This window comes from Ixodes scapularis, unplaced genomic scaffold, assembly GCF_016920785.2.
Source record: "Ixodes scapularis isolate PalLabHiFi unplaced genomic scaffold, ASM1692078v2 PGA_scaffold7__128_contigs__length_106722199, whole genome shotgun sequence".
In the NCBI taxonomy this organism is placed as follows: Eukaryota; Metazoa; Arthropoda; class Arachnida; order Ixodida; family Ixodidae; genus Ixodes; species Ixodes scapularis.
In genome coordinates this window covers 42,980,501-43,124,679 of record NW_024609882.1, presented here as the reverse complement: position 1 = coordinate 43,124,679, position 144,179 = coordinate 42,980,501, and the positions used below count along the sequence as shown (strand labels likewise).

At 45.2% G+C, this 144,179-nt stretch overlaps 3 protein-coding genes and 1 pseudogene across 3 annotated transcripts; 2 read left to right on the top strand and 2 right to left on the bottom strand.

Annotated features, from left to right (window-relative positions):
• The first annotated feature begins 53,859 nt into the window (after positions 1-53,859).
• Positions 53,860-104,640, top strand: LOC8024954 (leucine-rich repeat-containing G-protein coupled receptor 5). Its single transcript, XM_040500142.1, has 17 exons — positions 53,860-53,876; positions 53,972-54,043; positions 58,577-58,648; positions 64,485-64,556; positions 66,925-67,071; positions 68,678-68,749; positions 68,983-69,054; positions 69,138-69,206; positions 70,976-71,119; positions 75,823-75,963; positions 81,212-81,277; positions 86,943-87,086; positions 87,211-87,282; positions 89,205-89,500; positions 93,023-93,199; positions 99,133-99,371; positions 100,736-104,640. Exons 1-17 carry the CDS (start codon positions 53,860-53,862, stop codon positions 102,884-102,886), a joined length of 4,023 nt encoding a protein of 1,340 aa, XP_040356076.1. The 3' UTR covers positions 102,887-104,640.
• A 4,068-nt stretch (positions 104,641-108,708) lies between these two features.
• LOC120838185 lies at positions 108,709-110,184 on the top strand. The gene has a single exon (XM_040207974.1). It carries the CDS (start codon positions 108,709-108,711, stop codon positions 110,182-110,184), a length of 1,476 nt encoding a protein of 491 aa, XP_040063908.1.
• A 19,663-nt stretch (positions 110,185-129,847) lies between these two features.
• LOC121833219 lies at positions 129,848-130,968 on the bottom strand (annotated as a pseudogene).
• LOC8024952 (zinc finger protein Eos) lies at positions 129,848-139,399 on the bottom strand. Its single transcript, XM_029986300.3, has 3 exons — positions 139,172-139,399; positions 138,409-138,473; positions 129,848-132,791 (listed from the first exon to the last, which is right to left on the bottom strand). Exon 3 carries the CDS (start codon positions 132,759-132,761, stop codon positions 131,442-131,444), a length of 1,320 nt encoding a protein of 439 aa, XP_029842160.1. The 5' UTR covers positions 132,762-132,791; positions 138,409-138,473; positions 139,172-139,399; the 3' UTR covers positions 129,848-131,441.
• Positions 139,400-144,179: the final 4,780 nt, after the last annotated feature.

Sequence of the window (144,179 nt, the reverse complement as noted above, 5' to 3'; positions counted from 1 at the left end):
GCAAGCGCCATGACGCCACGTCACCAAGGTGTCCAATCTACAAGGTGGAAAAACAAATTGCAAATTACAAAAGCTCAAACAATATGGACTACACTTCAGCAAAGTCAGCCATCATCAGCAACCAAGAAACCCGCGGCGCAGGAAAGTACTGGACACCTCGGAGGCGTCCTCAACGCACAATTGAAGACAAAGGGATCACAATTCCATTAAACAGTGAGAATGAATTCCCATCTCTGAAGAAGCAGCCAACCACAACGACGCCAAAGACACCAGTTACTACTGTAGAGCCTTCAGTATCTTCAAGCGCTGAGGAAACTACTATGACCCGTCCTGTGAAAGATAAGCAAAACCCAACTAGGAAGTCCAGCGTACAACCTACCTACAAGAATTCAAGATCTGACGCAGCACCTAAGCCACAAAGCCTCGGGAATGCGCTTTGCACACTTACCACAATGCTGCGCACCTTCCTGGCTTCCCTACATTCTCAGTTTGCACAATCATTAATCACAATAATTGACATTGTTGTACCACTCATCACCTCCTGGTGTCATTAGACTGCATCGGTGAGAAATCAGCCTAAACAACGGAAAATACATGTAACAAGGAATAGACTTCCGTGCCCCTCCAAAACGAACTTCATCCCATCAATTATCCAGTGGAATGTTAACGGTCTCCGGAGACGAATAAACGACTTAAGGCAGCACCTACAAAGACACCAGGTCGAAGTGTTAGCGCTACAAGAAACTAACATTAAGCTGGGAGAGATCCGCCTATCACCATACGTCATATACAACAGCACGCCCCGAACAACTTCAACATCAGCAGATGCACCCAAGGCGTCCTTGTACATTCACCGGAACTTACCTCAAGTGCAAGTGGATCTTTCTGATCTCTGCGACCACAGAGCTGAATACGTGGCTGTGACAATCAACAAAGGTAACTCAAACCTAACCATCGTCACAGCCTACGTACGGCCTAACGTTTCCTGGGACCCTACGATATTAGGTACAATACTCTCTAGGTGCGCACCAGCCACGCTGCTGCTGGGGGATTTTAACGCCCATAACGAGACCTGGGGAGACAAACAAACGTCAACACGCGGCAGATTACTGGAAGAGTATACCACAGCCATTGGTCTCCGCTGCTTGAACGACGGAACCGCTACGTTTGTACGCCCAGGAGTAGAGCGTAGTGTACTTGACCTGAGTTTTGCTACCAACTCGATACGCGCAATATGGTCAGGGGAACCCGATAGCTGGGGCAGTGATCATATTCCTATAAAGATCACTTCCCTATTGAGCGCACCCGTCACACACAAGACTTGCACGGTGACGAATTGGGACAACTATCGGATGTACTTTGAGCAACTAATGTCTCTTGACAATGTCGATTACATGACAGCAATAGCTCAGGCCTTCTCCAAATCAACCCGAACTGTAACCATTCCAATATATCGACCAAACCCAGACCTGACATACATCAAGCTCCGTGCTTTGCGCCGAAAGCTACAGCGACGCGCACTGAAAACATCGCGACAGGAGGACATTCAACACTACCGGCGGGTCGACGCTGCATTCCGTAGACACACCAATCGCTTGCAACGAAGACAGTGGCGACAGCGGTGTGAGACGCTTCATACTCCTGGTGGTGGACGACGAGCGTGGCGCATGGCTCGTGTCCTAGCTGGGCATGCGATTCCCCGCTCACCTGCCCTTGGCATTGTCATCGCCAAGAACATCACCGTGGCTCAAGTGGCAGAGCTGCTCGCCGATGAATTCACTTCTGCTCCTATAACTCCTCCTGGATTTGTCACAGGCAGCACGACCTCCCCCCAGCTCCGGTCACCACCTTCGTCCTCCAGCGACTCGGATTTCACGCTGCGGGAGCTTAAAAATGCTCTTCGCTGCACCTCTCGCAAACGGAGCGCACCAGGTCCTGATGGAATTACTTTTCAAGCACTGCGGAACCTTGACACTACGGCCCTCCCAGGACTCCTTGCGTACCTAAACAACATCTGGAGAACGTCGGTACTCCCTCCCGCCTGGCTGACATCTGTGGTCGTTCCAATACACAAATCAGGAAAACCCACATGTGAAACCAGCTCATACAGACCAATCTCCCTCACTTGCTGCCTCGGAAAGATTCTGGAGCGAATGATTCTGAGACGCCTTGACTGGCAACTTGAGACCTCTGGTGCCCTACCTCACCAGCTCTGTGGTTTCCGAAGACATCGATCTACAACAGATGCGATTGGCGACCTCGTGTCAGATATGGAGCAAGCTAAGGCGATGCGCCAAGCCACCTCGGCCATCTTTCTTGACATCAAGAAAGCGTTCGACGCTGTTCCTCATGCAACCATCATTGCCCAACTTCTTAAGTTTGGAGTATCTGGCCGGGCGCTGGCATTCATACGTGCATTCCTAAGTGGGCGCACAATGCGCGTTCGCCTAAACGGAAGGCTCAGTTCACTACGTAACGTTGCTCAAGGCGTTCCCCAGGGCAGCGTCATAAGCCCATTTCTGTTCAATATAGTCATGGCAGCTCTCCCAGACGTCTTACGACGCATAAACAGCCATTCGCAGATTATCAACATGGCAATTTACGCTGACGATGTTGCCCTTTGGGCTACAGCTCCTACTAACGCATACAGCATTATGCAGAGAACGCTCCAGCAAGGCTTAACAGCAGTAGCAAACGAAATATCAAGACTAGGGCTTACGCTTTCCGCCTCCAAAACCGCAGTCCTTCAATATCATCCGACAGCCAGATCATTTATCAACAGGGTCTATACCATCAACGGGTCTGATGTGGCACGAGTCCGAACATACACCTATCTGGGGTTCCTGTTAGACGACCGCGTCTCCTGGCGCCCCGCGGTAAAGACAACCATCATAAAGTGTCGCCGGCATCTCAACGCCATCAGAATGATTATGGGCAGTCGGTGGGGAACACCCCAGGCCATGATGATGCAGCTCTATAGAGGGCTCATCCTCTCACGTCTACAATACGCCTTGCCGCTGGTCCGCACCAACAGCACCCAATCCTCGGCTATAGAGACTCTTCAACGAGTCGCAATTCGTCTGTGCTTGGGCCTACCAAGATACTCCCCAAATACCCCAACGTTAGTGGAAGCCAGGGTCAATCTCGTTGAAAATCACGGCAGGGAGCTGACACTTCGGCACATAGCGAGACAGTCATCTTGTCAATCAACAGGTCCACTCCTAAAGCGTTTTCATCAGCGCCCACTCTCGCACCTCGGACAACTGGCAGCACAATTCAGAGCACTCGTTGGTGACCCAGACATCATCTACATGACACCACCACCATACGCTCCACCACTAAACATCAATGAGTCTGTTCCCGCTCTCAAAAGTAAACGGAACACAGCCCAACCTGTAGTCCGGAGCCTTGTTGAAGACCACATGGAAACGACCTTCGCTGGTTGGCTGCGGGTATATACCGATGGCTCTGTGCTTCATAGCCGTAAGTCGTCTACTGCTGCCATGTGTATCCCAGAGCTCAACATGACCGAGTCCAGAAAGCTAAGTTTTTATACTACGTCGACAACTGCCGAACTTGTGGCACTTTGGCTTGCCCTTGACTCACTTAGCAACCTCCCTCAATGTGGCAAAGCGTTAATCCTCACAGACTCTAGGATGGCGCTGCAACAGCTAGATCGTCTTGAAGACGCACCGCAATACGCTCGATTTGTCGCGCACGTAGCGAGAAGCCTACAAGCAAAGGGCTGGCAATTAACCTTTCAGTGGTTGCCTTCGCACACTGGCATCTCGGGCAACGAGGCCGCTGACCAACTCGCTGCAGCGGCTCATCACCTTGATGTCCCAGTGGTAACAATACCTAAAATACACGAAGCCAAACTACTTATACATCAAGATATAATCCTTAATCACCCGGACCCACGGGTTTCTGGCGGAAAACCTCCTGTACGTGTCCCACCGAAGCTACAACGAGCCAGCGCCTCCTTGCTGCACAGGCTACGCACCGGATGTGCCTTCACGGCGAAAGCCCTCCACCGCATAAACTCTGCCGTCGACCCCCTCTGCCCAACCTGCAATGTTCCTGAGAACTTCGACCACCTCCTCTGGGACTGCACGGCGTTAACGAAAGAGAGAAGATCCCTCATCGACGGCCTGCAGTGCGCCGGCGTCGCACATGCCACTACAGAAGAAATTCTTTTTCCCCCGGGTCCGGCCGGGACCGCTTCTAAATCATTCGCACGTCTCCTCACATTTTTAGAAGACACAGAATTATTCGATCGCCTATAAACCACAAGTACCCGACCTTAAGTGCAGAGTGCCAACAAGTGACAGTCATCCACCCCTTCCCTTTGTGTTTATCTCTCTCTCTCTTTCTTTCCTTTTAATCTGTCTCTCCTCTAACCCATTCCTCATCCCTGAACTGACTCGCCCCCATTTTTAGGAGTGGCCAACTGTTCAGGTTTTCCTTTCCAATAAAACGCTTACTACTACTACACTCGGCAAACGCGTTAAAACGTGGAACGCCGGCGTCGGGTGGAAAAAAAGGCAGACCTAGCTTTAGGTGCACCCACTAATCATTCGAACCAGAGCTCGACGTTCTGACGTCTCCTCTTGCCTCCTCCTCTCCCCCAGGTTATCGGCGCATACTCCATCGCTAGGTGTTCGGCATTTCGTGAAGCCCAAAAGCGAAGCCTAGATAAAAGCATGGCCACGTGTCTCGACAGTGATTGGCTGCCGGGTAGGAGAAGAGGAATGAGGCGCTCGGTGATAGTTGTTCTTTTTTTTTCAGCGATGGTTGTTGAGGTTGTTCATGTTGTCGTAGTGAGGCTCATGGCGTAGGGTGTCCGCCGTCAATATTGCCAAATCCTTGAAAGAGATCGCCCGCGGCGATCTCTTTCAAGGTCCGCTCCATGTGAAGTTCGCTCCATGTCCGCTCCATGTGAAGCGGGCGAGTTACCCCTAGGCCAGAGCCGTATATGTAGAGAGTTCGGTCAATGGGAGGCGCGGGCAGAGCCAGGGCGTGCGGCAGACTCGGAAAGAGGGCTTGGCATGCTCTCTTGACCAACCAGAAGCCGAAAAAAATCCCCTAGCGGTGGTAGCGAGAAACAGTTCTGAGCCGATCGATCATCAAAGGTCTCTGTTCGTATATGGTCTTAATAAGTGCGTAAGAGTGAAGTGTAATAACTCTTTGTGGTTGAAAATAGGGTTCACGTCTTGTTTCATCATGATCATGCAGAAAGATGTAAGAAACGAATGCGCCGCTCAACTCTGTTTTGCGCGGACAGAGTGTGACCGCTCTGACGGCAGATTCCCGGCGCTCGGCGTTTGGCGTAAGGATTATGTCGATCTTTCCGCTAGTCGCACTCTTCCACCGCTTCCACCATCATTTTAGATGAGTGTGATTGAAATATCACGTGTACCATATTTTCAGCCATCGAGAGTTACTCTCGATGGCTGAAACTCTAATGCAGTTATCAGGTTTGTTTTTCGCGACCACCGCCAGGGTATTATTTCCGGCTTCTGGTTGGTCACATTCGAATTTCTGAAGACGCTCTGGAACACGCCCAGCCCGCTTTCGGCCAATGGCGCCGCTTCATTTGTCTCCTATACTTCCCAACGAATGGCCAAACTCTCTACATATACGGCTCTGCCCTAGGCTACGTCACAGCTTCTTTTTTTTTTTTTTTATGAGTTACGCCACAGTTTTGGCAACACTTGAGGACAATGTTTTGTGGCATTTCAGAAGAAGTGAAGAGCACGCGTGCACAGCTTTGAAGGGCGCTCAAAATGGGCGAGCGCTCGTGCGCCTATAGCTTCGACTAGTGCCACCAAATAATACCCGTGCCACGCGGGCAACTCGAATGCCATTTACTACGAATGACATTTGAACGATCGGTCAATCAGCACGCGACACTCCGAGCGTGCGGCGTTCCGCACGCGACGGATCGCGAGCGGATTAGTTGATTACACGAATGTCATTCGTTGTAAATGGTATTCGAGTTGCCAATGTGGCACGGGTATAAGCTACGCTTCAGAGTAAAAACACTTACCCATCTTGTTGCCAGTTATCTGAAGCTTTATCTCGTATAAAAGGAAACGCTTTTCGCCCTCCACAAAATATTAAGCAGTTCGCGGCAGAGCAAAGCAATATTATACCCATGCCACGCGGGCAACTCAAATGCCATTTACAACGAATGACATTTGAGCGGACGGCCAATCAGCGCGCGACACTCCGGGCGTAGTGCATTCCATGCGCGACAGATTGCGAGCTGGTTCGCCGATCACACAAATGTCATTCGTTGTAAATGGAATTCGAGTTGCCCGTGTGGCACGGGTATGACATGAGCTTCCTAACGCCGAATCTAATGCCGAGGGAGTCGCGCTATTTAATCATGACGATCGGCAGTTGCGTCTGCTCTGCACAAGCACCAAGATGGCGGCGCCCGCAACAATATCTGGGAACAGAGTGCCGGTAATTTAAGCGTAGCTCATTTAGTGGCTCTAGTTTTGACTGCATAGCTTCAGAAAAAAAAATAGTTTGCCCTAATGTCCTCTTGTTTAGGGTGATGCCATTCTTTGTAATACCCGGTGCCCACTCCACGCGCTCTCTAAAAAAAAAAAAAATAGCCGATAGCAAAATTTCGTTATAGAAAGAGTTTTAGAAAAGCGTAAAGACCCTTGCGTTAGCACTGCGTACAACGCACGCAAACTGTCGACGTAACGTTACGGAGCGCGTTGAACGCGCAATACGTAAAGACTTGCAGCGTCATCTAGATGTGCTCCTGCGAACTGCTTCAAACAATCCAAGGCGGGTATTCGGTCAAGCCAATCCAACACCACGAATCGCCTCGCTTTGCTACGAAGTTCGCGAATCTCTTTCCAGTTGCCTGCACTCTTAAAAATGGCTGTAAGTCTACTTTCCCGCACAACACTCGGAGAGCCAATCACCGCGACTAACGGAGGCAGCTCTACGGATGACGATGCGGAAACATATGTTTAGACCGAAAAACGCCGTCCGAGTTGTGACATTAAGCAATGCAAAACGTCACGCTTGCATTGCTTAATGTCACAACTCAGACTGCGTTTTTTGGTCTAAACATATGTTTCGGCATCGTCATTTGCTGAGCTGCCTCCGTTAGTCGCGGTGATTGGCTCTCCGAGTGGTGTGCGTGAAAGCAGACGCACAGACTTTTTTTAGAGTGTGTTGTGAACGTGTTTTGTCTTTTTTTTTTTTTAGGACTGTGCGACTAGCAGTTCGATCTATGGTTCGCTCCAGTGTGTTGTGGGATGTCGTCCTCGTCATTTCCTTGGCAGTATGCAAGCAGTAGGTCGCACCGCTCGCTTACCGACCGCACGGTTAGCACCTTTTTAGGTGTGACGGCGTCGCCAACGTTCTTGGCTATCGACAACCATCTTTGTGGGCGCTCGAAAGGGTTGGTCGCGTTCATTTCTTTGAAGAAGTTGTGGGTCGCCTCTCAATACCGCCCCGATCAGGCCGAGTTCCACTCGCTCCGAGGAAGTCACATGGGGAGGCGCTACACTCTAAAACATGTCTGTGCGTCTACATTTACGCACAACCCTCGGAGAGCCAATTACCGCAACTTACGGAAGCAGCTCAGCGAATGACGATGCCGAAACATATGTTTAGACCGAAAAACGCAGTCTGAGTTGTGACATTAAGCAATGCAAAACGTCACGCTTGCATTGCTTAATGTCACAACTCAGGCTGCGCTTTTTGGTCTAAGCATATGTTTAGGCATCGTCATTCGCTGAGCTGCCTTCGTAAGTTGCGGTGATTGGCTCTCCGAGGGGGTTGTGCGGGAAAGTAGACGGACAGACTTTTTTAGAGTCTACCATTGGGAAAAGGATTAATCTACTTAAGTTCAGAGTCCAATGAAGAGGAGGGCCAAGGCTGTCTTGGTAGTCCGGGTCTTCAGTTGGAGGCCTTGCTCGGCACCAGCTCTTTCGTCTGTCTCCAGCTCCGAACTCCGCGTGTCCGCGCCCGCCACGAGCCTCGCCCTTTTTCCTTCTTTTTCTTCTTTCTCTCTCTTCCACAAGGTTGAGGTCAACTTCAATGGTGAAGCGAACCCGTACAACGCGCGTGGCACTTCCACTGGTTCGCCTCACCGCCGCCATTTTCCGAACTGGAGTAGTCTCGCGCTTTCCCGTGCGCGACGAGAGCAACGAGAATGGCACGCAGGGGACCGCTACGTACGCTCGCAAAAATCGATAGCGAGCGTACGTACGCATAGCTCGCTGCAGTGCGTACGTACGGCTCATGCGCAGTGTGGAGGACGCAGCGTTAACGCTAACGTAGGGGGCTTGCGTTTGCTCCTATACGCAATACCAAAACTCTCTAATGTCAAGTGCTCGTGCCGGGAAGAGCGCTTTCACGCGCCCCGTAACAAAAAGGAAAGAGAAGCGTTCGTAATAAAATGGTAAGATGCCTGTTTTGTTCCGAACGCTTTTTTTCAAGCACCCCACAGTGCCTAAACGCTACGCCGGTGCCCAAGGACTTCGTCGTGACGTGTCGCAGCTGTCGCTGTGACTGTGCTTTGGAGTATAGCGGTACTTTTCTTGATTATATTATTTTAGACCCGCCACTCAAACATGACGCTGGCTGCTTCGCCATTTTTTAGCGAAGTCCACGATCTAGTGGGCTTTCTCACGGTACATGGTTTAATAAAATTGTAATTGGCCTTAAATTAATAGGAAAGTCTATAGTAAGGGGCACGTGAACATATTATTAATATGGACCAACCCATTGCTATCTAGGGAACAATGGTTCACGTAAAATATCCCTGGTTAGCAGCGGTATGGCACTGGCTAAATGTATCAACTACAGCGGATAAACGAAAGGATAACATTCCGGTGTGTAAACAAACTCAACATATAATTATTAGTGTTCGCACTCAGCTAGCCTGCCTGACTGCATTTTATATTCAACTTGGGAGGTCTGGTCGCATTATGCGATATTTCCACGCGACGACTGAGCACGTGTGTTATAAATGAAGCTATTCTATTCAAGTTCATTTTATGTTGGATAATAGCTGTTGACGACTTTTTGACCCGTCATTCTACTGAGTACAAAACAAGATTAACGCTTTAGATAGGCTCCAAGCTGGTCGTCTGAAAAACGCGTGGCCCGAACTACGGCGTTTTAGGTGCGGCTTAAAATAAAGTCGGTGGTTTTGTTCTGCGTTTGGTGAAGGTACTTACATTATCTAGGCGAATGTTTGTGATCATATCAACGGGATAGTTAACACGATTACAATTGAATTGAGAGCGGCAGCCACCCCTCTTTATTTAAAGGAGAAACCCTCCAGGCTGTGGGAGATCCAGCCTGTGTAACTACGCACTCGCCTTATTGCTGCAGGTCTCCAGCACAGTGCACCCACCAGCTACCATAAACGGCTGCATGACAACCATTATCACAAAACGTTGCTTCAATTCATTCATACTACTGGCGTTGTACTATACATATAAGACACTTATGCCTAAAAACAACCCCCTACGTAAAACAAAAACTACTCAATACTTGTTCGCGTTAAAGGCCTTTCGATCTCCACGTTATGGGGCGTACCGTATTCCACCAGTAAAGTACTCGGTAACAGTGCATCCGATCACTGCCCGCTATACAACATTGTAATGTTTACAAATACACAGTCTAGCGTGCAATCTCCACAGCGCCATGCCACAGCTTTGAACGCGCGTGTTTGTAGTTTCAGAAAGCGATCAAAGAGATTCACGTTAAGTGAATCTCCTTGATCACATCGAGGGTGAAGCATCTGCGCATGTGCGTAGAGAGCCTAGATTGTAGAGAGGGTCCATCTCAACCCGTTGGGAGCGTTTGCAATTTAAAGGCGGAGATCGGTTGCAGGTGCACATGCGCTTCGTTGTCACGTGGCAAGGAGGAAGCAGGCGGAAAGGCGGAGTCATTCGCAGACGACCGACCTGTTCGTCACCTCTTCGCAGCTCGTGTTGCAGACGCGGCCCATAAACCATGTGACCTCGGTCGAGCAATCGTGACGTCAGAGACGCACGTTGTTGTATAACGAGGGTAAAGAGCGTGAGCAAATCAACAGTCGCGCCGCCCTTTATCGGACTCTTAGTGTGACGTCATAGGGGAAGGTAAGCTGGCCTTGGCAGTATCTAGGCGCTCTGGGCTCAGCAGAGGAGTCACGTGACTGCGATGCGCAAGCTTAGCGGAATTTGAGCGGATTCCTTTCCCTCTTTCTCTCTCTTTGTTTCCCCTCTTTTTAACGTGGCCAATCATATTCTGAGCTCTGTCCACGCTGCTATAATGTGATGCAGTACCCCCATCAGCAATTGTCACAAAGACAAGAAAAACGAAAAAAAAAAGTTTATATATATATATATATATATATATATATATATATATATATATATATATATATATATATATATATATATATATATATATATAACTACATCGCAAGCTGTTCTTCTATTTTTTTTTTTTAGCCAACTATTTATTCGTTTATATTTAAATACCACAACTCGGGCTTTTCGAGCGTTGGAGTGTGCCAACATAGAGGGCTTACAACCAAATCCCCAGACATCTTGAATTGACTGTTTTTTTTTTGTTTTTGTTTTTTGTGCGTCTCTGTGTGTGTGTCTTTTGCGTGCTTTCCCGAAACATAAATGGCGGCTTTTTTGTTTCGTTTTTTCTCCCGCCTACGCACTTGCACGCACGTTTGACTCGGCCCAAACCAGGTTCATCGTCCTCTGAATCGTAAAGACTCGGGATAACGGGCCACTTGCCGAAATCACGGCGCGTCTGTATTATGACTGGCGCGGGCACAGCTCCATTAACTCTATTACAAGAATAATTCTTCCTTGGCTTTGCTTTCTCCCTACTGCAAAACAGTGGTGTACGGGATGGAGATAAAACTAACCTTATCAAAAGAATGATGCTGCGGAATATTATTATCGATACTTCATCTCTCAAGTAGCGATGAGCACTATCAAAAGCACTGGCTCGTGCACGCATAGCTCTTCGGGTTGCCTTACAAAGAAAAGATTTTGCCGTGCCAGGTGCTTCTGCCCATACAACGCATTCTCTACAACGCTTTGCGGAACTTTGGAGATAAAGGAAATTGTGGTAGTTTTTAACCGACCTTTTTTAAACATGGCTTGCACATGACGTAATTCCGCCATGCTGGTGGCCATTCCTCCTTGTACTTGAGGAGCAAATTAAATTCGACGGGGAGAAATAATTTTCTGCCGAACTGGGGTCTCGAACACGCGGCCCGCGACTGGCTGGGGCGCGGCCAACAAGCACCCCGCGCCTGCCAGCCCTCGTTCCCATGCCTTGAGTGCTACATGCTCAGGGGGCTCAATCCCACAACGGTTTCATATTGTTTAATAATTTCCGATCGAAACGTATCTCTGCTCTTACAACGTGTTCACATATTTTTCCTTGTTCTATTTCATTTCGTAGTTAGTATTGTTTAAACTTTGATTCTCAGTTTTTTTGTCGGGTTAATTTCTTATTCTAAAACTCCGCTACTAAGTCAAAATCGCGAGCTCTTCGCTTAATGCACGAACTCTAGCTCAGCAGGGACAACCACCAAAAATAAAGCTATGAGTTCGACCTTGTATCCTTCAAAAGGATTCGTCAAATACAGGTATTATCTTAAAATACTGATACAAAAAGGTTCAGGAAAACAAGAACTGTCGTATGAAGTTCGTACTTGTGAGCGAATTGATCGACATAGTAACGACAGCGGGCTTACCTGTTGTTTTTCTGAAGCATACCAGCATGTTGGCCGGTCAGTGCCATTTTAAACCTTGTTATCGCATCGGGTATTGTCTCAAAGCAGTCGTATAAAATCAAAGCAAATGATGTCATGGCAAAACAGCGCGTTTGCGCAAAAATCGGAGAGAAGGAGGTATCTTTTCCAGGAAACCTCCGATGCGTCACAGAGAGACACGGCTTCTTTGCAAAACAAAACACCACTGCCACTTTCTTTCTTGCCTCAACACATATTTATCCCCCCCTCTCCCATCGTATGCATTGGCCCTTGACCTCTAGGTGTGTGTGTGTGCGTGGGGGGGGGGGGGGGGTTATCTGGGCCCCACATTCAAATAAGTTTGATACCCCCGCTGTAGAAGGTAACTCTCCCGGCAGCACGATCATTACGACTGCTGCTGATGTGATGTGAGCCCAAGCCCTGTATACACCTTTCCAGCATTTATCACGCCTGGCAAAAGGCCGAGTCGCTGAGCCGTGGACACGGTGTCTGATACTTCACATAAGAAAGCTACTGCGCTTGCTTGGACCTTAGATATGGCAGAACACAGAAGGTGATTATTAGAATGGTATATATGACAGGGGTCTGCACAACCCGAACCACGGGCCAGATCAAATCAGCGGAGGTCTTTCTTTCCTTCCTTCTTTCTTTCTTTCTTTCTTTCTTTTTTTTCCTTTCGTTTCTTATTTTTTCCTGTGGATTTCGTACTCAGAAGGCAAAAGGCGTGAAGCCTGACAAGGCCTTAGCGCCCTCTTGACGTACAATGAATTACATAAAAACAAAATACACACAAGCAAACACTTTCAATAGGATTTATCAAGTTCTATATGGGAAAGCACAAAACATGTCATACTTGTGGACAAGAAATTATCCTACGATGTTGTGCTGCGATCCCCCCCCCCCCCCCCCCCCCAAAAAAAACAAACGAAATTAAAGTGCAAACAAATATGCATATATGAAAAGTATCAGATTGAATATTTATGCACAACGAAAATATCGTATTGAATTTCAAGAAAAACAAACAACGTAAAGAGCAAATTAAGATCTACAGAATCAAGAAATACCTCTACAAATAAGAAACGCACATACACATATACACATATTTACGATATGGTCACAGAAGCACAGACAAATCAGTAACCTTCAGCTGTATATGAATTCACCTAATAAACCGGCACTCAATGCAATAATCAGTTCCAATACAGTAAAGAAGCTCATAAAGACAGAAACCAAGATCACTGGCAACAAGATACGCTCTAATATTTCGTTGAAACTGCGGCATAGAAACTTAATAATTCATTTAGAGCTCCTCGCGATTTATGATTGTCGCGATTTGAAAAGCTAAACTTTGTAGCCTATAGTTTGTTCTTTCATTAACTAGGTACTTTGCGTTTTGAATGCCGCATGTTATACACTGGTGATTGTTCATCATCTGGTGCCAGGTAGGATTTATTTCTACGGGTTAATTGCCGCAGTTTGAAATAATATATCTGATTGGCCTTTAGCATGCTATGTTTAAGAAATAGTGGATCAGCGCGCAAGTTTCTATAATCTCCGGTGTAGTTTTCGAACATTATTAAAACTTTTTTTTTGTACGGTTAATAACTATTATAATTTAATGTTGTCAAGTATAATAATTTATGCTAATTTAGAGTGACCGACCCGCGGCAGGCGCTGGTCCTTCCAATGAAACCCAGCCCGCTCCCAGCATGCCGCTGCTATACCAGCGCGAAAATAAGCGCGCCTAAAGAATCGGCGCCGCAGCACGCACCGACAGGTTGAACTAAGATAACAGCAAACAGGGCTGGGCGGAGATACTCCAAAAAGTATTCCGGACTACAAATACCGATATACGCGTATTTTAATACTGATGTTGGATTTTAAGTAACGGGATCACCCTGAGGTATTACCGCAAAAACGTCAGATAAAGTAGTCCGGAATAGAGATACAGATACACAAACCCACCTTATTTTTCTTTCTTTTTTTTTTTTTTTCACGAACAGTGGTAGGTGCGGAGGGTGCAGTTCGCTGCGAATGCAAATGGCAGAGTTTGTATTCCTCACGTTTATGTACGTTTATGCACCTCCCCTTGCCTCAAACGTTTCATCTATACAGTGCTGCCATCCCGAATGCCGCTAAAAAAACATTGTCGCCCCCAGTGACCTGTATAGGAACGGGAGACCAACGACGTCTTGCCATGCTTGAGAAAAGGCGTCCGCTCAAATTGAACGCTGTTTTGCCATTAAGGTGTGTCTCAGTTTGTGACATACCTTCACGGCGAAACAGAATTCTGAGAGGAGCTTGTTGGAACTATTCAGAGCGCGCGAGGACAGCGGAGAAAGGGAGCAAGCACGCGACCAGAGGACTGGAGCTGCCACGACTAGAGCCAGCCACGACCTCGGCCGCTTGATCACGAGTTGTGCACTACGACCAGAAAAGGAAGAAGATGAGATGGGCTCCCAAATAACGTTGACTATTCTGTACCCGATGTCAGACAATTTAGATCGAAGCATCGATCTCAGACCAAAAAAGATTCGTCAGAGCTTATCCAGCTATTCTTGCAAGTGACCTTTCTTCGAACAACCTTTGTTGTAGTTGTTTTTTCTTGCACCCGCCGCACAACCCCTGTGGATGGGGCTGTGCGGCGGGTACATAGTGTAAATTCTGGGACCCCTCGCACTAAAAAGGTGGTGTTCAGTTTAGGATAGAAAATCGACAGTAAATTTTCGACAACAAATGTAACGAGGTCTCCAAGGCCGGCAGAGGATCGCGACGCAAGAGACGCATCACAAATGTATATCACTACTGAAATACACTTTCATTTTTCAAACGTGTCTCGATACATAGACACAGACACTCCAAAGTATCTTAAAGAGACCATCACGATACATTTCTATCGCAATACTGCCCAGCCCTGCCAAAAAAAAAAACAAAAAAACTAGAAAACTGACATTTGTAAGGGGTGTCCTCGTCATATCACTCACTGGGCATCGTCCTCACCACCATCAGCATTCTTAGTTTCTATTTTGCATCTGTGTAACTTCGTAGGATCAATTTCCTCTCCATTTCCATAGTAGTGTGTAGACCTAAAGCTAGCTTCCTTTGTCTCCACCGCACTCGTCGAATGTACTTGAATGCCAGAGTCAGACACGGGACGCCTGCGTTCCGCGTTCTAACATGTTCGACGACCGCAGTCTGCTAGCTTTTGGTTTACCCACTATTCATTCCAACCAGAATTCGGCGTTCTGACGCTTTGGCGCACTCTCGGCTCCTCCTCTCCCTCAGTGCCTCGGCGAATTGCGCATAGTGTCCCGTGTGTCGCATCTATTGCGTATTGTAAGCATCGGCTCTAGAATTATCATTAGTTTTCTGCCCTTTACGAACATGCCAACGTTCCTATGCCTTTTGACTTAGGCCTCGTGAGTCTTTTGGGCCCCATTTTTGGGCAATGTCAGTGTCTTTAGCGAAATACTGGATTTAAAAATAAAGTGTATGCATCTATCCGCCTTAAATTCTTATATTTTTAAATGTTTACTCTAACTTTTACATTTTTAATTTAATAAATTCTTATTCAAGATTAGTTATTTAGTTTTTCCTAATTTAAATTTACTTCTTTTTGTTTTTTGTTTTTTTCGTTTTTGGCCCTCGACTCGGCGGCAGATCCCTGATCCTGCACCTTAGCGAAAACGTATGGAGACCCCTTATCTATGATATGAATACGGCAAATCTAACGAAATTATTGCACGCATCAAAATAGTCATAAAGTATACACATTTTGTTTTCATAAAAATGAGCTACATTTTGGCAAATACAGGTATATAGTTCGGATCTCGTTGTCATTAGTTCCTTACTTGTCAGCCCGTAGAAACAATGTGCCAACTGTATAAGTGTGTGACGTGTGAAAATATTCGATGCAATCAGAATCCTAACCCGATTGTCCAAGCAGTGAACTTAGTTGCGAGATGTCAAGTAGGCGTCAAGAGACGTCAATGAGGAAAAAAACGACCACAGCGACGCCCTCGACCGATTTATTATTTTCATAAAGTCCAAGGCGAGGTTTCGCTGCACGTTTAAAATAAACAGCACTTTATTTAAACGAACGCTTACTGGAGATTTTGCTCGCAATTTTGTTCGGGGACCTGTCTGGTTTTCTTCCTTGCTTGTATATTACAATCAAAGCGGGGCTGCGTTTGACGTTTAAGTGAGTGGTTTAAGTAAGTGGTTAAAGTTAATACGTTTTGCGCGGTTTAATCTATAGGAATTATTTTAAACAGAGGGTGATTATAAAAAGGGCGATCAAAGATATGAGAGCCATCCCTGCATAAATTTTCAGTTGATTTAGAAAGGAGCGAATGAGTAAAAAAAAACAACTTTAAAATTTTTTTTTTTTTTTAGGGTGCAAGACATCATTTTGCCGGAAGGAAAGACGAGAAAAAAAAACACGAAGAGGGCTTCTTTTTGTTTTTGTTTGCAAGTATAAATGAGTTGCCTGTTTGAGCTGACAGGATTCGGTAAACTAACGAGAATTCTGGTAACACAATTTAACTTTCAATAGTTTTTGTCTTCAGCATAAAGCAAGCATTATCAAAGTAAGGAAAAAAATTATACTCAACTTTGTATTTTATATAAAAGTGAGGTTTATTAAAGAAACTGCAGCTGTTATTTCTTAAGGTCTAACTAAAATAATTTGCTTTAATATGAATTACTTTGGTATAACTTTCTTATTTATTGGTTGAGTATTCTTGGTTTCCTTTCTCTGCACTTTCTCCAAAACTTCATCAGCTTCCATCCCGTTTGTTTTCCTTGGGCAATCCTTTTCTTCTCCGAGTCTTGTTTCTGATCTTTCGTGTTTTAGTTTTAGCACTTGGTATCTGGTTCAGAATTTCTTCAACCTCATTTTTAAGTTGTTTTACAGTTCCCCCGCTCTCTCATCCAACATTTTAGTTTTAAACCTTCATCCTATTCAATTTTGTTTTAAAGAGAAATACAAGTAAAAAAATGAATTTAAACCATTGCACAGATATAAGATTCGTAGAAAACTGACTGTAATAAAGAAAAAAGGTACTTTGTAGAGAGGGAATTGCAGAAGGGAATCCGTCAATGATCTGCTTGAAAATATATAGCATTAGAGAGCCTATTTTTTTAATGAAATTGTATAGTTTTTTTATTTCAAATATAAAGCTTATTTCATAATAAATGTTTACAAATTTTATTTTAATATATTATAAATTAAATGTAAATATTTAATTTATATACACTAAAATATTATTTGTATATAAAGTTAGGCGTAAACATTTAATTAAATCAAGTACTGTAAGAATGTAGTGACTTATTATTCAATTTAGTTTACAAGCGGAAGCTACGCTGATACTTGTTTTGGTGGTTCCGCAATGATACGACCAACAAGAAAGTCCTGGAATAATAATAATAAGAAGAGGAAGAAGAAGAATAACAGTAATAAATCAGTGTTTATTATAGTGTCCAGGAACAACCAATCGGTCTTAGTGCTGGCACACCTAAAAAACGATCAAAATCACAGATACAAACACACATACACACGAGTGCGGAAGGGGAACGTAGTTCTCCAGTCATAGAATACAAATATTAACAAGCACGAAAGACACTGAAATTGACAAGGGAAATTAAAAGTACAAAACAGAGACATCACCAGGTGTGAGAGCAAACAGTACTTAGATATTGTACTGACAAACATCAACGCTTCAACTGATCAGCCCTTTTCTTGCAAGAGGAAGTTTCGAGCAGCGTTTCCGAACTTGCTGCCGCCTGATTTAAAAATATCAATTGTATCAGAGTAGCGGTTATAACACTTAGCCGATCTTTGGATCGGCTTTTAGTGGCTAGAATGTCGAGCTGTATAAAAAGATGACTGAAGCCGTGTAGGCACACGTGGAACTCTAAGGCTCACTACGGACGGCAGGCTGGGAGTGTTAATCGAGCCGTGCAGGGTCTTGAACAAAAACAACAGATCTGCCTCCACCCGACGCTGCTGCAGGCTCAACAAGTTGACGAGTTGCGAGTTACACCAGACGTTTAAACAAGAATCACCTTTCTCAGGGTAAGGATATTTAAAAATTAAAATAAATTCGTTTTGGAGTCACTGGACAGATAAACTGTTAGTTTTTGGAAATTCCGTTCCAAACAACCGAGGCGTACTCTAGCTGGGATCTAACAAAGGAACAGTACAGCGTGAAAAAAAGGTGCAGTCGAGCTGGTGTATGTTGAACATGACGCAAAGTCCCGAGACTGGGAATGAAATTCGCAAGAAATAGTGTAAGAAGAAAGAAAAAAGGGGACAGGACAACGACTTAAACTCAACTGGGTTGAGTTTGGGACGTTGTCCTGAGCTGAGTTTTCGGCTGAGTTGAGTTTGAGACGTTGTCCTGAGCTGAGTTTCAGACGTTTTCCTGTCCCCTTTTTTCTGTGTTACACTTTTTCTTTCATATTTTATTCCCAGAGCTGAGTTAGAGGCGTCGTCCTGTCCCCTTTTTTGTCTTCTTACACTTTTTTTTTTCAAATTTCATTCCCAGTCTCAGGATTTTGCATCATGTACAAACTAAACTTACTACAGGCCAGCGTCACTCGGGTGGAGTTCGATCGGATTACTACCAGCGTGCAAGGGGTAGGGAGGCAGTTTGGTCAGATCGCTTCAAGGTTTCTCTGAGCCTCAACCACCTGCCTGAACCTGGCCGTTTCGAACTGGATGAGGATCGTTAAACAGTGCGTTCCTGTGGTCACTAATTTGTGGTGCACGCTAATGACCCCCCCCCCCCCCCCCCCCGGGCTGACGGTCACAATTACTGATTTATGGTCACAGGTCACTCTGCACTGGCAAATTATCCAGCACATCCCGAACACTCGTCGTGTCATTTAATTGCTTGACCAACTTCGCGCAGTCTAATGCCCGTGTCCCACTAGGGCGACAGAAAGAAAGAAAAGACAGCGACAAGCCTCAAACCCATGCTGTATGCTTGCGATGGTACCTCTGGCAGGTGTTTAGTCGTTCGGTGCTCGTGAAGTAAGCACGAGCAATTGCAAGCCTGCCAAAGATACCCTCGCGTGCATGATGCTCGTGTTTGAGCATAGCCTCCTTTATTCTACAGAGCCTCCCAAATCGCGAAAGACCCTGGTTTAAGGCTTGTCGTTGTCTTTTGTTTCTGTATATCGCTCTAGTGGGACACGGGCATAAATATCACACCCGAACTTCTCTAAACCTGATTTCGTGAAAACCAGTGAGGCGTGAAAATTTTATTTGAAATTGAAACTGTGGCGGAACATGAAAGCCGGACTTCGAACTTTCCGCACTTGAACTTAAAAAAAAAATCGAAACCTTCAAAGCTTTTTTTTTTTTAGTTTAGCCTTAAAAGAGAATCGAAATCTTCGAACTTTTCGAACTTTATGAAGAAAGAAATTCAAAATCATCAAATTTATCGAACTCTGTGTCTATAAGAATTCGAAACGTTCGTTTTTTTTCGAAATTCAGATCCAAAGAAATTCGAACCTCTCGAATTTCAAGTTAGGAAAGTTCGAAATCTTCAAATTTCTCCAACCTCAAGTAAAAAAAATATTCAAAATAATTGAACCCAAACTTTTAGAAACTGTGAGAGCTTCGAACTTCTCGAATTCGAAACTCCACTATTTTTTAAAGTTGCGAATTTTTCGAATTCGAACCTCCGTACGGTCGGAAATACCGAAACCTTTCGAATTCGGAGATCAGTTCGGTTCGAAAATATCGAAACCTTTCGAATTCGAACCTAGGGTGGTTCGCGACATTCCTAGTCCAAAACAACACCAAGGTCCCCCAGTTCACTTATACGTGACAGCAGTTCGCCATGATAAGTATATGGAAAAAATATATCGTGGGTCTTGCGAGAATATGTCATTACTTTTGTTTTAGGATGATTCAAAGGGAGGTCATTGTCTAAACATCAATAATAATAATAATAATATTAATAATCGTTTATTTTTCCATCAACAATACAGTGCATTATCGATAGAGGAGGCCTAGAAAAAAAAAAGCTGTTCAGAGACAGCTTGACGAGCCATCGGCCCCATTTCAAACACACAAAGTGTTTCAAAGACGTGAAGAAAGACATATACTGCAAACAGCACAAACACATTCTATCGTGATCTTATAAATGCTCAGCCAAAAGCACAAACCGCATAAACACACTCTATCGTTTTAAAAACATACGACGAAGTTCAGGAAATTAAATTGTTTCAAAATTGTTTCCCCGTCTAGACCATTAAAAAGGTTAGGAAGCGTAAACTTTAGCATTTGACATCCGTAGTTACACTTACATCTAGAAAGTTTCCAGCGGTCTGCGTGACGAGTGAAATAAAGTGGCATAGAACTCTGTAAAGAGGCTAATTCGGTAAAAAAAAAAAGTTAATTTTCTTGTTTGTTCGATTAAAAAAAAATACTAAGCTTGTAGGTTTTTTTTTTTTTTTTGTTTTGTTTTGAATATCAAGCGATTAAAGGCGTTTAAATAGCTGTTCGGTATGAGAATAACATCCGATATTATTCCCAATATAGTTTTTTTTTTCGTAATAGATATAGTCCTTTTAAGTTTCTAAATGTGGTAGTGCCCCTAACCAAGTGGCAGAAGATTAAGGGAGAATAAATAAAGTAGTTGTACATTAATATTTGACAGTTGTTGGGAGCGCAGACTGATGACGATATGTTAATCCTATATACGCGCGATTACTTAGGGTTAACATGATGTATATGGTCATCCCATCTCCCCCCCCCCCCCCCCCCCAAGGTATTCTCCGAAAACAAATAACGTCTTGAGTCTAATATTTGTCAGTTCCTTAAAGAACTAACAATTGACAATTGACGATTATCAAACAAATTTCAACCGTGTAATATCCGTGCGAAAAATACTCGAACGTTTGGACGAAATATATTGCTGGAGTAAAGAACGATAGTTTTCATTGCATGCTTTTATTTACCTTATTCGTTTGGTAAACTCAAATATAACTTTTCTGCGTATGTCTAGTTTTTTATCAGTATTGTAAGCATTTATTATACCAGTATTGATGGATGTCCCAAAAACAAATTCTGACTGTTGTTTTCGATATCCGTAGAAGTCACGTTCTGCAATGACATACGATTGACGCAACTGTGAATCGGTTTAGATTTTTTTTCTTTTTTGTTATAAATTAGCCAGAAACAATCTGAAAGAAGCGAGTAATTTATATATTAAAAACATATTGATCACAAAAACTCGCCTTTTATTTCTTAAAAAATATATATATATATATATATATTTTTTTTTATGAGCAGAATTAATTTTAAATAATGAACGAAGTTGAATTTCAGCAAGTATTTCTTTTACCACGACTGGAGGCTGTGTATTTGAAGTTAATCTAATTTAGTTTCTTGTTGCTCTTCGCATTTAAAGCGTCTTTGAAATGAAAGATCGCCCCGCTATAGAAAGGAATGGACAGCCGGAGTATTGGTGCCGCTCAAAGAAATCGTATATGCTGTCTCGAACTCCTTTTGGCGGCGGGTGACGGAGATGAATGTGCAAACCGACAACACTGTGACGGGGTGTCTTCCGCTCCCGAGCAGGAAGTCCCAAAGAGGGAACGGAAAAAATATGACTCGAGCCTTTTTGTGGTTTTCTTATAAGATCGGGTTGACATCAATATCATATTCTTTTGGTCGTTTTTTTTTTTTTTCGATGTGATTTGGAGGTCTGAAAGGGAGACACGGGTTATTTTTTGTGTGGGTGTGTTAGTTTGGCAGGCTATTGGTTCATTGGTTGATTGATTGATTGATTGACAAAAGCGCATACTTTGGATGTGAGTGCTTGTGTGAATGCGTGAGTAAGTGTGTGACGTGAGCGATTAATTATTTGATACATTGCCTTGAGATTTCCAGGTTTATTTGTAAAATTTCTGACTAAATACTCAAAGTAGCTTTTCGTTCGCTATCTTTTATCCCCCCTTAAATTTTGCATATCCTGTTTTGCGTCGAGTCCAAGTGATTAATTTTATGAGCAACTTTTTTTTTTTCAATTTCTCTGTCTCGTTTTACATTCGCATTCTGGGATCGAGTGTACAACGCAAATGTAAGATAAAAGAAAAGAAAAACAAGCTGCACGTTTCTAATGGTGATACTCATTTTAGAGAGTAAAGCGTGAAGCGTCATCAGCAGACGAGATGTGAGAGGAGGAAAAAATGTGTCACGACTCTCGGAACCATTAGGGTCAGTGATGGTAAACGATAAAAGCTCTAGAAATCAATCTACTTTTTTATATATATAGGGGTGAAAAAGAAAAAAAAATCACAGATATCTGCTTCCTCAAATTTCTTAGCTGGCCACGTTCGCTAGGGCTTTTATAACTCCGGAGATCAGGCGATCAATTTTGGTTGTAGTTTTTTTTTTCTATTCCTTTTATGTGTTTTTCATATTTCTCCCTCTTTGTGACTCCCTCTCTGTCTCTCTCACTCTTTCTATTTCTCTTTCTCCTCTTTCTTATATTCCCTCTCTGGAACCTTTTTTCCTCTCAGTGCCTCTGTCCATCTTTGTGGCTCGAGTTCTGACTCCGTCTTTGTCTGGCATTTTGGCTACAACTTCCGTATCTCTCGCGCTCTTTGCCTTCGCCTCAGTCTGCCTTTAAAAATTATACATTTCTACTTTTCGTTATTTGTTTTTTTTTACCTCTATCCTCACCCTGTGTTTCTATCTTCTCTCTATTTTATGCGTATTTTTTTTCTCCTGGTTTCTGTTTGTTTTATTTGTTTTTATTTGTTTTATCCGTTTTTATTGGTTTAGTTTATATATATCAATGCATCGGTTTTGAGCTCTGTATTGGTTGTGTTTAGCTTAACACATTTTTCTTCTCTTTTCACATCTACTTTTATCTTTGTTTTTCTCATTCCTATTGGTTTCATTTTGTTTTAATTTTCGTTTTTTTATGTTTCTTGTTTTACTGTTATTTTTTAATTTGTTTACATTTATTATTTATTTTTATCACTTTCCATCTCTTTTTTCAAACTATTTTTATGCCTGTTTTTTTTTTTAATTTCTGCCTTTATTTACAGCGTACTTTAGTTCTGTATCAGTCTCTGTCTTCGTCTGCGTCTCCCTCATTGTCTTGTCTCTATTTTCGCCTCTCTCTCCGTCATTGTCTCGTTTCTGTTTTCGTCTTTCTCTGTACCTCTATCTATCTCTATTTCCGTCTCTGACTTCGTCTCTGACTTTGTCTCTGACTTCGTCTCTATCTTCGTCTCTCTATTTGTCTCCATCTTCCCTCCTACCTTCGTCTGTATCCTCGTCTACATCTTTATCCGTGTCTTCGTCTCTGTCTTCGTCCCTACATCCTTCGTGTCCGCCGCGGACTCCGTCCTGGTTTCAAAGTGATCCGCCCCACACACAGTCCGTCCCACACCAACACGCAAACGCACCCATGGAATCTGTGTCGCTTCCATTTCCGAGAAAAGGATCCTCTTCGCGACAAATTGCCCTTTTCCGATCAGGGAGCGACAATGCTTCATTAATCGCGCTTCCGTCGACGCTTCAAGGAACTGACCGAAGCAACGCGGCGAATTCCCAGCGTGCCTAGATTTCAGAGTTCCTTCCATTCCTCGACCGAAATCACGTGGTTTACTCGCAGCGTGACGAAAGCGGAGTCATCCGCCATTACATTGCAACCGCTCTCTGTCGTTTGCATTGCCTCATGTCTAAAATCTAGGCTCTTTAGAAATTTCCCTTGTCCCTCCGAGGCTGCTTGCTTGCTGTCTCTTTCTCGGCACGACACCGACGGTCCGCAGCGCTGGCCATCGCTGTATCCGGAGAGGGGGGGCCCGACGCTAAGTAAGGTTTCGTCGCTTGCATTATGAATACTCGAAGAGGGCGGTGAAATATGGTGCGGTTAGCGAAGGCACTCATTGTTTCGGGCCCCCCCACCGAACCATTGTGGGTGAGAACGACATGAGGAACGCTTTGAAAAAAAATAAAAAAGAAATAGGCCGTCCGTATACGCGACCGCGTTTCAGCGGAATTTCTGAAGCCCGTTATATTCGTTCACGAGGACCTGACGATTAATGGTTTGGCGGTGCGTCTCGTATAACCCCTACATTTCCCAACTCAATCCCTCTACATTTTTTTTTATCAAAAACAAAACAGCTAGGAACACGTACGCGTGCGTAAAGTGTACCGGCGTATAACGAGGACGACCCGAAAACGAAACAGAAAAAAAATGTTATTAGACTTCTATTTTACTGTTCCTTGCGAAGCGCGAAGCTTGCTGTATTTTTTTCCCTCGCCAAACAGTGAATTACTTCTATACTCCTTTTACTTGGGCACGTGATTATACTGGTTTTTCACGATTGTCAGTTGCGATTTTTATTTGTCGTGAAACGTTTAGCATAGTGATGACGGCTGAAAAAACGCAGGACGTGTTGCGTCCCGAGTACCTTATTATAGCTTCACGGCCAATGAAATCGCGGCATTAGCTCATACAGATGCGGAAGAACCAATCGGAACGCGAGGAGAGTGATAATAGTTGGCCAGAATATGCGATTTTTTTAACCATGCAGTAACTACAGTATGATTTTTGAACATATTCGTAATTAATTCATTGTAATAGCTAACACAACGATGCTTTTCTTGTCGACTTCACGTGAAACCAGCGGTTATGAATTTAAACTAACGATGTCACGTTTTACATAATGTTTTTTTTTTCTTTTAATTTTAATTAAGAAATTGGGTTGCAGTCTAAATCGGTCTTTCGTTGGCGGCGGCCATTTACGAATCATCGTTTATTTAAACGCGTTATCTCCTGACCTCGTTTTTTTTTTTTTTTTTTCGTTTTTTTTTTTTTTATATCTCGAAACTCTAGGCGAGCCAACTAGCTGCGCCTCGGCGTCGCAAAGCACAGCTTTTAGTCGCTCCATACGTCGTGCTTTTCCTTTTTATCTTTTAAGCGCGGTCCTGCAGAAGAAAAAAAAAATATTTGACGGCACAAACCCTTAAAAAACAAACAAAAAAAGTGAAAGCCGTTTACAAATCCCTGTAACGCCGAATTGGAGCGCAGCTCTTGAGGAGGAGGAGTGAAGGGTACTGAGGGGAGGGTAGACCCCTCCTCCTTCTCCTCCTCCTCCCTTCATTCTTTAATATGCTCCGGGGGTGGGTCACGTGACCTGCGGGTGTCACGTGACCGGGGGGGTCACGTGACTTTAGGGGGGTCACGTGACTTTGGGTGTCACGTGACCTCAGGGGGTCACGTGACCTTGGGGGTCACGTGACCTCCCAGGGGTCACGTGACCTGGGGGGTCATGTGGGGGTCACGTGACCTTGAGATGACCTTGGGAGGGGTCACGTGACCTTGGGGAGGAGACCACGTGACCTCGAAGGTCACGTGACCTCAGAGGGGTCACGTGACTTGGGGGTCACGTGACCTTCAAAGGGTCACGTGACCTGGAGGGGTCACGTGACCTTGGGATGACCTTGGTTACGCCGACGCCGACGCCGACGCCAACGCCGACGCCGACGGCGACGGCGACGCCGACGCCGCTCAAGCCGGGAACGGGCCCCTAAGAGCTGCGCTCTAAAAAAGAACACTACTTTTAACGACGTTCGAGGCGAACCAATTTCTGTAACGATATCTTTTCCGTTCCGAACCCGTACACGCGTGTTACGGTTAAAGACCGACTTTGTTCTACCCAGTAATCGTTTCTTCGAATCACGTCGTCCGACTTGGTAACCAAACATACCCCAAACACTTCTTTTTTTTTTTTTTAAGCGAGCGTAAGCTTGTTCCTAGACTGATTCATGACGACGACGACGACTATCGCGAAACGTGCCCCTCAGTGTGGGCCCCGTGCACTTGTTGGTGTCTCCACCGTCGCCGTTGGGTCCGTGTTATGGGGCCCGGCGTTTTGACCCGGCGGCGCTGGTGTTCTTCGAAGCGTTCGGTCTCAGCGAATGTTATTTTACGACAGCACGCTCGACGACGTTTTCCCCGAAAATTTACGTTGTGGGACGTAATTCCCGCTGTCCGCGCGTGCGAGGAACCACCCCCGAGTCAAAACGGCTCGGAGGCTCTAGGAGAGACGCGATTTATCTGTGAGCCTAGCGCGCTCGGGAAAAGTTAAATGGAACAACTTTGATGACTTCTTTCGGAGAAGATAAAATTGAAATGGGAGGAGAAAGGGGTCAGCTTGTTATCGGGAACGACGGCGTTGCACTAGAACCTGAGATATGCGACGTTTTGTTTCTTTGGGATAAAAATGAATTTATATAGATATATATATATAGGGTCGGACGGCTCGGAGGCAACATTTTTTTTTTCTTTCGTGGGCTTCGAGCGTATCATTTCATTTTGATATAGGGATGTATGGTGGTGGGCACTTTACATGGAAATAGAGTAAGTGCAAAAACCTTTCGCCGAAATGGTATAGCCTTTTTTTTTAGTCTTTTGGTGGTGCTTAAAACCGAAAGGCACGTAAATTATATTCTATCGAATTCTGAACTTTAAGACATAAAAGAAAAGAAAAGGAATAAAACATATCTCCGACAGTTTTATTGTGTTTGATCGCCGAAAGCGTGTCACTTAATATTTGTGTAGAGTAATTACTACCGCCCGCTTTCTCTCGGCCAAAATAATTAGATAAACAACGTAGTTAAAATTTATATAAGAAAGAATAGACCCGATGATGATGATGATGACCTCGGGGCTATTGTTTTTGTAACAATCATCATCATTTTTTTAAGAAGTGGGCGCCATCTAAGTAGTTACTGCGTCAATTATCCGAGTACGCCATTGCTTGGACACGCACTCTGAAGATGCATTGGACACGAGTGTGACGTCAGCATTCGGCGAGGACTCAGATTTAGTCACACGCTTCCTGCACTATAAATACCAACCATCAATGTTTTTCCAAGTTTTTTTTTTTTTTTTTTTTTGAAAATGGGTTTATTACGTTCTGAATGAGAGAGACCTGCAGAAAAGGCAGCGAGCTCCAACGCTCTCACACTGTGTTTCTTTAAGTTTTTTTTTTTTTGTCGTACTTCTTTTTGGGCTACTTTTGTTTTATAAAACGTTAAACACTCCCTCGTAATTTATGATACAATCGCTTCTCTGGTCTTGCTTACAGTGGACTGACATAACTGTGGAGAACCACCCTGGGAAGTACTATTCATTTTTTTTTTATCCTGTAGTGCCTCATGGCGCTGGATACACAACTGTAAATGTCCATCATCCGACCCGAAGCGTCTTTGACCACCACCCCTAGGCGAGAGCGACTAACTTAACGAAATGAAAAAACTGGCGCGCCATCCAAAGAAGAAAAAAAAAGGGCACCGAAGAAGACGCGAATGCGTTCAGATATGACGGAAGAGGACGCATTTGGGTGGGAAAACAAACCCTTCCCGAGGGTGCCCGTTGCGAAACGGGAGCACAGACGTCATAAACTTGTAGCCGACGCTCCAAAACTGGCGCTGCGGTGCGAAATTAGGGGATTCATGGAGGATCCCTTTACTATTCCCCGGCTGGAAGGGGGAAAGAAACGGAAAAGTTATGAGGCAATGCTTTTTTTTTTCTTTTTTTTGTCGTTCTGAAATCACGTTTGCTGGCGAATAACTCTAGGAGGGTTGACTTTTCGCCGCCGCCAAGTTGACGCAGAGCGACCCACGTTTATAGAACGCGTCGCGAACTAGAATGGGCTATTTTTTTGTTTTCTTTGGAAAGTGGCGGTTTGGGTTGCGGTGTAGGGTGTCTTTACATTTTGGATTTTTGAAATGGAAACTCGTCGTATGCGGCTCATAGTGCTTTTTTCCTAAAATGATATATTTTTGTTGTTGTTTTTGTGCAGATTTGTGTCCCGCGATACGGAATCAGAAGAGAACGTTCCCCGCGAGCCGCTTCTTTATTGGAATTGTTGCTGGTCTCGAATAGGACTACCAACTGCGTTGACACGTGCTTTTTACAGTGTGTCCCCCCCCCCCCCCCCCCCCCAAAAAAAAAATGCAGGGTGTTTTTTTTTGTTTTTTTTTTACACAATAAACTACGGATCTTTGAACGCTCATTCCCCGCCGAAATGTAACTCTAGCCGTCCGTACCAGATGCCAAAGTATCAACACTAACCGTTATCTAAACAAAAATCATAAGTGATTTTTTTTTTAATTAGAAAATGGCGGTTGACGGGAAGCCCTCAAATACATAGAGCTTGAATGATGCCGGTTAGCAAAAACGGATCCCATTTTTTTCATTAAGCTTTTTTAAAGAAAACTGCTCTCACATTTTTATTAAGATAGTGGTTAGTTCTGAAACTTTGGCATCTGTTTTGAATCGTTAGCGTAACGCTCGGGCGGAGGCTGAGTGTCGAGCCATGCGTCGCTTATTTGTGCAATAAAAAAAGCAAGAACCTTTTCTTTTAGGGGGGGGGGGGGGGGGGGCACGTTGAGTTTATTTGGTATTTCCTAATCGCCGTAAGGCAGTTTTTATGTGTGTGTTTTTAAATAGGCAATCCGTTTGATAGATAAACCGTAGTATCCTTGAAAGAAGGGCGAGTTGGTTTTGAACTGCGTGCATCTGCTCGTCCTTCGTGCGTATTCGCTCTGTTTCTAATTTCACTATAGATATATCGCGAGGAGTAGCCGAAAGGTCACTTAAAAGCCAGTTCTCACTTGCAGCGGAGCGCTGATGTAGCGCTCCTCACGCGCCGTCAGCTACTTATCGTCTGCCATGAGCAACAGTTTTGACGGTGCGATACAAAGCTGGTGAACGCTGCCGTCAGCACGCGCAAAGGACAAGGTTAGCGCTATGCTTGTAGCGCTCCGCTGCATGTGTGAACAGGCCTTTACACAGTATCGTTTGAGTACGTTGCGCTGTGTTACGGGAGCTTACGTCTGTTTACGCCGAGAGTCAGACGACGTACGAAGCGCGGATGTCCTGCTGACTCATCGCAGCGTAACGCTAAAAATGAAATAAGTAAACGCTACTGTGCGATTGCACTTGGAACCGCAGTGTAATGTGCGCGCCCAGCCCCGTCTTCGTCAGATAGATGGGAACACAAAAAAAAAAAAAAAAAAAAAACATGAGCCATTTCATTTTGTGAAAGTGGATGACCAGCGAAGCCGTTTTGCACACGACACAGACCCGCCCCGAGGAGCCGGAGGAAACTAGACACGCAACGCGACGGGACCGCCACCCCGGGAGAGCGGAAGGAAAGGAAACTAGCCACGCAATCGCTTGGAATGACGACAAAGAGAGGGCGGTGCGAGAGTAGACATGGCCGACGCGGGTCGTACAGCGGCAAATCTTTGGGAAAACCTCTATTATCTACCTTAGAGTCTACTGATCTTGAAAGTGATGCCTATGATAACTAATGAACTGAATAGACCTATTGGTAAATTACCCAAGCATCAAGGAGAATGCAGGGAATGGTGTTTCACGCGCCGCACGTGCCGGCGTCTGCAGCAGTAACTGTTGTAAAGCAAAAGCTTTCAACAAATGGCACTTCGCACACGCGTTCATCAACGTTTTATTTTGGTTATTTACTTCGAATCTGTTATACAGGGAAGGCGTGCGCGTGCGGTGGCGTGCGGCAGTGCGAGCGTAGATGTTTTGGTCACGCATACGAAAAATCCACGTAACCCTAGCCATAAATAGCTTCGCTGTAAAACGTCCAAAGCCTCATGGGTAACATGGAGAAATATGAGGCATAGAAAACATGGTCAGCACAGACAGTAAACACATGGGACCGCTGTCATTCATGGCAAACTCATGAGATCTGGAAAGGCTATTTGCAATTTTCATCGCGAGTTCTCGAACCTACTTTTACGGCTTTGTCTTCAGACAGCCAGGCGCTGTGAATATCTGGTTCGGCCGAGAAGGCTGGCGAGCGAACCTGCCGATACAGGTTTCAGTTCTACCCCGAACTGCCGTCAATTTCGCTGGAGTAGCCAGTCAAACATAGCCATATAGGCCACGCAACAGATGGGAAACATGGAACACAGTAAATAGGAAATCTAACGAAGTATGGATGGTTACCGTCACTGTAACCGGAGACCACTTAAACTGGATCATTAGGTTTCAGAAAAACAAAAACAAACAAAAAACCTTTTTGGTATTACTTTTAGATCAGACATTTCATCAAACTTCCCTCGATATTGCCCTCAAAATTTTGTCGGCAAAGACAAAAAAAAAAACAATACAAAATTGAAAAAAGAACAAAAATAAAAAAAAACAAGGGTGAGGACGAACAGAAAAGAAGGGAAAATTCTGGGCACAAGGGCCTCCCCCCTCTTCATCAGAAGTGGCGCGCTCTATTGAATCTTCCCCGAACAGCTACGATCCGCCCCCACTCCTCGAGTCGCTTCTGTGTGTTTATGCGTGAATGTCATTCCTTTTTCTGCTCTGACGGTGGAAGTTCATGAACTATAGCCGTGTCCGTGTCTTCGACTCCTTCTTTCGGAAACAGCGATATGGAACGTTCCAAGACTCCACTCCAACGTAAAAAAAAAAAAACTCTTGTTCAGCTTTTTTTTTTTTGTATGTGTTTTTTTCTTTTAGACGATTATATGCTGTCACATATTTTTTCTCCTTTTTTTTAGAGTCCTAGGAGGAAGTGCGTTGCAATGTTTATTTTGCAATTCCATAGTTTGGTGAATCGCACTCGCAGGCGTACTCGAGGTGCTTGTATTTTCGCCAAGGAAGAGGGGGGAAAAATCGTATCTGTTGCCCATTCCCTCTTGTTTGTGTTTTTATATGTATGGATAAATTAAAAGAGAAGTGTGAAAAAAAGCGATGGTTCGTGGTTCACTGAAAGGCTTATCAATGTTGCCCGACAATCTTCCAAACTTTAAAGCATGTCTTTATTACAAAAGGAAAAAAAGTAGTACGCTATATACAAAATAAAACTCTCCAACCGGCCGTTACTGTCCTGTTTTCTCTACGACTGTCTCTTCGCCTCTGTTCCAACTATAGCTCAACTCACTAGGTGTTCGCTTTTCCTCGTTTATGGCACGTGTGTGCGCTTCCTGTCCCACGAGGTCACAGAAAACGGATCGATCAAACGTGAACGTACCGACATTGGCATTGATATTCACTACTGTCAACATTTTGGTTATCATCCCCCAAATTAAAATGACAACTTTCTTGTGTCGACCTTTCATAAACAGCAGAATGTCTATCATGAAAACGTTCCTTTGCCAGGGTTCAGTAAATGGTGCTTTTCATTATACCTCACCATCCCGTTTCTTTGCTCAGTATGCCCCGGAGGCATATAAGGAAAAGCTTGAGGAGTAAATGAACGGGAAAATTTCGGTCTTCTGATTGGGGCGCTTTTATGGGCGTTACATTGCCTGGTTTACGAAGAAAAAGGAAAGGTCGGGGGAGGGGTTAGAACCTGGAAGCCGGCTAAAGGCTTCTCACCATCCGCAAACCAGTGACGTGACGTCAATAAAAATGCGCCAATCAGAGTGTGCCAAAGTATTCCCGTTGACTTACTCTTCAAGCTTTTCCGAACACTCGTCTCGCAAACCTTAACTGCTATACGAGATATTCAGCTCCACGCTAGCACAAAGTCACAGATGCACAGAACGCGGACACAAGGACAGGACCGCGACTTTTACACGCCCAGGCGCCCGAACGGAATCGTGCGGCAACACCTGCACTCAACGCATTCTACCAGTATATTAAACTGAGAGAGAATAAACATCTTTATTCTCTCGCTGTGGTTTCTCCTCTAACTTTTATTTTGATTCTTTTTTTTTACCAAGAACCAATTTAAACTGTTTCTTGCAACGACCCCTCTTTTGCCTCCATTTTAAACGTTTCTTTTTCACACGTAGTCTCGGACGTACAGAAGTAAAGGCCCAACATGAAATTTCCACGACTACTGCAAATTCTTCTTCCTGTCTTCTAGTATTTTTATGGATCCAGCAACCTATAGGGGGCGCCACCACCAAACAAACATGGCGGCTGAGTCCAGGTCGCGTCGGCTCGGCCGGGCCGCCTGAACAGGTGGCGCGTTCAATTTAACAGATTTTCTTCTGTTTAATGCCCAATTTTATAGGTATTTGAACTGAGACGGTTAAGTGTAGCCGGTGCACATAAACTTTCAAAGCATAGTTTTGTTTTCCCGGTGTTTCTTTGTTATTTTCATGTCAAACTTTCGTTTTGGAGATTTTGTTCAAAACCAAAACTATGGGCTCCGGAGAGACGGTAATATATTAATCAGTCTTGATCATCTAAGGAAAGCGGCGATGACTACAGAATTGTTCCACCGAGGGTTATTTTCAGCTAACTGGCATGCCTCGACCATGCGACTTATCTGTCCGCTAAATCAAGTTTTTGTGCGTATCCTCGTTTAAGAAACAGCTCCAGTCGTCTGCTTGGTCAACAACACAGGCTGCAGGAAAATTACGAAAATTAAGCAAGCGCTTCTTGAGCCAAGGAGCATGTTAACTCGCCGGCGCCCCACTAAGCAGCTGATACTCGTATTTCAATTCAGGTTTTAGCAGCAATCGAGAAGCCATTTTGACGAGCGGGTTATGCATTATATTACGTACTATGTCCCACTAAAGCGATACTAGTATATTCTTTAGATTGAAATATGATCTTAGTTGACTACCTATTAGGTGAACTGCTGAATAAAAGTATATTTAACAGACAGAGAGATACTACTTAAACTTAGCCAAATGGTTCTAGCCGGCAGCACGGAGACAAACTGAAGAGAGTCTTCATCAGAGATTCACGCAGAACCTCTCTGCATTGAACTTTGCTTCGAATCCTGAACGGAGAAAATGAGTATTTTTTGTGGTCGGTCAACCTGACCAATGCAGACGTGTATTGCTGCTGGCTTCGACGGGGGTATAATATAAATATTGGAGGCGCGGTAGATCAAACTGCTGTGGCAGCTTCTAAAGTTGCGAGACTCGTCCCCCGCCTTTTGAAAACAAATAATTTCCCTCATTTATAATTTGCAGCGAGCAGGTTTTCCTGAATCAAGCGATTGCGAAATCAGCCCGACTCGTTCAGTGTTTTCCAGAGGCTTTTTCGGCGAAAAGCAGCCAAGATGAATAGCCAACCCACCGACCGGCGTAGGTGGCTCAAATTTGAAGCTAACCGAACACAACCAAACTCAGGAAAAGCAGCTATCGAACATTCCCCTCCCATTCACTTAACTGCAACTTTGATGTTCCCTCCGGTGAAATTCCTCGTATGTCGTCCTCAGTGCACTGTTCTACATCCTCATAAAAAACAAGAAAAACACCTATCAGTTACCAAGCAGTCGTCACTTTGAATGTGGTTCGAGGCAGAAAAGAAATCAAAACGTTTTTCCGTGATTCCTCCCCATCCAAGAGATCGAAAGCACGCGACCGTGTGTTGTGGAGTAAACGGGCTTTGAAACACGTGATGAAAGGAGACAATCTACTGAGGCTTCACCACACTAATGAACACTCAGGCAAACTTAAGAAATTTTCGGACCTTCCTCAAACTACATTGTTCGCCACCGCGCCGACAACACGTGTCCGCGAAAGCCACCAGAGACGAGGAGGGGCGCGGAGCGATATGGTCCGGCTGGTTCCCGGTTTTCCCGCTTGGTGGCGTCCGTTTTGCTGGAGTCGCGAATACTTCAACAGCCTAAGTCCAGGCGCAGTCGACGCTACGTGGTAATGGGACAGATCAAGCAGCGAGTGAAAAGCGCAAGTCACTAGGCCTTTTTTATGATTGATTCATCGATGATAAGACAGGTAGAATACACGACGAACACCATGATAGTGCGCTTTTGACGATGTCTGATTTGTCCCATCAGCTTATAGCGTCGGCTGCGCCTGACTTTAGTTGAAACGTAGTAGAGCATACTCTTATATAGACGTTTCCTGTTTCCTTTCGTTCTCAGTCACGTGGGTTCCGTATTTGGTATGGGGGACGAAAAAATAATAAACATTTCAACCTGAAATATGCGAGAAAATATAGGTGAGGTAAAACAAGGATGTGTGACATTGACGCATTTTTCGTAAAAACCTTTTAGCGGCGTGGAGAGGTCCAAACGATGTTTTACCACTTGCCAGAAATGACGGCATTCAAGATGGCTTTGCCCTTGTGGAAAATGTGTCTAGGTAAAACTAAAGTTCACTGATACTGCGAAATGTGTCTTCACAGGTAATGACAATCTACACGTACGACGAAGCGATTGTTTTGTTAAGAACAGGGCGTCTTCTGAATCATTCTGATGCACTGTCACACTAGTCGGTCGCACAAAAAAGGTCGATACTTGTTGGAAGCACCAAGTGCGTTCCTACAAGTTTCATCATTCACCATCATTCCTACAAATATCATCAGTTTCATCTGTAGTATCATCATTTTAGTCTACAGGTGTCATCATCATTCCTACAAGTGTCATTAGTTTCATCTGTAGTATCATCAGTTTCAATCTAAAATCACAGACAGCTTGAGAAACACAGGGGCTGTCGAGTCCCAAGCACATAATTAACGCTTCGCATCCAATGAACGTTCAATGTCAAAGGGGCCATGAAACGAATTTTTGGCTGGGATGAATGATTTTAAATTGGGTCTTTAGTAATCACATATTGTTTAGTTGGCCAAAAGAAAGAGGGTTGGGACTTTACTAATCGCATATTGTTTAGTTGGCCAAAAGAAAGAGGGTAGAAAGTCAAAAGCCATCTTTTCGGTACGAACATTTGAAAATTTAGCGGACTATTTTGTACCTTCTTGCCTTCGAAAGCTCTCCGCCTTTTCACTATGATACATCCGCGGTTCCCAAAGCGCGTCAGCGGCGCCAACCTGACGTCAGCCGAGCCCAGCTCACGCATTGGACACGAGAACTGCGTCACTCGGACGTATGCGCTCGTCAACAATCAATCCGTCGACGAATATTTGGATTCGCGTTCGTGGCCAATGAGTACCCTGACGGAACTTATCGTCACTGGGGAATGACAAGTTCTATGGTGTGCATAAAAAGCACGGTGGAAGCTAAGAGTCATCGCACCGGTGCCGAAGAATGTCACGACGACGTGATTTCACAATTCGCATTTGAGTTGAGGATTAAAGCTAGGTGGGGAAAAAGTAGGAAAATCGTTTCATGACCCCTTTAACTCATAAAAGCGCCGAAGAACCAATCACAAGCAAGAAGCGTGAACATCCTAAACCAAGTCCTACGTTTCTTATGCCGTCTGTTAAAAAACTCAACTTCGTCTTCTTAGTGTCTCGCAATGTCCACCGTTTCTTGTTTCACTCATCGCGTTTGCGTTTTTGTCCGCGATTTTATTTTCGCGTGATTTTGTGGCCCGATACGCCGTCACCTCATAATTGAGGAGCGGTCATCGCGAAAACCCAAGAAAAAAAGACAAAAAGATAGACACATACGATATATACAAAAGGTGTCACTGACCCCCCCCCCCCCCCCCCCCCCAAACCAACCTTTATTTTTATCTTCTTCTCTGCCTCTTGTTTCAGTATGCTTAACTTCAACCAGCTCGCTTGCGTTATAATGTATTACCCCTCCTTCAGTCATCACAATCCTCTTTCACCGTTTCGGTATGTCCTTTTTTTTCTCTCGCCCCGTTTTCTGCATAAGTCCAATCTCCGAGTCCCCTTCTAGCGTTCTCTTTTTAATCAAATTTGAGTTATGTTTATGTTTGCCGAGCTCCGCTGTGAGCGCGAGACATGAAGAACCCAATAACCCTTCTCAAGCCTTCTCCGGGCCCCCGAAGTCTTTTGAAAAATTAAGCGCGGGTGTTGCTCTTCCCTAGATTGGTGAAAATGTTTTCTCAGATATAACCGGAGAGACACGGACATGAGATTGCCGTAATAACGGATCTGCTGGCCGTGACTAAGTTTAGGCTACGCCGTCTTGCAAAAGAAACCCGGGGCGATCGTGTTCAACAAATTTTGCGAGTCCGGGCCATTCTCGACATCGAGCCTATTTCCAGAAAACATGGAGGCGCGATGGAGCCGGTTTATTTCTGAGAGTCATATTTCCGCTCGATATGCAGACGTGCTCAAAACGAGTGTGCCATCGCCAGGCTTATTGCGGGTTCAGACCTCCCTGCAACGGCGTTTCCGCCGTTTTGGTGATTCAGATTATCGATGCCGGCTATACGAAGCTGTATTTGGAATAGCTTGAAACGCTATTTTCGTCCTTCACAAATATTAGTACACTCTGCGATAGAGCAAAACTATATCTCCTAAGCTTCCTAAAGACCTTTGCAGAAATCGCCTCCTGCGCGCTGCCATCTTTGTCTGCTGGGCTGTGGAACGCCTTCCAAGCATGCGCTGTTGATCTGCTGTGCGGTATATCGGACGCTGCGCATGCGTCCACAGCTCAGTGACTCAGCATTTTTTGCCCGCTCGCTTCGTTCGAGACTGCCGCTGGAAAGGTCTATAGCTCAGGAAGCCAAATCTGTGAATCGTAACGGTCACTAGGGGCCAAAATGGTTTCGCCCACAAGATAATCAGGAAATGGACTGCCGATACTCTTGTAGCTTATCTAGTTACTCAAGTCGAAGCGAGAGTAGACAAGTAAAGCAACAAAAATGGCAGTGCTTATCAAGCTAGGGTATTGGGAATATTCGCTGCTCGCTATTCAAACCGTGAGCATTTATTATCCGTTCCCCGTTTTCACGTTTTCGCCGCCAGGACGCTGACGTTTTTGCTGCACACATGGAGAAGAGAGAGGTCCCTTATTACTCCAAATGTCGTATGCTTTCGCCGTAGAGCGGCGTCACCTCCTCTCGGGTTGCAAATAGCAGTGTTCTTGACTCACGCAAAAACACAGTTTTTGTTCCTGATATGCGATAAGCTATTTTAACCAGCTGGACGGTCTATTTCGTTTTTTTTTTTTTTTTTTTTATGAGCAGTGTGGGGATCGACATTTTCGTGATTGTATACAAGGGGTGACCAATAAGTTTTGCGTCCCATACTCCGTTCACCCCTAAGCTGAGAATAGAAGCTTCACTTTCAGCGCGAGCTTTCTGCCCTTGCTAACGCAAGTGTGAACGCGCAGACACCCCAACCAAAGCACTGCGGAAGCCAGTCAGCTCGCGCTGAAGGCAAAGCTTCTGTGGTCTAAGCTTACAGGTGAACGGCTGTAACGTGTTTATGCAGTGATGGAATTGAGCGATGTTACATTCAAATGAAAGTTTGACGTCTCCTTTTCCCCAGGCGCACGTTACGTTTCAATATAGTCCCCCTCCGCGGCGATGTTCTTCGGCCTACCGGTGCACTACTTTCCACGCATGCCGTCGTAGATGATTGATTACGGCTGTTGACGAGACTAATGCCGCGCTAGAGGAGCTGCAGTTCCAAGGTGTGTTGCCTCATTCACTTTACAGCCCGGACCTCGCGCCATCAGACTTTTGGCTGTTTTCCAGGATAAAGGAACATCCGAAGGGTACACGGTTTGCGTCCGACGACGAGGTTAGCGATGCATTGCGCCGTTGGTGTCGTCAACAGCCGCCCTCGATCATCTACGACGGCATGCAGAAAGTATGTACACCGGTAGCAGAAGTTCGTTGCCGCTGGTGGGGACTAAAGTCACTAGGTCCTGGCGAAATAGAGCCATTGCCTGTCCTGCTTGCTAGCCGGACACAGACAGATACTAACGTACAGATGACAAAACCTGGCAAGGTGATTTGCTGGTCGGTCTTAGTTTCCATGGCAATCGTCACTTCGGTTCATTTAAATCTTCGAAGCTTCGAAAGGGTCTTTCTGAATCAGTCGCACCGAGATCGCGATGGAGCGTTCCCGTACTGAAAGCGTTCATCGACAATATGAGCGTCTTTGGCGCTGTGCAAGCAATCCACTTATCAATCATGCGTGAATCTCCACAAACATCTTGCAATTGCATTCTTGTTCTTGCATATGTAAAGACAGGGGGATTATTTTTCACTGCCGCCAAGATCCGACGTCGCAGGTGGTGGCGGTGCGAAGAAGTTACATTCGTGTTACATTCATTCGAGTGTAACATCTTTCAACTTCATCACCAAATAAAAGAAACAAGTTACACATAGGAGGCCCAACCTATTGATCCCCCCCGTATATATCATAAAGACATCGCATCGGACATTTCGAATTTAGAACGCAGAAAAAGCTTCGGAGCGCGAGCCTCATTACATCGTCGCCGGCGCTTTCTTGCTTTGTGATTGGTTCTTTCGGCGTTCTTGTTGGCTAATGCTGTAATCAGATTGGCTAAGGAGTGATAATGAGATGCTTGGATCTCACCACGCCTTGTGTTTGTTAAGCTGTCAGTGACATGCTCAGTGCCTTTCAAATCTCTAACCTCACAATTCTGTGCATCAGCTTAATTAACAAAAAAAAATGAACGTGATTTTTTTTTTTTTTTTTTTTTTTTTTTTTACCAGGGAAAGCTTAATCACATTGTTTTCTTAAATATGTCATTTCTATTTTCGCTGAGGAAATTAATTACTTTGTTCCGGTAACTCGCGTTAGAAACCTAAAATTTTGTTATACATAAAAAAAAAAAATCTGATGACATTTTTACCTTGGTGTCTCGTGAGGAAAAAACACTGAAGTTTGCTTCGTCTTTGATCGCAGCAGTATATTTTAAGCTTCCTTTTGACCGTGTTCAATACCTTTCACGTGCCCGTACATTCGATCTGAACCATGTCCGAACAAAAGACCATACGCCCATTATTGTTATTCAGTCACACAGTTCACTTGCTGAGAAGCTCCTTACGGAATTCGAAGTAGAAGGCGCTGCTCTGAATACATTTTAATTCGAAGTAGAAGGCGCTGCTCTGAATACGTTTGGCGTGCATATCGAATCTAAGCCTCGTTCTAAATGCAAAATAAGTCATGCAAATAGCGCAGCACCGCGCTAGCTGCGTTCAGCGAGCTTCATACCTTGTGGAATAGTTCCAACCAGAAGTTCGAGCAAACCCGAAAGATGTTTTGATTAAGCCGTGTCTGTGTCCACTAAACCTGCACTTGAGGTAAACACATAACCAAGGATAAACAGGTGCGCGTAAGAAGCTAGACTACAAACCAAAATAAGTAAAGGTTGAACTGCAGTTATCTGAACTAACCATGAAATACATTGAGGAAAAAAAAAACTTCAAGACAGAACGTGCACAATTGTTGTACAGTGTAGTGATTAAGGCACAAGCGAAATGACTCCAAGTTACAATTAGGAAGTCAACCTGGAATGCGACTAGTCTAACATGTCTAAGATAAAGAGAATTGACGAATCGTAAAACATAATAACCCTGTCTCTCTCGTTCTGATAATCTTGGAGAGCACAGAAAAGATACGTAAAATCCCGAGAGACGCCCACCTGCGAAAGATAACGCACCCCTATTTTTGGCTTTATTTGGTATTTTCTATTAAACACCGAAAAATAACCCACTTTTAGTAATCGCAGTGTTCAGATCAATGATGGCCTAGACGTAAATGCGTCCAGTTAGCTATGGCGGGATATAGCGAACATTGCTGACTGGGAAGTAGTCAGCTTTGCTTCATTGCTTCTCCCTGCGATAACAAGTTTGACAAAGACACATGGCTTCAAAGTATAATTTTTCAACTTTTCTTGATTGCACACCAAACTTTGGCCCACTCCTTATTTTTACCCAACATTATTTCGATTTTAGTTGGGCTATCTCTCGGGATTTTACGCTAGTGCTTGTATTATGCGTGTGTTATGACGTGTTCAACTTGGATACCGAATGCTTCGGGTGGTTTAGAATGCGTTGAAAGCACGACACACTCATACACTTCAGGGGTTTATCGAAATGATGAAGACAATTTAGCTTTTGTTTAGTAACCATGAAGACGTGAGATGGCGCGTCGAGTTGCACCTAGTCAATCCGAAGCCGTGGCGCCAGCAGTCGTCTACCAGCGCAATCTTTCTCGAGTCATACTGAGTCCAGCTTCATTCACTTCCGTCCGCCTCGTCCTAATGGCGCGGAGTAAAGGCGTCGGGTTGCAGATCGCGGTCGTGGGCGCCGTGAAAGAAGAGAGAAAGAGAGATGTTTGAACGCCGCCGGTTTCACCACGGAGCGAGTATGTCGAAGACTCGCTCCAATTTCTGAAAAAACGGCGTGAGATAGCGCAGCTTGAAAGGAGCTCGAGGAATCATCCTCATTCGCGCACACGTTTCCAAAACCACAAGGTGTGCGATCGCGCCCTCGCCGGGTCCCAACCCGACAATGCCACGCCGGGAATTGCGCGAAGCCCAAATTGAATTTCGGCCCCCTTTTTTTCCTTGTTCCGACATCTTTATATTCTTCCACCGTGGTCGAGGGTTCCATTCTTACTGCTCCCAGTGTTAAATATCGCTAATTTAGGGCTGGGCTATTGATTAATTTATTAATGCTTTAATCGTAATTATTTTTAACTGGTTAATCGATTGAATTTGAAACTGGCTAAATCAAGACAAAAATGGACATTATGTTTGTGTTTTTCTTATTGGCGTTCTTTTCATCTTCTAAACGCGAAAACTATCTTGTTCGTCGGCGGGAAACTTACAAACAACGATATTATTCATCATGGTTAACCAGGGTTGTTTCTAACTCAAATATCGTGTATAATTTACGAAAAGCCCATCTGGCTTTCCTTGGCTAGCATAACAAGCCGACGGTGTCCAGGACCGTACCCGGACACGCAGGAGCGCGGCATCCAGCGCGGTAGGGCGCTCCTTATGGACAGCAGGTTTTCTGCACGCGGAGATTCCCCAAGAGGGACAAAAGGATTTAGTCCCGCCACTTCACTTTCTCTAGTAGCCTACCGAGTCAGAGGCACACCTGTCAAGGTTTAGGGTGTCGTGCTGGCTGTGAAAGAAGGAGCAAGGACTGGATGTGCTACGAGAGGGAAGAACTAGAGAAAGGATAAAATAAAGACTACGTCACGCCTAGTGACTAGGCTAATCCACTGGCGCTTCAATTACTTGCAATACAAAATATTGGCGCAGCCCGACCAGATATGCTCCCTCCAAAAATAAATTGGCACAGTCGACGATGAAGAGTGGAAACCCCACAGCCTTTTCTGCGGACTCCTAGCAAGCCTGTGATCCTGTGGGTAGATTGATATACGCTTTTTCAGACGACAGAAAAAAAGGTCATCTTGGGAAGTGCCTTGGAGTTGACGGACAGCGAATATTCCGTCCCCTACCAACAGCCGAAGACGACTCCCAGCCTACTACTTCTGCAGCCGAAAGCCTTGCTGCTAGAATACGAGAGGGGCCCTTACCATCTACTTCCGCGGCCAGAACTCCTACTACTCATTTAATTTCACATTATTTGATTAATTTTCTCTCAGAGCCTGAGACATTCCTTACGTACGCTGACCAAATTTTTCTCGCCGGTTGTGAACTAGACCTTGGGACGTTATTTTCTTCGGGCAAATGGCTCAGCTGCAAGGCTAAACTGTAGAAGAGTACGTCTAAGCATTCCGAGGTCTGGCCAAGACGTGCAAATTTGAAAGACTAACAGAAGATTTAATTTGTAACCTGCTTGTATAGAAAACCAGCATCAAGTAAAGGAGAGGTTTTTGCTCGAGACAGAACTAACACTGGACGCTGTATTAGTCATCACCATGCAAGTAAATCAGGCTCTGCGCGAGTCTAAGCTGCTTCCACAAGACAAGATGTCGCAAGTACTTCTCAGGATGCGACTCTCACTAGATCTGCTACAATATCTTCGAAACAGGGCCAGAAAGGCTACATATGTGCATCTCCTGCCCACTTGGCCGACGCTACATCGTGGCCTGCAGGCACAAAGATTTGTAAAAAATGGGGCAGTCGTTGTCATTTTGAATCTGTATGCGGCAAACCTATTACAACAAAGATCATGACTTTCATAACCCCCAATGGACTGATGAACATTCAAAGAGCTCCACACATCCTCTAGTGTGAGATGCTCATCGACGACGTTGCAGTCAAGTTACAAGTAGACACAAGTTCACCAGTGTTCATCGTGTCTGCTGCACTGTACGATGTGCATTTTCAGCGCATTAAGCTGGAACATTTAAACCTAAACTCAGGAATTTCTCCAACGGCCTGAAGTATCATTTGGGCAAGACATACCACAGGAACATTGCGTATCACATTAGGAAACCCTCTGGCTGAACTGTATGTCCTTAGGGGCTTTCAAATGACGCTGGACATTGAAAAGCATAAGTGTCATCAGCTGTCTGCGAGAGGTCTGCAAACTCCTCAGCAGTATCAAGAGATGTTCCCATAGCTCTTCGAAAAGGGTCTGGGACACGTGAAATATTCCATTCCCAAAGTCAAGACAAGTACCTCGGTTACGCCTGTGCAACAAAGACTTCGTCGTCCTCTATTCAGTACAAGACAAAGTCTCCAAGGAGTTACAGAGGTTAGAGATGGCAGGGCTGATCGAGAAGATCGATGCATCAAAGTAGGTCTCCCCAATTGTCGTTGCTTGGAAGACGGGAGAAATGAGACTATGTGTCGATTAACGAAAACAAAACAAAACAATCGCCAATGATGGTCATCCACTTCCACATCATGATGAAATTTTTCACCACCAAACAGAGATGACTGTGTTTTCCGAACTGGACCTCTCATCGGCCTACCGTTTAGAACGCACGAAATTTACCGCTAAGAGAAGTTTGACCCAGCTTCTGTGGCAGCAGGCTTTCAGAAGATGATGTAAACGGTGCTAAAGAGATGCTAAGGCTGTGCCTTGGCATCTCTTCAGCACCTTGGTGAAATTCTCGTCGCAAGGGTATTGCAAAATTACCCCAATGAGAACTTAAAGCGAGTTCTACCATGTTTGAAAAAAAGTGGCTTGAGACTCAACAGTCAAAACTTCACCTTTTTGGTCCCCGAGTTGGGATACCTTGGACATCAATTATCCAAAGAAGGTATCAAGCTAGCGGAAGGAACACTGTACGCTATCAGCAAGGCGCCATCCCCTACAGATGCCAAGTCCTTACAGTCCTTGCTTGAACTGGCGTCTTACTACTTGAAATTCGTTTTACGGTATACAGCAGTGGTTGATTTACTCCGTGCCTTTTTACGCAAAGGTGTGCTTTTCCGTGGGCTGCTGAGCAAGCACATGCATTAGAAGAGGTCAAGAGCCTGATCAAGAACTGTGCTACTCTAGCCATTTTTGGTCTTACACTTCAAACGATCGTAACAGCAGACGCCTTCAGCTACGGACAGGAAACTGTCTTACAACAGCTGCATTCAGGTGTCAGAACGGTGGTGTTCGCTTCAAGGAATTTGTCTGAAACGGAGCGAAGGTACTCAGTTGGAGAGCGAGAAGCACTGGCTTGCCTCTGGGCATGCTAAAGGTGCACAACGCTCCTGCTCAGAAGACGCTTTATACTACGTACGGATCATTAGGCCCTCGTGGCTTTACTTTCCACACAAATATCTGGCAGGTAAATCATGCGCATTGCCCGCTGGTCTGCAAGACTACTACAGTTCAACTACGAAGTGCAGTTTTGGCTGGGCGAACAGAAGGTGATTGCAGACGCGTTTTTGGAACTTCGCATTGACACCAAACATGGCGAATCCAGCGATAGCAAGGACACCGAAATAATAGCTGATGTTTGAGCACACCTGCGTAGCGTCATCTTGAATGAGCTTCAGAAGGAGACGTCGCAAGATCAAACACTGGCGAAGGTTGCTGATAGTATCAGTTATTCAAAACATTTTGAGTTGCAAGCAGAACTTACCTTGCTACCCTTCTTCAAACTTCGCCAAGAACTTTTATTTGTTCAAGGCCTGGTTCTACGTAACGAGTGTGGTCGGTTGTACAACCGACCACACTTCGTCGTCGGATCATGGACATCGCTTGCAAATTCAATCCTAGGGTTGTATGAACAAAACGGAGGCTGCGGGACCACTACTGGTGGCCAAGAATGGACGCTGAAGTCAGTGTCCATTCTTCACCTACGTGTAGAGACTTTACACCCGAGCATCACGCTTTTATTGTGACATTCTTCAGCTCAGAACAGATTATATGCTAATACTCACTCTGTCATTTTTTTAAATTGTATTTGTTATGTTTAATGTTAAACTAGTTTTCTTTTTTCCTCTCTCGCTTTTGCGTTTTCCAGTTTCGGAATAAGTTCCATAAATAGTCCCGGATTTCGTTAAAGAAATATTTTCTTTGTGGAATTTGTAAAAAAAAAAAAAAGGAAAACTTCCTATTTTTGATGGGTTCCTTTCCCACCTATTGTTTGAACATTATTCCGCGAAATAAGCAAGAACCTAGTAAAAAAGTGTTTTCTTTTTTTTTTAAGTCAGCACAGGGCAATTCTATGGACAAACTCCGCACGATCGGCGTGCATGCGAGCTCTTAATCGATCCATCGATCGATATTAAATACCGACGACAAACCCGCTTAATATGCGGAATGCACGCTAACTCTGGTGAAGAAAGAAAAACATGAATACATTAAAAAAAAGCACGGAAAGTGAGATAATAGTCCCAATGAAACAAATATGAAGAACACACTATCGTATAGTTCGAGAAAAAAAAGTATCTATATGCATATACATTCAAACTTTGATTCTTTTAATCGAGCACGAAATGAACTCCCCCCCCCCCCCCCCTCGATTCCCAAATATTTTCTGGTGTGGTTTTGTCTGTCTGTCTTTTACTTCCCTTTTGCGACAACTCTTGAACCCTTCCCCTTTTCCTCATTGTAGTTCTCTCTCTCCCTTTCCTCCAACCCAAAACTCAATAAACGAAGGTAAGAAAAAAAGTGGCGGCAACGGAATGTCGGTGCAGCGAAAGACAAAAGCGAGTATGACGCACAGATGCGAATAAATGAAACAAAAAGTAAAACAAAATAGCGAGTCGTTTGAGAGAGCGAACGAGTCTGGGCGTGGAGACATGTAACAGCTCGACGGCACGATTAATAATCAATGGAACGCTTTTCTTTTTGTCTCTCCCACCCTCAAATATTTGCCTTTATTTTATTTTGTTTCTCGTCATTCTCTGTGGGGAGACTGGACGGCATGGCTCGGAGACAGCCAAGACTAGCCGAGACTATCTCTCTTCTCAGCGGGCGTCCGGGCGTGCAGTGTGCCGGCGACGCCGGAGTGGCACCGTTTCACTCTGTCGAGCAATGACGTTACTTCCGGTGCTTCGAGTTTGCCCGCTCGGATTAGCCGAGACCTGTCTCCGATCACGTCACTTCCTAATGGCCGAGCTTGTGTCAACGTCCCCCCTCCCCCCTGACACACCGAGACGGTGGCTTTTGGTGGCTCGTACCTTTTCTTTTCTTTTGTTCATGTAGCCTTTGGCTTTGAAAAAAAAAGTGTGTATGTGTGTGTGGGGGGGGGGGGGGGGGGGGTATTCGGGTTTGATAGGGATATCAATTTTTTCGATATATTCTGTACCGTAAAGTGGGTAACTTTTCGTAACTTTCGACTGGGCCGCTGTTACCTTTTGATAGACTCTTCTCTCTTTTATCTGGTCTCCTCCAAATTATCTCAGAAGTATCAGTCTTGATGCAGGTATTATTTTCTTCTATAAATTATATTTTTTTTTTATTATCTCTTTTTTTTTGTTGTTGTTTATTGTTTAAGAGCCGAAATCACACGGCTTGTGATTTCGATAGTCTCTTGCGGGTTAAGGAAAAAGGTCGTGAAAACCGAAGGCTTTGTAGAAGGACAGAACCGGTCTCTCCCACAAAACTTCAGGCTCCCTGTGATTGGTGGTTTTCTACTTTCCACTCACGCCCTCTTCAGCGGTTTCTCTGCTGAAGTGGAAAGAGTGAAGCGCTTTGAGGAAACAGCTTGTCCTGCTAGCCTTAACCTACAACAGACTGCATCCACCAATTCCGCGCCTCCAAAACTCGAAATCTGTTCACAGAACTCTAATCACGCATTTTAGAAACGCGTGCGTACGCAGGCGCGTGAATGTATAGAAACAGCTTGATGGTATTACCTGCATCTAGTATATCCAGAGGTCGTTTTCTTTGTTTTCAGTGCTTCAAAGTAACATGATTTTTTCATCGTCTTAGTCTCCGCGAACTGACTGCTCCTGTAAAGCGTGCTCTGCCGTAGACACCGTAGTGTTGCGGAAAAGCGGTCGCACTTGTGGAAGGCGGGGAAAGCGTTGACCGGGTTTCTTAATTAAATTAAGAGGTCGCAGTTCCTAGCGACCCGCTTGAAAAAAAAAAAACAACAGATTAATGCTTAGTAATTAAGTTTAATTAAAGCTCCGGTAGCTTAGCGCGACTGTTGAGTTGTAATTTAAAATAACTTTGTTTTAGCCGTATTTCTTTTTATAATCTTGCTAATTGCTAGAGAAGCGGAAACGCCTGGCTGTCGCTCGGTGGCAGGTGTGTCCGACTTGTGCTTTTGTTCTTCGGGAACGGTAAATCATTTCGCGCTTCTTAAACGTTCCTAAACGACGTTTGTGAGGCACGTCCCCTGCTTTTGAAAGGCCCCGCATTCCCTCTCCGAAAATAAAAAAAGTGAAAAAAACGTTTTCCGGTTTTACAAAAGAGCCATTTTCTTAAATTTATTATAAAACAAAGAACACCAGAAACAAAAACAAAAAATACACTTACGAAAAACGAACCCTTGTCTTACGTACGTTTTTTTTTTTTTTTTTTTTTGGTGTGCGCGCTTGTTTTATAATGTATCAGTACCAACTGGCTCAGTTTTCAACACACTGAATTTATGTTGTTTGTTCAGGCGTGCAGGGGTTTGCGTTCGAGTTGATCCATGCGTTAGTGAGTATGTGCATGTTTGAATGTACGCATCAATGTGCGTGCACCCGTTTTGACGCGTTGTGTGGCTATGCTCGCGTGTGCATGTATATGGACGCATGCAGGCTCCCATGCTTTGTGCGTGTGCACTCGTGTGCAGGAGTTGACTGTGAGAATTCTTATCTGAGTGGGATGAGCGTCGAATAGCACCTCAAACTAAGACTGTCACCAAAATTATTGCATAAAAAGATACTCACTTGTGCATTTTTTATATTGTGCTTTATCTAATCATCTCCGGATGCATCACTTCGTTAGCTCTAAGGTTACCGAATGTCATGATATTTTTGTTTTTGTTTTTACAAGACGGTGAAGATATGTGCAAAGCGCACACCATGAAAAGGATGTCGCGCCGTATTCTTGTGTGCTGGAGGTAATGGCATGCCCGCACCGTGTAGTCTTAGAAGCTCCCCTTCGTAAACTCGATTTCGCGATAAATGGATCAGGACTCTCCTCATGTCATTGGAGCTCCCTGAAATCAGACACATTTCTGGAAGGCGCAGGAAGGCAATAAGCTCACCAAGAAATACGCCGCCGCGCATTGACATTAAAAAAAATCCTGCTAATTTTTTTTTTCGGAGAGTTTATTTCTCGGATTGTGATCACCAACCACTAAGACAAAAAAAAAACCTAGTCAGTGACTTAGTTTGATTGCAGATCCAAATTACTTGTTTACCCACCGTTAAATCCTCCGCACAACTACATGATACATCAGGATTGCAAAGTTATAAGTCTTGATATTTGCAAAAAAAAAAAGCATTAATTAATTTGCGTTGTATATTATTTTGACTAATCCCGGAGTAAAAATGAAAGTAATCACTTAAAAATTGATGGACTGTTTACTGTCGTGATTATTAGTTTTGTCGCATTGCATGCAATATCTTTCATGACTTAATACTAATCTAGGCACCTTGTGTTGTAACGCTAGTTACAGAGGATTGAGGTCCGTAAGGTTCAAGCAGGTAGACCAAGGAGAGTAAATATTTTTCCGTTCTACTGCTAAACCTCATGCCGAGTAGAATTCGGTATGCACCCAACGCGTACTTCTCACAAGAAAAGCAAAATTAGGCCTTCAGTCTACGCGGTGAAGGTGGTTGGACAGCGAAGCTGTGGTATCACCTGCAAAGATTGCCCGCTGTACTATAGACCCTTTTTACGGCAAACACCACCAGGTGGTGCTCCAGTCTTTGACGTCCCAGAGAAGTTCAGGTTTAACAAAAAAAAAATGAACGACGAGTTTCCATAGCAACGAGGCCACCTTAACACCGCTGCTTAAAGTGTAGATGAAGCGTTTAACCATCAATTCCCCGGGTGAAGGCCAAAAGAACGAAGGAGTGCGGGATCTATTAAAATGCTTCGAGTATTCTTGTAAACCAACCTGCCTGCTCCAAGAAATCATATTGTAAAACCGAAGGCCCTAGTTAAACCTCCAACTTTGTTGTCCGTGTATCATTTATGCTTTCTAGCACTGGTGACGTATGCAAGCTCAACAGGCTTGCAAAGACGGTGCGACCGGAAATCGCTTGGGACGCAAGCGGCAGTTCATATTTGTAAACACCAAAAGGGTCTATACCAAATGATTCACGAAAGAAAAGTAAATGCATTGTATCAAAACTGATTTGCATATGAAAAACCTCGTACGCTGCCGTTGCCGCAGCAGCTTGTGCAACTGCAATGTTTACCGAAAAACGCATGCTCCCCGCATGCGTTTCACGGTAAACATTTCATGCTTCGCATTGCGCTTCGTGCTACGTGCTTCGCATCGTTAGCGGGGCTAGTGACGTCACTTTCCCCTTCGTACTCTCCCGTTGCCGCGACTGCTTATGCAACCGCTATTTTTATTACCGAGAAACGTATGCGGGAAGCGCTACGTGCTTATCATCTATCACGTGGTTTTGACACTTGTTTTGTGGTTTTCTTATTAAAACAAGTGTCAAAACCGCATGATAAGTGATAAGGCGATTGCAAACGGTGATAAAGCGCGCGCGTGGGTTTTCTGTCGACTATTTTATCTGTCGACTACTATTCTGTCGACGGACACAAAAAAAAAAACCAACCGACGGGTCCATATACAGCTTCGCTGTAAAACTATTATAACAAATAGCTTCAAAAGTACACAAAAGCATAACTTAGAACACAAGCTGCGTTCCTAATTGTGACCAGTTAATTTGATTTAACGCGCGAGGCACGGCTGCTCAGCAGCGTGTCGCATAACAACCCCAGTGCAACACCTCCCCCTCACTCCCGCCATCCCTCTAGCTTGACGAATGACTCTCGGGCTCGTGACTCATAACTCGCGATGCGAAAGATGAACGCATGACATCCCCTTCTGGATGCCCACGACCACGGGATCTCGGGGACGACTGCCACTTATAGGCGACCCCGTCAACTCGCCCTCCACCCCACCCCCCCTCCTTCCCCGTGCAACCCGCCCTGACTCGTACACGTCTATGTGTGTACGTGGAAGAGCACGCTGTCGGATTCCGGACACCCCAGCGTCGGAATGCTGATCCTCTCTTCGCTGTCGAGAGGAGCTGGAAGAGGAGAGGAGGCACCGCTCCTCTGCCTTCATCTCCTGACCCCTCTTCTTCCACGCGTTACCGTGGCAACGGGCTCGTCGTTCCACGTCACTCGGGCGCCATCTCCTGTCTCTTTCCGCATCCTGCCCCCCTGACGTCATCATGTCTCCATCCTTCTCCTTTGGGCCGTCTCGCTCCTCCATCCCACTTTGTCTCCTCTGGCGGTCGACGGACGGGCTTGTCTTCTGCTTCTTACGGCATTGGAAACGGGTCCTCCCGGCTGCCATGGCCGTGGTACAGTCGGCGGCGAAGTAAAATAGAACGCGCGATCCCCGATCAAAAGCAGGAGTGCGGGCATTGTGGTGAAGCGGTATCGAAGACAAAGGAGCGAGGGTATGGTTGTTTTGAAAGTTGTCGCAGAGATGATTGCAACATTTGTGCAAATTTAAACAAAGATAGAACTAAGTATGTGCTCTTGATTGTAAGATTAATACCCCTTGTCACACTGACATTGAAATGACGTTCAGCCAAATGCTATTTCGACGAGCGGTGATTCAGTTCACAAGGGATCTCCCCTACTTTCCTTCTCACTCCCTCCCCTCTCTCTCTCTCTCTATAATCCTTCTCTTTCTTCTCCTTTCGTCCTTCTCCTTGAGCGTAGTGCGACGCCTCTTAAATCGGTACATTATCCTCTAATTGCAACACTTCTAAATGCCATTTAAAATGTCGATGTGCCAGGGGCATTATCGTGTTTGAAGAAATGAGTATATTCTAATGTGATACCGGCTATTTCGCAACGATAAAGATGAGAGAATGAACGTTGTGACAAAATAATGATAATAATAACTTTATTTTCCAAATTAATTGAAGGGACAGAAGAAAAAAAGCCTCCAGTGGAGACTTGACGAGCCCGAAACCCCATACGGTGACAGGCGCAACAGCACGAAATAAAAATAATAAAGAGAAGCACACAGACACACACACATGCATAAGAAGACAAAAACTTCATCAGAATTATTATAAACGCTACACAGTAGACACTTTCGTAGCCCTAATAAATAACCCTATACAGCTCAAACAGACAAGTAGATTATATGTAACATTATATAGCATGCATCGATGAAGAATCACAAGCGCAAATAGAATGAACGAAAATCTTTAGTTGATATAGAGTCTATACAAGTTTTGTTGCTGGCGAGGTAGTTGAGCAATTTAGGTATAGTGTAACGAAGCGTTTGTGCACCATAGTTTGTCTTACAGCCGGTGACCTTCCGATGTTCCATGTGTCGGGTTAAATAGACGTGATCGTTCGGCACTAACTCAAATAAATCTGACAAGAAACGCGTTTCTTTTTTTTTTCGAATTTAAGTTAATAATAGTTTATATTCATAAAGGTTAAATATTTTTAGCATTCTTGAACTTTCGAAACAAGCCCTCACTAGGGTAACCATAAGGCACATTACAAATAATTCTCAGTATTCGTTTTTGCAATACATATAGTTTCTGCAAGTTTGTGATCGTCGTATTACTCCAAACGAGGCTACAGTAATTTAAATGGAACTAAACAGGGCATTGTGTATTCGTAGTTTCACATTAACAGGTAGAAAAGAACCGTGAGGGTATGTTACTCCTATAACACGTAAACAGTTTTGTGTCTAAGTGATCAATGGGGTTATCCCATGACATTCGTTCTGAAAAGAATACTCCGAAATTTTTAAAAAGTGCTAACAATTTCTATTGGGACGGAGTTCAATACGATGTCTCGCATTATTAATATACTCTTGTTGTTGTTTTTTTTGGGGGCAAAAAATTATGCCTTTCGTTTTTTTGGTATGAGTGTTCAGACCATTACCTCGTGCCCAGACGTACAATTTAGACAATGTTAAATTTGTGACATCGATAAGTTCATCGCTGCTTGTGCCGGAAAAAAAATATGCTGGTGTTGTCAGCATAAATAACAAATTTTGCCGATGGATTTATATTGACAATATTATGTATATAGATATTAAAAAGAAATGTCCCAAGTATACTCCCCTGTGGGACTCCAGACCCACAGGGGAATGAGAATAAAATAAATATTAAGCGTTACTCGATTTTAGATATTTTAGTTGTTCCGCTGGGTGGCACCAACGCCAGGAAAGGATCTGGAAACGATAGATTGGGCGTTACACTCCATTTTGTTGCTTAGGTGTGAAACGGCCGATATCAATTCGTCTTTAGCACACCTCTCCCCCATCCCCAGTATATTCCACGTCTAAAGCAGACTCCCACAACAATTTTTTTTATAGTTCTGACTCCCATCTTCTCGAACCAAGCGGAACAAAAAGGTGACGGTCGATGCGATGCAACCTAAAACCTACACCAAGACGATCGTAATCCCCCAACCGTTTTGGAGGGCGGTGACTCGTCGTTCCGCGGTGGGCGCTCGTATTTCTGCCACACCCCAAACCACTTCGTCGCGGTGTGTGGGTCGCGTGCGTGGTGACGAGTAATTGCGAAAAAAATCCTGTCGGATGTTGCTGAGCCGGGGAGGACACATTTTAAAATGATCGTTCGTTTCTTGTCATCATGTCTACACTCTGTTTCCCCTTACAACGAAGCGCAGCAGTCTACACGAGCCATTGGAGCCGATCCAATGCCGCGTAAATGTCTCGTGACTTTCGGGAAGGGGGCGCTGCAACGCGCGGGGTGCAGAGTCCCGTACCCAGCCTCGCATGTCGACACAGAATCTCAAGCATTTGTGTTTTTTTACTATATTTTTATATCGAAACACTGTGCTCAAAAATCAGCTCATGACACCACCATCATTTGTTTCCACCCATCTGGATCACCGTCACAAAGTATGAGTTCCATTTTGCCAGTATAACGATTCTTTTTGCTTATTTTATCGATGGAGTTTCGAAGGAATGGAATCATCTACTGCATCACCTAAACATAAAGATGATTTTGTTCTTTCTTGTTCGAGTGTTACAAACCATGCATTCTCCGTTTAACTGCTCTTTCTTTTCTAATATCGTTTTGTTTGTTTTCTTACACTCCCTTCTGTATTGCCTCTGGGCCTGAGGGTAAAATAAATAAATAAAGTTAAAGCGCAGGATGTGCGAAGATAGCTTGTGGTGTCGGTTGCGGTTCATCGTAAGGTTAAATAGAAAATAGCCTCGTCTCGATGATAACAGATAGAGATCACGACGCGTGTGCTCTTTTCGAAGGGGTGTTTCGTAAAAAAAAGGGAAGGGGGAAAAATAAAACGGCACCAAAACTTGACATTGCGTGAAGAGGCAGTTCGGGTTCGACTCCGCTGTTGAGCGTTCGGCCTGCCGAGCTTGAGTGTGATGAATGAGCGCGCGTACGCTGCCGCGGCGTTCTGCCACCGAGATGGGGAAAGGAGGTGCGGGAAAGGATGTCTGATGGATCTGTCGAAGGAAGCAGACGCTGCTTCGTGAGCACCCCCCCCCCCCCCCCCCCTTCCCCCTGAACGAATTGGTGCGATGATCCCAACCGGCACCGTTTCTGTGCGGCCAGAACAAAACGGTCTGACAGCATGCAGATGAGGACGTATTGGGTCGCTGTAGTTCTTTGTTTCACAACGGCCCGGGTTTCAATGGAAAGGTCTTTCACCCCCGTATTATACTGGTACTGCTGATATGCGGGATTTGTTTTGTTGGGCTGTTGCATTTTTCGCTCGTTTTTGTTTTTTGTTGCTGTAGGTTTTACCAAGACTCGAAACGGTGGTGATAAAATTTGTGATGATGCACTTGCGTCAGTGTTGGGTGTATTGTGCCCGAGGCGCCTAGTTATTTTTATTTAATTTTATTGGCGTTGCTTTCACTGATGCGTTTGTGTTTTGTGTTACTTTAGACAGAGACTTTCGTTTTTCTCTTTTCCTATCTGTTTTTCTACGGCCCGACGCATGCTCAGGCGTAAAAAATAAACGGTGGTCAATAGGATGAATTTGAAATGTATGTGAGCAATGTTTGATTCTTGTCACAAGGCCATGAAAAAAGTGTTCTCTCCAAAGTGACTCTTCAACGCCCTCCAAAATTCGTGTTAACTAACTTATATTGCGAGTAAAGAAATCAAGAGAAATAACGAATAAAAAAAGTTTTCTGATAATTTCGAGAGTTAAATGTAAAGGTTGGATGACTAAAAGAAGACTCACGTCAGAACTTTTGCGTTGCGCGGAGATATTGTTGCTGTTATTGTATTCTTGCTTCGCTCTACCTCATTTTATTAAGTACTGTACCTTAAGCAATACACGGGAGCGGGTCTTGGCACTCCAGTTGATGAGTCGTAGTGGAGATACGAATTGTTTTGAAAATAAGCGAAGTCCCCAAGGAAAAACCAAGTATACACGTTTATCAAAAGAATGAGAGAAGGCAGCAAAAGGAAGATAGTAAACGACTTGAGATATTAAGTAGAAAATCACGCGAGAGGAAAAAAAAAAAAAAAAACGACTCGGAGGGGCGTCGGGAGTGTTCTCGGGAAAAGGAGAGAGACAGGGGGGATGAAAGCCCCCTCTCCCCTTCTGACATCATTGTATATAAGAAGGAAATGTTACAAAACCGGACCACTTCAAGAAACAAAACAAAAAAGTTCAAAACGGGGAGTACTGTAGGACCAACTGACGTACTTTAAAAATGAGAAGAAGGGAGACAAGAGGGATGAAAGGATATGATTGACATTGTGGAAGGGAACATAATAAGAAGGGTTACAAGGAAATAAAAAAAAAAGAGACTGAGACATTAATGAGAGCAACATCTTCACCGTAACAGGCTACCTTAATAGAAAGTGTCCGCGTCATCCAAGCAGGCGCTCTTTCGACCGTGGAAAAGACGCGACTCGCGAACACAATGGAGGCCCAAGGGAGGCATCAGTCGAGAGGATTGCGATGTCTTTGGATGAGCGCCAAAACGTCTCTCTTGAACCCTGGCTTTTTGTTTCTCTCTCTCTTTGTTTTTGCAGTGATCTGAGCCGAAACAACTTGACGTCCCTCGAGGCGGCGGCGTTTAGCGACTTCGTGGGACTCAAGGAGCTGTGAGTATTTACACGGTATTACCAGAATTACCTCGAGGGCATGACACGCTGGTAGAGTGCCTTGAGAGAAGAAGTCAAATTGGTTGTATTGTGGGCGTTATTTCATGGTGAGTGTCTCAGCAAATAGAAGTTTGTTCTCCGCGACACGTAAGCGAAGTTTAATAGTGACCTGAGGACTACTTTTTTTTTTAATATTACCTCGTTGTTGTTGCTTTTATTGGCAAGGGGATTTATGAGTTGCTTGCCTTTTTCGGAATCATGCTGACGGGTTTTCGGCTTCCCTCATTACTGCAAGGTGTTCCTTCTGCACGCTAAAGCTTGCAACAAAAAAAAAAGAAAAATAACTACCTGTTAATCCTAACATATACTGTTTCGTTACATCGCAATAAAATAACCGGAGGAATCAGGTTCGAAAGAGCACAGCAGTATTAAGCAAAAAGGGAGTGCGAGACTGATAAAAAAAGAGGGCAAACTGAAATTAATTTCCGATTGTTGTTAATAGCAAATTTGCTGAATACTTGCATAAAAATAGGAATTATGAGATTAGCTTTGGCTGCCTGTCAGCTATATATGTGTAATGCAGTGTTGGGTAAAATACATCTAAAAAATCTTGAAGTCAAGTACAAAAGGTCCTGTACTTCAAGTAAAGTAGTAAGTACACCGGGTGCAATGTACCTGAAGTAAAATACTCTAAATGCAACGTACTTCCAAAGTAAAGTAGTAGTACTTTTTACCAAAAATATTTCATGGTGCACTTTAATTCTCCTATTTTTTTTTTTTTTTAAACTGGTAACGGATTGACCCAGGGTTAATCGAGGGTGCATCAGTTATTGTCGGAAATGGAGACGAATATTAGATAATGTCAAATGTCCCCAGAGTAGTCGTTTTACTCACTCTGGCAAACTATTTCCCACAATGAGCTCTTAAAGCACTTATTTGTAGCGGTCTTAGAGTCACCATTAAGGCTTGTTCACACACTTTCAACCTCTTAGAACCGCCTGCCTTGGAATCTCTTAATATCTCTTATGACGAGAGGACACATTGGCGCCATCTATTGGGTAGAAGTGTAAACTTGGCGGTCCGGCATATTCTCTATTTCTCTCGCGCATTATCGTTTCTTTCTTGGCTCGAAAAACTTCTGTCGACGATAGGAACGAGCCTTTCTTATAGGTAATACGCACATTTGACTTCGGAAATCCAGCAAAATCTTCGCTCTTGTGAAATGCAGTTCCAGGGTTACCGCATAGATGGCGCCAGAGCACCAGTGTGTTCTCTCGCCCCTAAGAAATTTTAAGAGGTTTCAACAGGTCTCGTCTCTCTCGGTCGTACTCGGTTGCAAGTGTGTGAATGGGCCTTTACTCGCCCCAGAGAAATCACCAAATGAGCGATGCGTTGTCTGCTCCCGTTTCTGGTGAGAGTAGAATATCCCTCCTCCCAGTATTTCTTCAAAGTTGACAAAGCACCATTTTGTGATACAAATTTAACACTACCAAATTTGGGGAACGTACTTTGATGTGGGGAGTTCTGCTTTCCTCGGAAAGTACCAGAAAAAAATACTTCAAGTTGAGTAGAAGTAGATACTCGAAGAATGTACTTCGAGTAAAGTACAAGTTCTTTTTAAACCTACTCGAGTGGTACTTTAAGTACAGTGTACTTAAACTATTTCCCAACAGTGGTGTGATGTAGTGCGCCGCTAAAGTTATATGGTGCGAGCGTGTGGTGACTACCTCTTCTTCGTCTCTCCCGAAGCATAATAAACCGAACACGAAGGCTACGAGCGCGGGCGGTTTCGGTCGGTGCACCTGCAATACGCACTCCACCCGCTAAGCTGAGAGCGCTTTGGAAGCTTTGTGCCCAACGGAACGAGTCACACGTCTATCTTTTGTCGCGTGAAAATGTTTCCTTCCACACCCAAGCTCGGAGAGACGGGTCAGATGATGAAAGGAAGACGGTTGATTGGTACTGCGAATAGCTTCCTCTGTACTCACAAAGCCTGGCAGTTTGATGACGGAGCCATGGAGTGCCAAGTCGCAGATTTGGAGCGCAAGGATGTGGTAGCACTGAGCATTTTTCGGGAAAGCCAGACGTCAGCGCACAGCTTTCGCGGCGGCGAGGACCCGAAACATGGTTTTCAAACCCGACGAGAAAAGAAGCGGTAGCGCGAGGAGCACGAGCGGACATTCCATCGCTCGGGAGAAGTGTGTTTCGGCGTCTCGCCGCAGCGGGGCGCCCGTCACGTGGCTCTCCTCTCATCCGTTGTCTGCCACTCTACCTTTTCAATTTCGGCGGCCGCTTCTCGTGGCGATCTGCCAGGCTTTGTCAGTATAGAGGAGGTTATGGTACTGCGAGCGCGTAACTCTCGCCGCACTGCTAGGACAGGACTCAAGCATGTCCCAAGCACGCTTGCTTCATACACAGTATCTGCAGACTGTTTTGTACAATGTACTAACATTACAACCGCGTTTCTTTTCTTTTTTTGAGTTTGGTGTGAACGGTGTATATACGAGTGGTAGTCCAGCCGAGAAGCCTTCGAGCGCAGAGAGCTCGCACTAGTAACCTTTTTTTTTTTTTTTGCGCTTAGTTTGTTTTATGGCGAGATGAAGACTATATAGCGAGTCATCTTCACGGGAGCGAGTTCGAAAGAAGCGCTGCATCGAGCCATATACGCTCTCGTGTCAGGCCCTTTTGACAGGTTAAGACATTTATTTGTTGCGTCAACAAGTCCCAACTTTTTTCGGGGCGCAGCAGCTGTTATCGGCGGGTTTCCTCTCATCCATCTGTAGAGAATGTCGAGGGCGTAACGCGAGGCTAACGGCTTACGTTCACTTCGCACGCCGTCGATAGTTTTCATCTTTTCCTGTTCATCGCCCACTTTTTAGTTTTGAGTTATAAACTCTTTTGTTTTCACGCTCACAAACCAATAAAAATTCACACACAAAAAAAAATTATATAGGAGGGAGAAACCTGCGGCAAAAGTTTGGAAGTATAAGAAGGATGATATTTCTCTTTCGGGCTTCGCCGCCGAATAGCAGAGCAGGTTTCGGGTCACAAATCCCCAAAGCCGTACCGCATGGAACAGGGGAAATGCATTTGGCGTGGCGTAAGTCGCGTCAGCGTTCGCTTGCTGCTCGTCTACGCACTTTTTGGTCGCTCGGGAACCTCTTCAGTACCAAATAGAAGTATTCTTCTAAAATAGAAAAGGAAAAAAACGAACGGATTAACTTTTACCGTTTACTCGTTCCTTTAGTCAGTTTCACCGTAAGGTGGAGCGCAGAAGACACTACGAATCATCGAATTCAATCCCGTACCATGTGAGTGTCACTTGACCTTCGAGAGGGGCGCCACTACGCACGAAGTCACGTGGCGCGTTGAGAGCGCTGTATTGGCTGGAATGGCTGGTAGCGTCCGTTTCCGGTCTATCATAAGTTGACACGAAGTGTGGCCGATTGACGAAAGAGGTCGCGTCGTTGGAAGACGGATATTTTCTTTCCAAGGTTCTTTGTATTGTATTGGTTGTGCTTTTTGTTAAAATCCGAGTGCTCTTCCTCTCCTCGTTGTAGTTGCACATTTATTTCGGATCTAATTTTACGATTGAAAGTAAGCGCACAGAGATAGAAAAATGGCGGCTTTCTTTTCAGTCGCTGACTTTTCTTTTTCATTGTTCTCCACTGTTTAACCTCTTTGTCAAGAGTGACATTTGACACGTCTTTAGAAGCCATTCGTCTCAATTTTAACGGGCCGGAGGCTTCCGGAGCCCCATCGCTCTACCCGATTTTCAATGATTTTTTCTTTCTTTTTCCTAATGTTTTCTTCGGTACGTCGTGTCGTTATTGTTATAACACGAACACATATCTGGAGCGTCGCCGGTCGACCGAAGCTACGAAAGTTACGGTCACTGTCGGCGCGCGATAAGTTTTGTTTCGTGACTGCTAAAAGCTTCTTCTTGTGCATTTTTATGTATTCCCCGGATATCTTGTTTGTCCTGTTAAATTTTAAAGCAACCGAAGAGTGGTACTTTCTGCCGTTTTACTTTCCATACGCATCATGGCTTGTAGTGCGCTCTCGGGGAAGAGGGGGGGGGGGAGGGGGGGGGGGGGGGGGGGGACTCACATGTTGTAAGGATGAAAAGGCAAAGAGAGGGAAAGAAGGCGAATTTTCTCGCAAAGAAAGATGTCGACTGAAACAGAGGCCGCGGGTAAAGTCTCGAGCATTAGGCCCCCCGACACAGCTACTTAGCGATGAAGAGATACCGCGAAAAGAACAGCGCTGTGGACGAGAGGCGTCCGGGGGAAATGGAGCGAGTGTTGCAATAGTGATGACGGCCCCTTGCGCAAATGGCGGCTTCATGAGGTCGCAGTTACCACGACCTTACTTCCGACTGCTTTTCTCGGCGTTAAAGACATTGGGGAGCAACTATACACGCTCGCTTTTCTTCTTTATTTATCTTTATTTTGTGTTTTTTTATACTTTCTTTTTTGTAATCTGTGGTCTTAACGCGAGGCTGATGCTGGCCTTTTTCTCGTGTTCTTGCAGACGGCTCGAACACAACGGCTTAGAATGGCTTCTTCCTGCTACGTTCCTGGGAGTCGAGGGAATCACCTTCTTGTGAGTACAGTGCGGCTCTGGGAACAGGGTGGGTGGCGAAGCGTTAGCGCCCGCTAACGGGACGTTTATGATCCTCACAGATGTTCGGTGGTGGTTGTACGAGGTTGTGTAGCGCGGGGTTTTACGGTCTGATGAGTGTTCGGCTGACTGGCTACCGTCATTCTTTGTGTGCTTTATACGTAGTGGCTCGTTTGCTGTTAACAATGTCGTAGTTACTAAACTCTTGACTCCAGCCCTGTTAGGATCTGTTTTATTTATACTTGTTTTCACCGCTCCTGTTAGCAAAAGCAGCTCCAAATTACTTTTCAAGTTAAAATTGCGAAACTGTTTTTTTTTTTTTTTTTGGGGGGGGGGGGGGTGGGGGGGGGGGGGGAGTCGTAAACGCATGTTTCCTTTGCGAGGCAATATATTTCTTTTATTCGTGGTTAGGTGGGTGATAAGGGCTAGTTTTTTTGTGCGTGTTTTTTTTTACGGTAATTTTGTAATTTTATTGGACCACTCGATACCATTACTACAGTACTGAATAATAATATGGCAAATTAAGACTATGTTATTATTCATAATCGGTGGTGGACATGTGGACATTAGTTTTCCCGTATTGAGCGCTTTACGGGATCCGATTTCAGAAATCTGCGTTCTTTAATTGACAAAAATATCTTTATTTGTGCCACTTTTGAATGATTCCAAATTCAGGACATAAATATATCGGGAAAATTCATGTTATACAAATGAGCAGCAGGCCTAGCAATAATAGTGCAAGAAAAGATTTACCTTGTCTTACATTAATATCAGCTCTGCAACAATGTGATACAGATGCCGAGGTAAAAAAAAAGAAAGGATTCTCCTCGCACAGTTTGTGCATAAGACTGACTGTTCAGACTTCTTTTTTCTAAAGAACACAGATAACCAGCGCTTGAAGGCCTCGTCGTTCGCTATGTAATGCCCTGATCTGACAGTTTCAACTGACGGAATTAAAGTCCTTCTTCGATGAAAGTAGAAGACAATGCCAAAATACTGGTAATACGCTCACTGCAGCGTCAGAATGGCGTCACCAGCATACCTTTTCACTTCGGTTGCTCGGAGCCCAGCTTCGACAGCGGATACCGTTGGAACAAGACATCGTGAAACAGTCTACCTTACGAGAGTGCGGCCAGACGCGCGGACGGGACCGGCGTTACTTTCTCGTTAGCTCCGCGTCAGGCTGCGTAAGTTGCGACGGTTGGCGATGTCCGCGATTTCGGCAACGTCGTAAACGTAGGTATACGGGGATGCGGGTTGTATCTCGGACGGGAAATCATGATTTGGGCGACACGCAGCGCGACAGAAAGCGACGACCGAACGTTGTATTGTTCCCATTTCTTTTTCTTTGTGTTTCTTTTGCTTTTGTCGAACAATCGTCGTGCTGCTGTGAATGGGGGAGCACTCTGCAGACGTGTAAGTTGCTGACGCGGACTGGAACAGCGCTCATGTTTCGTCACGTGACAAGTCATGTTATCACGGGCCGTTTGAAGTAACGTGACGCCGTGATGTCATTAACGCAATGACGTCACGGAGGTTCTATACACGCTATATGTTTAGTGTCTTTAAAAGATTCTAAAGACAGGCAGTTTTTATGTACACATATATATATATATATTTTATACAGCCCTATTGGAAAGACCAGTTCAAAGTGGTACCAGTTTCAAACTTGGTTATTGCTCCAGTTTGACCAGTTTCATAATGGTTGAACTGGTCAAGGTGGTTCGAACTGGTCACGCTAGTTACTGGTCATGGTGGTTGAACTGGTCCCACTGGTTGACTTGTCACGCTGGTTCGAAAAAAATATTTTCATTTGTTCACGCCACCACTGCGCTTCGGAAATCTTTATGAGACACAGACACAATACGCTTACTACAAGCATCAGCTGAACATGCATTTAAGGCATGCACATACGCGGTACATATAAACATCAATACAACAGCACACTAACCCGATCACCGCTTCCGTGATCTGAGTTTCCGTCTTTTATACTGGTTGTTTTGAACGTACGGAATTTCTCGGGTACCGCCTAAGCAACAAAAAATATTCCCGGTATGTCGATTTTTTTCCAGTGATGTCATACCTCTGAGATTGTTTTGAACGGCTTAAAACACGAATCTCTTAGTAAAAAGTAAACGCTCGATCATGCCGTAATTATTTGAAAGCCAATAAACAAAAAAGCCAATTCGCACACCCCTAAAAAGGAAGTGAGAAACAGGGGTTAATCTGGTGACCAGTTTGGTCAATTTGGTTACCAGTTGGACCAGTTCGGCCAGTCTGCTGACCAGCTCGGCCAATCTGGTGACCAGTTCGGCCCATCTGGTGACCAGTTAAGCCAATATGGCGACCAGTCAGGCCAATCTGGTGGCCAGTTAGAAGGCAATCTGGTGACCAGTTAGATCAATATGGTTACCAGTTAGATCAGTCTGGCTACCAGATGCACCAGTTTGATTTCCTGTTAAACCAGTCTAACCAGTCCAAATACCACTTTGACCAGTTTGATTTTCAGACTGGTCTTTCCAATAGGGGGATCTAGCATTGCGTCATGTTAGCACCCGTCGGAACATAAGTAACGGCATCCGTTGGGTAGAGGAGTTTTGGTATGTGGAACCGTCCCTCAATATTGAGTGAAGCGGGAAAATTTTAATTAGTTTGCGTGAATTACAGGTGGTTAGCGACTTCACGTTGATATCAAGATTATATGTAGATACCGGGATATATTCGTCCCGTAATTTTTATTGTCTTTATCATCGCCACCAGCATCATCGCTCATCATCATTAGTTTCTGTCGTCGCAACATATCCTTCTTTATTCGTTTCTATGTAATCCTGCGGGGAAAAATGCCGACTTGAACAAGTTTCGAGGTTAAACTTGTTTCATTATCAACCCTCAAGCAATGTACAGTGCTAATCACACTTGTCTACAACGCGCGAGCGTGCGGCTTTCTCGGGGTAGCGCTAGACTGGAGGCATTCGCGGAAACTAAGCTAGTCACGTGGCGCAACATGGAACGGCCCGCTCGAGGGATGTCCTGGACATTCTATCAGCTGGCGGCGAACGCGGAAGGCCGCTCGCACGCTTTTTACAAACATAATTGCTCGAACAATAAACAAACTAAAGCATGAAGGCGTATCAACGATTTCGTCATCAAAAAACAAAAATATATCGTAAAGCACTTTACTTTTATCGCTTATCAAGCTGATAGAGTGGGCAGGACACCCCTCGAGCGGGCCGTTCCATGCTGCGCCACGTGACTAGCTTACTTTCCGCGAATGCCACCAGTCTAGCGCTCCCCGGAGAAAGCCGCACGCTCGCGCGTTATAGACAAATGTGATTAGCACTGTACGTTTGTGTTTTCCTAGTTTATATCGCAACCGGAAGGCTCGGTTACAGTTTAGAAATACAATAAATGCCGCGAGCACGGCTAGACATATCAGTATCTCGATGCTGAATGCATGAAGGCTTAAGTTCGCGTCAGCGTGACTAAGTCAGCATAAACCACTTTGTTTAATATCAGTCATTCCGTTTGTGCCAAAGCTAAAAAAATTACATTAACCCTACCTTGTCAGCATTTCCCGCTTACCCGCATAGCTTTCAAGCGCTCTGAACTTAACTTTAAACCAATTAAGTTTATGATTATGTGCTGTCACGCAACATGCTACCGTAGTTTGCTTTAAAAAAATGTTGAGACTATTTCATTTCGGCGGGACGGTGTCAGATGCATACGTGTTCGAAGCAATATAACCTGCAAATAAAATATTGCTTTTGCTTTGTCCGTGTTTCATTAAAGCTTAGTGGGCTCATATGAGAGCCCCGTAAAAAATCGAGATGAATTGTTCGAAGCAGTCAACGATGCTATATTTGCACACCAAGTCAATTACTTGAAACCGAACGACATTGGGAAGATTTTCGAGGACCGTTTCATTAAAGCTTCAATGTGGGCCAGCAGCATACGGGCACAGAATTGACTTGGGAAGGTCTGTCGACGAGACTATACCTTGGGGATATATTGCTGCGAAGTGGTCGCGAAGTAAACATTGGTGGAAACTATATAAAAGTGTAAGCTACAGCTTCGAAGAAATTTAAGCAATATAGCTCTATTTGGGAACTTTCCACGCATGTTTCTTTTCCCCTTCTTTTTGCGCATTCTCTCTCTCACGCTTTCGGCGTTGGTCGCACCGTATACCAAGGCCATGGGAGAGAGTGTCAACGACAGAGCGCAGCTGTTTGTATGACGTTGAGCCCCTGTCAAAAGAAGCGAAGTGCCGTCATGATCATACGTGACGTTATGGTGTTGCGTGACGTCACAATTTTCTCGCTAGGTTTAGCGTGTCTTCGCTAAATTCAAATAAAAAGGGCTGCTGCTTCAAAAACCCACTACGTACTGTCGCACCTCCATTTGATTTGATAAAACGTCCAAGCCAGGAGATTTTGTTTTATGTTTTGGTGTCCCGTTCTTAGCAGTCGCCGCCTTTTCTGCTTTCAAGATGCCCGACTACGTTTCTAGCTTTGCGGGAAAGCCGTCAGACATTTTCGTAGTGGCCGATACGCGCGTATTGACAGAGCGAATCCAATTTGACTGGAGTGCTACTTGCACGAGCGCTCCGGCGTCGCCCAGAAATCGGAGCATAACGCAACAACCCCCCGCCGGCGGCCCTTTTGTCGGCCTCGTTCTGCGTTGTCCTATTTGACGAAAGTAATGCGATTGGATCGCGGGGTATTGAACGTTAGGCCCTCGGCTTTCTTTTCGCGGTTTGATCCGCGTTATTGTAACGGGGCAGCTTTCCCTTCTTTCCGGGTGCCGCGGCTTTCTGACGGCGGTCGCCGACTGCTGTGTTACGGCGTTTGTTGTGTTTACAGTGTTTGTTGCGTTACGGCTTTTTTGTGTTTCCGTCGCTTTCTGCCGTCGTCGACGCAGCGTTTGAGAAAGCGAAGAAGAACGCTTATAGTGTTTCAGCTGTGCTCTTTGTTGGGGATCGGGACGGATAACTTTGCGGCGTGAATCTCTGAAGCCCTTTTGAAAAATGGGCTGGGGTGGTGCAGTGTTCTTCGCTATTTTAAGGAAAAAACGGGGAGCTCTTTGTGTAGGTTAGGCACTATAATATTAACCAAAATGGCTCCGCTGTGAGGCGTTTCTACTGGACGGGAAACAAAGCTTTTGTTCGATTGGGTGTGTGGTGACTGTCGGTGGTTGTCCCTCGCATCGCGGTTGTCTCTCGCCTCGCGGTTGTAGAAAGACGGGAGCGTGTTTGGCTTGCGCCTATTTCAAAGGACTACTAAAGACAACGCCGGGAGTTTTGAAAAAATAGTGTCTCATAATTTGTTGGCAGGGACGATATGTGTCATGGAAAGCTGGAAAGAAGGTTTGATGAATATGCAATCTGCAATCGTTCATAGGAAAAAAAGAAAAGATCATTCAAGCTTGCTTCCTGGAGGATTCACTGTACACCTCTATACACGTTGTTAGCGCTTGTCGCTTCGGCAAGAAAGCTGAGTCATTGAGCTGTGAAAGTATGTGCGGAGTCTAATCGCAGAAGAAAGCTACTGCACGTGCTCAGTAAACAGTGATGGCGGCGAGCAGAAGGCTATTATTGGAATTGCCTGTAGTAAACTTCGCCTGCTGTACAAAGTTTAGTGCAGCACATGCGTATCGAAGTGTGAATCATGTAACAATCACGTCACTGCAAAGTGCAAAAGCTTGGGTTTCCCGACAGCTTGTGGTGTCCGAACTGCATGAGCGCTCTGCGTTCACTTATGGCACCCTTTACCAATGCAGCTAAATGAAAAAAAAAAATGTATATATTATTTGTCGCACGCAGGTCACTGGAGGGCAACAATTTCACGAAGATTCCCTGGGAGGCGCTGCGTCAATTGACTTCCCTCGAAACGCTGTGAGTCCCGATGCTTTTCAAATACATTTAAACTGCGACTATGAATACTGTCTCGTGAATCAAGCGTTGGCAATGGTGTTTTAGAGTAGGGGGTCCCAAGGCTTTGAGTCCCACAAGCTGTTGAGGGGAAAGGGGGGGGGGGGGGGGGGGGCAGAGCGTGGGGGCCGCCCCTTATTCTAAAACTACATAAAAACGCTGCCACTTTGCAAGCCATAAGAGATATTGTAAATCTGGACTCCTTCCCCCGCTCGGCTAATTCCTGTACATTTTCTGCCCTAGATGTTTTTTTGTTGTTGTTTTTTTTTTTTTTTTTTGGGGGGGGGGTTAGGAATTTCACGGAGGACTGTTATATCAGGTTCATGTTGCCTTTTTGTATTGAAGCGTTTCTTTGTGCTTTTGAAGTTAGCACAGATGGCTGAAATATCGGTATCAAGAACATAGCAAAGTAAATGCCCCAACGTCAATCGAATTTAAAAAAAAAAAAAAAAAAGTGCGCTCGAAATGTGATTTTGAATTTTGGTAATCCTTCAGGGTGAGATCGAGAAAAGGAAACTCGGTGTTTCGGCCCGCATAACTAAACCACGCGTCACAGAGAGCCGAAACTCCGAGAGAAAGTCACGCTAGCGGTGGTCAAAAAATTTGAATGTTCGAGCACATGACGTTAGCTGGATCAAAAGAACGAAGAAAAAACAAAAAAATCTTTCTCCGTGAGCCGACGTCCACCTAAGCCGAATTTGCATCGTAGCGATATTTCAGGTTGTGGGCGCCTGTAGCATTTATTTCAGTGAAAACACTTGCCAGTTAGAAATACGATATTGTTTTCCGTTGGCTGACAAGTTGTTTTCGCATTTCTCTTCTGTATCTTTTGATCCAGGTAATGTCATGTGCTCAAACTTTCGTATTCTATTACCACCAATAGCGTCACATTCTCACGCAGTTCCAGCTTTCTGCGATGCGCATAGTTTATTTATGCGGACCCAAAAACCAGGCTTCGCTTTCTCAGCCACACCCGGTACAGCAAAGTCCACACATAATTCTGTATCGATTGACTTTTATTCGTAACGTAATCTTGGATTAAACAAAATCTGGCATCATGAAGGTACAACGAAACTTAATGCCTTCGCCGAATAGGCTGTTATAATAGCAGCTTGTACTTTATTTGTTTATCTGCTACCCAGGGGATGGTCCTCACTTCATAAAACGTTGCCTAGTGATAAACCCCTAATCTTAGTAAATCTAAAATTGAATTCTTTTTTAGTAAACAGCTCGTATTATTTATTGCAGTTTTAGTCTCCTTCCGCAAATCAAAGTTACCGCGGTGCAAAACTACGAAACATGTCGCTCCTAACTTTGTTTAGAAACTATGCACCAAACTATTGTTTATAATTTATAAACAAGGGCATTTGCCCGCGCGTGCGCAAAAATGTGTTATCTCGAAAAGCGAGGTGCCTGCTGCATCCTGAGTCTTCTAGCCAGCGCTACTGCCTCATTGTTACATTAGTGACATGAGCTCTTATCGACCTGCTTGAACTGTAGAACGCCTTTGGAGTAAAATCTTTTGCTGTCAGTTGTAACCTAAAGTCTATTACCCAAATACGTTCTTGTATAAAAAAAAAAGAAAAAAAAGCGTGATATTGGAAATGTCGGAAAGACAAAAAGGTTCATCTGGACTAAGCTTCGGGGCAATTAAGTTAACTTAAATTTAAGCCCAAGGTCTAAAAACATCAAATATGATAACATAGGTAGGAGATTTCCCCAAAGTTTATAACATGAAAATATTTTATGTTAAGTTTAATCCTAAAGTATATAAACTAGAACAAATTTTGTTATAACTTATAGGCTTTGGAACCCACTTTTATGGACTGAAAAAAGTTTGTTATAGGAGTAAAAAGGGGCAGAAAGCTGGAGAAGTGATGGAAACGAGAAAAGGCTAGCTCGTTCGTGCCTATTGTCCTATGATGACTGAGTTATAACAGTAGTTTTTTAAACTAAAAATGCTTTCATATAAGCTGTAACCTAAAAGTTACAACTTATAGCAAAACGCATTAGTTTATAGTCGTCGGGTTATAACTTATAACTTAGCCCAAATTAAAAGGGATAAACCAAAAAAATTTTGTTGTGAGCTTATAAAAAAAGAGAGAGGATGAAAAATTAAATATAATAAAAAAAAACAGAAAGGGCTAGAAAGGCCTATAGTATTAGCAGGTTAGCGGGGTAAGTTATGATATAAAACCAAAGGTACATAAATTCGAACTTTTCTCCCGTGTGTCGTAGGCTTATAGCTCCCCTGCTTCTGTCAATTAAAAACGTTTCCTCATAGGTTATAACGCGCAGTTTATCGACAACAAATGCTTCGTTGTGACGACAGGCACCTGAACAAGAACAGACTGACCCACGTGACGGGTGTCACAAAGCCGCTGTTCCACGCCAAGCTGCGCAAGGTCTGGCTCGACAGCAACCTCTTGGTCGACGTGCCCACGGAGTGCATCGAGTCGCTACACGGACTCGAGGCCCTGTACGGAACTTTCCCGTTGCAACAACCGCGTGTAGCCGAGGCTAGAGAGCCTAGATTCGAGAGAAAGAGCAACTCAAACCATAAATGACTCTCGCAATTTAATGACGGACGCCTCTTTCGCAGATGGGGTGCACGTGCGCACGCGTGCGCGGCAAAGAGGAGATCGGGCGGAGTGGGGAAGAAAGTCGGAGTCGCTTGCCTCCTACAAACGCGTACCTTGCGACCCACGAACCACGTGACCCTGATCGAGCAGTTGAAAGCACACTCAAATCTAGGCTCCCTAGCCGAGACGAACCACCTGTTCATATCGTCGTCGCCTACTTAAGTTTGGCTCTTATTAAATCGCAGACTTCTTCGCTCACGCACGTATGGGTATGGGTGTAGTAGTAGTAAGTGGTGAGAGCAGCAGAAAGCCGGAACATGTTGGCCACTCCTTTGATGGCGGCGAGTTAGATATAGGTATGCATGTGTACGAAGGGGTGTGTTTAAGGTGCTGAATGAAGCTAGGCAAGTTTCTGCACGTTGGGCATAATTTGAACACACGTCACAAACGTTTTGTGTGTCGTGCGTGTTGCCGCGCGTTAACCTTGCGTGCGATTGGATCCGAGTCTTCGCCGAGCGCTGACTAAATACTCGTTTTCGATTCAAGCTGAGCCGATGTCACGCCGAACGCTCACGCGGATTTTCGCGTCCGATACGTGGTCAGAGTGTGTGCCCAATCATTGACGGTTCGGATAATTTTTTTACCAACCTCTAGATGGCGCGCTTTTTTCTTTTCTATTAATTTGTAATGGTTTGGTTATTAGTTTCTGTTCTCGTCTTTTGCTGTTTCTCTGCAATACACCGGTGCGCAAATAAAAGCGACATTCGCCGAGTAGACAAAGATTTCCTAGATAAATGTCGTGGGCTACCCGAAGCAGTCGAACAGGGAGTGTGATGCCTGGACTTGCGCTCTGCGTTCCGTAGCGCCCTATCACGAGGTCTCGCGAAAATGCACTTGGCTTTCGGATGCCGGTCTCGGATGACTCGTAGCGCCCGTTGCGGTAAACCTGTGGGATAGCGCTCGCATAACGTGCACCGGCGACTGTTGAAAGACGTCGCTGTTGGTTTCTCGAGTTCCCTGTGGACGTTTATTGAATCACTGTCAAATTAAAGGTAGCTAAAGATTTGCCACTTGCTTGGGATTTCTTCTTGCCAATTTTCCGCTTGTTTCACATTCCTTATGTCATTCATTTGTGTAATATAATTGAGTTGCCAGTCAAAGTTTATGTGTCCGATGTGTATTCCTCTGCTCTGTCCTTGTTTTATGTTGTTGTTTTTTTGCCATTTTTAGCCTAGTTAAACGTTTACCAAACCGAACAACTTAAAACCTTACTACCCCAATTTTTTTTTACTTCGGTGGTGTTATTTTATTTACATTCATTTACTATGAGCAATCATTATTTTTAAGGTATGGTTTATGTGACGGTTTTATAAGAATAGTACATAAAATCCTGGACATACAGTAATGGCTCATTGTGATCTTTAGATAAATCACGCCTTACTTTTTTTTTAAGACTTTTTTTTTGCTATTTTGATCCTTATTTCCGTTTGGGCTCTCTTTCAGTGGACTAGGCGAAAACAAAATTCGGAGCTTGGGACCATCGGCATTCGGAAACTCATCACGTCTGGAGGTTTTGTGAGTCTGACTTTCTTTCTTCCTTATGCTACAAGTTTCTGTTATCAGTTTGTCCGGAACTACGTTCATGTAAAACGACTTCTTAAAGAAACAAAAAAAAAAAAAAAACCGAACTATTCGGGTAACCTCTGGAAAGCAAATAGCCGCTACCAATCAAGCACTTCATAAAAAAAGATATTTCTTCTTTTTTTCTGGTGACCTATAAATTGATTAAATATTTTCCCCTCTTGTAGAATTCTCCGAAAGAATTTGATTGGCATCGTGGACAAAGAAGCATTTCACGGACTCCGGTCTTTGCAGGCCATGTAAGTCACAGCTTTATGGCTGTGGAAAGGCAAGCTATGTGTAACATTACCTCGATTAACACACGCTTATGCATTCTCAACAGCGACCTGAGTCACAACCGGCTGACGCGACTGCCCGGAGCCCTGGCTTCCTTGCCGCTGCTGAGGGAACTGTAAGAGCACTGGTGTTCTTTTTTTATTCACCCTCTTGCAGTTGCTTGCAGAATGGACCTTCTCCATGTCAAGACGACACCAAGCGGCGAAAGCGCGAAGGGCGATTGGCGTCCGGATGAGAGCTGCGCTACCTCTCCCGCCACCTCCGCGACTCAGAACTCCCCTTCCGGACGCCAATTGTAGTTCGAGCTTTCGCCGCCGCGTCAGAACAGCCTGCACACGCGCCAACCCCTTTTTGGAAAGTTCTATTGTTGACGGTTTGCAGCTTGGAGTACGCGCGATGAAATATAACTGCTGTTTGCGGTTGGTTGAATTCTGTCATCAATTCGAATAAGGAGGACGCTTCCTCTCACAAGTGACGCGATCTGTGGGATAGAAATCTTTCTCGAGTCATTCTGTCACTGTGCCCCTGCCAGAAAGCGATAAACTTGCGTCGTTGACAGATACATGTCAAGAGTCAAACTTGAGACACATCAACCTACCCTTTACATGATGCGGCTGAACAGCTCAATGAACGCGAACGTAGAAAAGACACGAACAGGACAGGACATTTCTGTACGTGCAACTGAAATCCAATGGCAGAAAAAAAACGAAGAAAGAAAAACAAGCTTAGATAATAACTGAAAGAGTTGCGACGCAGGCTAGCTGGTAAAAGTTCATACCGCAAAAAAAAAAAAAAAAAAAAAACGACACAGACAAAGTTTCAAAACGCAGCTGCGTTTTGAGACTTTGTTGTGTTTTCCCCTTCCTTTTCTTCTGTCTCGTTTTTTTTTTTTTAAGTATGATTAGTTAATAAACCTGAAAACACATACATACAGACTTGCCAATCAGGCACCACGTCATAACCCAGATAAACACATCGCTACGTGACACAATTCATTCCTGGCCGCAGGAACGTAACCTCTTTCTCCAATAGCGCCTAAGAAAGTTCGCTGACGCACCCTTCGCCAAATCAAGGCTCGCAAAATTCACAGGGTCTCACGTAATCTCTAAGACGACTTGAAGGCGAAAGCTCAAGCACCGATGTAAACGTGACAGCGAATCTCCGAAGACAGCGCGCTCTCTGACGACGCACTTTTGGCGCCATTTCATTGGTTCCTTTCGTTTTGGTACCTTCCATGTCGCCGACATGTTTTGGTACTTTTCGTGTTGCCGACGTATTTTCGCTCAAGGACTTTGAAGGTCGACTGAACGATGAGACATTTAAGGCTTTCGTCTTAATAAAGAACGCCTCAATAAGTTCTCTCATCAGAAAAACAAACCGTGCGCTTTGTTTTTGTTTTGTTTAAAACAAAAAAAAAAATTTACAACAGAACGAGAAAGAAGACACGCGCTTTACTTGTTTGTCTATTTTCTTGCCCCGCTTTCTGGTTCTTTTGTTTTTGATGCAATATATTAACTGGTCCGTCTTCCTATTATATTTTTTTTATATATTTGAATGGATAAAAACAAAAAAACATTGTACGCGATACGCTTAGTAACTATAATACGTTTTTGTGCCAATTTCTAGATGTCTAACGAAAAATTCAAGCACAGCATAAATTCTGCGCGATCGAAGTGATTTTCGCGTCATCAGCCAGGCGTCCATTAGTGTGATGCCTAATGGTGCATATCTTTATCTTTTGATGCATAGCCTATCTCTTTTTTTTTCATTTTTTTTTTCAGAAAATTGGCATCTTATTTTGTGTTGGTGTTAACGCTTCATGCGTGTTTTAACGCTTCATTACCTGTTAAACCTATTGTCGCTGTCTTTTTTTACTCTTTGTAGGATAATTTCGGACAATCAGATTCGTTTTCTGTCAGAAGACTCGTTCCGGGGCAACTCTGCCCTCACGCTGCTCGAGCTGGCCAACAATCCTCTGGAATCCTTCGACAGGAAGACCTTCTCGGGCCTGCCCAACCTGAAGAGACTGTAAGTGGTGGAAGTCCATATCCCTGCAACTTGCTGCACCGGACTACTTCGATTAATTGCGTCTAGCGTACACTTGCGTCTACCACCCACACTGGAGAGATAACAGGAAAATACGTAAGATGCGCCACCTTTCGGGAATTGACGGCATGTTCGTTGGCTAGTGATAGTCCGAAGCTGTCGGTCGCTGCCGCATGATGGAGCTACAATGTCACTGTCCTTTTAGTTATTTTATACTCTTATTTCAGACATCTGTACCGTTTCGACACCGTGTTCTTTTGTCGCGTGCTGTTGTATCGCTGTGTTGTTTTTTCCGTGTTGCCCGTCAGTCTTGGTTATCCACCTTAATCAAGAAGGTAGCATCAAAAAAAAAAAAAAAAAAAAAACTTTCATCTCATCGTAAATTATTTTATGACACTGGAGAGTTTTAGGGAACCGTTTTTGCACATCCGATAGGGTAAGGTGGGCCCTCCCGTACGAACTGCGTGCGCATCCGCTACCACAGAAGACTCGCATAAAGGTAGTTCGTACCGGAGGACCTATCGTGCAGTACAGGATGTGCCAAAACGGTTCCTTAAACTCTCTGCTGTCTGTCGAGAACCATACGGTGATAAAATCGGCGATTCCTGACGCGTAACAGCACCAATTTTGCCGCCGAGAACGGAGGTTTTAGTGGGTGTAAAATCATCCATGCCATGTGGGCATTCTGGCTTAGTTAGCTGCTCGCAACGCGTGTATTCATGCTTGATTCCTGGTTCGAATGTGTAACATTGTATAGCGTAAGAATGGCCGACCTAGACCACCTCACTATGGTTCAAGGAACCAGGTCGCGTCACTGAACACGAAGATTGACGAACGAGGAAACTGGCTCCAGGACGCGAGTGATGTGTGAACTGCTAGATATGGTCTAATATCCCCCCTACCTTTCCCCCCCATCGCCCACATATCCTAAACTTCATTTCAGCTTAAGTACAGACGCAGCAGGCGCCACGAGCTAATGAGACCAATCGAGCAACGTCAAAAGCGCAGGTCACTGGTCTTTTTTTGTTTAGGATTGGTTCAGCGATGAAAGAACACGTGCAGAAATATAACGAACACCATGATGGTGCGCTTTTGAATCTGTTTGATTTGTCCCACCAGCTCTTAGCGTCGGCTGCTTCTAAATTTAAAAAAAAAAACCTGAAAAGAAACCAAATAACGGTTTTACTTACGATGCGTTTCTATATTGTTATTTTTTCACGGGAAAAACGTTTTCCGCAATGTTCATGCTGTTCGACGCAATTCAGCTGGAGGTCATAGCCCGCTCTAAGCCCCGCCCACAAATGAGTGGCCCCGCCCGTTACTACTGGATTGGCTTGGCTGCTCGGCCGAACACGCTCACAAGCCCGATGTTTCCCTGTCGCGACGTCTGGTACGTCTAGTCTGGCTATGGTGTCTGGAACATGTCTCCGACTGGTGTGTTTATCGCCTTCAAAAAAGTGGTTCCTCAATTTCCGCTTGATAACGTCTTAGAAATGTCATGCTTTCGCCGCTAGCGATCCTGGCGTTGTCCCAGCAGCGGTGGTGGTTCTGGCAGACGTCCGTTTTGCTGCAAGTCGCCCTCCAGTGTTGCCGTCCGCGGAAGCTTCGGCAGCCAAAACGTGGGACGCCGAGATGACAGCGACACTTCCGTTCGCTCGTGTTTTTCGCCAGCATTTCTACGACCAAACGCCAAGATCGCGACATCCGACAGCAGGACACTCCGGCTTCTCTGACGTCATTTGTTGCCCCATCGGGACAACTTTTGACATATGGGCGGGATAGGACGTTAAACACACCACTCGGAGACGCGCTGTAGGCACCATAGTCCGGTGTGTTGTACCGCCTGCTGGTCGTGCGAGCAGACGCGCGGCAGCCTCCGGCGTCGTCTGCTATTCTACCACCGTTTATCGCCGTCTACAGCGCCCGTAAGATGCAGACGTAAAAGCGGCACGTTCGTGTCCGCCGTCGCTTGCATTCACCTGCTATTCCGCCACCGTCGAAAACCGTTTGACAAGCTCGCAAGATGTGACTATGAAATCGGCGTTTAACGTTCCATCATGCACGAGCCACTGTCTAGTACAAGCGTCTGCCAGCGTATGTCGATGGGCCGCAAAAAGCGACCGAAAGAACAAAAGAAATATGTAGTACATTGAGTTTCCGAGCCTGTTCTTGTTTTCTTGCATAGCATCCGCGAGCAAGGTGGGTGAGCGTCATGGCGCAAAACTGAAACGCGAGCACCTGTCTGTTTTTTCTGTTACTTCTGCTCTTCTAAAAAAAAAAACCCAGTCTCAGGGTAGACGACGAAATAGCTAAAAGTATTGTTTTTGGCAAGACAGGTGCATTGCTCAACACTTGAGAGCTACGGGCCTTTCGAAGCGAAATGACGGAAATATACTTGAACAAGGCCCGATTGCTTCCAGTAAAATGGCTCGTGATTTATTACCTGTGTAGGTTGCTTCTCAGTACTAAAGCCATGGTCGCATTCACGACGGTTGCACGATTCTCAAAGCAGTACGTGGCGCCGCTTTTACGGGAACCGACATATTTATTCTTCAGCATTAAAACGCGCAAACAATCAAGCCAGATCTACGTAAACAAGCACCCGCGTAGCGCTTCTGAAGGCGAGTGCTTGCGACAGTTGTTTGCTGAAAACGACGTCGGTTGAGAATATCTTCCTCTAAACCCTTCAGTGAACGCGAGACGACTCTCACTGATAAAAACAGGCGAGGTCAACGAGCTTCGCGGTGCGTGAAACCACTGGCCGCCAACGCCGGCAGTCATGTTGGTTATCGTTTGAAACCAAAGCGGAAAAATCAATCTCGTGATATTTTTGAAAAAAAAAAAAAAAATATATATATATATATATATATAAATATATGTATATAGATATATATATATATCAGGGTGTCGAACCGGAACCGAGCCGGTATTTTTTCCGGAACTGAACCCGAACCCGAACCATTATATTGTTATCGCGATGAACCCGAACCGGAACTGAACCGGAAAAAAAAAATAGCGGTTACCGGCTCATGTCAAAACGGTTCGGCCACGCGCTGTTGACAATGAATGTGCTATCAATGCCATTTGTTTTTTAAGTGCCGTCAACTGACACACACCTCGCTTACATATTTTTCTTCTCCACTCAGTCTTAGGAATATAAACGCTGCATCCGTGAATCTTGACAAACGCTGCATCCATGAATCTTGACATAGGAACCATGCAGTATTGCGCTGGTCGCGGCTTGCACGGAAAAAAAAGAATTGGAAAGCTGTGCAAAAAAAAAAATCGCGTCACGGGATTTCATTTTTCTACAATCTCGTAAATCCTAAATGCTGCTGTGTGCTCATTTCATAACACGTTTCTAGAACGCGCGAGTTCTTGAAGCTTGCTTCCATCGGAATGAGAAAAGAAAAGGCTGTGGAGTTTGATAATAATGCATCCGGTTTCGTATAGGCACTTAGAAGCTAACATATTTGTGAGACAGCGAACTCTTCTATTTTAATATTTATCCTATTACGTCCTTCTGGCGTTGCGTTCGGTGAAGTTTTTTTCATATTCCGTATCTTGTTTAATGAAAACTTCTTTAAGGGTCTAATTTGAGTTACCGAATGCTAGTTCAAATAAAGAAAGCTGTATTTTCGCCCCACTGTTCCTTCAATTGCTTACACGCCGAGGTGGCGGGATAGTTAGCGAGTTCTACTTGTAAGTGGGTTTGTAAGGAGGTCGCGGATTTTACAGCTACTGCGTCGGACCCAATTAGATGAAGTCCGAATGCGTAAACGTCGGTGAGGTAACCTTTGAGTGCACATAAAGAAACCATTCCTGGTAGAAATCCCTGAGCCTTACACTAAGATGTATTCCGTTTCGTATGTGCTGATTTCAGATGTTTTATTTGTAATTTATTTTGATGTTGCAATTTGTCATTTATAATTTCCGAACCGGTTCGCGAACCGGTTCAGCGCCCCGAACCGGTTCGCGAACCGGTTCGCGGATCGAATTAATCGAACCGGAACTGAACCGGAACAAAATAAATTTACCTGAACCTGAACCGTAACCGAACCCGTATTTTTTTCGGTTCGACACACTGATATATATATGTGAGCGTTTAGCAAACCGTGCGCACGCGCTCGCGGCAGTAGCTTTGACTGCCTTGTATAAAAAATAAGTCGAATGAAATATTATTGCGGCAAGGAGAAACGATTTTACAAAGAATATTCCACACTTCAATCATCTCTCCAATCAATAAAAACCAAGAAAGAGTTCGTAGCTATATAGCTATCGTTCCTGAGCGGGGCCTATAGCAGATTACCTCCACCTACATTGCGTCTAACGGCGTAAATATTGCGGCAAATAATTATTTTCCGTGGAAAAATTAAGAAATATACGTGTCCCATCTAAGCTTTTGTTTTCATTTCAGTGTTCCTTTAGGTTGAAATGAAGTATGGATAGGAAAACCGTATTGCTCGAATCTTTACGTCACCCTATAAGGATGCAAATCCGTGAGAACGATCAGTGAGAACACGAGTCCTAGCCGGTTGCTGACCTGTGTTTATTCTCTCACTCATTCATACACCTCGTATGCCTTATCTTAGGAGTCTTGCTATGTCTTGCTAACTCAAGTAACGCGACACCTCTATAAACATCACTATGGCTTTAGACTGAATGTACTGGATGTCATCTGACAGGCTGGTCAAGGAAGCCCGGGACCTATCCCACTTTCCGGACCTGAACGGCACACACTCCCTGGAGCAGATTCGGCTGAGCAGAGCACACCTGAGCTCAGTGCCCGCCGATCTCTGTCGAACGGTGCCCAAGCTCAAGATACTGTGAGTCTCCTGCCCACGTAGTACGCCCTTTGATGATGGTTGCCCTTTGGACTGTGGTGGGATTGCGAGCCTAAACCGCCTGAAAGACCTAAATTTAGGGCTGATTAATATATTGGTACTGTGTCTACGAATTAGTGAAGCCAACGTCCGGAAATAAGGCTGAAAGGTAAATTGTTTCGTGTGTCTGTGTGTGTGCGTGTGTGCACGTGTGTGTGTTTGCTTGTATCCCTTACTACAGAAATGATTGTTTTTCTGACTTTAGTGCGCTAAAGTCACCTTTAACTGACCTTAAACTACGATTCAAATGTATTCAATATTTTATTTCCACTGTCATCGCTGAAGGAGGCACACAAAAATATACAAAGCACTATGACTAACCTTTTTCTTTATGTGAACCAGTTTTAGTTGTAAGCTGGGCGAGCTTGTCATCTTGTTACAATTTCCTCTTTTCACTTGCCAATATAACTTTTCTGTTTAGATTGATATGGACTCAAAAATAACAAGTTTAATTCGCCCATCAGTCGGTCACGAGATCACTGGGCACTACAGTACCGCCTTATTTCCGTCAGAAACTATGAGCTAGCGGTTCGACTGAATAACCATATTACACGACTACGGTGGGGCCATAAACGTCATTTTAAGATATAACTGTCCGGCCCGTTGTATGAACACCCCCGCAACTAATACGAATTTGCTTGCGTGTTTGTTTGTGACATCACTCTTATTTGCAAAGACAACGTACTTAATTACTTGCTTCAAAACGTATTGATCTTCTGTCACTCAGCAAAACTTAGGCAGCCATTCTACCGCTTCCAAGACCTTTATATCAAAGTTCTTTTCACCAGCTCCGACAACTCCCGTTTTGTTCATGACTCGTAAGTGGTCAGTATGACTTAAAGGGATACTAAACCAAACATTTCAGTGGCCATAATAAGTAGCGCACGATCTTTCCACGAGCAAGCAGCCGCCGGTGTGCGCGAGCACACACAACGAAATTGACGTCATGATCCTCCATTTAAGATGACAGTGAAAAGTATGGTCTCCGGGAAAAAGGAGAATAAAGACAAGCCTTACCTGCTTGTTAGATCAATTAATCACCTACGTTTTACACCAGACCCCACTGCGGAGATAAAAAGGCTCGACGCACACCTAAGCTTCTTATGAGTTGTGAACGCGAAAGCATGCACGTCATTCTTCCACTCCCTTAAGCGCGAAACACATGTACGACGAAACCGTCCGATCCGACGTGCGGACTGCCGGAATGACCTTGGGGGGAGAGGGTGTTCGTAGCATCGGAGAGCGTGGAAAACCCTCGCCTCCGACCGTCGTATTGCGCGGTCGGACGTCGGATCGGACGGTTTCGTCGTACATGTGTTTCCCGCTTTATTTCGTACGCAGCGTATTTTCGTCAACGGCAGAGCGCGCCCTCTCCTCGTCGCTTTGACCTTGGACGTTTTGTGTTACCGGCGCGCTGACGGACACGCAGCGCCGTGGGGTGGCGATCGTTGAAACTGACGCGCAGCGGCCAATGGAAGCCTCGTCGACGCGCGCCAGCCAATGGCACCGAAGGTGAAATCCATCAGCTTAACTCCGCTCTTTTGGTATTGAGGAAACTAGGTGCTGTTGGGCTAGGCTTTTCGCGTGGTTTCATAGCTGGGAGCTGGCTTCAATTGGAGAAAGGATTTAAGATGCCGTTTGGCGAGGTTTCAAAGCTGAGGACGTCGGCTTGTTCTATGGGGCAGTTAATGCTTTCGCATAAAAAAGCATGTCCTTATTCTTTTTTCCTCCGGAGCCCTTACATTTCACTGTATCTTAAGCGTGAATGGAGGATCACGACGTGAATTTCGTTGCGTGGCTGATGGCGGCTGCTGGCTTGTGGAAAGATCGTGCGCCAATTATTATGTACACTGAAATATTTGGTTCAGCACCCCTTTAAACATATGTGACCAACTCCGATTCATGTTAAACGTGCTTTCCTCACATGTGGCCTAGGTAAAGTGAACTATAGATGGCAGGGAGCTCAGCGAGGCTCACGGCTACCGCATATCGTGCCGACGGCACCAGAGGGTGGCACTGAAGCTTGGGCTACAGTGCGCATGCATCACATAGCATTTGCTGCGCTACTGGCGCTGTCGTCGTCGCCGTCGTCATTGTCCTCGCATTCGATTCCGCATTGCACTTCAATAGACATAAGCGACAGAAAACACGGGGGAACGATCTGTTCGCGCTGCCAGTTCACGCTGCCAAACCTGCTCGCCGCGAGGACCTCCAGCCTTGGAACACTTGGATCTTCCAGCCCATGCTACCGCAGCGCCTCCACGTACATCCGGGACCTTTCCACGCTCGCCGCGTTATAGCAATGCATGGCGCGTGTCGGTGCCTGATTTCACCACCCCTCCTCTAGTTCACTGTAGCCTAAAAAAATTGGGGTGTGTGTACGTCTATACAGGTAGAACTTGGTCTGCCTCAACGGGCGACGAGTCTCTCAGCTGTAGATCGTAATTGCGTTGTTTGTATGTTTAGGCAACGGGAGGTTAGATGGCCCCAATGCGGACAGCAAGTCGTCTGCTTCTTGGGCAGGGTTTGCTGTGGCGTCAGAACGACGCCATGTTCTGATTGGCTTGGATTGGAAGGATAGTGGGTAGAGCTCAATGCTAGATGCCTCGAGGTCCACTCACACTTTTTTTTTAGAGCGAAGCTCTTAGGGGCTCGTTTCCGGCTTGAGCGGCGTCGGCGTCGCCGTTGGCGTCGTCGTCGGCGTCGCCGTCGGCGTAACCGCGAGGTCACGTGACCCCCCCAGGTCACGTGACCCCATTAGGTCACGTGACCCCCCGAGGTCACGTGACCCCATTAGGTCACGTGACCCCCTGAAGTCACGTGACCCCCCTAAGGTCATGACCCCTTCAGGTCACGTGACCCCCAAAGGTCACGTGACCCCATGAGGTCACGTGACCTCAAGGAGTCACCTATCCCTCAGTACGCTTCCATCTTCCTCCTCAAGAGCTGCGCTCTAACCGGCGTTACAGGAAATTGTAAACGGCTTTCATTTTTTTTTTTCAATCGGCAAATAAGATATTGGCGTTCTGACATTATCGCAACCCCTCTGCAAGAAGCAGACGAACTTGCGCTCCGCATGCGTGATGTCTCCGCTGTGATTGGTGTATATATATATTTGTTTGTATTTTCCAGTGCAGTGTGATTGCTGTACTCCGTTTCGCCTTGTGATGAACCGCACGGGAAACCAATCTAATGCCATGTGACTGTCACGTGACCTCGGGTTGGGGCGCAGTGACGCACCAGACGCGCGGCCACGCGATACGACCGCAGATCTGGATTGACTGCAGTGGCTCGTAGCGTCCGATGCGGTCTATCGCAAGGTGAAACAAAGTACGGCATAACCGGGCATTATCGTGCGCACCATCTTCCACAACAGACATCCTAGAACGTATTACGGAAACCCATTTTTTTGGAAAGTCGGGCGACCGTAGTCTACTTCCGCTGCCAACTGCAGAGAGAAGTAGCAAGAGAGAGAGAGGAGGAAGAGATAAGGAACGGGTCACGCTTGCGCAAGCACACCGACCGTGGCTCGGAAACCAGCAGCGGCCCCTTTTCCGTCCCCCCGCTGAACACGGAGTATTATCCGTGTTACAACCCCTCGCCGAAGCGGGGTCTGGTCTGTGCCCTCGGCGCTCATTAGGCGGGGTTTAGAGCTGGACCCCGGGGCCGCGCGAGATTTACGACCCGGTTGAGCGGCACCGATGACAAACGGCCACCGGAATCGCTGACTCACACTCGGTCTCTCCCCGCTCGCTCTCGTTTCGGCTTCCCGAAAAGGGAACGAGCGCGCGAGCAATTTGGCGCCAGGGTCGCTGCGTTGTGGGGAGAGTAGAGTCAACTCTGTGGGACTCGAAGGGAGACCGTGACAGCCGGAATGAGAGACTGCGGCGCCGTGTTCCGTGTTCTGATTGGTCTCTGCGTGTATTGCGGGTGAAGAAAATAACGGGGTATGGAAGGGTCCGCGGGGTTAGGGGGGAGGGGGGGAGGGGGGGGGTTATGAAAATAAGGGAGAAGGGGCGAGCGTTGGTACGGAATGGTGGGGAGCCAGATGGAACAAGTTTTAAGACGAGTCAGTACCCTACTTTATTAAAAGAGGATTATTAAAATGCATAGCATTTATAGGGCCGGCTCTTACAGTTTTCGCTCTCACGATGGGATGTAGCCCAACTAACGTCACGTGACATGTGTTGCATGATGTCATGTCACGTGACACGTCATTCCCACAGAACTTCTAAGTGCAAAGCATGTATAGATCTACTTGACGTCACGTGACCTGGGTTCACGTCCCGACGTGAAGTGTCCTTGCCACGTGCTTTCCTGAAGGTCGCGTGTCCCCACGACGTGATGTGACGGGACGGAACCGTGATGTCAAGGGACAACGTGACGCTGTAGATGACCTATAAATGATACGCATTTAGATCGCCGTTGGAAATATCAGAGACAGGCGATTTTTTTTTTTTTGTTGAATCTGTAACAAATTCACCATTATATCCTACCGTACCCGACCACCGCATTACAGCTGCGTGGCGATTGTGCAGCGCGTCAGTTTAAATGTTGCGACACAGAAAGCGGAAACGCCAATCAACCCATTAATATTGGGGAAGTCAAAGTGATTAAAAGTGTGCCCAAATTTTGACAAGCCGGAGTTTGAGGTGTTACTGAAGTTTAAAAAGAAAAAAAAGTTGGAAAATTAGGAAAATTGAAAATGCGGTTCAGAATGAAAAATGGACCGTGTGAACGAACTCGAAACATATAGCGTGAATGGAGACAAAAAGCGGGCTGAAAAATTACAATGCAGATTAAAACCCAGCGAAATTTGAAGACGTGGGGTAAGGAAGACAAATTGGAAGGGCCATAATGCACAAAATCACTCGTACAAAAATACAAAATGTGGCAGGACCGATGATGAAAGACCTCACGGAAGCTAATAATGCAAAAGGGGGAGCGGAATTGTTTCTCTATGATTGACCTTATCTGTGCGTTTATATATATATATATATTTTAACTTGCGTCGTTGTTTTTTTAATAATTCATTTGTATCCCTTTTGATTGACATGTTTATCCTTGCAAGAAGCGAGCCTATGCAGGCAGTCTGGTAACCATCATGATCGAAAACATTGGGGTTTTATGTTATGACGTTTATCGTTGAGAATCTAACGAGATTTGTATCTTCTTTTCTGTTCGCTGCCAGCTACCTCATGTCCAATCACCTCACGGCAGTTCCGGTCCTGACCAACTGTTCGGAGCTTCTCATCCTGTGAGTTCAGCTACTTTTATGTCGTCCTTCAACTTTTTTCTCGCACAATAAAGTCAGTAAAGCGCAACAATTTGACGTATTGTGCTAGTAGATTTGAACTGAACATCTTGGGAAGGAAGAGCAGCAAAAATCTTGGACAAGGGTAAAGAAACACACGCGACAGGATCGAAGTTTTTTGCCGCTGTTCCATTTCAAGATGTTCAGTAAAGCGGTTTACCATAACCCATAGTCCCTGACAACATAAGAAAAGCAGGCGTCTATCGGGTCACCATCCTCGCTCGAGAAAGTCAGTAAAGCGGTTTACCATACCTTATAGTCCCTGAAAAAATAAGAAACGCAGGCATATTTTGGTTCACAATCCTCGCACGAGAAAGCCAGAAAAGCGGTTTATCATTACCTATAGTTCCTCACAACATAAGAAATGCAGGCATCTTTTAGGTCACCATCCTCCAACGAGAAAGTTGGAAAAGCAATTTACCATACCCTATAGTTCCTGATAACATAACGCAGACATCTTTTGGGTCTCCATCCTCGCACGAGAAAGTCGGAAGAGCGGTTTACCATAACCTATTGTCTTGGAAAACATAAGAAACACCGGTAACTTTTGGTACAACGTCTTCGAACAAGAAAGTCAGTAAAGCGGTCTACTATACCCTATAGTCCCCGAAGACATTACAAACGCAGATATCTTTTGGGTCACCATCCTCGCCCGAGAAAGTCAGAAAAATGGTTTATTATACACTATAGTCCCTGAAAACTTAAAGAACGCAGGCATCTTTCGGTCCACCATCCTCGCACGAGAAAGTCAGGAAAGCGGTCCACCATACCCATAGTCCTCGAACACATAAGAAACCCAGACGTTTTTTGGGTCACCATCCTCGCACGAGAAAGCTAGAAAAGCAGTTTGCCACACCCTGTAATCCCTGAAAACACAAGAAACGCGGACATTTTTTGGGTCACCATCCTCGCACGAGATAGTCAGAAAAGCGATTTACCATAAGCTATAGTTCCTGACAACATAGCGTGAACAGGCATCTTTTGGGTCACCATCCTCGCACGAGAAAGTGAAGAAAGCGATTTGTCACAATCCTTAGTCCCTGACAACATAACAAACACAGGCATCTTTTGGGTCACCATCCTCGCACGAGATAGTCAGAAAAGCGGTTTATCATTACCAATAGTTCCTGACAACATAAGAAATGCAGGCATCTTTTAGGTCACCATCCTCCACGAGAAAGTTGGAAAAGCAATTTACCATACCCTATAGTTCCTGAAAACATGAGAAACGCAGACATCTTTTCGGTTGCCATCCTCGCACGAGAAAGTCAGAAAAGCGGTTTACCATAACCTATTGTCCCGGAAAACTTAAGAAACGCAGGTGTCTTTTGGTTCAACATCTTCGAACAAGAAAGTCAGTAAAGCGGTCTACTATACCCTTTAGTCCCCGAAGACATTACAAGCGCAGATATCTTTTCGGTCCACCATCCTCGCACGAGGAAGTCAGTAAAGCGGTCCACCATACCCTATAGTCCTCGAACACATAAGAAACGCAGACGTTCTTTGGGTCACCATGCTCGCACGAGAAAGCCAGAAAAGCAGTTTGCCACACTCTGTAGTCCCTGAAAACACAAGAGACGCGGATATTTTTCGGGTCACCATCCTCGCACGAGATAGTCAGAAAAGCGATTTACCATAAGCTATAGTTTCTGACAACATAATATCAACAGGCACCTTTTGGGTCACCATCCTCACACGAAAAGCAGTTTGCCACACTTTGTAGTCCCTGAAAACACAAGAAACGCGGACATTTTTTGGGTCACCATCCTCGCATGACATAGTCAGAAAAGCGATTTACCATAAGCTATAGTTTCTGACAAAATAACATGAACAGGCACCTTTTGGGTCACCATCCTCACACGAAAAGCAGTTTGCCACACTTTGTAGTCCCTGAAAACACAAGAAACGCGGACATTCTTTGGGTCACCATCCTAGCACGAGATAGTTATAAAAGCGATTTACCATAAGCTATAGTTTCTGACAACATAACATGAACAGGCACCTTTTGGGTCACCATCCTCACACGAAAAGCAGTTTGCCACACTCTGTAGTCCCTGAAAACACAAGAAACGCGGACATTTTTTGGGTCAACATCCTCGCACGAGATAGTCAGAAAAGCGATTTACTATAAGCTATAGTTTCTGACAACATAACATGAACAGGCACCTTTTGGGTCACCATCCTCACACGAAAAGCAGTTTGCCACACTCTGTAGTCCCTGAAAACACAAGAAACGCGGACATTTTTTGGGTCACCATCCTCGCACAAGGTAGTCAGAAAAGCGATTTACCATAAGCTATAGTTCCTGACAACAAAACATGAACAGGCACCTTTTGGGTCACCATCCTCACACGAAAAGCAGTTTGCCACACTCTGTAGTCCCTGAAAACACGAAAAACGCGGACATTTTTTGGGCACCATCCTCGCACGGGATAGTCAGAAAAGCGATTTACCATAAGCTATAGTTTCTGACAACATAACATGAACAGGCACCTTTTGGGTCACCATCCTCACACGAAAAGCAGTTTGCCACACTCTGTAGTCCCTGAAAACACAAGAAACGCGGACATTTTTTGGGTCACCATCCTCGCACGAGATAGTCAGAAAAGCGATTTACCATAAGCTATAGTTCCTGGCAACATAACATGAACAGGCACCTTTTGGGTCACCATCCTCACACGAAAAGCAGTTTGCCACACTCTGTAGTCCCTGAAAACACAAGAAACGCGGACATTTTTTGGGTCACCATCCTCGCACGAGATAGTCAGAAAAGCGATTTACCATAAGCTATAGTTTCTGACAACATAACATGAACAGGCACCTTTTGGGTCACCATCCTCACACGAAAAGCAGTTTGCCACACTCTGTAGTCCCTGAAAACACAAGAAACGCGGACATTTTTTGGGTCACCATCCTCGCACGAGATAGTCAGAAAAGCGATTTACCATAAGCTATAGTTTCTGACAACATAACATGAACAGGCACCTTTTGGGTCACCATCCTCACACGAAAAGCAGTTTGCCATACTCTGTAGTTCCTGAAAACACAAGAAACGCGGACATTTTTTGGGTCACCATCCTCGCACGAGATAGTCAGAAAAGCGATTAACCATAAGCTATAGTTTCTGACAACATAACATGAACAGGCACCTTTTGGGTCACCATCCTCACACGAAAAGCAGTTTGCCACACTCCGTAGTTCCTGAAAACACAAGAAACGCGGACATTTTTTGGGTCACCATCCTCGCACGAGATAGTCAGAAAAGCGATTTACCATAAGCTATAGTTTCTGACAACATAACATGAACAGGCACCTTTTGGGTCACCATCCTCACACGAAAAGCAGTTTGCCACACTCTGTAGTCTCTGAAAACACAAGAAACGTGGACATTTTTTGGGTCACCATCCTCACACGAAAAGCAGTTTGCCACACTCTGTAGTCCCTGAAAACACAAGAAACGCGGACATTTTTGGGGTCACCATCCTCGCACGAGATAGTCAGAAAAGCGATTTACCATAAGCTATAGTTCCTGCCAACAAAACATGAACAGGCACCTTTTGGGTCACCATCCTCACACGAAAAGCAGTTTGACACACTCTGTAGTCCCTGAAAACACAAAAAACGCGGACATTTTTTGGGTCACCATCCTCGCACGAGGTAGTCAGAAAAGCGATTTACCATAAGCTATAGTTCCTGACAACATAACATGAACAGGCACCTTTTGGGTCACCATCCTCACACGAAAAGCAGTTTGCCACACTCTGTAGTCCCTGAAAACACAAGAAACGCGGACATTTTTTGGGTCACCATCCTCGCACGAGATAGTCAGAAAAGCTATTTACCATAAGCTATAGTTCCTGACAACATAACATGAACAGGCACCTTTTGGGTCACCATCCTCACACGAAAAGCAGTTTGCCACACTCTGTAGTCCCTGAAAACACAAGAAACGCGGACATTTTTTGGGTCACCATCCTCACACGAAAAGCAGTTTGCCACACTCTGTAGTCCCTGAAAACACAAGAAACGCGGACATTTTTTGTGTCACCATCCTCGCACGAGATAGTCAGAAAAGCGATTTACCATAAGCTATAGTTCCTGCCAACAAAACATGAACAGGCACCTTTTGGGTCACCATCCTCGCACGAAAAGCAGTTTGCCACACTTTGTAGTCCCTGAAAACACAAAAAACGCGGACATTTTTTGGGTCACCATCCTCGCACGAGATAGTCAGAAAAGCGATTTACCATAAGCTATAGTTTCTGACAACATAACATGAACAGGCACCTTTTGGGTCACCATCCTCACACGAAAAGCAGTTTGCCACACTCTGTAGCCCCTGAAAACACAAGAAACGCGGACATTTTTTGGGCCACCATCCTCGCACGAGATAGTCAGAAAAGCGATTTACCATAAGCTATAGTTCCTGACAACATAACATGAACAGGCATCTTTTGGGTCTCCATCCTCGCACGAGAAAGTGAGGAAAGCGATTTACCATAACCCTTAATCCTTGGCAACATAACAAACACAGGCATCTTTTGGGTCATCACCCTCGCACAAGAAAGTCAGAAAAGCGGTTTATCATTATCTATAGTTCCTGACAACTTAAGAAATGAAGGCATCTTTCAGGTCACCATCCTCGCACGAGAAAGCTAAAAAAGCAGTTTGTCACACCCTGTAGTCCCTGAAAACACATGAAACGCGGACATTTTTCGGGTCACCGTCCTCGCACGATAAAATCAGAAAAGCGGTTTACCATAACCTATTGTCCCGGAAAACATGAGAAACGCAGGTATCTTTTGGTTCAACATCTTCGAACAAGAAAGTCAGTAAAGCGGTCTACTTTACCCTTTAGTCCCCGAAGACATTACAAACGCAGATATCTTTTGGGTCACCATCCTCGCGCGAGAAAGTCAGGAAATGGTTTATTATACACTATAGTCCCTGAAAACATAAAGAAGCAGGCATTTTTTGGTCCACCATAGTCGCACGAGAAAGGCAGGCATCTTTCGTCAGTAAAGCGGTTTATCGAAACCCTTAGTCCCTGACAACGTAAGAAAGGCAGGCATCTTTCGGGTCACCATCCTCGCTCGAGAAAGTCAGTAGAGCGGTTTACCATAAACTATAGCCGCTGACAACATAAGAAATGCAGGCATATTTTGGATCACCATCCTCATACGGGAAGTTTGTAAAGTGGTTTACTATAACCTGTGGTAACTGACAACTTAAGCAATGCAGGGCCTGGCTGGTCCTAAACATTCTACTGCCGCTACACAGCCAATCTGATTACGGCAATAGCCGATAAGAACCCCGAGTTACGAATCGCGAAGTGAGAAGCGTGGACACAATAAGCCACACCCTGCGATTCTTAAGTTGGCGGTGCCTAGGGTATGAATTTCCCAGAAACTTGAGACCGGCAACTGATGTTACCTGAAGCAGACAACGGATGTCTCTCAGTGAATCGGCTGCCATTATGAGACTTCCCGACTAATACACTTGCGGTTTACGTTCATTTCCTCCCACGTCTGTCTGGTCGTCTCGATTAGCTAAATGCCTGAAAGCGATTAACCCTATTTCCTAACATGTTTTCTTTTTCTTTTTTTAGCGATCTAACGTACAACCGGATTCAGTCCCTAGAAGATTCTCCTTTCAAAACACTTAAGAAGCTCAGAGACCTCAACCTGGGCAACAACGTTATACGCCAGGTCGCGGACAACTCTTTCTACGGCCTGTCGTCTCTGCAAGTGCTGTGAGTGCGCGAATCTGTATCGCAATATCAATCCGTTTCGCTTTGAAACTTTTACGTCTGTTTTTGTTCGCGCCTTTCATGGTGTGTTCTCTACCTGAGTCTCTCTGTTTGACTTTCTTGGCAGGGCACTGCAGAAGAACGGCATAACAGAGATACATTCGGACGCTTTTTTGCCTACTGTGAAGCTGCAGGACCTGTAAGTAGCTTAGTTTGATAATTAAGATGCCTTACGTTGGCAAGTCGTGTAGAGCGACTCAGAATACGTCACATTATTGTTAACGGATATTCAAGAAACCACCAGTAATCGGCCAAGCATTTTCTGCAAAACTCGGGTTCTTTTAAGTTCTTGCAAATACCTTTACGTTGTCGTCAACAAAACATACACCTGTGCAGAATGGCTGTACTACATTATTTTATTAATCCTCTCGCCGAACAAACGTTGTCATCTACCGGTTTGAACGTACGGTACCTGCGTTTGCATTGCCTTCTTGAAATCACGTGCAACACTTTTGATGCATTTTTTAAAATATCTACCGAACATTTTTGCTCCACTGAATCGCCAGCGTAAGCCCCTGCGTAAGCAGATTAACTCAAAGCTGCTGGCTGTTAACGAACGTGCTCAATGCTTGTTCAGATTAAACAGTTTTCTTAACGATATTGGGAGAAGTCAAAATTGTTTGTATGAACAGAATCTTTTGTTACCATGGTCCAACCTGATCGAAACAAAATCACCGTGTGAACAATCACCGATCCACTTCGAGCGATCTGAGAGTGAACTGATCATACACCGCGATCGAGCCGGAGTGTTTTGATTTCAGCGTTTACCGTCGTACTATCTTCAAATGACTACGTATCTTGTAGAACAGTAAAACAAGCAAAATCTAATGTAATATAATGTCCATGTTTAGCTAATGAGGCTCCCCGATAACCAGATGAACCAGAAATTCGAGGATAGAACGTAGTTTAGCAATTTTTTTTTTTCCGGTTTATTTATCGCTTCCCGGACCATATCTTTTGCATCTTCACTTAATGAACACCCTCTTGTTTCGAGTAAACTTTTTTAACAACCGCAACCACGCCTGAACTTGAAGCTCTAAGCAATTTTTAGGGAAACGTATTGTGTTTGTTTTTAACGCGTAGATATGCGTACGCGCGACTCCTCTCGCAACAATCGCATCAATCGTTAAGCTGCGGTCCCACTGCTGATACCTCATACAAAAGATATTCTGCAGACGTTGTCTAAGGCCAGTTTCTTTCTTGTATGGCGGACCTGTAGCATTGGTCACACCAAAACTGTCTGCAGACATGCTCAAAGCACATGAAGCAAACGTACTTCGAGCATAATTGAGGCGTGTCCGCAGATACTTCTGTCACCATGTCCGCGAAGAACTTCGTGTCTTTTGTACAATGAACGAGCAGAGGGACTGTGGCTTGAGGTAACTGGTCCACCGTCTCTGTCCAGTAGCGTTGAAAGATGAAACATACTTCCGAAACGTTAGGCCACACTTCTTGCAGCAAAGGGGGGGGGGGGGGGGGGGGTTGACGCTCCTGAATAAATACCGCTATGAAGGCCCTCTTCTACCCCATCCACACGATTATAAAGGTCCCTTTAGCTAAGGGAACTTTATGGTCGGCGGCGAATCAGTTCGCGATTCTCCGCGCGTGGCATGGTGCGCTCGCGACCTTTAGAACGCTGGCTGATTTGCCGATTGCAAAAGGACCCATGTAAAAAGGTATAACTTTATGCTGGCCATGTGAATGAGATACTACACTTCGACGCTCAGCGTAGCAAACCCGGCGTACGGCGCATATGCGGAGAACAAGTCGTCTGCTTCTTGTACAGCAGTTGCGGCGACGTCAAAACGACGCCGAGCTCTGATTGGCTTTGATTGAAAGGATAGTGGGTACACCTCAATGCTAGATGCCTCGAGGTCTACCCACTATCTTTTTCAATCAGCCATTAAGAGTTCAGCGTTCTGACGTCATCGCAACCCCTCTACAAGAAGCAGACAAAATCGCGCTCCGCATAGCTTATATACGAGTGCATTTTTTTTTTATCATTATGCGTTTAAATTTCTTGAGCGTACAACTGATCGTGGTACACGGCTTCGATCCCAGAAACCTGGCGGATAACGCGTTCTCTGTGATGCCCTACCGAGGACTCCGAGGACTTCACCGACTGGTGACGTCCGGAAACCGTTACCTTCGCAACTTCCCTCCTCCGGAGGCCTTCCCGCGAATCCAGAGGCTGTACCTGTCGTACTCGTACCACTGCTGTTCGTATCTGCCGAGCGAAGAAGGTGCTGACGTCACCCCGGTGGTGAAGGACGCCGTGCTGTGGCTCAAGCGAGAGGAAGTGGACATGGACAAGTGGACCAGTCTTAGCAACGCCTCCGGTCTTGACGTCTTTCCCGGTCAGCATCTCTTTTACTCTTTTCTGTCGTATTTTAGCGCTACTTCATCGACATGGTTGCCTGGTCCAACTCCAAGGTCACCTATCCTTGTGGCAGGAACTTTTGTAGATCTGTAGATCAGCGTTAACCCGACGTTGCTGCTACTCTTTGCGGAACAGCACCGTCTTCAGCCACGTTTTTTCACGCTCAGGGTGAGAACCACCCCATTGCCCCACAGCGCCATCACTAGAATCATAATATCAGGCAGCAACCGCGTTCGTTGCATGACAGCGATGGCCGTCTCTCTACATTTGTTTGCACGATTGGAACGGTTTCTAAATTGCCGCAAATGGGCGCAGTTTGTATCATGAAACCTCTGCATGAAACTCTAGTGCTGAAGGCCCATTCGAAGTCAACAATCAAGTTCAAGCGAATCATCCGGTGCAGTGGCTCAGAGACGATGCAATCACATCTGTAATCTTACACGAGGTACCGTCTTACGCAAAGTACCATCTCGCGTAAGGTACCGTCTTGCGCAAAGTACCGTCTTGTGCAAAGTATCGTCTTGCGCAAAGTATCGTCTGGCGCAAAGTACCGTCTTGCGTAAAGTATCGTCTTCCGCAAGGTACTGTATTGCGCAGGGTACCGTCTTGCTCAAGATAACGTCTTGCGAAAGGTACCGTCTTGCAAGATACCGAGGATATTTGCACTCGCAATTCGGAGCGTTCAATCGACTATGATAGTGAGATATCCGCTGAGCGCGTTAGCGTGGCTAATGACTTTTGAAAGGTCAACAGCTACATTGAAAAAATTCGTTGTCGTATAAAATCCAACTCTGCGTTGCAGCTTCATTCGTCCATTTCTAAATAAATGAATGGAAAAATCGAGTGAAAAAAGACATACGTTGCAGCGTATTTGCAACGTAAGACATTTGAAGTCTTGCAAGCAAGGCTTCAAATACCGCGACTCGAAGGCCTCACTGTGACGTAACCGAGAAGTTAGACATATTAGACATAACTTGTACTGGAAGTTTGGTGGCGTAGTATGATTTGCAAGATATTTTGTACTTTATAAAACGGAATTGTAGTTACTTGGTAAGAGTCTTCGAATAAAACCGGAAAAACCACCAGGGGCCTTTGTTGCTACTTTTTTTTCCTCAGTTCGAAGTCATCCGAAACACTTCGGTATTTGATGTCATAATGACAAAACAAGTTTTAGAGAAACATGAAAGTTTACATTATTCTAAACCATTTTACTCGTTCGGAGTAGCTGGTTCATGTTAAATATGGGGATTATGACAAAGATCGATGTGGGTAAATGATTGGGCTAACCATTGTTCAGGTTTCGAGTTTAGGCTATAGTCGGTGGCAGGTTAAGTGCAAAGTGTAAGCTCCCCTACCTGTTTCTACTTGTATCAGAGCAAACGCTGGAGAGGAGGCAGCATCATCTCGAGCGTTCGCTTTGCTAAAGTGGAAAGAGGTAGGAGGAACTTTCACTTCACTCTTAGCCTCTGACCGACTCTAACCATTCGGTCCTCTAAAGCCTAGAAACAGTTTTGTTAATGGTTTGTTTAAAAAAAATTATCTCTTTTATTATATTTCTCATAATTAAAATGGTTCGTACTGCATTTGGTTGCGGATATCATTTCTTTTTATTCATAATTTTGAAAAATTAGCTGCATAAATAAACATTTTTTTTTTTAATTTCGAGTTAAAGCGAAGTAATATTTGCTAAGAGCAATAAATCGGATAAACACAAATTCTGAAATAGAAACTTCGCGTTTCACCAAAAATAAACTCCGAAAACCAAGATTTATACCTTAATTTATGTATATTGTCGGTTCTCTGCGAACAAAAAAGTGTAAACGAAATTAGCTCAATTCATGCTATTTTTGGCCTACTTTCTTCACGATAAGATTAGTGTTTAATACTCCTCGAGACATTAACAAGAAGATGTACAGTGTGTTCCCAAAAGAAGAGAACCGTGTTTTAGGCCTGTGTAAATAAACTGCATCGCAGAAAGCTCGGAATTCGTGAGAATGTGACGCTAGCGGTTGGGATAGAACGCGAAAGTTTTAGAACATTTCGTTACCTGAACCAAAAGATAATTGAGAAAGACGAAATTTATCTATGGACCATTGTCCACCTAAATGTGATATCGTCAATACAAGAGCTGACATTATGGACGCTTGGGGGATTTATATCAGCGAAATATACTTGCCAACAAGAAAGAGAATATTGTTTCCTTTCTTGCTTACAGGGTGTTTTTGTGTTTCTTTTTAAGCTTAACAGATTTGTTTAAAAAAAGCCGTGAAAGCTATACTTATGTGGTTTGTGCAGATGAGCTATACGGCCAAGGGGACATAGTATAGGGGGATAATCGTCAATATCAGTTGGCTAATTAAGTGAAATTTGTTAATTAAATTTTAATTAGTGAAAGTAGGCATATGGTTAGAATTAGAAACTTGTCCAGCGTCGTCGAAAACAACGAAATCAACTCTTTCTAGAAAGATATAATGCAGGGGCAGCAGTTTAAGACGTTTCGTAAAAACACTTTATTTAGACGCGTTTCTAAGTTTCGGTTTCTTATCGGAGCGCATCTCTGCGCCCGCTGTCCTGAGTCGCGCAACCCACACCTTATGCTCTACTTCCCTCTATTTTACGAGGGAGGCGAAGGGGTGGCTTCACGCCGCGACCACCGGGGAGAAGGATCGCGGACGCAAAGATGCTCTCCGATAAGAAACCGAAACCTAGAAATGCGTCGAAACTGTGCGTTTTTTTGTTTTTTTTTTTTCTGAACGGCGTAAAATGGTGCTTCTGTCTTGTATCTTCCTAAAAAAAGTTGATTTAGTGGATTTCGATGATGCTTAACAAGTTTATAATTAGAACCAGGTGTCTATTTTTACTAACTAAAAGGTAACTAACCAATTATACTTAATTAGCCGAATGATCGTTACGATTAGCTCCCTATACTATGTCCCTCTGACCGTATAACTCACCTGCACAAACCACATAAGTGTAGATTTCACTTTTTTTAACAAGTTATTAAAGAAAATATTAAAAAAACACCCTCTATAATCACTGAAATATATGCTACAGCTGCCCACAATGTTCTTTCTTGCTTGGTAAATATTATTAGGCTTAGGTGGACGTCGGCTCATTGAGAATTTTAGTTTTTCTAAATTGACTTTTTATTCGGGTAATGTCATGTTCTCAAACTTTCGGTTTTTATCCCAACCACTTGCGTCCCATTCTCACAGAGTTTGAGCTTTCTACGATGCATAGTTTATCTACCCGGTCCAAAAAGAGGTTTCTCTTTTGTCGGGAACTTTTGGTATTATTTCTAACGCTTGCTTGCGAATATAAAAGTTGTTTCGCTCGAGGCAAAAGAAAGTATGATTGGTTAACATGAAAGCGTGATTATGAACATAAGACTTGTTCAGCTTTTTGACGTGTTCATATTGAGCGGCCAGCACGCGAGAATCGTTCGGTACACGTCTTGACTCCTTAATTATTATCTTTTTATTTCGTTTTGTACATGCAGACAACATTTCGTCCAAGTTTCAAGAGTTCACGCATCAGCTGATCAAAGTGTTCGGCCAGGACTACATCATTCCAGACAACCTGGCGCAGTACTACGGAGAATACCTCGAAGATTACAAGGCACTCTACACGAGCGACGATGAAATGCAGTACCCCGTGCAGTGCATTCCACAACCAAGTGAGTCTCTTCGTTGTCACTAGAGTCCTTCCTTTTGTACGATTAAAAAAGCGCTGGCCATTTGTTAAGGAACTCATTAGAAATTGATGGTGGAACCTTTATTGCACTTTACTAGTTGTAGGGTATTAAAGAGACATTCTCATTCCAAAACTTCATACTTTTCTTTGGCCGTGAGCGATTCGGGAGTGTGATATAGCTGAGAAAAAATTGCAATACGAAAATGAATTATTTAGCGTTTGAGCGCGCCTTTGCAAAATGCGCGCTACTCTCCCACCATGATAGCTTCTTACTTAGCATTTTCTCGCTCACTGGCGGTGACATAATAGCAAAGTCATTTTCAGCCATTCAGTGGTTTCCGAAGCTATGACATTAATTAAGAGTATTCACGAGAAATGTACTACAACGTTATTTTCTAAATATCGAGTCCAGAGAAAGAGTGCACAGGGGTATACCGTATGCGCGCCTTGCTTAGGATGGCGACGTCATTTTATTCATTCCGCAACGCTGCCACTTAGTTTTGCTTTTCGTAGGAGCGCGTGAAAGAGCGTCTCCCGTCACAGGCTCTTAGCCGGCTTGTCCACAGTACTTCGACGCATTTTGTCTTCAGTCATTTCTTTGTATCGGGTACTACGAAGCGGTGTTATCACCAAGAACATTGAGGCACCATACAGAGCGCACCATTTTTAAAATCTACATCATCGACTCGCGCGGGAGCTTCAGATTCCTGTTTGTGAAGTTAGTCGTTTTTTCCGCAAGTACGCAGCCTTCTGCCTTCAAATTTCATGGGTGATGTCTAGGAATTTTGGATGGTTTAGCGTGCTGGATGGTTGACCTTAAAACACAAAAATAAAAGCCCGCGTCAAAAATTTGACATTCTCAAATTTCAGACATCAAATTGGGGGGTTTTACGTGCTAAACCGGCAACGGACAGCTGGCACAGCTTACCGAAGGATTGAAGATTCATTTGAAGTTTAAACCACCTGAGGGTCTTTTGAATTTCGGTTACACGGCGCCTTCTACGCAATAAGCCTACGTCAGATTGCGGATCCCTCAGCCGGGATTCGAAAGCGCCACCTGAGGGTCCATAGGCTGGTGCTTTTCCTCGGAGTCGCCAAGGCTTTTGTTTTCTTTTAATATTGCCGGTTGTTTACATAAAGATAATACAGACCCTGAGATGCACGAGAGTAAGAAAGAAAAAGAGAAAAGGACAGCAACAAGCAAACACGGTGATTTGCCAACCGACAAACAGCCATGAGGCTAAAAGACTACCAGCGAGTGTTTTGGCTGGGAGTCATAATGGTCACGGTTAAAAAGGCCTTAAGGTTGTCAACTTGTTTAGAACTGCCAACCACGCCATGTCGCTGTTCGTCTTTATATAGCATTCCCTGAGGCACTTCTCACTCACGGACGGTACAGACACCGACACCTGCATGACGCATCGCCATCCACCCTTTTCAGATACTATGGAGCTCCGGGAACACGATTGTGTCATACGGTATCTGCTCAGTGTCTACAGTTTAAAAACAAATGCCATGTGGTGGTAATGGGAGCTCTTTGCTAATGGTACGCTGTAGCACGTCCCATTAGAAAAAGGCGTCTTAACAATTCAAATAGACGGGCTCAATGCAATCCGGCTTTTTGCACAAAATACAATTTACTGTCCAGTAGAGAGGTAGCCCTTTGCTTCTAAAACGTATCTACAAGTAGCGTTTAACAGGAGTTAAAAACAAAAGGTTTGATTCACTTACCGGCCAGCTGAACTAGAAAAAACATACACATAAAGAAAAAACCATTCACACCGCTGGACTATACTTCGTTTCAGCTTCGGTCCAGACGCAGCCAAAGCTACAAGCGCGAGCTCCGGGCTTTCAGCATCCCTGCCAAGCACGCGCGCTCGTGCAGTGCAAGCACTGGTCTGGGCCACATGCTCGCGCTTCTAGCATCGGCTGCGTCTGGACCGAAGCTGAAACCAAGTATAACAACTGATTTTCTTTTTCCTCCTCTTCTACTACAAGCCACACTTGAGGGAACAATTCTCTTTTCCACTTTTTAGCTTTCTAATCCACCTCACATTTTTTTTCCTAATTCCCCTTAAAATGTTAACCCCGAAGAAATCTTTTTTCTTTCCCGTGAAGCACGAGAGAAGGTGCACTAACGCAGTCATCGCCTTTTTCCTCAATGGCAAGTGCCTCTAGGATTTCCCGTTGTTAGTTGTTAGTCCAGCGGTGTGAATGGTTTTTTCTTTATGTGTATGTTTTTTCTAGTTCAGCTGGCCGGTAAGTGAACTATGAACCAACTAGCTCAGCTCAAACCTGTTACAAAAGGTTTGAACTGCTTGTGGGCCCAAGGCCCGTCTAACTCGTCTGAGCGCATCGTGCCCTGAGGCTCCAGGATACACAGCCCTATATCTTGGTGTCGGCATCAACAATTCTACTATGTCCCGGGTCAGCCTCTTGCGTGTTACAAAGGACAAGTATTCTATCGAAAAACGTAAAAAGACAAAACGGCAGGCGGATGCCACTTTTCTCAGAAATCCCGACAATGGTCCGTACCGCACCGGACACGATGATACAATAAATGATGTCGAAATCACCGCTGTCTCTACGTTGACTATCGACGAAAGGAGCGAGCATTTAACGCCGGGGTTCCGACCTCGCAACGGTTCGCATACTGTTGTCTTCGAAGAGCCAATCTTTTCTCCCGGGTGTCGGCGGTTCCGCGCAAACGGCGTCGTTGCTGCGTCTCGGTTTTACGTCGTCGCGCACGTTGTGCCCCCGCCACGGGCCACGGTCACTCGATCCCTTTTTCTCCCGCTCCCGCGGCGCGTCTTTGGAAGCCCGCGAAAAGACTCTTTCCCTTTTGTAAGAGGGAAAGTGAACGTCACTAGGGAACGAACAAAGCGAAGGGGCGCGGCGGGAACCGGGTATCGGCCTCATGAGACCAGTCCAGTCCAAACCACGATTGCCCGAACGAAAGACGGCCGCATGCACCAAGGCAATAGATGCTAACGCATTTAAAAATTACGGTATGGCATCAAACAATTTGGTTCCTTACCACTCTAATAAAAGGGTCAGATTAGCCACAGACAGATATAAATCGTGAAACGAGTTGGCGAATAACAAGTGACATTGTCCAACGCTACCCGCTTTGGGCCGAAGGTTCGCTCCCATTGCGAGGCCTAAATAAATACCGCGAACACACAATGAGCACGTTGAATATTGACCCGAGAACAATGAACACTTAAAGAACATACCAGAGTCACACTGTCACTAGCGCAAAAATAGTCAAATCCTTCTTCACCCACTTCCTGGCAGTCACATTTTACTTTAACAGTTGCCTCCCGCCAGTACTATTTTCACGATAATCGGGGCGTTAATTCCGTGCTCCGGAGTGCAAGAGTTTGGCGCTCCATCCACTAAACGGAAAGGAATGCCAGCGGAGACTGACACTCGAGCGCGCTCTTCGTGCACCGAGTATTTCTCGGAGCGCGAGTGACTTCTTCGCGTTCTTCGCGCTCCGCGACGTCACGTCCGCAAACAAGATGGCTGCGATGTTGTCGAGACCGCTGAGACTAAAGCCGTAACCGGACCGCTGCCTCTTTTCAGTTTAGTGCCTAATCCAGCAGATAAAAACGATGTATTTGATAGCCACGACAGCAATTAGCGTTTTGGAAAAGGTTCGTTCGTGCATCTCGCCCGAAAACGAATTCACCTATCGAACGGTAGCGTGCCGATAGCACGGCGACAGAAAAAAGTTGTCCAGATGATAAGACATTCGGACCGCTGCCCTTTTTAGAATGCTTAGCCCAGCCAATAAAATACTATTATTGGAAAGTCGGAACATCAGTTAGCATTGTGGAAAAGGTTTGTTCATGCATCTCTCCTGAAAACTATTTGACGTGCTATCTATTGAACGGTGGTGTGCCGCTATCGGCGTAGCACATCGACGAATTGTGTCTCGCGCTGCAGACGGCAGAGAACATCTGATAAGTTTTGACAGCCTCCTGCGTCAAAAAAGCGGGTTCAAGAATGTTGTCTTTCATTTAAATCGGAATGGCGTCCATGGTCAATAAATAGATCGGTCAAGGTAACTTTTCGCATGTGCGCTCGAAGCGAGTCTTCAAACCTTTCGGAGGTATTGAGACGTTCGTAGAAACTTCCTAACGTCACCGTCTTTTTTTTTTTTTTTTTCTTTTTACTTTATACTTTGCCGGTTTACAGAGGCCTTAATTAATTTATCTTGGAAATAATTTCGGCTTCTGCCACCCGTGTCCCCGAGATGTCAAATTCGTCATAACCGTGCTGTCGGAAGTGGTTCATGCTGCCCGTCGGTAGTTTCGGTGTGTCGCGCTCCAGTCGACTATTCTCCGTTTAGTTGCTGTGCTCGAAGAATGAAACCCGGAGTAAAAGAGCGCGGAATTAACACGCGCAATGTTGCAGGGGCACGCCCAGGTACTTGTGGCTAATGAAAGCCCGTGTCGTCCGTAGTTCTCTAGAGCGATAGCGGTTATGGGCTTTTCCCGCCACTGGAAATGACGTCCGCTGTTAATGTTGTAGTTATTGATGTTGTAGCTAGCGAAGTAGGGAGTCCGTCGTCGATGTTGCCAAGCTCCTGAAAAAGACTGCCCGCATCCCGCGGGATTTAAACCTGCAGCTGTCCGCTGCGCGCGAAGCGGGGGCGTTAGCACAAAGCTACGCCGCAATCTTTTTTCTTCTTTTGTTATTGCTTTTAGTATGACAATTTACATATGTACAAGGCCGCCAACCTGACTTCGGTGAACAGAAAAAGTTAAACATGTTTTAAAGTTACCAAGTTGTAAAAAACGGGCAGCCACTGAAGTTCAGGAAAATGCGTCTTATAAACTTCTTTCAACAAGAACATACTTTGAACAAACTACCTTTCAACTGGGTGCGCTTCAATATCAGTATGCCGCACCACCATGCGACACCGCCGTATGGCATGCGGACCCAACAAAATTATAATATCGTACGCTACTCTGCCATCGCTTTCGGTGGGCGAGAATCGGATACCATGGGCTGTCAGAGGACGGTCCTTTTACAAGGTTAGCTGAAGGGCATCCAAAAAAAGATGGCGTCCCAGCAATCCACCAAAACGTGTTTTATAGTTTCTGGCTATTTGCACAAGAGAGTTTTTAGACCTAGTAACAAACAGCCCATTCTCCTCCATCCACGTTTTCACCGTGTGTGCCCGAATGAAGTCTGAAGAAAAATGTCATCAGAGACGCCGGGACGTCCATCTTTTTAACACGGGAAGAAACATCCCGCCCTGGGTCTTCGTTATTGTCCGACACACTGTTTCCAAGCAACCCCGCATTTGCCCGCGCGAGGTTTGGGCACTGCGCGAGCGCTGAACCCGGATTCGCGTGAGATGGAGCTTCTGCGCATGCGCCGTGGTGACAACAGGGCCACCGCGGAGGCGTGATGTCACGTCAGAGCCGCCTGTTGCCAGTTAGTTTATACAGGGTGCGGTAAAGCGGAACAAGAAAAATCAATACATTTAAATGTTTCGTTAAACATTTGTGTGAATCATTTGACAAATTCTGAAAAGAAAACCGCGTACTTACAAACATAACAGAACTAACAACTTCTTTTAGACGACGTAAATAACCCCTGAAGAAGGGGAACAAGGGGCACAAAGGACAAACACAAATCTCCAACACAGCTAGGTGACTGGTGCGCGACCGAAAAAATCCGTCTGCTCCTGGTATCGAACCAGAGACCTCTCTATTTCCAGTGGAGCGCTCTATACCAACTGAGCTCGTATCCCAAGCGCTGTCCATCTTTCGTTTCTGTATGTTTAGGCACTCACTCATTTCCGCCCATATATAAATAAATAAATTTGGGAATGTCAGAGCCCCTTCAAAGATACTGTCTGTTACTTGGTCCGATACATGCCAAGTGTGTCTTTCGCAGCGCCGTTCATGCCTTGTGAGGACCTGTTCGGCTGGTGGACCCTCCGGTGCGGCGTGTGGGTTGTGTTCCTCCTGGCCATGCTGGGCAACGGCCTGGTGGTGGTCGTCCTGTCCCTCGGCCGGTCCAAGATGGACGTCCCTCGCTTCCTGGTCTGCAACCTGGCGCTTGCCGACTTCTTCATGGGCGTCTACTTGGGCTTCCTGGCCGTCGTGGACGCGTCGACACTCGGTGAATTTCGGGTACGTTCGACCACGTTCAGCAGCTGTTTCCTCTGCCAGAATCGTTGAGGTCACACAAACGCCACAGCACTACTACAACGCTCTTAGTCACCGCTGGAAAGTGAACTGACCTTGCTGATGCAGTGCTGACTTCGCACTATATTAGAGATACAGCGCTGATACAGTGTTGGTCAGTACGAAGTTACGTTCAAATCAGCGTGTTGATCTAGTGCTTCGATGTATGGGGGAACAGGCCTTTAAGAGTAATCTTTAAGATGCATTGTATCGACCTTGTAGGAATAGATACCACAGTTTACGAGGCTGTGTAGACGACATGCACAGGGTGCCCAGCGGCGTTCTGGCCAGGGCGGCACAAAAGCCACGAGGGAAGCCGCGTGTACGTTAAGTTGTTAAAAAAAAAAAGATATGTTGAAATGGATTGCCCAATTCTTATTATCGCAATGTAGCAAGACAGGTTTCATAGCTTAGCGTGCTAAAGGCACCTCACGTGGCACTTTATCTATATCGGCTGTAGTACTACTCTGTACTATCTAATATTGCCGCAAACGTACCTGCACACATGCATAGAGCTGCTTCTGGTTTTGCGCAAGCCTTGCGCTGCTCTTAATTATGAAATTTAAAGGAGAAAGAGGATCGCAAATAAATGTGGAGACAACCTCGGATAAAATAGGCGGATGCCGTTCGGAGGACGGCATCCGCCTATTTCCCCCCCCCCCCCCCCCTCCCCCCCGGCGGACGGGGGGGAGAGGGGGGAGGAGGAGAGAGAGGGAAGGGGGATGAGTATAAACAAATTAGTAATTACTAACAGCGCAGGTCCCTACGTATGGGGGGGCGGGGGGGGGGGGGGGGGGGGGGCTTGGTGGCCGAGTGGGGCTTGGTGCCCGAGTGGGCTAGTGCACACCAGATCGGAACACGTGGAGCGAAAGGTCGCGCTGCCGAACCCAGGGATCCTGGGCTCAATCCCCACCCCTGCCCATTGCGATCTGGATGAGCATCGTACCGGCGTGCGGTCGTGTATCACTACTGCGTGGTGCACGTTAAAGACCCCAGGCTAGCGGTTGTACTGCACTGGCTAAATTGCTCATCTACAGCGAGTGACCGTCGCAACTTTAAATGGCTGACCAACTAACGCGCTGTATAAATATCCCCACAACCACAATTATTTTCCCTACGTATGCAAGTAAACAAAATCGTACCTCCAGCACGTTCGAGGTACTGTGCAGCAGATATATATTCCCTTGGGAAGTGGAGACGATGGTATTTTTCCCCCTTCCTATCTAGTAATGCGGTTAAAATCGTGTTTGCCCTCTTGAAGTCTGGATCGCACAATTTGTCTTGCATATCTCGTTCTTTTCGTAATGCAGGTCTATGGCATCGGCTGGCAGATGTCCGCAGGCTGCCAGACTGCGGGTTTTCTCGGCGTCCTCAGCTCCGAACTGTCTGTGTACACGCTGTCGGTGATCACAATGGAGCGCAACTACGCCATCACCCACGCCATGCACCTCAACAAGCGGCTGTCCCTCAAGCACGCCGGCTACATCATGAGCTGCGGCTGGCTCTTCGCGCTCGTCATGGCTGTGTTGCCGCTGGTTGGCGTGAGCGACTACCGCAAGTTCGCCGTGTGCCTTCCCTTCGAAACGGAAGACTCGCTGGCGTCCCTCGCCTACGTCGTGTCCCTGATCCTTGTGAACGGTGTCGCCTTCCTCATCCTCATGGGCTGCTACTTGAAGATGTATTGCGCCATCCGCGGTTCACACGCTTGGAACTCGAACGACTCGCGCATCGCCAAGCGCATGGCGCTCCTGGTGTTCACTGACTTCCTGTGCTGGGCACCGATCGCCTTCTTCTCGCTCACGGCCGTGGCCGGACTCCAGCTGGTGTCGCTGGAAGAGGCCAAGGTCTTCACCATCTTCGTACTGCCACTCAACAGCTGCGCCAATCCGTTCCTCTACGCCATCTTCACCAAGCAGTTCAAGCGAGACTGCGTCCTCATCTGCAAACGCATCGAGGAGTCCCGCGTGACCCGGGGCATCGGCCGCTGCCGCCACAGCTCCAACTTCTCGAACCGGCACACGCTGCTGGGCACCAACTCTGCGGGCGAGAGGCTCACCGACCAGCAGGCGCCGGGGCCCCCGTGCCAGTGTGGCCTGGCCAAGAGCACGGCCCGCGCGCCGAGCGGTTGGAAGGCGCTCGCCTTGCGCTACCTCCTCTGTCGCGATCCGGACAGCATGCAGGTGGACGCCGACGCCTACAACTACGCCCTGGCGCGCATCCAGCGCACCATGGAGCGTGGCGGTCAGCGGGCCTCGAGCATCTCCAGCGAGAACTTCTCCTCGCGTTCCGACAGCTGGCGCCAGGGCAGCATCCCACTGCGCCTGCTGGGCAGGGGCAGCTCGTGGGCCGTGGTGGGACGCAAGGCTTCCCAGGACTCGAGTCTGTCCTGCAGCAGGCAGGACTCGTCCACCTCCACCGTGCGCATGTCGCGATCGTCCGTCAGTAGCGACGGGAACGCGCGGCCCCCCGCGAGGGCTGGCGCGGAGTCCGGACGGCTTCTGAGGGCCTCGAGTCGCGACAAGCCGCAGCTCTGTCGGCAGCTGGCCGTCGACGACTCGGCGAGGAGTGGACCGCCGCCGCGCTCGCCGCCTTACGCGCGACGGAGGAACGACAACTTGTGTCCCGCTTGCTGCCGGAAGGAGCCGCCTGTGGCGTTCAAGAGCAAGGAGTTCGAGGAGAAGTTCAACTGCTTCTACAACCGCCTGGCCGAGACGAGCCACGAGGACAGCAGCGAGCTATCCAAGGAAGAGCACGCGGTGCTTTCAACGGACCAGTCGGACCATCGTAATTCCGTCAAGGACGACACCACCAACACCTCCCTGCAGAGCGAAAGCGGCCCCAGCGGCACTCAGCCAGGCACTTCAAAGGGCGAACCTCTTCAGTTGACTCCCGTCACCGAGGAGCCGAGGAAGAAGAAGCGCTCGCACGCCAAGAAGATGCACATCAGCGTGGACGACATCAGCACCAACCGCAAGATCGCTGCTGGGTGCTACCAATCAGGCCGCAAGGTTGTCTCGGACAACTCATTGAAGAAGTTGTCCTTACGGAACCTGCCCCTCTTCCTGCGCTCTCTCTCTAGTCAGAGTCCTAAGGGTCGCTCCGAAGCCAAGGAGCGCAGACTCAAAGTGAGTAGTCAAGGTCACTTGAGGCCGCGCTCCTCCGAGAGCTTGCCATGTTCCAAGAGCGACACAAGGATACACCGACAGGAGAGCAGCTTTCCCGAGTGGAATAAATGGAACCAGTTGGAGCCCATACCACACGATGGCAGTGATGCGGACAGGTCGGACTCAAACTCTGAAGACAATGACGAAGTCTTTCTCGAGTTTCGGGCACGGAACTCCTGCTGCGAACTCGGCGCAGTGGCAGAGTCTCAAGGACTGCTCAAGAACGAGCAAAGCGCAAATGAACCGGCAGTGCCGTTGATCGACGCGGACAGTGTACCGTCCTTAGAACAGTCCTGAAAGTGTTTTCAGCCTTTATCCGTGAACACGTTTGTTTTGTCGTCCTCGGGTTAATTTCTGCTTCCTGAACTTGAGGGTGTTCACGGTCGCTCTTCCTTGATGTTGTTTTGTAATGATCAGAGGACCAGCGGCTTCAGATGGTTTTCGATGTTTCCTGCAGACGGCAGCTAAATCTCTTAGGTCACTGTATTCGTTGTATTTCTTCTACCCAGACTATTTATGTTCAGTGGTGGCTGATGCAGGCGCTTTTCAAATATGTACTGGCGTTTTCGAGTACCGGCAAAGATGAGTGAGTAGACTTTGGAGCTGCCGTATCGTTTTACACGAATTTCGGCATTGAGCGATTTATCTCCAGACTGCAGGTATCTTTTTCGACGACGATAGTCATATCGCAAAGAGAAACCGTGGTTGAATGACTCAGTTGAACTGCGGCGATCCATAGCTCGCAAAAAAAGGAGCACACTGGTCGCCTAGCTACTTTGTATTTCAGGCGCGTGTTTCTTTCTTTTCTTTTTTTTTTTAAGCACATTACTATCGCACCATTCCATAGGGAGCAAACTGCTCGTCGAGGCCAAGAACTGCGTGCGTATTTCGTGATCGTATTTTGTACGATTTTGAACAAGAGGTATAAAAGGGAGGAATTGAATTCCCGTTAGTAGTATGACTTAAGCCACTGCCGTCAAACGTGTACCTGGAGCACAGGGACGCATTTCATACAATAACTGATCTTCTCAATCTGGCTGTTGACCTTTTAAAGTAGCTAGGCACTGACACACTCAGCAGATACCTCACTGCCGTAGTCGATTGAACTCTCCGAATCGCAAGTGCTAATGTCGTCGGTACCTTGTATAAAAATACAGGAACGATTGCGTCGTATGGAACATTACTAATCACCGCAAGAGCGCATGGCGTACAGAAAACATCTGTTCTTTCTGTGAATCTCCAACCGTTCATTAACGAAGCCACTATGTTCTTGCTTTGGCAACTAGTGCCACTGCACATCATCCGCCAGCTTCCATTTAATGGTCCCTTTTATAAGAAAACCTTCACAATAGGACTATATGGAACATGGAATATACGAAGATGTTTAGACAAGTCGTATTGTTTTCTTTGAGAACAAGCTCTTTACTCAAAGCTTTAATTCGTTAAATTTGTAGTAGGGACAAATTCATGCTAGCGTAAAATTCGTACTGGTAGCCTTTTGGAGATATTTTAAGTACGATTGATTGAAGCTGATATTTGACGAGACAAAGCGTCAGGCGGTCCCACAGTTCTGAAAACTGTACAGTACACATCACTCTTGTGTGAGTGAACAGTGAATGCGTATTGTTCCTTCGTTCTCAGGTTGCTTGTGATGTCTTTGACAGGTTATATTCTCCAGAGGATATCGCAATCTTCCACGGATGTCTTCTGGATATCCGGGGGAGATATGTTCTCTACCGGCTATTATAAACCTCGATTTTAAGCACTAGGTCCGTCCGCCAAAACGGTTCTGGTCAGCCTCTGCGCATTACACAAACGGTCAGAGAACTTACACGTCTTTTGTTGTGTCTTTTTTTTTTTTTTAACTTCCGTCGGACAATGAATCTTCAGCGTGTCATGGACTGTGATATAATGCATACTATTACCATTCTACATCGTTGTAAGATAAAAACACCACATATATTCTGTGCCATTTTGATGTGCTTGGATGTTTACGCGTACGTATACCCCGATCGTAACTTATACAGTAAACTTTTTTTTCCTATCAGTGACTGTGAGGTCTGTTTATCATTTGGTGTTTTTATTGTATTTGTCTCCTTGTATAGTGGGACGCACGAAAAGGTAAAGAGTGAGTTTGCGTCGTCACAAAGTAGGAGGAAATTCGAATCGGCTCAACTGAGTCGAAACAAATTTTATTTACCGTTTCTCTATTATTTGATGCTCTCTTAGTGCATTTGGTTTGTATCTAAATCAAAGAATCATTAATACAAGCAAAAAGAGGTACTCTTCTGAGCAAAGCGGAACGGTGAGCCTGATACCTTTCACTTCGTTGGTTCGCCAAATAGCGCCCTAATGTTACAAAACCAAAACTATAAAAAAAAAAAAAACGAAACCTAGAAAAGTAATGCCCTATTGCAATCACGTCAAAACTCGAAAAAGTCAAATAAATCTTTCTAACTAAAATTTATCTGTATTTGTTCTAGTATGGTGGATAATATAGCACCAAAAAAAATCCTTAAACTGTGTTTTACATTTAGACTAGTTCTTTCTTCCGTGTTTTTATCAGTGATTGGGCGAATTAATTAGTCGATCTGCCATGGTAATAAATATAGTAGTAACGAACCACTATTTTCTAGCTACAGATTTAAATCAAAGTATTTTTATTTATATCAAATAAATCTTATTTATTTGACTTTGATGAAAAAATTTCAATTTTTCTGCACCTTGTTATATTTTACCAGCAGCAAAGACGGTTATTGGTCTGTATTCAGTAACACAATCAGAGGACTCACGTCGCCTTTGAGTGAAAGCATAGAATACCTGGTCAGCATTCCACTTGTTCTTGGAAGACTCGCTCGTCCTAAATAGCGTAGTATGTTAATCATTATCAATATTAATACATTCATGGTGCATGATAAATATGGCTTTGTATACCGCCTTGAGCATACGAAGTGGGCCGCCGATGGTTAACTTTAGAAAATGGCGGTACTATTTCTAAAGTCTGATATTCTCGCCATTATGCCCTATAAAAATATTAAGTGTCGATAGAAGAACAAAATAGCCCAACAACGCTCACTTGTCATGCGACGGTGGACGAACTACCACGGCATGACGTTTTCGTCCCCTCAATACCATCCCTTTGTACATACACACATGCATTTCAGTTCTCGTTACCAGACGGCATAATCTGCGCTACAAAGCGTGCTTATGCATTTTGTCCGTTCAGTCCGTATGTCCACGTCTGCGGGTGTACTCTGACAAAATGTGTGACCCTGACGTAACTCGAAGACTTCATCAACGAAACAGACACGTCAATGCACTCACTGCGCACATAGGTAGAAAAGCAGTCTCAACGAAATAAGGTACAGGTTATGTCACTTACGTGCAATATAGTTCGCGCGTGCTTTATTAGTCATTGCGCACGTTCACTGCTTTCAAAGCCACATCCCGTGATATGTTATATGAGCGTAAAAGGAGCAGGTGGTGGTAGACCAAAGTTCGGTTTCACCTCAATGCAAGGGGCGGTGTTGGGGTCTGCGCAGCACACTGCAAGCTGCAAGCCCTTTCACAGCCTTGCGGCGTATGCCCTCCATAAGGACCCATACCGACCGGGCCATGAAGTTTGGTTCAACGAATAGCGATATCATATGCGAAATTCTAGCAACTCTGAGACGTGCCACGGCCACAATCATTGAAGCCAATGTTTAAAGGGGTACTCCGGCACTTTCTTCATAGTCCCCGATTTTACTAAAAATTTGCAAAACACTAAAGACAACATCACTGAAATAGTAACCCAAATATTTACAATTTTGACGCTCACCGTGTTTTTCCAAATGAAAGATCTCTACTAGCAACAATGAAGGCATGACGTCAGCGGAAGGCAGGGGTTCCTTCTTTGGACTGTAGACTTTGTCCCCAACTGATTACAAGCAGTCTCATGATGCCAAATGAATGCTTTGGAAACTCGCCCCAGCACCCGGGCGGCAGCACGAAACAAATGCTCGGCATATTCCATTTTAGACTGTCCTATAGACGCTTTGCAGCAGCTGTGCATGGACGCCGCCATAACTGACCTTCAGTTTTTGTTTCCTCTTATTCCGTTTATTTCACTTCATCATTACCATAGCAGTCCAGGTTATTGCCATATTAGATTCAACTGTGTCCTTCTCTAAAGCATCGGCCTTCGTAGAGCATCGTCAACTGCCGTTTCAGTTGTTCGGCATCTCGGTAAGGCAAGAGAAGGTCAGCAATGGCGGCTGTAATTTGGCACGTGTGTAAAGCGTCTATAGACCTGGAGCCCTAAACTCGTCAAACACAAAGTTGGAGCCGAAAGTTCGTGGAGCGCGCTGATTGGACGTCGGCGACAAAAACGCGAAGTCATCATCGTGGTTGTCCAGTCGGTGCGCTCCGTCAACTTCGGCCCGAACTTTGTGTTTGACGAGTTTATGTAGGGCCTCTGCAAGCCTGCCTTCTCCTGACGTCACTGCACTGAAAAGCGCGGGCATTTTTGAATGTTGGTTTTGGCATCATTTTCACTCGGAAATTTCCCAATAACTATTCTGAATTTCGCGATACTAAATAGTATACCGGAAAGGGTAAAGGTCAGAGATTCCGAAATATGTTTAGTTGGGGAAGCTCAATAAATCGCCGGAGTGCCGCTTTAACTCTGACGTCGAAGTTTCTTGTCGAATTGTAATGCAGTGCTCCTGCCAATCGTGCGGCGGCATGTACTGCCCAAAGTTGCCCCCTTTGGCCACCGACCGCGCTGACTAGCAGGCCGACAGGGCGTTGTCACGTGACATCATTCCGCCATTATCTAACCATCCTGCCCGCTGTCAGCTCGTGTTGCTTTCATAGCTTGCACGTGGCGCCACCCATACCGTAACAAATTTTGTCCAATCTATTGGCGACGAGATGATTTGGTGGCGCCACCTCGCGGGCGCCCTCCTGTGACACAGCTGGTAGGATGCGAGAAGGCGACGCGCTATAAGGTGGCTATGTTAGTTCGCATCTATGCCGATGAAAAACGGTTCATTTATTACAGAAAAACGTATAACGTTTTTGCGAGTGATCTTTCAAGTGAATAACAGCGCCTCGAAGTTGCACTTTATATTAGAAAAACTTTAAAATGTTCAAAAATAAGTCTCGAGCTTTTACAGCTTCCGCGGCGTGCGTCAAGGCAATTCATAGCTTCTCTGATTCTTTTTTTTTTTTTCGAATCTGTGAAGGACTTATGAAAACTATTTTACATTTACCAGTGTAAATGACGTGCTGCCTTAGCTGCGCACATTTGTGTTGCGAAGCGCCGCACAATTGTTTTAGCTACATTGAGCTTGCCGATACCGACCCTTCTAATTATGTGTAACTCGACAGTTGCTGCGGAGCAAATGCTCGTCAGCAACTGACGCTTAGCTCCTCCCGAATCGATTACGTGGCAAAGAAGTTTGTCATATCGACACTTCTCCTCGAAAGAAAAGCAGAAATTTTCATAAATTCTTAAATTGTCACTCATTAGCCGGCAATTTCAGGCGATTGATTATTTTTTTTTTTTTTTTTTTACTCAGAATTGTTTACAAATTTAAAAACGTTCGGCTGAGAAGCGCACCACGTATTATGCGCATTTGGGTCCGAAAAAAAATTAAACATACAAACGGTGATAATTCATAGCAGGTGTATTACTTATTTTTGGAGGGGTCTCGCACGTTTCGCGTTGATCGGTTGAATAAGCAGGGATTTAGGTGAAACGACTCCGGAAGCCAGCCACTGCTTCGCCAGTTAATTCGAAGAAATGTTCGTTTACTGTTTTTCAAAATTCAAAAAGGAATCAAGTCGGAACTATACTCGTTTTCACCTTAAGAAAAAAGTGGGTGTGTCCCTCTCGTCGCGTGCTTATTGGTCGCATGCCGTCGCACATATTATTCCGTTCTGCGAAGTAGTTCCGATAAACGTTTGCTCTCTGGGAAGCTAGCGTTATTTAAGCTTAAATAAATTTGTTATTCTCAGTAGGATAAATAATACACCTCCTTAGTACGCGTGTATTCACGTAATTCAACGCCTCACAAGATCTGAGGATCGATATTCGTAGCCAGCCGGCCAGCCGCTGTTGCTCGCCTTCCAAAATGGCGACTCCAACAACTCTGGCTGATCGGCACATGATGTCAGCACTCTTTCCTGAAGACGTTTCCCCTCGGGTGTACTACAAACGTCACGCAAGTGGAAATGTCCTGTCGAGCCAGACAAGGCAGTGTGTTTTGAACGTTTATTCTTGGATTTCTTGGCAGTACCAAGAAAAAAATGTGGTGGAAGTCGTCAACCTGACTGCCGCCGCAACGGGGATCAGCGTTAGCTCGGTCTACGAGATCAAGCGTGGCTTCAAACGTGCCAACGGAGCTGTAAAATCTCCTTCAAAGAAGTGCCCGAAATTCGCTGAGAAAAGGAAGAGGATTTCAAAACACGACGCGTGCACTTTGACGGCCGTGAGAAGCTGCCTGCACAATTTCTTCTGTCGAGGGGAGATTCCAACGTTGAAGAAAATCGCCGCTCGTCTCCAAGAAGACGACGTGCTGCCGTCCTGTTCCGGGTCTACCCTGTATCGCCTGCTGAAGGACATTGGTTTCAAGAAACAGAAACGGAATCGCAACTCCTTCCTAATTGGGAGAGAGGACATCGTCGAGTGGAGGCGGCGGTATTCGAGGGCAATCGGAAAGCACAGAGCTCAGAACCGCAAGATCTACTTCCAGGACGAGACTTGGGTGAACGCCGGCCTTACAGTTGACAAGGTGTGGACTGACAGCACCATAAAGTCAGCAAGGCAAGCCTTCATGTCTGGACTGACGACCGGGCTAAAGGTTCCTTCTGGAAAAGGTGAAAGAGTGATTGTCACCCACGCAGGTAGTGACACTGGCTTCGTGTCCGGCTGCCTGGACGTGTTCCGTGGGAAGAAAAAGGGGGACTACCACGATGAAATGGACTCGAACAGGTTTGAAGCATGGTTTCTTCATCTGCTGGACCACATCGAGCCTAACAGCGTAATTGTTATAGACAACGCGCCATACCACAGCAGAAAGGCTGAAGCAGTTCCCACAACTGCAACAAAGAAGGGCGAGATCCAGCAGTGGCTCTCTTCCAAGAACCTAGACTGGACTGCCACAATGAAGAAAAAATACCTTCTGAGCATCCTGGCAACGGTGAAGGATCGCTACACAAAGTACAAAGTTGACGTCATGGCTACGGACGCCGAACACACAGTGTTGAGGATCCCACCGTACCACTGCGAACTAAATCCCATAGAGTTGATATGGGCACGAGTCAAGCAGGAGGTAGCCTCCAAGAACATCACATTCAAGCCCAATGACGCTGAGCGGCTCTTGAGGGAAGCAGTGGACAACGTAACAGCTGTCCATTGGCATGAATGTGTAGAGCATGTGAAAAAAATGGAGGCGAAGTTTCGAGAATGTGATGCCCCAGAGTCGAACCTCGAGCCAGTCATCATACCCCTCGATGCAAGCGACACGGAGAAGGAGAGTGGAGACGACGACGAAGCTGACGACGAGGATGAAGGTGAAGAGATCTTCGGTGTTAAGCCATTAGAATAGAATTGACCGTGAACTAATGTCCCCCTAGGATATGTTCTCTTCTGAAAGTGGCTAGGACTTTGGACTCTGTCATAACCCAGAACACAGAGCGGTCCTTTTAAGGACCATTCACATACTGCAAAATCGGATTCCCGACTTCATACACGCCTAACCTCCAGTGTCATGTTGTTGTCGTGATTCTACCTCTCATTACGTAATAGCCTTGTTCATGGCTTCTCGGGGTCTTTGAAATCAGCTGTATGTATCCCACTGCACCGTGGATAACCAGTACAAAGATTCACTCTAAAAAAAAAAAAAAGTTTGCAGTTGTACTGCACTCGCTAAATTGCCAATCTACAGCAGAGGTGTCAGGCGCCATTTTGCCTTTTTGCTTTCTAAACGTATACGCATACAATTACACTTTAAGGGTCGTTTTCATTCAAGAAAGAAGACGTAGTGTTGGCGGCATGCCGGAAGTGGACCATTGTTCTGGAATGCGACCCTGAGCGTAACATTTCACTTGCTCACCTCATGCAAATTCAGTGTCGCTTACACCTCATTTTGAGGTCTAAACGTCATGTTCAGCCCAGTCTTTCATTGAGATAGCTCTGTTATTTGCAGGGATCAGTTCCCCAGGCGGTTTGTGGGAAAGTAAACTCACAAACTGCCATCCACGTGTCTTGGGGTCGCTCTGGCAATAAACGTATCTCTCATCCACCATGCTGTTTCAGATTATAATCTGGATTCTTATCGCCAAGAATCCTCACACAGGGTCACTCGGGCAACAAGCAGAAGCTTTGATGGGATCCTGGAAGAACGTATCTCACATCAACCACGCTGTTTCTGCTTATAATCAGGATTTGTACCACATTCACCACACCACGGAACTTAAGAAAACAGAATTAAAGACTAAAAATTGAAATTCACCGCGACACACAAGGAAACCGACTGCCCACTCAATATATATACATGAACGTCAGCGCAATAACGTAAACAAAGGTCTATTAGGACAGAATAAACTATGCAAACATAGGTTAGTGGCTGGCAGTAGGTCTGATCAATCCCAGTTCATCAAGCTTGCGGCGATGTCGATGATGTCAGCTGATCTTTTTGCTTTAGCGCTCCATGGTTGCCGTTCAAAACTGTAAATACGCTAAAACTGGCACACATTGATTCTTTTTCTCATGGTGGCTTTAGAAAGCCGACGGTATAAACAATGTTAGATATACAAAAATATGTTTATTGAAGACAGTTTAAAGAAGCGATGCAAAATCGTGCAGAGCATAGGCATGTTTATCGGAAACAAACGCTATTTAACGAGGTATGTTCTAGCTTTTTGCCACTAGAGAATGCTGCAGTGCTAAATTTGTTTTGGTTTCGGTCTCTAAATGTGGATCCCACCACCTCCCGACGGAGAGTGGTGAAGTCTACGCGATATCGCGGCATTTCATTGGTGGAAACCCAGAACACTCCGCCACCAGCCGGACTTGTTTTACTTCGGTTCTCAAGGTGAAAACGAGTATAGTAAGAGACCAGCAGCTCACCGAATAAACACAACGCGTGAAACAGGCTTTACCGCCCGTTACCCAAACAGCGCATGAAGCGAGATGACGAGCCGAGGGATCCAAGACCTGCGCGGTCTGTCTCAGTCTGCCTTACCTGTGACGTCACAAACGATGACGATGATAGCTAGAGAAGCGCCCCATTGTCAAAGGTCAAATTAGTCGTTAGTTGTTTATACAACAGGAGGTTAGTCTGCCAGAACATGGCGACATTGTTACCCACTGTAGATAAGCAATTTAACCAGTGCAGAACGACTGCTAGCCTGGGGTCTTTAGCGTGCATCACGCAGTTCATATGTAAATCAGTAAATTTGTTTGCATATGGACACTGTGTAGTTATATGCCTATTTCAGGCTAATAATCCTTATTTCTAGCTACTTGACTACTGAGCTGTTAGGTCACCTTCAAGTCGTTATTATTAGCTAATATTTAACTAGATTGTGTTATTCGTGTTCTTATGGGTGAGATTGGCTTAAGTGGCTCATATTGGTTCTGGGGAACTATTCTTGGCCAGACCAATTTCACTTGACTGTGAATAACTATTAGGAACTATTATTCTCACTTCTGAGGCATTGGTGCTTCAGGGGTGGAATTAACTTTAAGTGGATATTAATTATATTATTGGCTATTGGAGTATGTTCTTGGTCATACTGGCTTAAAATGGCTATACATGACTTTCCGTTGCTATTATTGACATTTTATGTAATTGGTGTGTTCATACCTGGTTCGCTTGAATTGGCTATTACTTTCTGCAGGCATCCATTCCTGACCTGGTTGGTGCGAATTGGCAAAAAGTGGCTATTAGTGCTCATTGACCCCGTAAGTGACTACGTCACAACATGGCGTCTGGGTCCAAACAAACCGTTGCCAGGGACGTTGCTATGGTCTAATACATGGAGGCTCCACATGAGGCTAGATTTTTGTTTAAAAGTAAGTAAATATTTTTTTGTAAGCAACCTAACTTCTTGATATCTAATTATGAAGATGTTCTTGCCGTCTCCGTGTCGTATTGCAACGATGAAAGCCATTTCTGAAATATTGCACTCCGCTTTGCTTTGGTAGCAGACGACACGATAGATTTGCTGGCCTCTGTTGCAGCGGGCGTCTTCATTGAATCGCGTCGGTAAACAAGCGACAAAAACAAGTGCATCGCCGTGGCCGTAAAGGCCTCCGCAATGTCAATTTGTTTTGTGTGTGTGAAGAACCCAGCTTAGTTCAGAGGTGTGAAAATGCCGTAAAATCAAACCACGTCATAGAGATCAGTTACGACGACGACCCGAAGTGCATTACCGGCGTAGTGCATGCCAGCATGTGAAACAAATCGTACATCGTCAAGGTAAGTCGTTTCTTATTATTATTATTGAGGTTGTCAGGTTATTATAGAATTGCATGTCTATGGCGATTTCGCAGTATTTTGCTTTTTTCCCTTGGTATACATCAAATACCGTGGATGTGCTCTTTTGGTGAAGATCTCCATCGAACCCGCGATGCGAGTACAATCTGTAATAAATTCACCTTATGCTTTTTATCCAGTTCTTTCGCGCTTTGGGGTCTTGCGGAAATCTGAAGAAACTGCAAGAATCTTTCTCCACGCGATGGTTACAACTAGGTACGAAGCATTCTCCCATAGCGCGAGTCCGCAAACAAAATTTGGGATATCAACCGATCTCCTGAAGTGCTTTTCTCAAGGGTGCAATGCCATCTTTTGCAGACGATCATCTCGATCGACACCCGGACTTTCGATAAATTATATTTTGCATCGCACCCCACTATGAATTATAACTGTCTGAAACTCATCATATTTCAAACCAATGCAATATCAGAATATCGTCCTTATTCACACGATTCAGACGCAAGGCGCCGGCTTGGCCGGTGGGCGTGTGGGCAGATACTACTTGCATTCGTCATCTGCTGCAGGCATCTTTAGGACCGGAAGTTGCAGTCGTAAATATTTTGGAAACAAGCGATTGCCGGCACACTTCTGTCGAAACATATATGACATTCAAGCTTTTTATATCTGTGATTTTTAGAAGTTTAAATCCTGCTCCTGATTTTTGAACGGTCGGGTTTTCGTAGCCAAACCTAGCCACATGTATTTGTTCATAACAACGACCCCAGCAACGATTTGTTTGGACCCATGACGTCACACTTACGGAGTCAATTAGTTGCAACTTGCAATACTCTGCTATTTTCATACTTAGGAATGAAAATGGCTTCAATTGGCTATCGGCATTTAATATCTCTTAACAAAATCGCCTTCCATCACTTCAGAATGAAGATTAGTGACGAATATTGACATGGTATTCATGATGTTTTGACTGTAAATGGATTCAAGTTGGCTATGGGCAGTTTTTGGCTAAATCGACTTGGAATGGCTATACATGACTATCACCGACTAGTATTGGCAATTTATGCAATTGGAGTGTTTATTTTTGATTGGCTTCAACTGGCTATTATTGGCTATAGGCATCTATTCTTGACTTGGTTGGATTGAATTGGCTATTATTGTCTATTATAAGCATCTATTCCTTTTCTCTGTCCTTGTCTTTGTGTGCGCTGTTCTGTTCATCATGTCATAGTATTGATAATTATTAGTTATTTCTATGCCTACAAACATGAATGGCTTCATGTGGCTATTTTTGGCTATTGGCTTATATATTTTACCGTATTGGATTCAAATGGCTATGAATGGCTTTCGTGAATATAGTTGACAGTTGCACTATTTTAATGTTTTTAAATGAAAATGACTTCATGGCTATAGGCATGTATTTTTATTAGATTGGCTTGGCTATACATGGCTATCACAAACTATTATGGACAACTTATGCAATTGGAGCTAGGGGTGTCGCGAACTTTTGTCGAACCAGATTTTTTGGTCGAACTTTCGGGGTTCGACTGGGTCGAACCGGTTCGACGACCTTCGAACTTTTCACCAAATTCGACCGGTTCGACTTTTGTGGACAGTGTGGCCAGACCTTGATACAAGCATGTCTAGGTTTGGAATTTTTTTTTATGCAAAGGGTTATTTTATATTGTGAACAGCTGCAATTAAAAGAAACTAATTCTAATCAATGAAGAAGTTAATAACTTAATCTTTAGTACTGTATTAACTGAAATAGCCAATCAGCGCTGCACTTAATTCATCTCTTAGCCATTATCATCCAATCCGAAGCCAACTGGCCAGCCTGCCGCGCATGCGCACACGAGTCGAACCTCTATAGAAGGTTCGTCGAACTTTCCACTTAAAGGTCGAAAAAGTCGAACCTGGTCGAACTCGAACCGCGGCCGGTTTGCGACACCCCTAATTGGAGCCTGTATAGATTTGAGTGACTTCAACTGGATATTATTGGCTATAGGCATCCTTTCTTGACTTGGCTTGAATTGGCTACAAATGGCTATAGGTGACTAGTATTTATAATTAGCAGCTATTTCTTTGCATAGAGATCATATATACTAACTCTAGAGGAAAAGGTCCGCCATTTTCCCATGCATTCTGGCTGCCGCAAGCGGCGGAGCATGCAGGTCATAGAGATCATACATACTAACTCTAGAGGAAAAGGTCCGCCATTTTCCCATACATTCTGGCTGCCGCAAGCGGCGGATCATGCAGGCAGACCCTCGGGGTCCCAAACACGGTTACATCATCAGAGCAGTTTCGTGAACTTCAACAATCCACGAACTTACCGGTGGAAAGATATTCGCGTTCCTTTCGAAGCTTCCTTTAGCATAGCGCGCAGATGTACGGTCTCGCGTTAACGCTAAACTAAACCATATACCCGGCTTCGCCGATGGGGCGCGGGTGAGCGCGGTTGAGGAATACGAAACTGCGCAACCACCAGATTTCCGAGATTTTGACAGAAGGGAAGTTAATGCAGCGTAATGACTTTATTGCTTTTTATAAGCGTTAGAATGGCTCAGAATTTAGTTTACAACGTTAAATTATCACTGTTGATACTGCTGAGAGTTTTCACTCTTCGCGTTTACCATGGCAACGTTGCTTTCTTTCTCTCGTGTTCTGTCGCTCTCTTTTGCGATCGTTCGCTCGGGACCCCGGGTGTCGGTGCACGGGATTTGCCACTCCTCCTCACCCACCTTTACCCCCCTGATGCAGGTAGACCCTCGGGGTCCCACATGGTTACCAACTGCCTTCGATTTCACAAATATATCATCAGAGCAGTGTCATGGACTTCAACAATCCACGAACTTACCGGTGGAAAGATATTCGCGTTCCTTTCGAAGCTTTCTTTTTGCATAGCACGCAGATGTACGGCCTCCCGTCAACACTAAACTAAACCAGATAACCGGCTTCGGTTATCTGGTTTAGTTTCGTATTTCCGGGCGGCGGGTGGCCGCGCCCGGAAATACGAAACCGCGCAACTACCAGATTTTCAAGATTTGGACAGAAGGGAAGTTAATGCAGCGTAATGAGTATGCTGCTTTTTATAAACCTTAGAATAGCGCAGAATTTAGTTTGTAACGTTAAATTATCACTGTTTATATTGCTGAGAGTTTTCAGTCTTCGCGATTACCATTGCGACTGTCGTCCTTCAGCTGGCAACATTGCTTTCTTTCTCTCGTGTTCTGTCGCTCTCTTTCGCGATCTTTCACTCGGGACCCAGGATGTCGGCGCGCGAGATTCGCCACTCCTCCTCACCCACCTTTACCCCCCAGTTTCTTTGTCAACAAACTGGAATGGCTGCATGTGCCTATTTTCGGCTAATAGCATAATTTTTTTACCAGATTGGCTTCAAATGGTTGTGAATGGCTATTCGTGAATATAGTTGACAATTATGCACTATTTCGGTGTCTAAGGATGAAAATGACCTCGGTTTGCTTTTACTGGTTATAGGTATCTATGGTTCATTAGATTGGCTTGAAAGGGCTACTAGGAACTATTAATGATAATTCTGAGCTATTTTTATGTTTAGAAACTGGAATGATTTCCACTGGTTATTGTTGGGTAGTAGCATGTAGCAGTCAATATGTCCAGAGTCGCCACCAACGAAAACGACGGCGCCACTCGTTGGCACAAGCGCGACGGCCCGTGGATTAAACAGAATGTTTTCACCTAAGCTCCGAGTCAGTCGCAACAAAGAATGCGCTACATAGCATATGTTATACCAGGCTGGCTTTAAGTGGCTACCAGTGGCTATTTGTGAGTAAAATTAGAAATTTTTCACTATTTCAGTGTTTATGAATGAGTGGTTATTTTAGCTTAAACAGTGTTGAGCCTTTGCATCTATTCTTAATTCTGTTTAAATTGCTTCAAACTGGCTATTAGCGACTAATATTGAAAATGATGTGCTATTTGAGTCTTTTTAAACAAATGAAGTGGCGATTATTATTTTCCTTTGGCTGCTGCTCCTTGCCAGATCGGCTTCAAATGGCTATATGTGCATAATTGTGATTATTATTGACACCTTTTGCAGTTGGTTTGTTTACAGATTTTATTGACTTCAACTGGCTATTATTGGTCATAGGCATCTATTCTTGACCTGGGTGTCTTGAATTGGCTACAAAAGGCCATTGGTGCTTATTAGCCGCAATCGTCTGCTACTCCATACTTGTGGCAGAGAATGGCTTCAAGTGACAATTCTTGGCTTTAGCATCTATTATGAACAAAATCGACTTAAAATGTTCCGGAATGACTATTAGTGGCTATCATTGACAATACTGGCTACCAATGCCTACCATTAGCCGTTGCTATCCATTTGAAACCAATGTTGAAAAAATTAGGCGCTAACAACCAGCAATAGCCACTTGAAGTCCTTCCCATCTCTTAAGAAAGAAATAGCATATATTTATAAATAATAATCACTAATAGTCATATGCAGTCATTTCAACCTGATCTAATTAAAAAGCTTGATGCTCATAGCCAATATAGCCTTCAAGTCACTGTCGCATAAACGCTGAAATATCACATACTTAATTATACCCATCATTAGCCATTGTTAGCCATTTGAAACCAATCTAAGTAAAAAAGAGATGCTAATAGCCAATAACAGCAAATTTAAGCCATTCCATTTCATAAACACAGGAACAGCTCATAATGATCAATACTTGTTACTAATAACCATTTCTAGCCATTTCAGTTGCCAATATAATAAAAATACATGCTTATAACCAATAATAACAACTTGAAGACATACATAAACACTGAAATAGCACCGAATTGTCAATTATACTCACTAATAGCCATTGCTAGCCACTTAAAGCCATTCCAGCTTGTAAACACAAAAATAGCCCATAGCTATCAACAAGTCATTTCAAGCCAATCTAATAAAAATAAATGCGTGTAGCCAATAATCGCCACTTGCAGCCATTCTCGTCTGTAAACACCGAAATAACACAGAATTGTCAATTATAATCACCAATAGCCATTACTAGCCACTTGAAGCTAATCTGGTCAGAAATAGATGCTAATAGCCAATAATAGCTACTATAAGCCATTCCAGTTAGTAAACACAAAAATCGCTCAAAACTATCAACACTAGTTAGTAAATAATTGCCATTTGTAGCCATTTCAAGCCAATCTAATAAAGAATAAATTCTTATAGCCAATATTAGCCACGTGTAGCCAGTTTCATTCATAAACACTGAAATGTCACGGAATTGTTTATACTCACTAATAGCCATGGCTAGCCATTTGAAGCCAATCTGGTCAGAAATAGGTGCTAATAGACAATAGCCACTTAAAGCTATCCCAGTTAGTAAACACAAAAATTGCTCATAACTTTCAACACTAGTTACTAATTTCCATTTATAGCCATTTCCAGCCAATCTAATAAAAAAACTTAATGCTTATAGCAAATAATAGCCATTTGTAGCCATTTTCGTCCATAAACACTGAAATAGCACAGAATTGTCAATTGGGGATGTCACGAACCGGTCGAGGTTCGAGTTCGACCAGGTTCAACTTTTTCAAACTTCTTGTGAAAAGTTTGACAAAGGTTCAACTCAAGTTCGACTGCTATGTGACTGCTATTAGGGGTGTCGCGAACCGGCCGCGGTTCGAGTTCGACCAGTTTCTACTTTTTCGAACTTTTAGCGGAAAGTTCGACGAACCTTGTGTTGAGGTTCGACTCGTGTGCGCATGCGCGACAGGCTGGCCAGTTGGCTTCGGATTGGATGGTAATGGCTAAGCGATGAATTAAGTGCAGCGCTGATTAGCTATTTCAGTCAATACAGTACTAAAAATTAAGTTATTAACTTCTTCAGTGATTAGAATTAGTTTCTTTTAATTGCAGCTGTTCACAAAATAAAATAAACCTTTGCATTAAAAAAAAATCTCCAAACCTAGACATGCTTGTATCAAGGTCTGGCCACACTGTCCACAAAGTCGAACCGGTCGAATCTGGTGAAAAGTTCGAAGGTTCGTCGAACCGGTTCGACCCGGTCGAACCTAGAAAGTTCGACCAAAAAATCTGGTTCGACGAAAGTTCGCGACACCCCTAACTGCTATGCGCATGCGCGACAGGCTGGCCGGTTGGCTTCAGATTGGATGGTGATGGCTAAGGGATGAATTAAGGGCAGCACTGATTGGTTATTTCAGTTAATACAGTACAAAAATAGGTTATTAACTTCTTCAGTGATTAGAATTAGTTTCTTTTAATTGCAAATGCTCATAAAATTCAAATAAACCTTTGCATAAAAAAATTCTCCAAACCTAGACATGCTTGTATCAAGGTCTGGCCACACTATCCACAAAGCCGAAAGGGTGAAATCTGGTTAAAAGTTTGAAGGGTCAAACCCTGAAAGGGGTTCAACCTAAAATTGCGGTTCGACAAAAGTTTGCGACACCCCTATTCTCAATTATACTCACTAATAGCCATTGCTAGCCATTTGAGGACAATGAGGTCAGAAATGGATGCTAATAGCCAACAATAGCCACTTAAAGCCATTCCAGTTAGTAAACACAAAAAAATTGCTCCATAACAATCAAAGCTATACCTGTTTTCACTTCGAAAAAAAAAAAAAAGCAAGTTTTGCGCATTGTTCATACGCGGCGCAAAGTAGCTCTTACGAGATTTGGTTATCAAAGGGAAAAGTGATCCTTTTGGCGTTTGGACATGTACATGTTGATAACATATGTATAATCAAAAATTCACCTGCATATATCTTAACTATCCACATAAAAAGAGGAATTAGTAATGTACCGCGAGGAGCCGGACATGCTTTACTAGGGTTTTTGAAGTGAAAACTGGTATAGTCACCAATAGCTATTTGTAGCCATTTCGATCAAATTTATCTCAAATTGGATGCATAAGCCAATAATATCCACTTGAAGCCATACTCATTTTTAAGCACTGAAATAGCACAGAATTGTAAATCATCTCATCAAGTCGCCGGCTTCCTGCGTAAGGGTTGCAGTGACGCCAAAATGACGCAGAGTCCTAATTGGCTTTGATTGGAAGGACATCCACACGGTGTCGAAACTTGATCGTTATCCAAGCATGTGAAGGCAGAGAGACGCAGCACTTCAGTGTGCCAAGGAAGCTTTGATCACGCCGCGAGACCAGCGAAACCTGCTTTCGACGAGTTATGTCTTTTTCCTGCGGCAATGCGCTTTCGTAAAAATTCCCACATGTCCTCAACGACAAGTCTCAATGTTAACACAGGGTCTTAAAAAAACTTCTTCGGCGAATGACGACGAACAAGTAGAAAACGTGTCTTCAGCACGCAGCCGCCAGCCTCAGCAACGCTAGCAAAACCGTAATTTGTCTACGTGCAAGATTTCTGTCCGGTGGCTTCACTCGCGCTGCAGCAGTCAAGCGGGGAAGTGCAATCCAGCAATTGTCATAGAGATCAGTGTTAGCTACTAATAGCCATTTGCAGCCATTTGAAGTCAATCTAATAAAAAAATAGGTGCTTATAGCCAATAATAGCCACTTTAAGCCATTCTCATTCGTGAACACTGAAATAGCAGATTATTGCTATTATACTAATAGCCACTATAGCCACTTGAAGGCAATCTGGTCAGAAATAGATTCTAATAGCCGACAATAGCCACGTGAAGCCATTCCACTTCGTAACCAGAAGGAGCTCAAAGCAACGTTGCTAGAATACTCAGTTGGGAAGCTGCTGTAGGAGCCTGCTTTGAAAAAGTGGCTTTGATCTGCACTTGAGAACCGAACTAAATGCGATCGCAACGCCGCCATTTCTTCCGTAGCGGCCACTCCGAGAAGTTCACGACTGCACGCACTGGCTCCATCGAGTCGCAGAAGGGCCGGTGGCGCCATGTGGCAGGGCCATCTCACAGTTACTATATAAAGTAACTTTCATGTTTTGACTGTCGCTAAAGGGTGGCGCTGTTATCATATTTAGTTTGGTCTCGGTGGACGCCAACAGTTCAGGTTTGAAGAGTGAGTTTTCCAACTGAGTGTTTTAGTAATGTTGGCTCAAAGTTTTCAATACTCATTATTAATAGCCATTTGTAGCCATATTTGGCAAATATATATAAAAATGGAGGCTGATAGCCAATAATAGCCAGTTCAAGCCATACTCATTCACAAACAGCGAAATAGGTGATTGTCAAATATCTCATCAATAGCCACTGGCAGCCATTTAAAGGGACACTGACAGGGTATTTATGCTCGCCGAGGTTTTGATTTGTACGTGACATATGAGAGCTCAACTACCCAGAACAGAATTTGCGGCTCGAAATTCGGTTTCTTTCCACCCGAAAACCGTCGATCAAGAACTGGCCGGTTCGAGTCTCGCTCACTCTCTTTTCCGCGGTCACGGGCCATTTTCTAAGGTATCGATGCGACCACCAAATTTAATCAAAGTCGTAGGTCACTGAAGGCACACACTCAATATTAAAAATAGAAAAAAATATGAAACCAATTTTTTGTGGCTTCTAAAAAGCTGTAAATACGTTGATTGAAAAAAAAGTTCCACAGACAACCGGAAGCATTCTGTGCGTTCGTCTTTTCGCGTATTGTCGGGCTCGCGGGGACGGCGGTGGCAGCGGACGACGGGCGTGGGACCTCTATTTCAGAACTGTCGTTCGCGGTACCGGCGAATTCTGTCTACCTTTAAAAGAGAAATTTGGGACTGATCAAAAGAGTTGGTATTCATCCCGTACGACACGCCCGACCACCAAGCCGATTTGCACGAAGACGTCGCCGAGCCGTCGCTCCCTTCTCGTGGCTGAAGACATCGCTCGCGCAAACGTCAAGCACGACGTGTCTACTTCGAGTTGAATATGCACGCGTACGATTTCTTTACAAGGTGCAAATGTCGCCAATGCGTGGTGCTTCCCGACTTCGACCCGGGAGTGCTTTTGCTAGAGGAAAATCGGCAGCTAACTTTCCAACTTACAGTTTACCGGCTGAATTATTACTAAGAAAAGAGATCCCGGAATGAAGAGTTGCCCCAGTAGCTCAGTGGGTAAGACGTCCGCTTCACACGCGGTAGAACCGGGTTCGATCCCCCAAGAAAACTTTTGTTTTTTATTTTTTGATGTTTACATATCTTCTTTTTTACAATTATCACTGAAGAAACAAACAAAAAAATAACAAACACATGTTGTGGACGACACTTCGCTGAATTAAATGGTATGGGATTTCCTTGTTGACACCTGCGAACTCAATGTAATCACTTTCCACAAAATGCAAGGAGCATATAAATCAGGTAACGTCCGCTTTCCGAGGTGTCCGTATATGTTCTACAGGAATTGCAGCCAGCCATTGGTCCCGATCCCGTTGATCTTTCGGAAACTCTCTCGCACAATGCCCCTTTTTTTTCGGACGCAGGACATGTGAGCCAGCTCTTCACGCAACATCTTGGGTGTATTCTTTTCGGAGCCGATCATGGAAATTCACCACGGGCACTCACTACTCATCTCCAGCTTCTCAATGTACAAAACAACTCATCTTGGAGTACAGAACAACGAGCGGAACAAACATAACTCACGGCGAACAGTTCCCGCACGCCGCATCGCACGCCGCATGTCCTGTCGTCTGCTACCGGAGAGGAGAAAAAAAAAAAAAAAAAAAAAAAAACGCACGGTCGGGTGTAGCCACGTGACTTCCGCCACTCCACTCTCTTCTCTCCACTTCTCCGACCTCCGTCGGGTTTCGGTTTCGGTTTCGAGCAGTTGCGTCTTTTGGCTTTATTAAAAAAATACGCTACGCTGTTGCAAAATATTAATTGGGTAGTCCTCCGACACCATAATGAAGCGCCTGGCAAAATATGAAAAAAAAATTTTGGGGGGTGTCAGTGTCCCTTTAAGGTCAGCCTGGTCAAAGAAGATGCTAACAGCCAACAGAAGCTAAGCCCTTCATATGTGTCCTCTCAAATTACAAAGGATGAGACTGACCCTACAAAAGTATGACCTGCTGGTGAAGTACACTCCTGGTAAAGAGCTGTACATTGCAGACACGCTGTCAAGAAACCCTTCGAAGGAGGAAGAGTCAGAAGTCTTCGAGGTGAATGTCTTGGAGTGTCTCCCTGTAAGAGATGAAACACTGGAAGAATGTCGTCAAGCAATAAGCAGGGACACGGATCTGAAAACCATGCTGCAGTATGCAAAGAGCCAGTGGCCGAGCAACAAAGAAGACATTCCAGGCCCGCTAAAGACATATTGGCCGTACAGGGATGAAATCCATGAGGAGGAGGGCTTACTCTCAGGTCGAATAGACTCGTCATTCCAGAAGAGATGAAGAGCACCATCTTGGCAAGGCTTCACAAAGCTCACAGCGGAGTAGAGAAGACACTCCATTGTGCTAAAGAAGCTCTCTACTGGCCTGCAATGCAGAATGACATCAAGCAGGTGGTAGAAAATTGCAGTGTGTGCAAGGAACACAAGCCGAGGCAACAGAAGGAGCCACTTGTGAACCATCCAGTGCCAAAAGGGCCCTGGCAGATTGTTGGAGTGGACTTGTTTCAGCACTCAGGACACCACTACATTGTGTTGGTGGACTATTACTCTTTTTCTATGAAGTGCATCAGCTTCAAAGGTCCACTGCCAAGACGATAATCAAATGTTGCCTGGCAACGTTTGCCATGCATGGTCTACCTGTCAGGTTGGTTGCTGACAATGGACCACCATTCAACAGCGCTGATTTCAAAGAGTTCTTGCAGCACCGAGGAATTTCACATGTGACATCCAGCCCGTATTATCCTCAGTCAAACGGGATGGCAGAGAGAGCGGTGCAGGAGTAAAAAAACTCATGACCAAGCGCAGCTACGGAACGCCACACTACTACGATGGCCTACTCGAATGGCGAAAAACTCCCAGGGATGGAGCTTTAGGATCACCAGTTGAAAGGCTCATGAACAGACATACCAGGACGGAAATCCCTACACATCCATCTCTACTGCAAGGGACAAGCACAGACCCAAACAAGGCACAACAGCGGCTGAGAGGCAAACAATGAACTCAGCAACGGTACTACAAGAAAGGTGCCAAACCTCTACCTGAATTCCACGCGGGAGAAGACGTCTACCCTCAAGGTCAAGAACGAGGAACCTGGAAATTGGCTGTCATACTCGCTAGAGCCCCGCAGCCAAGGTCATACATTGTTCAATACGACGAGGGCATACAGCGCAGAAGGAACAGCATCGCTCTTCGCAGGAGCCAGAGAGTGAAACAAAAACCAGCCCGCTACCGCGACACAAATTTCATTTACGAGTGAAAAAGGGAGATGTAGACAAGCTCGCATCTTCAACACGGGAGGGAGCCACCTCACCGAGGGAGAACACGAGTATCGCACAAGCGGCTTGGGACCGTTGGCCAAGGAGCAGCACACACACGGGAAGCAACGTAACCTGCCATGTCGAGGCAAGCTCGTCGAACTCGAACCCAGTACTCAATCTCTTCGTTGTATTAACAAGACGTTAATAAACACTTCATAACACAAAAGAATCATATAATTATCAATAATCTCTTCTAGTCATTTAGAGCCATTTTAAGTTGATCTCATCAAAAATGCATGCTTATTACCAATTATGGTCACTTGCAGTCAATGACATCTAATAAGACATGTAACAGTATAAGTAAAACAAATAAATCAATAAGCTCAGAAAAGGGTAATTTTTTAAGTTGTACAAAATTGCTATGCAAATCCTGAGAGGTCTATACAGCCATAGCCTCCTCTATGCTGACAAAGCCTGGCAGATAACCACGAGACGCGGCCGCCAAAATTGAAAAGGTAGAGCGGCAGACAAGAGGCATGTAACGGGCGCCCCGCTGTGGCGAGACGCCACAACACACTTGTCCCAAGCGATGGAATGTTCGCTCGTGCTTCTCATGTTTCTCAGGCTAGAGTGCACTAGAAACAGGGGCGGATCCAGGGGGGGGGGGGGGCGACAGGGGCGACAGGGGCGGCCATCCTGCCCCCCCCAAACAAAGTCGACCCCCCTCCTTCCCCCTTCTCAGAGGGCAATTTGACATGGGTGGACCCCCCTTGCACAAGAATGGGAAAATAGTATCCTTAAAAATTTTCCGCCCCCCTCCCCCCAAAACGAAGTTCTGGATCCGCCCCTGACTAGAAAGGACGAGTGGGGCAACCAGAGTGCTATTTTTGCACCTTGGAACAAGGAAAAAAACGGCTAATCCAAGCCACTTTGCTTGTAACACCCTCTCAGGCGCTACGAGCGAAAGTGTTCGGATTAGCCATTTTTTATGAAAAATGCGTGGTGTTCCAACGCCAAGCTCGACCGACACACTGGTCAAGGTCATAAAATCAATAGAACGCCTGGCTATATTTTTTGTATAGCCTAGATGTCAGGCGTCATCTCAATACATAACGTCACCGCAACCCGACTTGTGGTCACAATGCCATGCGACATCACGATGCCGCCTTGACTTCAACGTCATCATTAAAGTTGACAATGCGTATTACATGACATCAAGACTGCGTTTTGACGTCATATTGCGTTGACAATGACGTCAATGTCAACGTTGACGTTGGCAACGACGTCAAGATGATGGCGTCCTTGTCAATGCGACGTCATAAAGACGCTTAATGTCACGTCGTCGACATTGTTATCGACATGACGCAACACGACGTCACGACGACATCCCAACAACTTTACGACGTCAACATCATCATCGACGACGACGATGTTACACGACATTAAGACTTCGTGGTGATGTCGTTGTGACGTTGACGACGTGAGGATGACGTTAACGTGACATCATAGAGATGCTTGACGTTGCATGAGGCGTCGACGTCAGCGTCGGCATCAACGATGTCGCGTAATGGCGTCATCCTCAACACGATGCGATGTCACGATCACGTTACAAAGGCGACTTGATGTCCCGAAACAGCGTCGTCCTCAACGCGACACGATGTCACAATGGCCTTATGACAGCATCTTAGCGTCGCGCAACGTTGTGGCGTCGCCGTGACGTGTTTTGAGGTTACCTCCGACATTAAAATCATAAAAAATAGAATATAGCCCCCAAGCGGCTATATTGCCCATATGACCTTGACCTGTGTTGTTGCTCGCTTCAATCGCAACGAAGGTGGCGCTGCGATCAAAGTGGCTTGGTTCTACCTAATAGCTTTTCACATTTTGATGTGCAACTGAAAGCATGAGCGGAGCCTGTACCTCGTCCCATTCAGTCGTTTCTAGTTCACTCTGCTCAGGCTACCGCTTCTTTACTCATCGGGTTTGAAAACCCCGTTTCGGGTCCTCGCTGCTGCGAAAGCTGTGCGCTGACTACAGGCTCCTCAAGAAATGCTCTTTGTAACCAGATCCTCGCGCTCCAAATCTGCGACCGGGCACTCTATGGCTCCGTCATCGAACTGCCAGACTTTGTGAGTATAGAGGAGGCTATATTACAGCACACTGCATTTTGACATCAAAAGACCAAGACATCCAATATCACGAGCTTATGCTCCCAAGCTCCATCAAAAAATGAAATATTTCATAATTATCAATTTCTATACCGAGTCAGACCCACTGGCTGCATTTTCGGTGAAAATAGCTATACTTGTTTTCACCTCAAGAACCATAATAAGAAAAGTCCGGATCCTCGCATGGCATTACTAAGTTTCCTCTTTATATAGATAATTAAGATATATGTAGGTGCATTTTAGATTAGATATATGCTACCTTATTAAGACATACATGCTTCAAACGCCAAAAGCATCGCTTCTTCCTCCGACAATCAAATCCTGAAACTACTTCGCACGGCGTATGAACAATGCCCAAAAACTTTCTTTTATGTTGAGGTGGAAATGCATATAGTTGTCCACCCTCTGATGCCAGGATTGCTTTCTGTTTCCTTCTCCTATTTTACTCCTGTGTTTTCTGAGTTAGCCTCCATGGTATGCCCTTCTAGGCTGTATCCTGGTCCTTGGACAGACGTATTCTGTATCAAGCACAAAGCCTTCCTTGAAGCAATGACCCGCCTCCATGTCGCATGAAACATCTCCCCTCTTTGTTCATTTTTTGCAATTGGCAGAACCATGGGTCAGCCAGCTTTTCATCCTATGTTCTTAGAAAGGAAGCTATTCTCTTAGCATAAAATAAAAACAATTGCATGTTCTATGAATTTGTATGAAATTTTCTAATTTACTGTCTGCCCTTCCTACCTGTACCATTCATTTAGTCTGCAGTATACAATAAATAGCAAACAGTAAAATAGAAAATAAAAAGGTGCAGTGAATAGTTTTTAGGAAGTACCTTTCATGCGTGAAGAAATGGGGGGGGGGGGGGGGGGGGGTGAAAAAGGAACAAGGTGTGTGGTGGAGAACAGCCGCTTATTTGACCTGAAAACAGTATGTCGCATGCCCACTCAAGTCTTGTCAGGTTCTCCAACTCAGTAACCAAAAGTTTGGTCAAAAAGTGACCAGGGTAGGAACCCTATTTCTGGTGATTTGACAGCTGCAGGAAAACAACTCAGAAGCAAGAGTAAAACATCTAAAAAGCACTGTAATGCTCAAAAATTCAGGAAAGCGAAATATGATGAAACGGCATCAAGCAATTTCATGAAACGATATTAAATTAAAGGTCCACTTATTCGATGAAACAGCGTTCAATGAAATGTCCAGTATCCATGACAGAGAATATGGTGGAAAATGGCTGCTTGTACAAGCTCATAAGAAGCAAACATTGATCATATGCTGGCAAGAAGGATGTCCGAATTCTTTCTGTACATTTAGAAAAGTTGCTCAAGGCACCATGAGAAAATCGGATGCACTGTTTTGTCATTGCACCGCTTCCACCAAGCCCGATCAGGCATTTACATAAGGGCATGCAGGAATAGAAAAGCAAGTTTCGTGCAAGATGAATTATTAGCGTCCCGTCTTGGACGTCACCGTGTGAATTACACGTGGGAACGTGCATTGTTGTAAATAAATGAATGCCAACTACAAATTATCTCCCCGACACCATATACTATCAACGTAAAAACGAGCTTCGCCCATTTTAGAAGACGCTAAAAATAAATCACACAATTATGCAGGAATGATGTCACTAAAAGTAGAATTAAAAAACAGCAGTCCTGCGCGAGTCCACTGTAGTCACAGCGATAGCTGCGACACGTCAAATAATAATGTGCCCTTACGTATCTAGCTCCATAGGTGCAGGAACCGTCGCCAATGTCTGCTCGGAGAGCGACGCCATCGCCTACAACTATAAAACTATGCCGCGACGTCATGCGTCGACATCGACGTGGGAGGCCCTACATCATTTTGAGTAGGGAAAGAGCCCATAACAGCTATTCCTGTAAAAAAAGATGTGCCAGAGTTCATATACCCCATATTGAAACAAAAAAAATGTGTTAACAAAAAGTGTCTCGAGAAAGTGTCGAAGTTTCCCTCTCCTTTTCAAAACTTCCAGTGCAGAGCAATCGAGGAATCGCCATTTCTGGCATGCAAAGAGGATAGCTTGCCCATCTTTTTGCCCTCTTGAAAGTCTGTTGCTTACACAAGAAGAAATTCAACTTTGTGGCATGGATCTCTGACAATTTCAAAATAAAACTCAACAAGCCGTGCAGTATGCAGTTTTTAGGCGAAAAGCGCCTCGTTCCCTTAAGTTGCAACAGCTCACGTCGCAAATGCTTGCGAACACTGGCGGCATCAATTGGGTACCCTGGAACATCTCCAATCTGCATACATATCTTTAAAACTTTTCATACGTCATTCCTTCACCATGTGCTCAAAATAATTTTGTTTTGAAGCGACCATTGCTCACACAGTGTGTAAATTTGATCTCGCAAACACTGCAAACCTGATAGACGGTGCCACTGTGTCCTCTTGTCATTAGTAGTCACAAGTGATTGAAACGCAGTCGCACTCAAACACAGATGAGTGGGCCAGCCTTAACTGTTGAGATAATGGTCCATGCAGTCAACAGGTCACATGGAGCCAATACAAGAACGAAAAGACTGAAAAGAGAAGAAATGCTTCCATACACACGACAGCCAGGTTGAACAAATAAGCGAACGTAAAGCTGGTAGTACCGTGGTGCATCTGAACATCCATGGCGTAGTGGGGTCGAACAACACAAAAACAAGTACACCGCAACGCACCGATATCCAAGTCTAAGAAATCCAGAAGCTGGGGTGTCACCAATTCGAATCTTGCTTCAACTGAAATACAATTTGCTAATGTTAGTATAGAAATGATGATGAATTATGTGTTTAGCTGATGTAGGCATTTCATTTGCCATTTCCATTGGCTGCAATGAAGGGGGCTGGTGACTGCATCACGGTGCTTCTCGTCCTCTTTTGCCACGACCCCCCAGACGCATCAGTGTCCAAAAATGAAATTATTTTCATATGATTAATGACGCGATGTCAAATTTTGAAATGCTAGTCAAGCTCATTTTGACATCACTTCCACTGGTCTCGAATGCGCACAAAGGTTTTTCGACGCAGTTAGGATTCCTAAAATAAAACTTGTCTATGTCTCTCCACCTGGCTTCTGGTGGTGACAATTTATAACGCTGCTCAAAGAAGGGTCCTTTCCAAATGTTAATGTGAACACGGACAGAACTGTTATGTAAATGTAACATCAGTAAAAACAAAAGGTGCAATAGCTAGGACTCTGTCACCTGTTGCAGCTCCACGAATAAACACTTGGTTGAAATTTGTACCACGCTGCTGAATTGCAGAGTTGCCATGCACACATAGAAAGAGAGAGGAAAGACACAAAACAAAGTGAAAGGTTACCAAAGGAGACAATTTATATATATATATATATAAAGGTAGCACCGGTTACATTCGCTGTAGTCGTAAAAAAAAACGCAGTTACATACAGGTTTCAGAAACCTGGTAACAGCACTTGACATAAGGCTCGACTCGCAATCTTGTTGCAAGCAATCAATACATTCCCCAAAATGCTTCTAAGATAGAGCTTGCTAGTGCCCCAACAGCTCAGCTGTTTTTGTTTTTCAACTAAAACAAACAAGGCATCGAAACAAAGCTGCCTCGGCCAAATGTAGGGAAGGTAACAGAATAACCGTGCCCCACTGCAATGCGGGAAAATGCCGCATTTGGAGCTCAACTGCTTCTGTTCCTCTGTCCGACAAATGCGCCGAGGACCATGTACAAACTCAAAAAGTACAGTTTTGCTTCAACATTAACAAAACAAAACAAACAAAAAAAAACGGTACAGCAGGACAAGACACACAAAGACAGAACCAAACACCATATTGCACACAAAGCATTAAATTGTAGACGGCTCCTTTTGAAGGGGAGTGCACTCTGAGAGCAAAAAAAAAAAAGAAAAAATAGCTTGTAGTATTGCATCTCCAAGCCACAGAGCTTGGGGCCCTTGTGACTTGATACAAACAAAGCACCGGTATAGGCCAAGGACCAGAGTCGGCTTCCATAACCACGCATAACAAAACAGAGGAGGAACACTTGCAGAGCAAAAAGACGGCTTTGTTCAACGAGCATGCTTACATAGGAACAGGGGCGGCATGATGTTATATATAGAATATGTTTATGTGTATACATATTTCTAAAAATACCTGGCTTAATCTTTCCTGCAGTTAATAAAGTGCATGATTGTGTATATATGATGCATGGTAGAGTTGGCGGGGAGTCCCGCGGTGAGGGAAGACCTGTGGCCATGAGCTGGAGACGCTCCCATGTGAGATTCGTTTCTAGCGCCAAAACTACAAAAATCACAACGGGACAAGGGAAGGCACTTTCTTGTGGTAGACAATCTCTCACGCCATCAAGAGAAAACCCGGAGTTGGCCCTAAAAAGGCTCGCAAGGATCGCACGCCGTCCCAGAAACGTCGCAACATGCAAAGAGGCAGGACCGAGAGACTTTCATTCTCTCAGGAAAACAACAACACTCAAAAACAGTATTTATGCCTCTGTTTTAAGGACAGGAACGATACATTTAAAATAAGGCATGTAACTCATGTAAAAGTTCGTAAGGCCACTTTCGGAACAATGCAACAGTGTCGCCAAGAACGACCCAAATCGAGCCTCAAAATGCTTGGTTGCTCGCAAGAGAAAAATCCTCAGTCCAAACGAAGCGAGAAGTGATGCCGAAGGATCCACGTACACAAAATGTTTGTCAGCATCACTCACAATCTTCGTCCGCTGGGTGGAAATCGCCGGCCGACCGCCGGGCCCCTGTCCCAATTTAGGCTGCGCGTCGTAAAAAAACGCGGCTCCCAGACAACTACGAGGAGAATGTGGTATGGGCTAGGAGGCCCAAGTCCAAACTTTAGAGGCCCTCGCCCGTCGCGCACGTCCTAAACCGCCGGAGCCCAGGGGTCGACCGTACCGCGCCGTCAGATGTGCGGATGCGCCAGCAAGTGGCTGGCGAAGTCGTACCTGTGCTTGCACTGGTGCCCACAGAGGTTGCACCTCCAGGGCTTGCGGAAGGAATGGGCGCCCTTGTGCAGCAGGTAGAGGGTCCTGTCGTAGAACACGACGTCACAGTAGTGACAGGCCAGCGGGCTGGGGTAGCGCACGTCCACGCCGCTATCCCCGTCCGCGGTCGAGGTCTCCGGCGTGCTCCGCATCTGCTTCTCGTCCGTCTTATCGCCGCTTGCGGCCGATCCAAACCCACCAGCCGGTGGCGGCGGCGAGACGACGATGCCAAGGTCGTGGTGCCCGTGCACGCCGCCGGAGCCCCACTGCGAGCCCGCGGCCATCGAGCACGGATCCTGGGACGACGAGGAAGACGGGAGCGTCCAGTTGCCCGTGTCGCCCGTGATGTAGCCGTGGTCCTCGGCGGAAGACCCGCGGTCCCGCGGGGACTCGCCGCCGTCCTCTCCCCTCCGCTGGCTGCTGCCATTGTCGTTGTTGTTATTGTCATCAGTGTTGTCGGGCGTCTCACCGTGGTCGTCGTCGGGCACCTCCGACTTGATCACCACCACCCCGTCGTCTCCGCATGTTTTCTCGGCCTGGGATGTGACGCTCGTGATGCGCGGCGAGATCTCCTGGAGCTCCCCGTCAATGCGGTGGACCTCGACAGTGCCGCCGTCCTCCGACGACTCGTTCCGGTAGATATCTGGCATGGACGTCGGAACGATGGCGCACATGTCGTTGCCCGTCGACTGGTACGGTGCGTTGAGCAGCGAGGCAAGCCCGACCGGCGCGTTGCCCGTCGGCGACGACGACCGCAGGGCACGCCGCACGTGGTATGTCATGTAGTGGATCTTGGCACCGCCCGCTGAGGTGGCCACAAAGCCGCAGATGTTGCAGATGTTGCTGCGCGGGCTGTACCCCGACGAGTGGGCGTTGGACAAGTGGTTCTTGAGCATGGGCACCGACGGGAACGTCTTGGCGCAGAAGGGGCAGCGCAGGGGCCGCTGCTTCGAGTGCTTACGGACTGTGTGCTCCACCAGGTGGTCCTTGCGGAAGAAGCGGCGGAGGCAGAGGCGGCACTCAAAGGGGCGGATCCCCGAGTGGCTCAGCTTGTGGCGCCGCATGTTGGCAAACTGTGTGAATCGCATGAAGCAGACGTCGCACTCGTACGAGCGGGAGTCGCGTTCTTCAGCCCCGCTGGCCTGCGTGTTGCTGGTCGTGTTGCAGACAGTCATGTCCGAGACGACGCTGACTTGCATGTCGCCCAGCGACTGTGTCGTGTCGGTTTCAATCTCCATGTCGGCTTGTTGTGACGTCTCGTTTCCTACCTGCAAATCGTTTTCAATGAGGTTTTAGTTCCGTACACTAGAAGCATAATGGGAGCACAAGTTCACTGCCACGCACAGTGACAAAAGACTGAACGCGTCCTATCTTTCTTAAAGGGCCCATGAATTGAATTTTGGGCCGGAACAAATCAATTTATATTGGGATTTCACTAATAGCACATCGTTCAGTGGGCCAAAAGCAAAAAGGTAGAAAGTCAAAAGCCTGACTTTCGGTACGAAAATTTCAAAACACAGCGGACTATTTCGTGCCTCCTTCCCTTCGTAAGCTCTCTGCCTTTTCACTGTGATACATCCGCGGACCCCAAGGCGCGTCACCGGGCCCCCGCAGCGCGTCACCGGGTCCAAACGCACGTCACACGGCACCGGGTCTCACTTATTCCCTTCACCCCTAAGCTGACATTGTGGTGGAAACTACGTGCTCGCCGGACCAATCAGCCGCCTCCCTTTCATCACCTGACCTCACTCTCTGTGCGTGGGTATGCGCGAGAGAGCGTGATCACGTGGCAAAAGTGCGGCTGGCCCAACGAGCACGTAGCATCTACAGCACTGTCAGCTTCGGGGTGAACAAGGTGGGGAAGCAACTTTTGTCTGAATTTTGAGCAACGGGCTAATCTTCTAGGGGGATAATGGCTGTGTCCGGGTACATAAAGGAGAGTCAGAGCAAGAGGGGACTCCCTCCTTTCCGTCTTCTTAAACTGTAGGGTAGAATGCGCGATTTATGAGTTGAGGAGAAAAGCTAAACAGGAAAAAGTTAAAAAAGCGTTTCATGACTCCTTTAAGACGCTTTTTTTTATGCAGGTGCTGTGCAAGACTTCTTCCCACAAGATTCAATCTCTATAATATTTTATCATTTTATGTTCACATTCAGTAGTGTGAAACATGCTATAATAGGCCTGCGTGAACAAACAAGGAACACATGCTAACAACCTTCAAAACACTTTCAGCTGCACGCAAAGTATACAGTTCACACCTGCAATGAGCAAGGAGGGAGGGAGCTCTGCGGAATAAATACATTTAAATAAAGCCGAAGAGTATAGTGGTCCACGCTTCTCCGTACAATAACTTAAAGCGATAGTGTAACACTCTCTTGTATCCTCGGTAAATATTGATTTTCATTAATCCTCTATGTTTATAGCCTACAAGGCAAGCGTTACAGCCCCTTCCCCTTGCAAATAGCAAGGGCCTCAGATTTGGGACTCTGAGCATCCGGTCTCAGTGGTAAAGCGGCCGAGGAACGGCTCTTGGAGGCACACAATGCAGCAGACAGAGCTGCTCTGGTCGCAGGCATTGCCACTGCGTGGCCGCCATCACTGCTACTATGGCACTGATGCGGCTGTTCTCTCCACCACTACCGCCCTACGATGCCTCACCAGCCCCCATGCAGCACGAAAGCAGTCGTGCTGGACGAGTGTGGCTAATATTTAATGCCTTAGCTTTTAAAGCAAATGATCAACGTACCCCCTCCCACATAATAATAAGCATACCCTCCAAATAAGAGTAACCTTTTACGCATCTTGATTGCAACGACAACTGTTTGGTGGGAAAGTTGACACTTTGGCACTGCGTCGCGTCACTTCAACGCAGTGACGTAACCAGGGGGGGAGAGCTTGTTCAGCACCCTCCAATCCCAAAATCCAGCCAACCCTATACAAGCAGATGCATTTTGACTGCCTCCACACCCCAAGTCATGGACATTTTAGCCACCTCAGCCCTCTCCCCCCTCCCCGTAAAAAATTCCAGGCTATGCTACTGCTTTGCCGACCATCCAACAACTCATAACGAGACTTATAGCAGTACCGCATCCCTCCAATATTCTATACCTTTCTATCGTCAAGTGCTTGCTTTCATGGCTGCCACAACATCGCTATACCCTGTTCACCCCCAAGGCGAGACTGCGGTACAAGCTACGTCCTTGTTGGACCAATCATAAGCATTTCGACATATCATCACGCTCCCGCCCATAACCCTGCATAGAAAGCCGGGAGAGGTGATAAAAGGGAGGCGGCTGATTGGTCCGGCGGGCACGTAGCTCCCACCATAGTCTCAGCTTAAAGGGGAACTCCGCCGATTTTTTTATAGTCTTCAATTTGGCTGGAAGTTGGCAGACCGCGTCAATAACCCATTCTCAACGGATAGCTAAAATATTTTATAAAAATAAAATTTTTATGGAGTTGTTGAATTTTTACGTTACACCGGCCGTGAGGGTTCCAGGAGGCGACTCTCTACTGGCAACAATGAAAAATCCCTACTTTTCCCTACGCGCGTATGTCACCGGTGGGCAGGCAGACGAGCGGCCCGAGCAGTCGCGAGGTGGCTTTCTGGGTGCCAGCAATTGAGGTTATTTTTTACAGCTTCAGGGTTAAAAGTTCCTTTGCAACGGGTAGCAATCTGTGCTCTGTGCTCTGAGATAGATTGTAAGAACAGTGCCAAGAAAAGCTTCTTTCTTACCCTTGTTCTAGCGATAGAAAAAGAATGCGCTCCCCGGCAGCAATAGAGGCCAGCCACGTCAAGGTGCTTTTGCGCAAGCCGTGTGCCGAGAGAACTAGTGGCACGTGGAACATTCTGACTTACCGTAAAATACCGGGCAAGTGCCCACTCAAAATTTAGAGATAATCGCGAAAAAATAGGGGATGGGCGCTTGTCCAGTCATCAATTTTACATATCAATGTACTGAGCCTATTTTCTCAGATCTTACAAATTCGGGAATGGGCACTTAGTGAGGTATGGGCGGATGCACGGTATTCTATGGTATGATCGGAATACTTTATAGCCGCAAGCTGCGAGTTGAGTATCCTTCTGCAGCTGGAACAGCTTTAAGAGCGGCAAGCACAGACTCAGGCCGGCAGGGACGACTACGACATCCGTCCAAAGAGGAGTGCTAATAATACTGAGAAAAATAGTGCACATTCTAGCACTATAGTCGACATTTGGCGCAGTCACATTTGTTGTTTACAATTGCCTCGTGATTTTTTTTTTTTTTTTTTCATAAACATTATATTTGTTTTGGACATTGAATCTAGCTTCGGCTACTCTTGGAGTTCCACTCACGCAGCCGATGTGTTGAAGACGAGAAGGGAAATGTCTAAACTAAGTTCAAGACTGGGTTTTTACATGACTTTTGAAACATTGCTATTCGTGTCTGGTATTACAGAGGTTTACGGAACAGGTGTTGAGCTCCATTAATATATGAAAGGGCCGTTCCCTGGTTTATCAAGTGGCTGGCGTGCTATGTTCTCTCGCAGAAGAGGTGGTGAGAACATCTTTGTTTTATTCTATTGCGGAGAAAGGAGAAATGTTTTAAAGAGCTGAAAATCTTTTTAAAACCATGAAATATTAATGTCATTGAGGGGAGGCATGCAAATGTAGAGCTGATGGAAACTGTGTAAAACTTAAACTTAATTCTTAAAAAGAAAGTCTTAAATTTATCTTTTTTTTTCCACATACCCGAGTGTTTGGGCATGTTGCATACTACTCCGACAGTAGCAACAAAAAAAGTATCGGCACAAATTTTTCTTTGAGTAACTTTTGTTAACTTATTTTGAGTGAAAAATGAAATGGTGCATTTCTGTACTTTACGCACTATTGTATCTTCGAACACGTATTCTGAATTCGAAGATGAATAGCATATTCGTGTATTCTATACACCTTTCATTGCACCTTAATGTTTGGCTCGGTAATTGCGGAGTTCTTTAAAGTGTCATTTTAGCAAGATCTTCGTGAACACTAACCAGCCATCTGGACAACACGAATGTGGTTCATCCCATTCCATACATTTCATTGTTTACGAGAATCATAGTCCAGACGTGTTAGTTCAGAGCCCAGCATGTGCATGTTCGCCTCTTTAAAAGGCAACAAAGCACACGCCACACGCACAAACGCTGAAAAATGGCATTGACCAGAAGCCCTTTTCTGGAATGGTCTATAGATATTTTGCTGAATTAATCAATCACCAAGAAGCATATGAATGTTACAAGAGTAGTTAGACGTGCTGGCACCTGCAACAGTAACTTTTCTAAAGAAAATCTAAAACAAATGGCACATTTCTTCAGGCAACACGAGCGTGTGAGGCATCTGAACCCGCATTCCGAGCATTCTCCGTGGTGCTAGGATAAATTGTCAAAGAATGTATTGCGGGAATATTCAGTCTTTCATCACCAGCGTGACTGCCAGCTTCTGATAAAATGATAACAGATTTGCTAGCAATTTCACAAAACTAGCGAGCCGTGACTTGAGCGCACCAAGTTGCAAAAACGATTTTCTCAAATCCCAGCTGCTTCCGTTTTTATCTCTCACAGTTCAGCATGTAGGCCAAGGTCATACTTTGTGCAACTATAAATTTTTATAGCACGAATACCCTCTTTTCTAGCTGTTTTACGCAAGAAAGGCGGGCACAAGCATACCCAATTCCCAGCAGCGCACCTCGCTGCCTGCCGGTGACGTCATGTTTGGATGACGGGGAAAACTAGGGAAAAACTGGGGAGAACAATATATTGGTTTTTGACAGCGAAGGAAATATCACTTTTTTAATTGACAAGAATGATTCTGGAGGAACGAGATAGCATTTCGGAATTGGGAAGCCATCCGCATTCAGATGATGCTTTTGGAGTAAGTAGCTCAAAAATCGGCAAAGTTCCCCTTTATGGGTGAACGGAGTATGGAGCAAATATGCACTCTGCCCCTTTCCCACAGATCGGTCGGAGCCACTTGGCCAGCACTCCACCGGCTCTAGACCTACCAGCTGCACAAGGAGATTGTTCGCATCTCACAAAGGGCCCAAAAACCCACTTGGCGAGCACATGCCAAGCGCTTGCTATTTGTTAGGAGAAGGGGCTATTAATTTTTTTCTACACACAATGGCAGTGGCAGAAAAGATTTTTAAAAATTAGCAGTGCTCACCCCTTCAACTCGCTGCCTTAACAAGCGGCTACATGATCTGGTACAAAATATATCCCGCCGGTGTTCACTATAGCCACGTGCTGAGGTTGGCAAAGCACAGGGTGCTAGACATTGTTATGGTCCGGCTCTTTTCATCACTGCAGCAATTTGATGCGAGCCACTACCCAAATGCTTGTCGAGGCATCGATTGTCACGAGCCCAAAATCGAGTGCTCACGCAGTGCTCATGTCCAATCCATGAGCCACATTTGAATATCGTCAACATGGTTTAATCCGCATGTTTGCATCAACACTGCCATCCCCATAACCACATTATCAATTTTGGCAAAGAGGAGGCTGAAAGAACAAGTCCACTTTTAGCGTTTAAATACACCACGACATAAATGTTTCTTGTTCTATGGGTATACTTGGGTTACACTGGTGCCAGTAACCTTGTGTTAAGTGAGAAACAACCCAACCCAGTATTGTTGCAAGACCCCTTTAATAGTTCTGCATTTTATCGTCATAATCGCAGTGAAATAAAAAAAAAATAAAAAAGAGGGTATACAGTTAGTTACAGGCTTATTTTTGCATCCCGCGAAAGCCGCAAACGACAATGCGCCAACGCGCGCTCGGCATCTAACGGCCGTTTGGTAAACAAATCCGGGATCATGGGGCGTGTCAGGCAACTTCCCCCACACTGCAGTCACGGGATCCCAACTTACCAAAATCCGAGCCTCGTGGGTTCCTCACGCCAACGGATACGAGCCGGCGATCATTTCAGCTCAATCTGCGCGAAACAAATAAAACAAAAAAAGAACAAAAGAACGCGGAGTCAACTTTGCGTCCCTGGGAGGCCAGGAGAGGGCGGGCGGGAGCGCCGAGGCCACCGAGCAAGTAACAATAGAGCGTCCACGTCTGTGTCGGGAAGGGGACAGCGACGCTCGAGCCGCCCCGATCTAGGTCAAGTTTGAAAAACATTAAAACCGGGGTCGTCGGCCCTCGAAAATGGTTCGACCGCTTCGAAAACCCACAAATTCCGACCCGCACAAGTGGTGCCGGACCCGGGAAAGTCTATCCGAGTCGCTGGCCCAACGGAAAATCCCTATTATCGCGCGTCGGCCGTGGCCTAGCAGGTTCCGTCTCTGGCGCGCTGTGACTCAACGCGACGAGGCGCAAGACAATAAAACTGCTCGAAATCGGGGTTAGAATTGGCGTTTAGGTCGATTCTGGGCACTATCTTGTCGACAGACGCGGAGTAGACTCGATAATTTCGGGATTTTAGCGTGTTTGAGTTTTAGGGATGGACTCCGAAGTTGGCAATGCGGGAGAAGAACGCGTCCCAAATTCGCGGCGATGTCAGCCCTCGGGATCAAGACAAGCTGTCCGGCGACGAGCGTTGTCCTGGCACCGTAGTCGATAATCGCGTGGTCGCCACGATAGCTACCGCGCTCGATAAAGTGGAATTGCAATTAAATTTGGACTTACCCGTCGAGGATTTTAGGAAGTTTCATTCCAACTTGCTCGAAGCGTCCCGTCGTTTGTGTTTTCCTTGTTTACATCTTTTATGCCACCAGTTTCGTAGCAAGTCAACCGTTTATATGGTAAAACGAGCGTACATATTGAATATGTTGTTTGGCTAAAATTATATATTTTAATATCTTGTTTTCTTTGCTTTGATCTCAAAACTTTCATTACTCGTTAAATTACTGCTAGATCGCGGCTCTACTTCCACGGCCCAAACACCGAACAAGAATACTTAGTTGCAAAGCGCGCCGCTATGCGCCGCCACATCCTCGCGCGTCCAAAGAAAGGCGGCAAGGGGACATGGGGGAAGCGGGGAACCCCCGAAGCGTACGCAGCATTTCAACGACGAGGTCACCTCATGCATTTCTGAAAAATTTGTGTGCAGCACCTCTGGAGTCTGGTCACGGGGGTAACTTCAGAACCAGTATGTTTTGTGTGTGGACCTATGGTAACAATCAGATTCCCCGGTTATTTTAGATGGCTTCTCTTTTCTCAAGGTTTCTTCAAGGATGTATACCATTCATTACCCCCGCCGACCCACGCATGTACTTGGCAAACGACGAAGGCTGCGGCCCAAGTGAGCGCGGCGCCTGACAACGCTTCGCCCGTCACTCTGGCAGCTGGAGAGATGTCACGTGCCGTGATAAGTCGCTCTGGCTGGCTCCTGAGGGCTGTAGCTTTCGACCTTTTGCCAAAGCTTGCCGAAACTGTCTAAAATTCCTGACATTGTCGACTCTTGATCATCCACACTAATCGTTCATTCGTTGGGCGAAGTAGCGAAAAACGGTAAAGCAGTTGCAGCACGCATACATGGAAGATAAAAATATCTTGTGAGGTGCCCTTGGAAAGTAGCTATTGGAAGAAAACTTTCGCATCTAGACACCGCTGCGCTAATGAACATTACCGGCAGTCGTTAAAAATTCTCTGCCAGTGTTGACTCGCCGATCGGGATCCAAGTTCTGCTCGTCTGTTGCACCTGAATTCGTTAAAATTGTCTCTAACGTGCCTTCAACCCTTTGCTCTTATGCCATGTTGGATGTTTTCAACTCTTTACTTGTTAAATACCGTTTGACTTCGACTAAAATAAATCATGGGTTGCAGGAAATGTTTTCTACATGAAACTTTACCAGCTTCCTCGTGGTCGAGCGAGTTCTGTTGTCTCGAGAAATTACTTAATTCTGTTCAGTTAGCCTAAGGGATGTTTTCGTTAAAAGTTCCATAAAATACAGTCTACTGACACTGGTTTTCAAGGGTGATATTCGCATCCCAATACTTTGGAAAATGACCACAGCGTTTTAACTTTTAGTGCTTGGCTGTTGACCCGACAAACAGGAAATATGGCGCCTTTTCTTTTCTGTTGGAAGACCTCAACCTGGAGTGTTTTTTCTCAATTTTGCGTAATTTTGAAACATTTCAAGAAATTAGACGGTTACGATCACTAACGTTAAGTGAGAGCATAACCGAGCAATATAATTTTATGTACTATTAAAAAAAAACATAAAAAATGCAGATAATTGTCATTGAACGAGGCATATGATACACTTGAACGGATCGGCAAACGCGACATAAACGTATTTAGTTATTTATTTATTTACAATACTGCGAACTTTTTGATCAGCGCAGTATAGGAAAAAATAATTTATACAAATACAAAACGATACTACATTCACGCACTCGTACGGGCCGTCAGATTTGTACAGGCAGAGTGGTCACCCTGCACAAAATCATTAAGCAGGCAAACAATCGCATAGTCTTCACCCAGGCGACTTCATAACGGTGCAGCCGACGACTTCATTCGGCAAGAGTGTTCCAGTCTTCTATTGTTCTGCAAAAAGAAAAAAAGAAACTTTTAAATGCGTAATTTTGTTTTTAACAATAAGGCGCAATTGCCTTAACGCTACACATCCTCTGAGACGTGAAGTTGAAGGACGCAAGTACGATTGATGTTCTATATTTGTCAAACGGTTAGTAATAATAATATATTAAAAAATCCGGATATTTGTTTTTGTGTTGTCGGCGAGTCCAGCTCTTCCTCGCGTATCATTGCAGAAACAGACTCCACGCGCTTGTATTTAAAAATGATAAATCGAAGAGCCAAATTTTCTATTCTTTCAATTTGAGAAAGTTGATATTCCTTATATAGATCCCATGTAGCACATGCATATTTCTAATACTGGACGCACATAAGACTTGGAAGCAGTTAAACGAACGTCACTTTTAGCATGCCTTATATGCCTTCTATGGAAACAATACCTTTTTGTAAGCCCTTGCACGTGCAAGCGTAGTTCAAATGATTATTCCAACTTATCGTATTACAAAACAAGTACTTAAACTCTTTTACCTTCATGAATTGTGCGCTACCAATTCTATACTGATAATCTCAGATATCTTTCTTTTTAGTATAATGCTACAAAATGCTGTCTTATCAAAATTGGTTATCATATATCCCATCTACCACACCACAAGCGGAGTTTCTCCAGAGCAGCATTGAGCCGAATCTCGGTTGCAATCTTCTGCCAATAGTTTTACCCGAACAGCGGGAGGCATATCGTTTGCTAGGTCATTGACATATAGTGAAGGCCTGTTCGCACACACATCGGAGCGCTAAAAGCAAAGCGCTGACTTTGCGCTAAGCGTGTGCTGACGGCAGCGTTCACCGTATCTCACCGTCAAAACTGTTGCTCATTGGAGGCGATGAGTAACTGACGACACGTGAACAGCGTTTTATCAGCGCTCCGCTACATGTGGAAACCGGCGGCGACCAGTTCGCGCTTTCCACTTTTCTTCCGCTTCCTCCTCTCCCCCCCCCTTCTACCCTGTCCACCGTTGCCTGTTTCCTCCTCCCCCAGGGTGAGGAGGATCTTCTGCCTTGCAGAATCTCGTGTCTGGTCGTCGGCCTTTAAGCATCTCGTGATGCGCGCGTGTCGGGGAGAAATCCCCGGGATTCCTCCCTCGTGTGAATACCCCTTAAAAAGAACCAACATCCATCATTACAAAAAAAACAAAAAACAAAAAAACGTACTGTGCGACTTCAGTAAGAACTGAACCGCGAGATATTTTCATCCAGCCCCACGTGATGAAATTTTAAGATCAGTTTGTTATCTGGCACGCGATCAAACACCTTTGAAAAGTACATAAACACGACGTCAATTGTCCGTGTTTTTTTTTTTTTTTTTTTTTTTTTATCGTTTCCCATTTTAGGGTTCACAAGATGTAGATATTTTCATCCAGCCCCACGTGACGAAATTTTAAAATCAATTTGTTATGTGGCACGCGATCAAACACCTTTGAAAAGTATATAAACACGACGTCAATTTTACCCTGCTCATGCTCAACAGATGCAAACTCATGAGTACAGTCGATTGATTGTGTGGCTGTCGATAAACCTCTCCTGAAACCATGCTGATGCTTGTATAATAAGTTAATTTCTTCCAAGTATTGATTGGTATGTTTAGAAATGACGTGTTTCGAAAGTTTGCAACATCTGGGTGTTAGAGATATGGGACGGTAATTTTGAACATTTATTTTGTTCTCAGGTTTGTGGATGGAAACAATTTTACCGCGTAACCAGTCTGCCCGTAGTTTTAAACTGTCCAAGTGAAGCCTGGAATATGATGACAAGATATCGAGATACCCACTCCGCATATCTTTTGGGAAATTCATTGGGAATATCGTCTGGCCGAGAAGCTGTTTTTCTGTTGTTGTTTTTTTCAAACTAATATTAAAAATTAAATTAAATATTCCGCTTTCCGTCAGACCTCCCCCATACGAGATTCGCGAAGGCTAGTTTCTGTTGAGTCGCATGCTGTAAACATTATCGAAAAATACTCGTTAAATTCTTCTGAAACTTGGTTAGAACATGATACAACGTACCTCATCATTTATAACGACTTGAATAGCTGCTTCTTTCCTCGACGAAAAAAAAAAAAAAAACGCCAAAACGTTTGCGCCTTTTTGATCAAGAAAAGAGAGAGCACATTGGCTAAAGTAACGTTTCTCTAACCTGGCAGACCCTTTAATTGTCGCCCTAAGCTGGCAATTTCTTATGCATTCTTCGCTGTAACGTTACGCTTCAGTTTCCAAATTTTTTGTTCGCGATATGCTTAAATGCCGACAATTTCTATTGAGTATCCTTTACATATATATATATATATATATATATATATATATATATATATATATATTTTTTTTTTTTTTTTATTCGATATAATCGAATGTACGGGTATTTTTGTCGAAAAGTCTAATTTCCTCCTTGGCCACTTAACGTGTGCGAAAACTAAAACTAATAGTGCAATAGACTGTTTATAGGCCCTTGACTCGCTGAAATGAAAACTAATCTCAGCAAGTCTTCTCTTGATATGCGAAGCTATACGAACTGAAGACGCCATTTTTGTCGTACGAACGAGGAAGTCGGCCCAAGCTTTCTCCGAGATCGTTGATGGACGATGATCGTCCGGGGCGCGGGATAGAACTTCAACGCCTTTGCAGCGCATCACACAAACGGACGAACGTCGCTTCCTATAAATACAACAACCATTTCCACCGACTGTTGCAATTACCTGCACTCTGACGGCACAGCGAAGCATACATCGACGGTCTCAAAATAGTTTTTTTCAGGCGGCGTGTTCATCTCGACCGATCGCCATTTACGTGACAGTGCGGTGGAGGCTACGGACCCATTGAACCAGTCCGTCTTTCACCACGTGATCACGCTACCGCCCACTCGGAGAGAACGCTGTCAGGTGATGAACTTGGAGGCGTTTGATTGGTCCAGCTAGTGACTAACTTCCATCGCACTGTCAGTTTAGCGAAGGGAGGGAGGGGGAGGGGGGGTGAACAGAGGATATAGCATCCGATGTCTCGAGATGAAATCCGCTTCCGCGCTTTATTATAACCTCAGTTGCATGCATTGATGTTGCCAAACTTTCAAGTGTTCGTAATTCCTTACGACGTATCGTTGGGGTTTGTT

Coding starts and splice junctions, on each gene's coding strand:
- LOC8024954 (XM_040500142.1), top strand. Junction 69,207..70,975: donor TTGCCGCTGCTGAGGGAACT/GTAAGAGCACTG, acceptor TACTCTTTGTAG/GATAATTTCGGACAATCAGA. Junction 81,278..86,942: donor TGTTCGGAGCTTCTCATCCT/GTGAGTTCAGCT, acceptor TTCTTTTTTTAG/CGATCTAACGTACAACCGGA.
- LOC120838185 (XM_040207974.1), top strand. CDS start 108,709: ATGGCGACTCCAACAACTCTGGCTGATCGGCACATGATGTCAGCACTC.
- LOC8024952 (XM_029986300.3), bottom strand. CDS start 132,761: ATGGAGATTGAAACCGACACGACACAGTCGCTGGGCGACATGCAAGTC.